The sequence below is a fragment of the Argiope bruennichi genome, chromosome 9 (genome assembly GCF_947563725.1).
Source record: "Argiope bruennichi chromosome 9, qqArgBrue1.1, whole genome shotgun sequence".
In the NCBI taxonomy this organism is placed as follows: domain Eukaryota; kingdom Metazoa; phylum Arthropoda; class Arachnida; order Araneae; family Araneidae; genus Argiope; species Argiope bruennichi.
The window spans coordinates 62,668,321-62,812,499 of record NC_079159.1 but is presented as its reverse complement, the minus strand read 5'-3'; the positions used below and the strand labels follow the sequence as shown (position 1 = coordinate 62,812,499).

At 27.7% G+C, this 144,179-nt stretch overlaps 1 protein-coding gene across 1 annotated transcript; it reads left to right on the top strand.

The window, feature by feature from the left end:
* Window positions 1–60,791: 60,791 nt before the first annotated feature.
* LOC129984519 (uncharacterized) lies at window positions 60,792–127,643 on the top strand. Its single transcript, XM_056094412.1, has 2 exons — window positions 60,792–60,901; window positions 125,169–127,643. The coding sequence occupies exon 2, from the start codon at window positions 125,176–125,178 to the stop codon at window positions 125,659–125,661; it is 486 nt and encodes a 161-aa protein (XP_055950387.1). The 5' UTR covers window positions 60,792–60,901; window positions 125,169–125,175; the 3' UTR covers window positions 125,662–127,643.
* Window positions 127,644–144,179: the final 16,536 nt, after the last annotated feature.

Sequence of the window (144,179 nt, the reverse complement as noted above, 5' to 3'; positions counted from 1 at the left end):
TATCGAATTTAGTGGTATTGCAGAAAGTTGATTGTCAGAAGCAAGATGGATTTTCCCCCCATGATCACAAGTTGAGCAAACTTTGTTTTTCTCAACCGAGCAAATAATTTTTTTTTCCACTTCTAATCTTCTAATATTTATAATGAAGGACTTTTTATTATGAAAAAAATTATTTTTCTCATAGATATTAATGTACATTGCTTAGTATGAAATGATTAATATTGGATTTCAAAATAATAAAAATATCCCTTACTACACATTTCATTTACATTTCATTTATCATCATTTATGTTATCTGTAGCTTAGAAATACTACCAGAAAAAAAATTAAAGAATAATGACATTAATAAAAATGAGTTTAATACACTGAAGGAATTTTGAGATAATTAAGATGTTTTTGTCATCAAATCAGATTTTTTTCTTTAAATATGAGTTAATCATTGGATTTTCTTGGCGCGCTCATGTAATCAGGAACAGAAATATGTATAAAATGTTTACATTTTCTGTCCTTATTCACCTTATGAACTTCAATTTTTCTAAAATAATTCAAAACATATTTAAGCTACGTAGCATTAAAAGTAAAATTAAAAAAATCTAATTTTTTTGACAAATAATAATCTAATCATTTCAATGAATCAGTTTATGGAATGCCTAATTTCGAGCTTTTTTACAATAATAGCGCCATAATACTTCTCGCACAGTAATTCGATGCTTAATTTATGTCAAACATTTGAATTATTTACATGACTATTGAAAAACTTTAAATATTATCAATTTTGAAATTTTAATTTATTTAAGTATGAAAAAAAACAGGTTTTAGAATTCAGTCTACGTTTCTAACTGACCCACAATGTAGGTTTGAGGAAACAAATAAATAAAGACAAAAGATCTATATAAAAACATTATGCAATATTTAGGCCGAAATCCCAGATATTTGTGAAATGTCGAGTCTTTCGATCGGAAAAGGGGGATTTCTATTAAATGTTCAGTTTTCTACATTCATATATTTGTAAAATGTATTTAAAAATAAGTAATAAATATTGACAAATGATTTGGAATTATAATACCTTTTATTCTAAAAGGTATGTAATTCTTATAATAAAATTAATTAATTGATTAATTAGGAATTTCATATCAACTACATGTGAATTGAAAAAAAATAAAGACATGCTATGACTGTTTGTAGGCCATAAAAATAGACTTATTAGTTCGCAAACCATGATATTCACATTTCTTGTTTAACAGTCAGTGTATTCTGTTTCACCACAGCAGCAGAACTTATTTAAATTCCCTTAGAATCTGTGCAATAGTGAAGTCAGTTTCTGCGGATGACATATGAGAAAGATTATTGAGCTACAATTGCAAATGTGGTGGATTAAATGCAGTCTAATTACAACGTTCGGATTTTGCTCGAGCTTAGTCGGCTAGAATATTAAAATAACAAGCTCTAAATGAGAATCATCTATCAACACGTGTCACGAATGGTGTGAATTTGTATATATGATATGAAATTAATATTAATGCTGTCTGACACTATTCCTGATAGTCTTTCTTGAGTTAAAGGAAGTATGTAATTGAATTTTGCCATTTTTCTTGAGCAATCTATAATATTACGGGCGATCCTCTGTTGGATAATACATGAAACCATGCAGAAGTAACAACACTCAGACAGAAGAAAGTGCACAGAACAGCAATTGTAAACATAATCCCCATTAACAGAAAATATCTATTAAATAATCACATTATCAACAGCGCCAAGAGCGCAGACAGCACTTCTGTATATCAACACTCCAAAATTTAAATTCACTCGACTACTCTCTCTCTCTCAATTCGAGTACTTATCCTGAAGTCTGTGTGCCTCTGTTTTTATAGCTCCTATGAGAGGGTATCGAATGCTCTAAAATAGACATCGAATGTCGAGTCACGGACTTCGATAAACTTCAATTCTGCCACCAAATCGCCAAATTCTTTGCCAAGTTTGGACATAGTCTGGGCTATTTTCTAAGCATTTAGAGCTATCTTCAAAATTTTCTTTTTTACCATGAAACTAACTGCGCTAGAAAGAAATATTGCAAATTTATAATAATATGATATTTTATGATTATGTTTTTTTGTAAAACATATAGCATATTTTTTATTGAACTTAAATTCGATTATTGTATCCTAGTAGTTTAAAGAAATGATGCCGATATAAAAGCAGCGTCAATGTTAAAACAATCGATGCTGCTGCGACTGAGCGATAGAAAGAATGTCGGAGAGTGTGAATGTCGTTGACATGACATTGATGGATGGCATCCCTCATGATGTTTTTCTGCATCATACTTTGTTCGGATTAATTTGTCAATAGTATTTTAGTGTTTTGATCTATGAGCTTGCGAGCCTTGTCAATGTGCGTTGTCGTATACGTCCAGGATAAGACAACAGCGAAAAAATTAGTGGTACGTGATAAAAGTAGTTCGAAAACCCCTAAAGACTTCCAGGTGTTGTTCTGAAATCAAAAAAGTACGGCTGTTTCAAATAGATTATTGAGTAAATTTATTAATGAAGTAAGAGGTTGCAGATACTCGAAGCATCCTCAAGAATGTTGATGTAAAATTAAACCAAGGAAATCATTATAATGTACAGTATAAATAATTAAGTAAATTTAATTCGTACAATACACTTGTTTTTAGTTTCTGGCACGGCTAATAGTCGAGAACAAAAGAATAAAACGAGGTAAATGCTTCTAATAGTTGTTTCTTTATTCTTTATCCAGTAGGAGATCATTATCACTATAAAGCGAGTCTAATTTAGCTAAATGCTGTTAATTCCTCTATAATGACTGCCAAATAAATTGGTCTTACTCAGGTCAAAGACATGCCATTATAACTGATTTCAGTGTTATATTTTCAAAATTAACAATGGAATTTATATAAATGGTAAAAAGATTTTGAATTTAACTGAAAATATACTTAGGAATAATTACACAAATGCATAAAGCTAAATTATATATACAGTTTCATACAAGTATAACTATATTATAACGTTCAATATATGGTATTTTTTACTGCCAATACATTCTATTGTTGTTTCTTTTTAATATCATAAACTAATGCCCAAGTCATGATCATATTTTTATGATAGTAGAATGACTCTTTTATGATTGTTTCTGATTGTTTCAGTTATTTTATAGCGATGTTTGCATATATATTGACGATTTCAATAAGTATAGACTTTGTATAGATTTATTTGCATTTTGTTATCTGCAGAGCGTGTTTTTCCATTATGAAGATTTTTGAATAACTCACCGTGAATTTTATTGGACAACTAGCCGCCTTCGGCGACCAGCCGGTTCGCCAATCTTAATGTTCGTTAAAATTTTAATAATTAAATATTTTATGCAATTTCTACTTTAATAGCTTCTTCATCAAAATATTTTAAAACTTCAAATTTTGATTATCAATAAAATTCATTCATAATATTATAAAGGCCTTCAGTCATAACGTAATATGTATCTCTCTCATTTTCTGTTAGCACCCGTAGAATTTATGCTTTAAATTAAAGTGTAAAGGATTAATCTGCAATTAATATAATAATATTTTTTACTGAAACAAAGCATTTTTTTATAATCTGATTACTGAAAATAGAGTCACTCAGCGTTTAAACTTTATGGGCACTAAAGAATATCTTTTTAAATTTATGTAATATCTCAAGAGTTGGTCAACAAAATTTTCTTAGATTCATTATGAGCAGATCGATTAATTAACAATGTTTAAATTTAAATGCATCAAACACTAAGAAAATAAAACGAATCGTTTAAAATAAACGGTTGAAAACAGGTTTAAAAAAAACTACTTCAAAAACGATGTATTTAAAACTATAAGCATATACAAAAAATATATAACTAACATAAATACAATTTACTTACAAAAACATGCAACTAACCCAAAAATAATTTAAATCATCCATTGATAACGTTGTCATGGCAACAATCAGAACAGAATGCGCATGCGTGAATTTTCTTCGCCGGTTACGTAACGCAAATACGTGATTTTTTCTACGCCAGTTGGGGTAACGCTATGCGGATTAGAAATTTTTAATTTCCTTTATTCTGTTTTATTTTAATTCAAAAGTACTTCAGAATGAATCTGAAAGATTGATACATTAACAATATTTAATTTTAAATGCATCAAACATTAAGAAAATAAACAGAACCGATTGAAATAATCCGCCGAAAAATTTTAACCCTAGCCTCATTACTGTTGGGAGAAAAAAAACTGAAGCCTTTCTCGTTTGGCGCTGGGGATAATGGAAGATTTTTTTGGCGGAAAAGTTGGCGGTGGGGAAAATGGCAGATTTTTTTGGCGGGAAAGTTAGTTTTTAATTAATAATTAAAATTCTAATTAAAAATTCGAAAAAAGAAACCCCAGGTGCACTTTCCCAACCTCCAAGGTATACATGTACCAAATTTGGTAGCTGTATGTCAAACGGTCTGGCCTGTAGAGCGCCAACACACACACACATTGAGCTTTATTATAAGTATAGATTCATAATTTTTCGTGAATTTTATTGAACAATTCACGAATTTTCGTGAATTTTATTGAACAATTCACGAAACACTGGAAACACATATGTTAAGATTTAATATTTCAAATATATGTGTGATAAATGATATACGGTGGAAAATTATATTTAAATTATTAATTTCCAACGAATGCCTGGATTTTTTTCAAGTATAATAAATTAATTTTCTAAATCCTAGTGAAATTTAATTTTTTAGCAATCTCGCTCTTTACATTTTTGAGAAATATTGTTCAAAACCAGACATGATTTCAAAAATAATTATTCAGATTCAATAGGGGGAGTCTGAAGAATATAGATATAAAATTACGGCCAATTTCAATAGTGATTATGATACGCTCTTCTTCTATATTTGTATTGAAAAAGGATGAAATAAATTGAATAAATAAATTGAACTGAAACCCCAGTCGACAAATGTTATGCTTTTACTCGCCGTATGTTAGATTTCAAAGAGTTTTAGAAAGACCATAGTTGAATAAATACTTCATTTATACTAAAAAGGACATAAATTTAATCAAATTAAAATTTTACCTATTCTAATTTTTTTATAAAAATATCAAAACAAGAATATTGTACTTGAAAAGTCCATTATCACTTGATATGCACCATACTTGATATGTATGTACATTTTACCTCCATTTCCAAACTCGAGACCGTTGGTTCAGAATCTGTTTACTGCTGAGAAGAATGTGATAATGCTGTCTCGGAGTGTAATCTGCGAAGACGTCTCGGTGAGAAAAGGATTGATAATTTATCACTTCTTTCACAGGAAATCAATATCTTTCGTTGAATCTGGTGAGCAGAAATGCCGGAAGTGTAATATGCTAATGTACGTTAAACCTCGGAAAATCGAAGTTTCAGAGCTTATAAAGAAGCGGAAGTACTTATTCTTGTTCTTGTTCGTTTCATTTTGTTTCTCTTGATAAAAATTGTCACATAATTGATTATGTGAGGAATGTAAAACTATCGAGGAAGACTCTCGAAATGTAAGACTCTCGAGTTCTTTTTTATTCTTTTTCCAATTAGTCTATACATACCTAAAATTTCTTTACTTATCTTTTAGATATAAAAAATTGATTGCATTTTTATAACATCATAAGATTTAAAATATCTTAATATAAAACAAATATAGCTTAAAATTGATATGAGTGATTTGGCAATTTTTTGTTACATCATTTAAAAATAATTCAGACTCATATTATGTCAAACAAACTTTAACTACCAAACTTTGGGATTTAAAATTTGTTATAAGTTTTCTTAGATTCTCTTCTCTGTAAAATCTTTATAGTTGTAAATATGAAAATAATATAATAAAAACAATTCATGTAATCTAAACTGATTATAAGTTATTTTTTATTTTATATTTATCTGGTGAAAATATTAGGATTTCATAGAAATATAATCTTATTAAAAATATCTAATCTTATTATAATGAAATATATTGTTTGGAAATTTAATGAATGCAGAACGTGTGTTCGTGTGCACTTGGAGATTAAAAGGGAAAACAAAAGAATAAAGTGAATTAGCCCTTAACAGGGGATGTGCGGTCTGTGAGACCGCTAGCGATGGATTTTCTGTCACCCCTATTCTATTTTTAGCTCAATTGAATCGATTGACCCTATAGCTTCCTGTTTTATGACCTTGAATACACCTGCACTTTTTCAACCGATTTCAGCAGATGTTTTTTTAAAATAATTTAGTTCTTTCTTCGAGCGCGGTCTCTGAGACCGCATCTCCCTGTTAGTGTCCCAATGATAAACAAGACTTAGCAGATGGCGCTAAAACTTGGGCCCCTAAATATCATCCATTTTTCTGATTCTTTTATGAAGCAGTGCTCCAGACACTTTTAAATGAAGAATAAAGTGATTTTAGTGATACAGATAATTGTACAGAAGAGTTTTTCGATGAGAGTTCACATTCAACTAATTTTGATATGTATGTTCAAACATAAATAATTTTTCTAGTGATAATGTATTTTGAAAAATTCATAAAATATATTAATATACCAAGAAATATATATACAGAATTTATAGGTTAATTTTTATACTAGTTCTTAACCTGTATATTTAAAATGCTCTAGAAAACCGTGCTATGAAAGTTACACAAGCCGATAAAAAAAGTGCCAATTTTACCCATTGTCATTTTTTTTTTATTTTTCATATAATTGTTGAATTTTACATTATATTGTCTTTTATATACCTTCATATACTGTAAAAATAAATATGATTTAAAAAGTAAAAAGTAATATGCTTTTTCAAGAATATTATTTATTGTAACATGTAATTTGAGAAGAAAATGTATGTTCCAATGCATTTACTTTTTTCAATGATAATATATTTTAGAAAATTTCTAAAACATATCTATATATTAAGAAAAATATCTGGAAAATATATTGGCAGTTTTTCAAACTAATGCATTCATTAGAAATTTTAATTTGAGTGTAAATGAAATGAGGTCTCGTAGATCGCACCCCCCCAGTTAAGTCCTAAAATTTCACCTCCCCAGTTAAGGGTTAGAGTATTTTTAATAAGCGAAAAAAAGGTCTATTTTGTAGAAAAATGCATGTATTTTTTTTATTTTAAGTATACAAAATTGGCTCAGTATGTTTGCATTTAATCTCATACAAAATCATATAAAATAAAGCTACTGAACTTTCATATAAAGCAAAAAATCTATTTATTAAACATAAGGTCTCGGAATTGGAGTGAAAGCTACCGTGATCTCTGTCCTGAAGCAATAAAGGCTACGATACAACAGGGGAAATACAAGATACAAGTTGCAATTTTGGAGAAGATGAGAAATTCATTTTCGTAACTGAATCTCTTCCCAGTAAGAGACGAAATTCTAATATTGCATGAAATTGTATAGAATAATCTTTTCCATTTGTACCCAGTTTTATAATATCTAGAAGAAATGAAACCATACCATTTATACTTTTGAATATCCGTGATAAATATATACAAAAATAGTTTGTAAAAGTTGCTCATATTTGAATTAAAAGGTATAGAATTTATTTATAGTTATATTTCTGTTATCAAAATGGTTGTTAATGTATTTCGCATTTTATTCAAAGTTAATATTATATGGAAGAAATATTTACAAAAGTGAAGCTTAATATAAAAAAAACTTTTATTTGAATATCTTAATATTATCATACAGTTTGATGTGAATTCGGTGTTAAGCGACCAAACTATCAAAATTGTGATGAATTGAATATTGAATTATTTTTAGTTACTGGTGAAAATTAAATTTACATAATTTTTATGATTCGTTTTTTTAATTTAAAGATATTAAAGCATGCGGCGAATTTAAATTCTTGTTTTGTGGAAATTTTTTGAAATCTGTTTGATTCTCTTCATAGGTATACATTTAAATGCCTAAAATGCATGGCTATAATTATATAACCTAATAATGCCTTAATTATAGGTTATATAATTAAACCATAGTTATATAACCTAAAAATACCTAAATGTTGTTGTTTTTTATTCGTAGAAGCAAAATTATAGTATAAATAATTAACTGAAGGTGATCATTTAAAGAATTATAAAACTGCAAACAATTGATCTATAGCTCCTTATTTTCAAGCAGTATCTTGCTTTAAATACAGATTTGAGTTTCTATTATTATTATTATTTATTTATTATTATTTTTTTGCTTTATTTTTGTCTGAAAACAGTTTTTGAAATTTGGTAGAGCTCAGAGTAGAAATGCCAAATGTCACTAAATGGTTGTTCTCCAGTTACTTCTATTAATACTTTGAAAATCTTAGATTATTAAGCAACGGTGGAATATTGCAAAATATGTGAAGTGAATGTCACAGACGAACTTTCGTCATCAAATTACAAAAAAGCTGTTAGGAAACACGGACATTTTTCGGATCATTTAGAATTTTTGAAAGCTTACTAGCAGAGAGATAATTACAATTCAGACCATATCATGGAAATTATGATTCTAAAGTTCCTATAACCGTGAAAGATATCTGCAAGAAACTTACAGTCCTAAGATGAAAATGCATTATTGGAAATACACAAAAAAAGAGTAGGCATTTATATATGAAAATACTTAAAGGAAAAGTTGAGATAATAAACTTATGGACAAATTACAAAATGTACGATTTTTATCCATAAAAATGTTGTGGGAACACTAAAAAACATAGAACTTACTACAAGAGTAACTTTCTTTTCTTCATTGCTGTTGCAATCTAATTCCATGTACTAAGGCAAGACAATTAGTGTAAACAGTGTTACCTGAAAAAAAAAAAGAGTTTAACAAATTAATAAGGCTTTCCGATTCATCTATAAAATAAAATAAACCAATTTACTTTGCTATAAGAGTTCGCTCAGGAATGTTTACATGATCTTACAGAAACTACCAACAAAAAAACTAAAGCAATTTGTATGAAACGAAATTAAAAGTAAATATTTTCTGATTCAAAATTATGAAAAGAAAGATACATTGCAATTAGGTCTCGCTAATGCTGTTTCATCTAAAACACAAATGAGCTTATCCAAATTAGAAATAAATATTAAATTTAAAAGCACAAAACGAAATAAAAAGAAGGAATAAAGAATTGGGCCTAAAGACTTCCTCGTGAGTCACCGTTATCCAGGGATTAAAACCAGATATTTTTTTTTCTTGTGAGATGTCTGATTTTCGTCCAAGTATATACCCCTCGACACCTGAAAATCCCAAGAAATTGAGGTATAAGAACACAAGAAGTAATAATGCAATTGCAATAAATTACCCAATAATAATAAACAAAATATTATTTCAAAATTCAAATCTAATCAAGACCACAGCAAAATTTAATTAAACCAAATAACTATATGCCCATAATAAAACTATAAAACATCAATAAGATATATGAGCAAAGGTCATACCAGCTGTATGTAAAAGTATTCCAAAATATATTATGAAGAAAAATAAACTTATTAATCCAGACACTTATATTAAACTGAATTCAACTCTCTCGCTTTTAAAACTGAATACTCCTACAACGCTCAGCAAAAATGCCTCATCAGCATATGAAATAAATTGTATGATCTCAGCGCCATCTATCGAGTTAAAAACAATAAGAAAATAAACTAAAAATCATGTCTTTAGTTGTGACAATATTAAAAAATATTGGTTAAAAAAATAGATACATTTTCGCTTATTAAACCTTCTATATTGCAATAGTTTTTGGAAAATCATTAACAGTTCAGTTTAAATGAGATTGCTTGTTGCTTCAAGAAACTTTGTTATAATTTTTCTTAATCCTGCAAAATTGTAAGAATTCAAATTTTTGAAAACGGATTATAAATTAGAATGGTAATTACTAAGTTTGAAGTTAAATTCATCCCTTTTAATCATTAATATGCGCCAAAGTTTTCTCATTTGAAATTTCTATTTTTAAATCCAAATAGGTATGTAATCATTACTAGGGATTGCAATACCAGACCAAAAGTTCAATACCGGTATTCGGTATTTTCTAAATATTAATACAGGGATACAGGTTTTAATACCGGTATTAGAAATTTTAGAAAAAGAAACAAAACACAGGTGTTTCTTTGTTTTATTGACCAGTTTTGTTACAGAGTGTAAATATCACAAAAAATAATTTGTAACTTAGAAATTATAACGGTATATAATCACAAAAAAGTAAAGAAACATCTTATTTATTTAAATCACACGCAAAAAAAAGTGTAAATATCACTATTCAGTCTGTGGCACTAATACAAATTTTTGAAATGTGATCTTAAAAAACATAATGCATCCATTGTACTGTCATTAAGCCTGAAAAATAATTTTGTGTAAAAATGACCAGCTGTCGAAAACGCTCTGTCGGCATCTACGCTAGTTGGTGGTACTGTTAGTACCACCAACTAGCGTAGATGATGATGACACTAATGTTGATAGTGAAAAGGAATTGTTTCTTGAACAAAAATTAGAATTAGCGATAAATAAAAAAAATTCAACGAACCAAAATACAATACAAAAATCAGCTATATCCAAAACCATCCGACGAGAAATTGATTTATTTGAAGATGAGGGATTTAGAGGTAAATACTTGGAAAAAGTATATCGCGTATTGCTAACAGTATCACCAACTAGCGTAGATGCCGAAAGAGCGTTTTCGACAGCTGGTAATTTTTACACAAAATTACTTTTCAGCTTTAATGACAGTACAATTAATGCATCATTTATTTTAAGATCACATTTCAAAAATTTGTAATAGTACCACAGACTGAATAGTGATATGTAAATTTTTTTTGTGATTTAAATAAATAAGTTGTTCCTTTACTTTTTTCTAATTCTTTATATACTGTTATAATTTATAAGTTTCATATTATTTTTTGTGATATTTACACTCTCTTATAAAACTGGCAAATAAAACAAAGAAACACCTGTGTTTTCTTTCTTTTTCTAAAATTTCTAATACCGGTATTAAAACCGGTATCCCGGTATTAAGATCTAAAAAATACCGAATACCGGTATTGAAATTTTGGTTCGGTATTGCAATCCCTAAATATAATCATAAAATAAAATGTTGTCAGAGCCAGTATTTCAAAACATGCATAAAGAATGTATAGCAAAATGAAATACATTTCTGTCTTATTTTCGTCACTAGATTTCAGTTAGAATTGTTATTAAACAACTTTTTCTAAATCATCAATCAAAATAAATTACACTTAAATAATTATAATGGTAATTTATATATATATATATACTCTTGTATTGACATCACCAAGGCAAATTAAAGTCGCTGTAGAGTTTTTCAAAAGACAATTCTTCAATCCCTTAAATATAAATAACATTTCAATCTTACTGTTATTAAGTATTTTTCATACTATTTGCATTTGATATAATATATATTTGGTATTTTAAAATTATTGATAAATTAATTTTATTTGATCATTCTGAACAAGCACATAGCACTCCTTAATTGAGAAAATAAAATGGCGTTCCTGAATGCTGAGAATATAAATGAAATTATATCTCAGATTATCGCGACGAAAAGCTTTTATTTATATTTTTCTTCTGTGAAACCAAATATTTAAAGTTATTACAAGCATGACATATACATAAAAAAGTAAACATTCCGAACCCTCGCTGTGCACATGTCAAAATAACTTTTATTTCAAATGTCAAACAAGTATTATGGTGTTTATTAAGCAACTATGCAGGAAACTGTCAGGATTTTACAACAACGCTCCCTCAAACTGCCATGTAACATTAATAAAGTTAATTATTAGTTCTCAATGTGTTAAATAATGAGAACTGAAGGTTATTGACCCCTAGTTTTAAATCAAAACGAGTTCGATGACCTGACAACTCAACTGAGGAACTATTTCAACTGTCCCTTTAAGTTGACTAAATTTGCATTTAAACATATCGATTAAACGTTTATCTTAGTTAATTCATTCCATTGCAAATGTTCTAAATTCTGTTTTCTTGCTAAGTAATAGAAAATGCTAAAATTCTATAAATGACATAGAGTTTTGCATAATTCTGATGTTTTTGATAATTTTTTTCAATTTTATGAATTTGTTTGTCATTATTATAACAATTTTCGTGAAATGAAATTTTAATTATTATTTAACAATATATATTGTCGATTTTATTGGCGCTTAATTGCTCCAACAACGTATAGAATGTTTAAAAATTGTTTCTGGATTTTTTTCCAAATGCTAATAAACTGCACCATTAGTTAGGGTAAGATTTTAATGAATTAACAACAGAAATTATAGCTAATCCAATAAGCAAGGGTATTTTAAAAAACAATAAAATTTCAGAATATTTATGCAAAAACGAATTGTAATACTCATAACATCAAACGTCACCAAAGAGAAAACTTAATGTATTGAAATCGCTTTAAAACTAAAAGAAGTCAAGAGTTTAATTATCAGGGATATTATTGTCGCTGTTTTATCATAAGTCAGCAATCTAACTCTCCCACCCGAAACGAAGACACACGGATTTAAACCATAAAACTGAATGACCGAACCACCGCAACAGCAACATTGGCGGGAACTGTGGTTGAGTCCTAAGGGCCATCACCGGCCACGGTACAACCCTCCCCGAAGGAAGAACGTCCCGTCATCGATGGGAGGAGTCAGATCCCCCACCCATTTTTGTACCCTCCAGGGTGGTGAGATCTAACCACCATGCCGGAAGCATCTCATTCTCATTCCGAGGGCCCCCCCCCGGGGGTCTGCTGTTTTATCATAAACCACATGCCGTATGCCAAACACTAAACTTGGAAAACTAATTGGAAGAAGTAATTTGAAAACTAGTGGCATATTTCATTTTTTTCGCAATATGCAACATTTGAGAACAGTTGTAGAAAACTATGCTTCAGTTTTGAATCAATAACATTCTTTAATGAATTTGATACATAAAATTTATAGGAACCTGAGGATGAGTTAAACTTACATATAAATTTGTTTCATCTTTATAATGTGCATTGAAATTTCATCTGATTATTTATTGAGTAATAAAAAGGTTATGTTGTTTATTCTGCATAATGGCATGAAACTGTAAAAGAAAATAATATCAAATAATGAAGCGCCATCGTCAAGCAAATCATGTTCTATTCCTTATTTTAGCCAACATCACAAAAATTGTATATTCGATGAATATTATGAAATAATCTAAGGCATAAAGGGAAGTCAGCCAATAGACTCTCCGACCCGCCACGAAGGCACACGTATTTAAACCATAAAACTGAATGACCGGAACGCCGCAACAGCACTCGTCTGAACTGTGGTTGAGTCCTAATGGCCATCACCGGCTACGGTACAACCCTCCCCGAAGGAAGTACGTCCCGTCATCGATGGGAGGAGTCAGATCCCCCACCCATTTGTGTACCCTCCAGGGTGGCGAGATCCAACCTCCATGCCGGAAGCATCTCATCCTCATTTCGAGGTGTCCCCTCGAGGCTAAGGCATAAAGGGAGAATCATATTCTAATAATTATTTTAGACAATCTCCCAGCAATTGTACATTCGATAAATATTATCAAATAATCTAAGGTATAAAGAAGCAAATCATGTTTTAATCAATTTTTTAGCAGTCTCCCAGCAGCTGTTCACCGACCGGTAAATATTATCAGAATATCTAAGGTATAAATGATAAATCATGTTCTAATAATTATTTTAGTTAATATAGCAGTTGTTATTTTGCAAATATTATCAAATAATCTAAGGCATAAATGGCAAATCATGTTCCAATCATCCAGCAATTGTACATCAATTACAGCAACTGTACATCATCTAATTGTACATCAATCACAGCAATTGTAGAATCTAAGGCATAAATGATATGTTATAATCATTATTTTAGCCAATCTTCCAACAATTGTACATTCGATAAATACTATTAAATAATCTAAGGCATAAACAGAAAATCATGTTCTAATCATGATTTTAGCAGTCTTTGAGCAGCAGTACATTCGGTAAATATTATCAAATAATAGAAAGCATAAATAGTAAATGTTCTAATCATTATTTTAGACAATCTCCGAGCAGCTGTACATTCGGTAAATATTAACAGATAATCTAAGGCATAAATGGTAAATCATGTTCTAATAATTATTTTAGTCAATCTCACAGCAGTTGTCATTTGGAAAATATAATCAAATAATCTAAAGCATAAATGACAAATCATTTTCTAATCATTATTTTAGTAAACTTCCCAGAAGTTGTACATTCAGTAAATGTTATTAAATAATCTAAGGCATAAATGGTAAATCACGTTCTAATTATTATTTCACTCAATTTCCCAGCAGTTATACATTCGATAAATACTATCAAATAATCTACAGCATAAATGGTAAATCATGATCTAATTATTATTTTAGTCTATCTCCCAGCAATTGAACTTTTCAAAAGTTTAAACTTTCTTCAAACATTTCTAATTTTTATAGTTTCCTTTTTAATTTAATCATACAAACTTTAAAACAAATTTCTTCTGAAATATAATTCATATATTCCAAGAGAAATGAAGATTCTTCTACAATTACAATGGATTTCAAAATGATAAAAAAGTAAAAAAAAAAAAAAAAAATTTAAAAGGAGCAATAGATTTTATTTTTTGATTTTGTTACATTTCAGCAAAATCTAAGCTGTAAGTGAAACTATTAAAAAGTAATTTCGTCCGTGTAAATTCAACTTTTTTTCACTAAAAGAGATTTTAAAAGCCTTCCTTGCTTTTATGTTCTACTTTACTCTCTTGTACACCAAGATAAGATTTTGTTTTATGCAATTATTTACACGTTCTTTCCGTTCTCATTTCATGAAAACACTGAAAAAAATAGGACTTCGAAAAGAAAGAGACGAGTTTCTTAATGTCCCTGAACTTACTTCGTTGAGAGTTTTTTTTTTCTATTCTTTAGATAAGAATCGAACTACAGCATCATGAAAAAGAAGTTGTTGGTCTTTTAGGACGCATGGCTCTCTTACGACAGCCTTTTCTTTTAGCTTCAAGATAAGAATTTTTTTAAAAGAAAAATCAATATAAACATACAAGAGACAACCCTAAAAACTGATCAAAAGAATTATACAATATATCTAAATAAAGCAGATAATTTAAAAATTGATAAACAGATAGCATTAAATAAAATAATTTATAAAAAAGTTATAATCGTAGAAATAAATGCACATAAAAAAATCAAATGATATATTTCTTTCAACATTCCTTTTCAAAAAAATGTAGGAATTTTTAATAATTTAAGTTTTATAACAGAGTGTTAAGAAGATAAATATAAAAAGCTACAAAAATCCGGAATTTATTATTTTTTTCAAAAATTTTTTTGAAAGTATTTGTAGGAATTTTAAATAAAACTCATTGCATGAATTTCTATAAATGGCAATTTTAATTTAATTCGTGCCAGTCTCACATTATAATTTAGCACAACTTAATTTATATAAAACATATAAATTACGATTGTGTCATTGCTTATAAATTGTTTCTACATTTGTTTTATTAATATTCTATATTAACAAATAAGATTAATATTCTGCAAGAAGAAATAAAAAAAGCTTTTATCAAACATTTCTGAGTAAAGTCAGTTACAGATGTGAACATTTCATTCCGTTCAGAAGCTGAGGAACTACATGGTTTTAACAAACGTTTGAAAAAAAAATCACAAAATATATTTTATATCAAAAACTTGATTAGATCCATGAAATCAATATAGACATCAACATTTTATGACAAATGGGTTACAAGTTAATTCTACTTTACTTTTTTGGATGTTTTGGATGTTGGAAGTTAATTCTACTACTTTTCTAAGAAAACGAGTACGATTTCAATAGCATTATTTTGTTGAAATGAATTATCTGAATAACATATTTTTATTCTAAATTATGACTATGGATTTATTAATGGTTAAAGGCAGGAGAAATTGTTTATATATTAAATTATAATGGAAAGAAGTAAGTGGCAGCATGTAGACTGATTAAAAGATACTAATGTGACGACAGTTAAAATTCAATCCATAAGTTATTGACTATTTTCATCATAAAAACCATATAAAGTTCATACCTGATGATCTTTATATGATTTTTTGAATTCCATGAATAGTAGACATAGTTTGACGTTATCATAGTTTTTTTTTTATCTCACACATTTTCTAGTCAATTTTAACAACATGTGGAAGTGTTTATTACGAGACTTCTAATGCATCTTTTTTTAACAAAGATTATATCAGTGTATTCTTCTGACAGCCACTATTTGACTAATTTTGTTGCTACAGAAATGTACCATTTTGTTTAGAAAGCAATTCAGTATCCTATACAGGCATATCCCAGTTTCTAGAAACTTATTTTTGTCTTTATCGCCTTAGGGAAAAATGCAAAGGGTAATTACAACAATTATCACATTACAAAAAAGAAGACTTTCCTAAGGTAAAAGTACTTAATTCGTCAACTTCAAATTTATGTAATACATTTTTAATGCACCACTTTCATTTTCAAAGTAATTTTCAATAGTAAGCAATATTTTAATGTATAAAGAAATTTAGATAAAATTATATATATATATATATATATTCTTCTTCGTATTCTTTAACTTCGTTTTATTTCCATCCCGGGAGGCACGATTTTTTGTGCAAGCAGAAGCGACGAGCATATCACAGAACGATACAATACGAAATGAGGAAAAACTAAAAGGGAGGGAAAATACTTTTCCCAGTGCTTATATACTGTCAGATTATGATAGGGATTTTCTACACGTGTCAATCACAGGCAAGGGAATCATAAGGATCTATTAAAAATAAAGTGCTCTTCTGGACAGTTTTTATCTCTTCACTCGAAGCTTGGGAACATGTTGGCTTTTAGCCGATTCAGCAATTTTAGAACTCGTGTTGAATTAATTAAATAGAAAAAGTGGAATGGGATCAGGAAATAAGAGAGAATTTTTAGAATGAAGTTGATATGAGCTAAATTAAACTGAAAGCTAGGAAATTAATTAAGCTTAAATTAGATTTTAAAATATCATTCACACACACACACACACACACACACACACACACACACACACACACACACACACACACACACACACACACACACACACACACACACACATATATATATATATATATAAACTTGCATAAATGCAAATTATCTTAAGTCAGAAAAAATAATGCACGTTCTGATACGTTTCTATATAACTAAATACATTACATTAATTACTAAATCCATTACATTTATTAAAGTTTAAATTAACAGTTTGAAGTTTCTAATATTTCTGTTTTAATTTTACCAGTCTTACTTTTAAGTTTATTCTGAAAAGAAATATTCTTAGCTCTGTATTATCTGCACTACTGTTGGAAAAAAATGTTAAATTTTGAAAAAAAATAATTGAATAAATAAATCTTATGGACTTTTTTTGAGTAATTTTTATCCCACACAATTTGTTAAAGCAGCTGTTAAAAAGAAATTTCTCCGGCTGTGAGTTCAGTTTTATTTTTTATTTTTTAAAGAAAGATTAATGAAAAAAAAACTTAAATTTTTTATGTATATTTTACTTGTCTTCCCGCCTCCTTTGAAAATATTTTTTTCTTTTATACAATTATTTTCATGCTCTTTCTTTCTAAATTCTTAAATGCGAAGAAAAATTGTATATTTTTCTAAAAAAGTGAGTCAATCATGTCACTTAAATCTAGCTCAAAGTTTTTTTTTTTTCAACTTACCAAAAAAAAAAAAACTAATAACTTCGTCATAAAAAAATTAAAAGCTGTAATCTTCCAAGAACATTAGGAAGTGTTGCCAAATCTTTTCTTCGAATGACAAAAAATGTTTTGCAAACTGATTAAGAGACAAAGGCAAACGTTGTAACAAAATGTCAAGGATTTAAGAGTTTTTTTTTATATACTTTGTTACTACTGAAATAAAATCCACAATAAATGATGTTTCGAAATATTAAAATAATTTTTACAAAGTATAATCTGAGGGGAAATCTTTGAGCAGTGAAGTAAAAAATGAAATAAAAATCACTGAAAAATACTTTCAGTGCTATTTGAAAATATTGATCTAAATTTAATGATGGCAAACTTTTAAACATCTACACATGATATTTTTGTTATATATTTTCCTTTCTGCTTTCGCCCTTGGAATTATCATAATACCTGAGGTTAAAATAATAACTAGTGTTTTACTAGCCTCGGTAACTCGCTGGGGCTATTAAGACATTAATTATGACTAGCTATTAGATAACAATATGAAATTATTTAATTTCTGTTATTATTTAATTTCTCAACTTTGCATGAGAAATCTCTGGAACGCTGAATAATTAAATAAAATAATATTCAATCAAAAAATAAAGCGACTCATAAGCGATTGAAGTCTTATCCCTTTTGGTTTAGTTTAGTTTAGTTACATTAACGTCCCGTTTGAAGCAATACTAGGGCTATTTTGGGACGGACCTCGTAATTTCGAACCACGGTCAGATGACGACTTATCCCTTTTAGATTAATATAATTGGTTTTGGTTTTTATATTAAAGTATTTATTCATTAAGAAGTTTAATTAGAAATGGAAGAATTATGCACGAATATAATCTTTAGATTATGCAACTCATAAGGATTTTAATAAGTATTGTCATAAAGTTTTTAATAAATATTTTTTTGCTTTTTATTGCATCTATACAATATGCGAACTGTGCAGTTTCTATTTTATCTCTTTTGTAGCCATTGTTGCGTAAATGCCTGAATTAAATGTTGTCTCTGCCGTAAATTAGCACTAAAATAATGAATAAATTCCATATACTAAGAACTAACTACGTATGTTTATCCCTATTTTCATACATAATATATATTTCTTATATTTCTTAAATAATATCGTATAATATTATTCACTATAAAGCTTATAAAAAATCACTATATAGATTTTTTAAAAATTAAAATCTCAAACTTTAAAAATTAAATTCTCAATATGAAGTTAACAATAATTAAAAAAAAAGTTGTTAGTCTTTCATCAACTCTATTAAACAACAGCAAAGCTGGTGTCCTAGCGTAGGGGTAGCGCATCGACCCCGTGATCTGGGCTTTCCGCGTTCGAGTCCCGGTTTGGGCATGGCTATTTTTCGTCTGTGTTCTCTCTGTGAGATGTGTGAATGTGCCCCCCCCCTCCCTCCCGTGTAAAAAAGGGGCTGTGCAAGCGAATGTGATGTATGTACCTAAGTCTTACTCTTGAGCCTAGTTGGCGCTGCTGAAAAACAAGAGACCTTCACTCGGCTTAAATCGCTGGCAGATAACTGTCAGCGGGATTGTAAAATGACGTAAGTCGCAACAAATATTATGAATTATTATTGAAACATCTTTTCATTATTCATAATATCTTTTAACAATTCCTAAAACATACGATATTTTGATGCTGCTGCATTTAGGAAGTAAAACATTTTTTTTTTCTTTAATTCTGCTAGTTTTAGCATGTTCGAAAGAATACTGTCGTTTCAGTCAAATTCTGATCAAATTCGGAACAAATATTAAAATCAGAGCTAAGCCAAATTCTAATGAATTGCATAAGCTTTTATTCTCAAAGCACGTTTAGTTTTAGCATGCTCGAAAGATGGAAAAGAACTTAATAAGAGGTACAATTTACTATCACTAATTGTCTCTATCTTGACCTTGGTTCAGCTCATTGTTAAATGTTTAAAGAACACTAGTTTGATTAATTTTTCTAACTTATTTGATTTGATTAATTTTTTAAAATTTATTTTATTTTATTTGATTAATTTATTTTTTATTAATGATAATTTACGATTGCTGAATTTTAGATCAATTTAATCTCATAGAACCTCTCCAGATTGTTTGAGTAGATTCAATTGAATAGATTTTCTCGAGCAGCCTAAATGTAAGAATGTAAAAGAAAAATGAATTAAGTTGAATTTCTATTTGAATTAGAAACTCTATTTTCTTCTGTGAAAATTGAAATATTAGTCTTCATTCCTTTTAAAAAAGATTTAAACCGTGTATATTTTCTTCTCGCATCTCACAATGTTCATCTGTTATTTTTTATATTAAGTTTCGTTTCCAGAATTTACCACCAAGTTTGGGCGTAGAATGATTGTAAATGACACAAAAGTGAAAGTATAAAAATATTATAACAGCTTATATGCAATATTTCTAAAAACAAAATATATTTTTATTGACAAACTGCGGAAAATAAGTAATCTGAGATAGAGTGTAAAAAATTTCTTCCCAATTACCTTGGGCTTAAAAAAAAAAAAAAAAAAAAAAAAAAAAAAAAACTGTTTTTTTTTTCTTTCTGATTGTTTAAATTTAATATTAAATTAATTTAAACTTAATATTAAAATATATGTTTCTGTTTTTATGACTACTCTTTGTCAAATTAATATAATGATAAAATAAATTATAGAAAGAATAATTGTAATTTATATTCTTAGTTTTTATCTTTAATTTTATGAGGCAAGACTTATGAAATCTAAATCCTAAGTACAGTTATTCTTTTTGAAAGGATATTACCTATCATAATTAAATTAGTAATCCACTAATGTAGATAGAAGTAAGAACATTTGGCAGTAATGTTTGAGTGAAAAATAGTGCCAATAAATATATAAGTTCCTTTAAATATTCTTGTAGCAAATAAAACATAAGCACATGTAGTAAATTTTCATTTATTTGAACTTCGTTAGATTCATTTTATTTAAAAAAGTGAATTCATAAATATTTACAAGCGCAAGAAATGGCTATTATTATAATTCATGGATAACAAATGAAAAAACTGTTTCGTAATATAAATCAGAAGCAATAATGAAAAAAACTTAGATAAAACACATAGAATAATGACTCCACTTTTCAAAATGTAGTCGTTGTTTTTCTTTTCCAAAAATATTCTTGAATTTATATTCCCTAGATAAGAGTAGAAATATTTCATTATTAAAATAGTAATCTAACTCAGTGAACTATTTTTTTTCTTCTTTTGCCAAAGCAGTTTTATCATTATATAATTGTTTGAATTTGTTATAAAATTTGTAAAAAATCTTCATAAATAAAAATAATGTACCAAATCTTTGCTCAAATTTTTCTACATTTTTTTTAATAATCAAAATTATAGCAAATGTTTTCAATATAGATTCAATTATGAAAATGCGATAAAAATCGTTTGTTTTGTGAATATATTTTTTATAGGAAATTCAGTTACCTAGTCTGTGTTTAATGATTGGACTAAGAAAAATAAATTGCGGATAATCTTTTCGAAAATTTTTTGTACATTAATTAACTGAATCTGAAAAGAAGAATTTCAAAGGTTGTTCATTGATCAAAATGGGCAATACATTACAGAATAAAGTTATTTAGTTCCATGAAAAATTGTCTTTGATTTTCTAAAAAATATCCGCAATTACTTAGGTGCCAACCCAATATATTTTCTAAGTTTTGAAATGGTGTAAAAACCAATTTCTTTTTCGAATTTTTTATCAGGATCTATTACATGAAAATTCCTAAATCTTCCTTAGTTTTTAATTCTTTAAATTGTAATAAAAATTAAAAAATAATTTTAAAGAGCAAAATGTCAACCTCCAAAGTTAAATTGGAATATAGCAGGCAACTACAAAAATTTAAATTAGAAAAGTTGAAAGGTAATAATGAATTGGAGTTAGCGAGAATACAAATACAGAATCAAAACCAAGGTTGTTTTATCAACAGATTACAGAAGCTAAAATGTTAATAAAAAAATTTACTCTTCCTAAGTTACAATTCCGAAAGTTTGACAATGATTTGAAAAGAAAGTCATCTGTTTGCAATCAATATGAGGATATACACAATAATGATATTGCTCTAGAAAATATCTTCCAATACTTGGTGCAAGCCATTGCCATAGATTTAAGAACAAAAGAAGTTGTAAAAAGTTCCCACCAAAAGGTGAAAATTATGCGAAGGATGTTGAGAAGAGAAGATTTTTTGGTGGAAAGATTATGTCAGAGAATTGCTGAAATTAATAAATTCTGGGCATTGCACACAAAAACTATCGCAACATTCCTTTGTGAAAAACTGGAATCTTAGTTGAGAGCTCTCATATTTGCTATATTAAGCGGTTATGTTTTGTTACCGATTTTACTCAGAGAAAAAATGTATCTTAGAAACTCAAAGGGTCGAAGCTCCATTTGTATCCATGTTACTTTCGCCCATCAAAGTAATTGTATTAAAAAGCTAAGGATGCATATTTTGTGACGGCAAACATACCAGTTCTGATTCTTTCAATGCTAAGAAACTATTACTTGAGGTAAAACAGAACATAATATGAGACAATAAATATTTTTCTCATGTCTTGCAGTTATCAATCTATTATAAAATATCGAATGGTTTTGGAACATTAGAATCGAAATTAATTATTTTCTTCTGTAATATGCCTTTTTATATTCTTTACTGTTCAGATTTATACAATTTAGTATTGATATGATATTTTTATTTTGAGTTTGCATTGATTGTTATGTGTGTTGATTATGACACACAATCAACAGATGGGAGGATGATGAGTTCGCTTAACAACCGTCATTCCCGTTAAAAATCCCGGGTCGTTGCATTTATAAATTTGTTTTAAAAGATCTGAAAGTGATATTTTCTATTAAAAGCTCGAATTCAAATAAAAAATGCATGAATTGTGTGTTATGTTATTCATAGTTACATTTTTTATGCAAATATAAAATCCTTGCATCATTTACTCTGAATATCTAATAATGATGTAGTAATAATAATATGCATTTTGAATCTTGTACCTTTGCTGAATGGGGTCTAAAATGTGACTCATAGTTACAATTTTTATGCAAAAATAAGATATTTGCATCATTGACACTGAATTTCTAATATTGGTAACTTTTCTAAAACCGTCAACGGCGCGAATATTCAGGTGAATGTTCTGAGATACAGAACATATTAAAGAGAACCGGCACTTGTGAATTAACTGCATTCCATTAATAAATAATAGCTAATAAAAAAGCATTTTTTGGCGTCTTTTTGATCGATTTATTTGTTGTTGGTATGCAACAAATCCTTATTTATATAAATCCAAAAATCAAAATATTATTTCAGATATCATTCTCTCTACTGATTAAAACTAAAATTGTAGTCAGAAAATCATATGACAAATTCCATCCATTAATGTCATCGTATTTTTTAATTTATTGTATATACATTCTTGCAAAAGAACAGACTGATAAACAATCAATACCTTCTTAAATTTAATTGAAAGTTTGATAAAAATCTAAAGCTTAGATGCTAAAACTGTGAAATAAATTTTATTTATTTCAACTGTTAATTTTATGAATTAATGTGTTTACGTATGTACGAAAATACAGAGTTGTAGACTGACAACTTTTTTCAAAGCCGGATTTGGTTTCAAATTCGACGAGGACTTGAATTTTATATGTAGTTTCTGTGCACTAACTTTTATTTAGTGATTTTTTACGTTCTATGATTATCGTATTCTCTTGCATTTAAATAGGCAGACAAACATGCTTCTTCTTAATATATTTCTTTCAACATTTGACCGATATCTATGAATTTGGTGTAAAATGCATATACCAAATTTCATACTGTTAAGTTTAAAGCATTTTTTCGTTATCATATTCACAGAATGAAAAATAGATATAACTCCAAAATTTATTTTTTCGGACTCAGAGATATCCGAAACTTAGAGATTCATCAAAAAGTTGAATTTAAATTTTTTGTCCATTAAAGTACTTTCTTATAATGTATTTTGTGTTTGAGAAAATGATTTGTTTGTTTGTTTGTTTCTTATGACACTTGCCACTGACAAGCCCACTGTTACGAAGACAGCGATTTAAGCCTGAGGGGGAACGTCTCTTATTTTTTATAGCAGCGCCAACTAGGGCCAAGAGTACGACTTTGCCACTCACGCATCACTCATTCGCTTGCACAACCCCTTTTTACAGGAGGGCACATTCACACATCTCACAGATAGAACAACAGAAGAACAACCATGCCCAAACCGGGACTCGAACCCGGGACGCCCAGATCACGGGGAAGACGCGCTACCCCTATGCCAGGACGCCGGCTGAGAAAATGAAAATCATTCTTCTGTTTTGTTTCGCTTTTTATCTATAATTTTCACAGACTGACAATCATCCACATTTACATTTGTAAATAAATAAATAAATAAAACTTTACTATTCAAATAGTGAAATCATGCAACAAATTTAATCAATCTCTTTGCATATAAAGTTGTCGTGTTTACATATACAAGGATTCTCAGATGGATAGACTATTCGAGACAGACAGGATATAAAGGACAGATTTCGCTCAACTTTTGAAATGGAAATTCGATAATAATGCATATATTGCATATCAAACTTCCTTCTCCAAGCTTTATGCATTCTGAGTTATTTTATTTCCAGACCGATCAATATGAATCTAAAAATATTTTCTAACTGGGAACTTTCTATAATGTGAATACACCGAAGTCGAGTTTTTCTTGTTGTTCATGATGTGTTCACTTCATTCGGTCTCTATATCAGATTGTAAATATAATTATCTGGGAACTGGGTATGCATAATTGCTATTGATTGGTCAACGATATTTTTAAAACCAAGGAACTAAATTATTATTAAAATTAAATCAGTATTAAAACCAGATTTATAATTCAAGTGTCCAACATACGAAAAATGGAATGGCTTTCATAAAATTTATTAAATTTATATAAGAAACATAAGTGGAATTTTTATCGAATTTTTAAAATTTAAAAAAATGTTGTGGAAAAATTATTAATTATATATAATTGTCATAGAATTAAAATTATCGACATTTATTATCACTAATTAATCATGGCACTTTTAAAATTTTTGTTATTAATAATTAATCATTTCATCAGTTTTATGTGTTGTAAAATATCTATTTATATATGCGAAATAACTTATTCTGGTTGTTAAAATGAAATGTTATTTGCCGCGTACCTTGACACAAGTGATGATTCTTTTCTTAAAGACACAAGTGTATCATATTTTATGGAATAAATTATGGATAACTATTTACATATGCAGTTTAATTCCAAATTAAATTTAAAATAATTTCTTGGAGTTCTTACCGGAACTCCAACCAACACACACTCTTACTGGTATCAGCTGCACACTCCCGCACCGTTTCTCTCTTTTCACTTCATTTCCTTTTAACCAAGCGGCCAACACAAGTGAGGGGAGGTTAGGAGCGTGACAATATTAATTATCGAACATTAGGACTCAATACATTTCGGAAATCATAAATATAAATAAAATCAGAAAAGTATTGAAGAGTGGACAAATTATAATTAATTTTTTTATATATACAATACATTTGACAGATAATATAAAGTATACAAAATAAATTAATCAGTTATCGAAAAGGAAAACACTGATGTTTCCTAAGGATTTTTTTAATGATGCTGTTAAAGATAACAAAGAACAAAATACTGTGAACTCATACTCTACATCAGTTTTAATAATGATATCAGATAGAAACCAGATAGATGAACCTAGATATCTATACTTTTTTGGCCATTCTTGAAATACAGAATATACAATTTGTTCATCTAGAAGTATTTTACAGTTCTTTATGCTTCATAATATGAAAAATTAGATACTTACATCATTTATCGTATCCAAATATTTAAGGATTAAATAGAAGTGCTGCTTATTTCTTAACTCTGGAACGAGTTAATATATTATTTACTTTAAAATGTCCTACAAATAATTTGATAAATTTTTGAATTAGAAAGTTTTTGCTTTATATTTCTCTTTAAACAAATTTTTTTATTGTAACCTTTTCTTTTTTCGTTTTATAACTGTTTTTTTTAATTTATTTTATGCAACATTTCTGAAATATGACATTTTTCATCAAACATTTATTTCGAATAATGTTGCACGCTTTAATGAAACCCTTTCACAAATTGATTTTCATATTACACTTACTAAAAATATATTTAAGTTTTCTGATTTTCTTTTCTCTTATTGAAATTTTATAAATAAATAATGTGTTTTATATTTCCTCTTTTTCAGATATTATATATTTCCTAATAGTTTGATTTTTTTCTCATCTCTGAAAACAAAGAAAAAAAAGTGCAAAATATGAAAAAAAAAAAAAGGATTAAATCATGCAACTTAAAATGATTGCAAATAGCTTGTTAGTGAACAAAAATTAATCGTTCTAAATGATCGTAAAAAAATAATTTGCGATAACATGAGTTGCTTCTAAGCCATTAAGAGGTGATGCACATTTTTTTTCATTGAAAAAATATTTCAAAAACAAGAATAAAAAAAATAAAGTGTTTTTTTTTAAATAAAAATGCCAGGATTCTTAGAATTTCTTGCTAAAAGATATAAAATTAGCTTCAAGTGATGTTTCTGAAAAACAGTTTTTTTAAAATTTATAAATAAATTCAGAGGGAAAAAACTAAACCAAAAAATAGGACAAAAAGAGCCCATGAGAAGTATAGCAAACAAAAGTAATGTATGTTTCGAAATCAAGAAAATAAACCTTAGTAAAATCAGGGAAGGGATTTTGGAAGGGATTACAATACTTCCTTTTAAATATTTCGCATACGTGAAAGTAAAAAGAGAAAATTATGGAAAAAAATTCAGGTCGAGTTTAGCAAACAATTATACATCTCAAAGCAATTATAATGAACTAAAAGCATCATAATTTTATTTTATAGATGTTTCTTATTGTTAGAAATATCTTTTTTCATATGCCGGCGTACTGGCATTGGGGTAGCGCGTCTTTCCCGTGACCTGGGCGTCCCGGTTCGGCCATGGTTGTTCTTTTTCTTCTGTGTTCTATCTGTGAGGTGTGTGAATATGTCCCCTTGTAAAAAGGGGCCGCGCAAGCGAATGTGACGCATGAAATAGCTAAGTCGTACTTTTGGCCCTTGTTGGCGCTCACTCGGCTTAAATCGCTGTCAGCGGGCTTGTAAAGTACCATAAGTCACAACAATAACATTTTTTTTTCTTCATATTGTATATAATATGTTATATTAAGAGCAGGGGTAAGTGAAATCTTTACGATATTCTTGCTTTCTTAAGGTCTTAAGATCTGTTTCTTTATTTCTTTTCAGATCATTTGTAAAAATACTGACTTCAAGATATGGGTATCCAAAAAAAAATTGTACTTTAACTAATTTAATCTTTTTTTTCTTAGTGAAGTTGCATTAAAAAGAGCATGAAACAATTATGTCGTCATTTTATTTTTGCATGAATTGAAGCGTTAGAATGCATCAAATGTAAAATATTGATCTTAGAGATGATGGGATTTTTTATTTTACACATTCTTTGAAAGTTCTGAATATGTTTTCCAGTTCTGTCCCAAATCAGTTTCATAAGTAGGGAGCAATCAAAGACACGTGCACTAATTTTTTTTTTCTTTTGCTTATTTAGCGTATTTTTTTATTTCCAGTGGAGAAGGTAATACAACTCTGGATTTGCTTTTGTTTAACCATCACTATAAAATGTAGAATGTTTTCTAAGATAAGATATTAATTTTGCATACATTCGAAGTTTTATAATAGTCTTGATTTCTTCTTTGTCATCATGGATTCAGTTTTTTATTCCTTTTTATATCAGTTGCAAATGTTTACAAAAGTATATTAAATGCAAAGACCCTAGAACATTTATAGCAAATTCAATATCCACTCTTTGGTGTGGCGTAGAATTTCAGAATATGAGAAATAAATTTAGAATTATTTTGGATCTTCCATATTATGGCAAAAAAGGAGTTATATACTTTAAACAGTTTCGAAACGGTACCGTTATGTAATTTTTATTTTATTGTTAGTAAAAAAGACCATTATTTTTAGTTTTTAATTCATGGATTCTTAATTTTAGTTAATTGTTTTAAAAACCATTTTTTAAACTCATTTTTATTATTGTTCTCAAAATTAAAAAGTTTTATTTACTTGAACTCTTTTCTACCTTTTAATCTTCCATTTATTATAATAAAAATTATGGTGTTTTATTATAAAATTTTTCTGAAATTCCTTTTTTGATAGCATCAATCATAGGGAATACGTTAGGAGGTAGGTAGTCTATAATTTCATTAATAGACTACCTATCTAACTTAATTCAGAAAACATTTAATTAATATATTATAATAGCGAACATAAACGTAAATAAAATGTGAAAACTTTAGATCTTTAGAAAAGGAATGAATATGTGATTAAAAAATTCAATGCTTACAAATATAGAAAAAAAGGACTTTTAATAAATATATGTAAAACCTAAAAAGAAAAAATATATAAGAAAATGACAAATGTATTTGAAAAATATTTATATTTATTCAGTTCCTTTTTAATCTATGAAACCAAAGAACATTTGCGGTCTGAATCTTTTATTTAGCCCATTCTTTTAAAATTTAGTAATTGTTATGAAACAGGCATTATTTAAATCAAAATTAATGAAATACTCAGCAAAACAAATTTATTCTGGTTAACTATAGTTTCTTTTATAAGAATGGATTCATATATTGACAACATTACATATGCTGTTATTTCTAGTACAAGATAAAGATAAAATACACCATGTATATACAAAATAGAGCTGATAAAACTTATATTCTGCATTTTTTCAAGCCTATTTTTTCTTTAAATTATCGCAAATCTAGGTGCTAGATAATAAATAATCTAAATGTAAGCAATATTTAAATTATTAAAAAAATTGGCCAAATATAAACACTACCAGATACATTATTTCGGAAAAGAAATATAGATCACCATAATTGAATTGTAAAGCAAACAGAATTGAGATAAAACGCTTTTTGTCATTTGTGAATTTGTAAAAAGTATTTCAATCTATTTTCATCCCACATAAAAATTAGCTAGTCTTCTAATATGACATAAGCAAAATGCATGGAATCTAAAATTTGGTTATTCTAAGCAATCTGAGTTTATTTTTATTGTAGAATATGAAACCATATATGATACACAACGGGAAAACACGGCTATTTAATATAAATGTAATGCATTTCGAAGTGCAAAGAAATATATTTAGGGAAAAAAAATGTGGTAATAACCATTATTTTAAAGCTTTTATTTTTGAAGTTTGTTATTTTCAAAATCATAATGTGAAAGTTCATAAATGCATATTTAAATAAGAAAAGAGTCAATTTTGTAGGAAGCAATTTTTTAAAACAAAGAATAATTGAAAATAATGCTGCAACTCTTAAGAGTTTTGAATTATTATATCGCAAATACATTCATTTTTTGTAATTTATTCAGTTTAGCCATTAAATTTGCATCAAAAATATCCGTTATGGATGTTGGCTTTATAATTAATCAAAAAGTAATTTTTAGTAAATATTTGTTTCGAAATATAGCACTCTCTCATTTAATATCAAAATAAAATGTAAATATAGGATTACTATATATGAATACGATAAAGATATAAAAAAATCTAAGTTAAAAATAAAATAAGATATTAATGATAATTTAATTTAGATTCAATTTTTCATGAATTCAGATATTTCACTTATTACATTTTTTTTAATATATATATTGTAAGAATTTGTTTGCTCGATAAAATTTCCATTATTTATAATGCACTAAAGTAAAAAAAATTATTATATCTTGCAATATTTTTCTCAAATATTTTATCTAAAAAAGATCCTGAAATGTATTTAATTAAAAATAATATCTGAAAAAAATGAATTGATTAATAATATGAGAAAATACCTAAAATGTGTAACTGTTCGAATTCTCCTATTTTATATTAAATTAATTATAAATCGCAATATTTATAAAAAAAATAAGAAAACATGTAAAAAATTGCGTCTTTCTGTTAGTCATTTTATATTATAAATACGGAACCCTGTCCCTAAAATTATTACATGTATGTGCTTTGTCTTTGGAAGCCTTCTATTTTCAATTATCTGTCATACGACTCAACGTAAAATGAAATTTCACTTGAAGCTCAATTATTTTAAATGTATTATAGTGAAAGCTTATCAGCCAAATGTTAAGATGTTTAACAAAAACAACGATGGTCCTGTAATTATTTTTAGATTGCTTTCTGAATGCATAATTTTCGTAAAAATGCCCATATAGACTCTTCATGATGGACAAATTAAAAAAAAAATACTTGTACATCTGCAAATATGTTCATAGAAAAGTAAAGTTATTTATTTTTGTTTTCGCTTAAAAAAAACTGTGTCTTATGATATAAAGGTTCTTTGTTCGAGAAGATTATGAAATGAGAAAAAAAATAACTCAATAAGAAAATTAGTTTAATAAAAAATAATAAGAATAAACAATAAGAAAATAAAATTTAACCTTTAAGATGGAAAAAAATATTTAAAGGTACAGGTAGTAATCAAAATAATAGAAACACCTTAAATTTATAAAAAGAATCCTTTATTAGGCTGGTGTCCTTTATTAGGACAGTACTTGGCATGTAATACAGCACTGATTCGCCTAGGAATCGATTAATGTTATTGTGTTGGAACTTATGACATTTTACAAGCTCGCTCACAATTATCTGTCAGCGATATAAGTCGACCGGGCGTCTCTTGTTTTCTCGGTAGCGCCAACTAGGACCAAGGGTACGACATAGCTACTTCATACGTCATATTCACTTGCACGACCCCTTTTTACATGGGAGAACATTCACACACCTCCAAACACAGAAGAAGAACAATGACACCCGAACCGGGGCTTGAACCCGGGACACCCAGATCACGTGGAAGACTCGCTAATCCTATACCAGGACATCGGTGGAATCGATTCATACAAGTGTTGAATAGTGTTCAGAAGAATATTGTACCATTCTTACAGGAAATATTATGAAAGTTCTGGAAGAGATGTCTGTGGAGAATACGTATTCTCTAGTGAATGTTCTAAAATGGACCATAACGGTTCAATTATATTGAGCTCGGATGACTGTGTGACCAAGGCAGATGTTTAACTTCATCCTCGTGTTCATCAAAACAAGATTCAACAAGTCTCGCTGCTTCGGTAGGTGCATTATCACCCTGGAAAATTCCACTACTTGCAGAAACAAAGTTTGCATCATAGGATGGACCTGTTGAGCTAAAATTCCTCCTTACTTCTTCCCAATGATCCTTCCATTTAGAGTTACGATTAGTCCAGCAAAAACCACGACATGGCTGTACATATCAGGACAGATCCACCTCTATGATTGATAGATTGAAGGGGACAATCACGATCATACGCTTGTGTAGGTGTCTTCCAAACGTGCACCCGTCCTGTTGTAGGGAAAAGTATGAAACAGGATTCGTCAGACCAAATTACTTTCTTCCACTTATCAATCGACCAGGTTTTATGAGTGTGATATCACTGTAGACGGCGTTTACCATTAACATCTGTGACAAATGGCTTGGGAATTGCTACTCTGCCATAAATGTTCTGTTTATGAAGGTACATTCTAAATGTAATCACACACACCTGAGAATCCAGATGGGTATTGAGCTCTGCGGTCAAATTTACTGCAGTTGTTCGCTTTTTAGACAATATATTTCGCTTCAATACCCGTCGTTCTCTTTCATTGACCTTCTTTTTCCACACACTTTTTAGCTTTGCCGTGCTTGTCTTCCCGTGCTGTGTGTATGCTTCAGACACCGTAGCTGCAGAAACGCCTAAAAGTTGGGATGTTTCGGTCACACTTGCTGCAGCGAGATTGGCTGAAAAAGAAACCTTTGAAAAGTCCTGAAAAGAAAACAGTCCTTATTACCTGAAAAAGAATCTTTGAGGGTAAAAGAGTCAATCGGTGAAATTTAGAAGTATATTGGTATTGGAAATAAAATTTCTAATAATCAAATATTTCAAAAAAACTTTTTTAAATGCATTTTTTTTTTCCTTTTTTAGAAAAACTGCGAAATGAATAAAATTATTTGCTTTAAATAATTTTCTCCAGAAAAAATTATGCGTATTTTTTACATTAATTATAAAAATAGAGTCACGCAGGAAAGAATGATGTAAGCCAGACTGGAAAATTGAATTAAAAGATTCATTTTATAAGCAATGATGCTATTAAAGGGATCAGTAAATCAATTGCAAAGTCTTCTATGCAAGCATTGATATTATGTTAAAAAACTATATTATCTTATATGTAATACTTTAAAACAAAAGAATGAAAACATTATGCAATATTCCTTATATTTAACTAATAAAAAGAAGCATTGAAAAACAAAGCGTTTCTAAAGACTTATATATTGTTACAAATTTTTTTCTGGCTACAAATACCGCCAATAAATCGTAATGACTCAGCACATTTAATTGCTAGTTTAGCAGCTTTCTTGCTGTCTAATCCTCCAGTTTCTCTACGTGTTGGCGACTCCGACTCCTCTTACACACCACTTCTGACGATACACACGACTTCTGACGATACACACAACTTCTTCCCATCTTGATGGTTGGGTTGACGGGCGCCTAGCCCCGGCAGGGGCTTATCCCCGGTAAGGAGAGACTTCACAGTGCTTTGCTGTCTATACTTTGCCGTGGCCGCCTTCGACGAAATTTGCAGATGACGAGTGTCAGGACTCATTGTCTTCTTCCCAGCTTCAGAGTGTTCGTCTTTTATAGTTCCGGAAGGCGGGGCCAGAATCTTCAAACCAATCAGGGCGTACCTCGGTGTAACTCGGTTATTACTGGATGGATCGTGAAACTTCTAGAACTTTCCGGTATTATCATTTAGTCGCCAAACTCGCCAAATTCATCGCCAAGTCACCAAATGGTCGCCAAGCTCAGCACGCATAGTACAGATCTTACAAAGGTTTTAACGGTTTTTCCAGGATGACACTATTCGTGCCGGATAACAAAACTACAGATTTGTAACAATATATATATATAGAGAAAAAATATTATAAATCCTCATAATTCTTTTAAATCAAATCGTTTCTTCTTCTTTTATATTATCCTTAAAGACATATAAAATTATCAGCAGAACTGATAAAATAAGATATGTCTAATTCCAATATGGCTAAAAATAATTGGAGCCTATTGAATTATTCTGGTTACATAGCGGGACTAAGAAACTAATGAATTTTCCAGCCATTTTTTCTCCACTTCAAGCAATACTCAAACGCATATTAATTCGGCAATGAAATTTCAATCCATAAAATATCAAGTCGAGAAAATCATTGATGTGCAACCAATAAGAAACTATATGTCGACGAACCTTTAAAATGGAAAATATGATTCCCATTACTTGGATGGAGAATCGAGCAGTTTCTTTTTAAATCAAATATAATTTATGACTTTAAAATGATTAATGAATTTTCTTTCGTACAACCTCCGGGAAGGTTTAATAATAAATTTAAAGTTAAAGCTTATAAATCCTTTATTATTCTTTTATTTCATTATACCAAAGTGATCTCTCATGGAGTGAGGATTCTAATAAAAATTCTATTTTATGCATTTCTCATTTAACAATGCATTTTTAGGTACTAAAATTGACACTCATGCATACATTGATATAATCTGATTTTCATACATGCAATATTTACAGGTGGTTATCAAAATAATAGAAACACCTTAGATTTATAAAAAGTCCTTTATTAGTAAGATGTAGGACCACCTTTGGTATGTAATACAGCTTTAATTCGCCTAGGAATCGATTCATATAAATGTTGAATAGTGTTTAAACAAATATTGTACCATTCTTCCTGAAGATATTGTGAAAGTTCTGGGAGAGTTGCCCATGGAGGATATCGATTCCGTATTGTACGTCCTAAAATAGACCATAACGGTTCAATTATTTCCCATGGGGCATGCTTGGCCCATTACAGGTGCTCGCTCTTTTGGATTTCCTTGAGAGGTGGGAATTATAAGAACACTCGAAGAATCCCGCACGTATATTTGCTTAATAACTATTAGCTAATTCAGGCTGTCTTTTGTACAACATTCCCTTAATAACGAACTATATTTGAGGGTAATGGGAAACGTTTCGTATTTTGAAAGAGAAACTCGTTCATTCTAGTATTCTGAGGTAATTGAACTAAAATAATATTAGTAATCAGAGGATTGAACAGACCATTGCAATGGCATTCTATTAAAACTGATATGGATAACATAGTTCTATGCAATACACTACTTAAAATTTCTACTCAAAATTTATACTATTCTCGATAACTTTCTTTTATTCAATACGATACCTGTCTCAAGAAGATCTTTTAAGCTCCCTTAAACGGATATTATACTAACAATTCAAATATAAATTCAAAGATTTCATTTCCAAATTTCAAAGTTCAAATAGTTCAAAATTATTCAAACAATTTTGATTTTTTTAGCCGTGAATGAATCTATTCTCAAATTTTCAAAACTTCATCACCATCCAAGTTTCTGGTAAAATCCACATTTGTATGCTTCAGTGATTCTATTTTGAGGGGCGTTGATTCTGCGAAAAGCGTGGGTGAAGAGAATGGGATGTTTCGTTCCTATGTGAAGCCATTTGTTTCGAAGTGGAAAATGTTAACTTTGAGTGAATAACTTGGAAATATCGACATATGACTGATTCTTTGTTCAAGACATCTGGGAGTACTCATGCATGAAATGAATTCAGAGCAGTCTTGTATCTTCTTTGTTTCATATGGCGACAACAATTGCGAATGAGAGAATTGTCGGTTGTGTCGGCCCGTGTTACGTTAAGAATAATCTCATTCTGTTGTAATATGTTGTAATACAATTAACTTTTGGATGCATTGTTACGAGAAATATTGCAAAGCTTAATAGTGCAACTTTTGTGGATTTGAATTCCTATTTCTATTACTGATTTAATACTATCACCGTTTTTTAGTATTAAAATATTAAAAATATTAAATTCTTTGAACAGAAACAATAAAATTTCAAAGCTTAAACGAATTTGCTAAGGCCCTGAATTTTTAAGAGTTATTAAGAAATATAGATTAACAAGCCACAACACTTATTTATATTATCACTTATTTAGTTTTATAAAAGCATGCAAAAGCTGAATTTTTCGTAATTATTAACGACGATTTCTGACATTTGATGAACGTGTGGTCTAATGACCCTATCTGATATAAAAAAAACAACACAAAAGCAGAATTTTATGCTATTGATTATCAAAAATTAATTAGGTAAATTGAAAAGTCATTGTTTATGTTTGCAATGAAATATGCTGTTGTCTTTTGTATTGTTTTCATATCTCTAGAGTATTGCAAATTTAAATCAAGTAATTATGGATAATCCTCGCTTTTCAAATAATAACGCAAATTAGATTTTAAAATGTAATTAATAACATTTTTCCTAAAAAGACTGCAAATATAAACATTTGGGTAAAAGTGAATTATAGTGTGCCCCCTGCTGCGCCAACAATGCCAAGTCGCCAATAAAGATGGCGGACAAAATAAACAAATACTTCCGCGGGCAGTTACGGTTTCCATTCCCCGCCATATAATTAGGACTTTTTACTGATAAGTATTGTTTTTTTTCCCATACTGCCTGGTGCCCGAAGACATCTGTAGAAGGCACTGGGCAGAATTATATAACTTTTTAAAAAAACATCCTACGGCTTCGCTAGCAGCGGGAGCGGGAACCTAGTAGCTTTGCTAGCACATTGAACATAAGGACTGTGTGGATAACAGAAACAGTACATAACCAAAAGAAAAGAAAGAAGCAATCGGAACATTCTTCATACAAAATTTCAAACAAACATCCTTTTCCCAATTCATCAACTTGTAAAAAAATATATTCCACTCACCCTTTATCCATTCTGCCGGTTCGATATCAAACCATTCTCAATACAAAATTTCATAAAAGCATCCTTTTCTAACTTAATCAACTGGTAAAAAAAATAAATATATACATATTTAACTCACCCTTCATCCATTCTACAGGTTCGAAATACTCCCGACATATCAAATTATGAAGGGAACCAAACGTTAAAACAACAGAATAATTACGAGAACTGCGAAGAATTCCATTGCAGCTATTTTTTAAAGTGAGAATGCAGACGATATTTAAAGCGCAAACTGACAATTAAAAATTTCAAAAGAATAAATATTTCCTGCTCGTCTTCACATTAAAAAAAAGAAAGAAGAAAATAATTTTTAATTATAATCTTAAATTTCTTTATTTAATAAACTTTTAATTATAATAAAGAACAAAATTAAAATCTTTAATCGATATTTTTTTAAATATTTTTAATTTAAAATTTTTTCATAATATAGTTGTAGTTTATGTACAACTCAACCATTGCAAAAAGTAATAAACAAAACAGCATTAGGTTTGCTAGAAGAGCGTTCCGATGGGTTGCCATATTGGCGACAAACTCGGGAGCATACTATTCTTCACTTTATCGAATATTTGTTTAACAATACATTAATCGTGTTGTATCTGAGAGATACATGATTATTTCTTTCTTTAAAAACTAGATGATGATCTGTCTGAGAGATTTTTTTTTTTTTTTTTGCTATTTTTCTGGTTTGTTTTGGAAAAAAAATGTCATGTTTTTGTTTGCGTATACTTATTGTTTGCATGTTTATACATCTATATTACTAAGCTATATTATTTACTAAGTTAACAATGTAAATTTGTGCATCTGACAGGATATAGCGCGATCACATTTGTTTGAAAAAAACAAACAAAAAAAGAAACACGCGACTCACGGAATGTTAATAAGATGTCAAGTATAGTTCGAAAATCAAAAATATGAAAGTTCTATTTTTCTTTTCATTTTTTTTTTTTTTTGCATCCACTGTATGCAGTTACAACTTTGTTGAATATTTTATAAATAATAAAAAAACTGCTATAAAGTTAATAGTCAATTTAGGTTCTTGATTGGCTATTAGATAATTAAAATGTTAGATTGAATACCTCGCTGCTTATATTTAAGACTTATATTGCGGTTTTAAACACGGGTGGATAAAGATGATGATTATTCTTATCACCTGCTCCTAACTTCAAACGCCACAAGAATTTCGATAAGGCTTGCAGCATAAAGATCATAAGATAAAGAATTTTGATCTAAACATGCATTCACATCACTATACTAAAAGACTTAGGATGAATAGGTATGGAAATCTTGGAAGTAAATCATCATGCATTTTATCCAATGCAATATATGATCCAAGTAATGCGATTTAGATCTATACACAGGTTGAGCACTTTGAACATTGCTGATTATTTTTTGAGAGCTTTCAAACCAAGAATTTTATCTTGTGGGGAAACATATTTATTTAAATGAATAAAACTATAGGGATGGTTCGACAATCATTTGAATCAGAAGCATATAGCTCATTTCTATTGAATACGTTTAATTATATCTGTTAGTTGATTCCGCTTCTTCCTACTAAATGCAATATGATTCATGTGCGATGCTGCCACATCATGTTAATTTATTCTTGCAGCTTAAAAAAGAAAGGAGATTGCCACTTGTGTTAGTATGACCAATTTGCTCTCAAGATCTTAATCCATTGTTTTTCTTCCACGGTCACCATATTTTCAACATATCTATAAACTGAGAAAATGAAATTGATGCCATAATTCTAATTCCATTGACTATTTTAACTCAACACCCTTCCATGTGCATGTTTTCAATTGTTATTACCAATTTTACAACAATTTCCTCCGGTGTTATCATGAACAACTAATGTTTCTTCATTACGGAAAATAGAGTGTTCACCTACTCTGTTTTCCATAATGAGGCAAATGCGATTCAATCATAATGGGAGCTCAGCAAACTTTTCTTCGGTAGATTATCCAAGTAGCATATGCATGATGGTCGATTGTTTTGTATGGATCTATGACCAGTGTTCTTTTTCTTAGTTCCATGATAATTATAAGTCTGCATACAATTAGATTGAATAAAAGGAATTGATGCAACAGATCTAGCAAACTAAGAAGATTAATTTCATTTATAAACCTGCGCCACTCGTTCATTCGCTTCCTTGTTATGCTTTTTCTTTCTCTCTGATATCCACACTCTGGAATTGTTTCTATATTTAATTGTCTGAATGTGTAAATATTTCAAACTACATCATTTAACAAAGTTTTTAATCTTCTTTGATCTCTTAGAAATGTTATCAATGGAATTCCAGATAACCGTGTTGACAAAATTATGTAGTAGGATATAAAGAGCGCATATAATCACTTTTATAAAAGATTATGTAATGAAAAGTGACAAATTATCACAATATGAATATTACATGCAAGAACTGTTATTTATATTACTTGAGACGAAGAGAATCAGAGTCAGAATTATCTACAAACAAAAAAGACAACCACAGTTTTTAAATACTGAACGTAGACCATTTAACAAAGATTGAAATCTAGTAAATATCAAATAATATTCTTTTAGTCCATCACTTATACAATTAAGTATGTTTCCTATTTCAACATAATATCTAGCATTGCTTCGCAAGGATTGTGATAATGTATTTTCATCATTACATCTTCTCCCTGTACGACGTTACTTGAGGATGTAGTGATGAAGAACTAAACATGTATTGATAATCAGCTGAACATGATTAAGAAGAACTGCAAAAGTATTACAATATATGTTTTATGTATATATTGTACTGAAAAATATTAATTCCTAGAACTGCAAATGTAAAGTTCGCCTTTATTCATTTCTTGAATATTTTTAGGATTAAAAATCAATAAATTAGTGATATTCTTAGAAATATTATAGGTAATTAAGTTTCTATGCACATTTTTCAGAAGCTTACACTATTCTTTTGTTTACCAAAGGAACTGAAAGTTTTATTATTTTTCAAAAGTTACTTCCTTAACGTTAAGTATTAGGGGTGGAAAAATGATTGACAGAAACATAATAAAGTTTCTAAAACTCTGAAAGTTGGAGCTATCTAAGGAAGTAAGATATATTTATAAAAGCTGGTATCTCAAACTAAAGAAATTTATTAAATAAATAAAAGAAAAAATATGGCAATGTTTTCAGACAGCATTATTTTTAAACATTTATAGAATATTATGGAAAAAAAATAAACTGGATAAGACAAGAAAAAAAAGTTACTAAGGCTTAATTACGGATCACGTAGTGTACTTTTAATTATTTTAATTTTTACAGGAAAAAAAACCATCCCCAATTTTTTATGATTCCGTAAATAGATGCATTAAAACCTGTCAGTGATGGAATTAATTTCTTATTTTTTACGAGATATATTTTGTTGTCAAACATTTTGTTCTGTCTAATAATACCGCTGAGGTACTTTTTTATGTATCTGTTTGTTAAAAGTTTTTAAGAATAGAGGATAAATTTTTATAAATTATTGTTTATATTAGTGTTTATAGTGTTATATAGTGTTAGTTTATTATATTGTTTATATAAGTGGCTTTTAAATATATTTTTAATACTTGAAAGTTTTGAAATTATACGTCTTGTAAGAACTACATCATGTTTCCGAAACTATTCTCAAACTTACAATAATTAACTAGAGTGCTCTTTCCTGGCTTTTCTCGCGTATTTAGATAATTTGCCATTTTTATTTGGCTCTTTTTTTGTCATTCTATATATGAACTGAACGAAGAGTGGATTTGAATTGTACAACATATTCTGGAAGATCATAACACCATAAAGCGCAAATGCACCCCTCCTCGTCTTCAGGGTGAACTGACTCAATATGGACTGTTTTGTTTTTAATAATATAATAAATAATAATGATAATAAATTTATTTCGTGTTTCACGATATAATCCATTTTTGGCACGCCTTCATTTCTACCGATTGGATCCAAATTTGAACATAGTTCTACAATTTTATTCACAAGACCACCTACCAAATCTCATTTATAGAAATCGTTATATATTCGAATGAATATACAAGCAAATAGTCAGGCTATGCTAGATTTGGTCCAAATTAAATAGATTTACAATCTAATGATAAATATGAACACTTAATTTCATTCAGCTCTTTGCATGTTAAGTTATTGTGTTCGAATGAGTTGAGAAAAAAAAAAGATAGACAAACAATCACGTTCTTTGAACAAATTCGTCTAAATTTGTATATAAATCGAGAGGAATTGTGTGAAGATAATACACCAAATTTCATCACTCCAGCTCAAAAGGTTTTTGAATTACCAAGTTCGCAGACAAGAAAACATCAATGCAAAAATGTGTTTTTCGGTCTCAGAATAGTCTAAAATGTGGAGAATCATCAAAGTTTCGAATTAAAATCTTCTAATATTTACAATATTCATATATTTTGTATATACATATATATATATACAAATTGTAAAATCGTATTGTCAGAGTCAAAATATTTTATTTAAATCCGTAAATAATGGAATATGAAAAAAAAATATTTATCATAACGTCAACAATTGAATAAAGAAAACAACATTAAGAAATATTAAAAGAATAACATTAAGAAGTATTATGTTAAATATTCTTTCATTATTTTACACAATAACATGAAACTTTTATTAGCTAATGATATTTAATACAGTACACTCCCGATTATCCGCGGAATTGGGTGGCACGGCCGCCGCGGATAACAAAAATCGCGGATAATCCGAAAAAAGCTAAAAACGGGTATAGCAAAAGAGAAAACAGCCATTCCAACTTTGAAAAATCGTTTTATGTACAATAAAACGTAAAATAAACAGCAGGAAATGTTTCACTAGCGCTTAATATTTTAGTATATCACTCAAAACTAACCTAAAATGCATTTTGTTAATGACAACAGAAAAGTGCTTTGTGCTTACGAGAGGCGTCAAGAATACACAGAAAAATTAATAAATATGTACTGTTTTAATACTATAATGCATTATGTAATTACAAAAGCATAACTGTAAAACTACACCTTTTTGAAGAAATCAGTCATTTGTGTTTGCTTCTTGCTTTGGAAGCATTTTCTCTTTGCTTGGAAACAAAAAAAACTTAGTGCGGCAGGCGCGGATAACCCGCCCGCGGATAATCGGGAATCTACTGTATTCAGAATTTTCAACAATTAAGTTAAAAATTAAAATTACTAAGAAAATTGTCAAGATGTATAGTAAATATTTCTTTTGAATTTAAAACATGCCAATAATCCAATAATTTCAAGAAACAATGAATTCAGCATGCTTCCTAAAAGACAAATTTGACTACCAAAATTTCTAAGCAATTAAAAAAACACTAAAAATTCGATAGCTGTTAAAATAATTTCTTAAAAAAAAAAAAAAAAAAAAGACCGTCGTCACCTTCAATTTGAAATCCGACAACTAAAGCATAAAAAAAGCCAGCTCAGCTTTTTACGAAAAATAACTTTTGTACACTTTGTTTAAGACGTTGAATATTGACTCGCATATATAATTTAGCGTGCGATTTATGTCACAGTAATAAAGACGCGAAGGGAATGAGTTTTCAAATAAGGGTAGGAAGGTAGGAGCAGTCTTCGAGATAAAGTTATAAACACGACAATAACGGGAGTGAAAGAAGGGAAAATATGTTCCTGGATTCTAACAGGAAATGAAAGCCTTGCAAGGCATGCATTATTAAGTGCGAAAAGATGAGCACGGATCCATCCTTAGGGAAAATGGGAGAGTTTTCAGATGGGAGGGCTTCTTATGAGAATTTTTGAATAATGCAACTCAGACTTGATGGGCATATATTTCGCACAACAATACAGTTGATGTGAAGGAAGATAAACAAATTTCTTGGAGAAAAATTAAGAAAACATTTTAAAAATTGATTTTCACTCTCACATTTTTTAGGTATCTGTATTGTTTGCTAACTTTTGAACACAGATATCTAGCACAATATCTAGCAAATGGATGAGAAAGTATTTTAGATAATGTAAACAAATATCAGAACTTTAAATAAATGATTTCAATTCTATAAAGAGTTTCCCTCAAGGGGGTGTGAAATAATAATGAAATGTAATAATAAAAGAGCAGAAAATTACCTATGGAAAAAGAATACGAGAAAATAAAGGAAATAATTCTTTTAAAGTAAAATAATTTGAAATGCATTCTGTTAAATATCAGTCGAAATATTAATGAATAATAATGTAATGCAATATAAATGAAATAAAAAGTATAAAATAATATATAAATATATGAAGAATGAAGATAAACACTTTCATAATAACACAAAAAATAATCTGAATGGATGTTCCTATTCAAATATTTCATATTACATTAGCACTTCTAATATATATAAAAAAATATTAGAAGCGTTGTAAAATTTATTTGGTAAGAAGTGTTCAAAGTATTTAATTACCAACAACAAGTTACACAATTAGGGCCAGAAATAGTAGTTATGGTCAAAGAATAATGGGGTCAATTCACGCTTACAACACGATTATTAAACTACCTGCGCGCAACATCTCAGTGCAATTTTTGATGATCTATCCATAACTATAAAATTCACTTACTATACTCCGGCAGCGAAGTCGATGTTAAGAACCAGATTGATATGACGTTTCGTGTATTGACGTTTCTAAAGAGAACAAATTGATTTATATGATTGTATTTTTATATTAATCCTAAACTTTAAATATAAAAATATTGATTTATGCTTTATTTTTTCTTTTCTAGTGCCTGCAAGATCGCTTTCATAGAAGAAAAATTATTTGTTTCCTTATCTAATCTGAATCATATCAACATTTTATAAATTGATAATAAAGAATTTTTAAATTGATTTTTAAAATTTAGTATGTTTTGATTTCTTACTTCATTATTTTCAAATATCAACTAGTTCTCTGAAAAAAATCTTTCTTTAAAATCGCCTGATAGTTTTATGAAATTTGGAGAGAATTAAATCATAATAGAAATAAATTGTGCTTTTTACCCAACTAATATGACACCTAATGAGCTGTAAAAATTGAAAACATCATACACCATATAAAAAATAAGCTATCATCGAATCAAAAAATTAATAAAGAAAAAAAATAAGATTTTTATTATAATACTTGAATAATAAGAAATACAGTTTATAAAATCTCAACTTTTAATGTATTATACATGAAAAATAAACTGATTTCTGTACATTTTCAGAGAAAGAAAATACCAAAAGCAAATCCATTAAAAATTATTTTTTTAACTGTGGAACTATAAGATTGATTAAAATATTTCCATAAATATGCAAAAACAAACGATAACTATTTTATTCTTCAGCCAATAGTTATTATTTTCATATCAAAATTATAAGATTCAACAAAGCTATAAAATAATTTTTTGACTATCGGTAAAATATGAAAAACATTTTATAGACCTAATATTATTAAGTGTACTTTTAATTTCTATTAATTTCTTTATATTTACGAAGGGTATTAGAAGTCTTATTAGGTATTTAAAAATGAATGTTTTATCTGTTTAGACTGTTGTGAATTTTAGAATGCATCGTATCTGATTGAAATTGAATGCAAGCATAATCTTATTACCGTTTGCTTTGAATTACTATCCATTTAATTATAGCATTTACTTAACTGCATAAATCACTTTTGAAAGGATGGCATATCTCACTTTGTATCTCAGCTCTCTACTAGGGATTTGAATATTGAGAAAGTTTATATTGAGTTTATGCATCAAAAGTAGAAAGTGATGAATATAAAATTAGCATTCAGACAGACCTGAATTTAAAATGAGTATAAATTGCATTGTAAAATATTTGTTCAGACAATTTCTAAAATTCATAATAATTTCAAATCGAAATAATCTAATGCAACTAGATTTATGATGTATGTCCCTCGTGTATTATGCATTACATATAATATCTTGCTTATTACAAAAAAGAACTTAATGGATTCTTTTCAGTAAAATTATTGTGGATATTTTGAGAATTGTTAAATATTAAATTGAACTGTCTGTAAAATGCCCTTTCAGTTGCGAATTTGGTAGTTCGAAGAATTAACATTTTCCTCTATTAAACATGATGTGTCATAATAAAAAAAGTAAAAAATGAATGAACTATTAAAATTTTGTTAATCTCTTTTAATTAAGTAAAGTTTCTAATGTAGTTAAGCAAACAGTTTTCAAGTATTTTGTAGCAAACATTCAAAAAAGGTTTCTTACAGTTTAAATTATATTTATTTGAAAAATTTCATACTGTTTTAATCGTTATTCATCAGCTATATTTTTATATGATGAAACAAGAATTAGAAAGAAGATATTATGAGACCAGATTAGATGAGATATGTAACCATGCTTCTATCAGAAAAATTATTAAGGAACTTCTTCCTCAGACAAAATGGTACTTCATTTAAAACGCCAGAGGTAGCGTTGAGAAAATCCTCAATCCGCATTTCAGCTAAACTTTACAATCGTTTTATGCAAAATATTCAGTGTATTAAAACTAGCCATCCCGAGTGGCATCTAGAAACGTAGCAGCCTCTCATCATATCAATAATTCCAATTATATTATGCCAAATTAACTACTGACATTTCAAAAAATTCTACCATGTGATATATATTACTTTTCAAAAATGAAGATTTTTATTAATTTGATGAATTTTGATATTTAAAGTCAAGATGCGAAAATTTGGAGACTGACGTTCAGAAATAAATATAATAAAAAAACTTGAAGATATGAGTAGAATACGAAAATGAAGATGAAGATTTGAACTCTTTTTAATAATAATAATAAAAAAATTCTATGGTTATGGAGACAAAGAAAATAATATGGTATCTTCCACGGTTCATTTTTCCACCAATATGTATATTTCGATCAATTATATTAAAGGTACATTATTCACATATCTAAGGGACTGATTTCGTTGGTGAAATGAATGCGACAAGTTTAAACATCGTCATTTTTATTAAATGAAATTTTTTGATAGTTAATGAAGTTTTCGATTTTTGACAGTTAGATAAAAGTTATTTTATCAGATCATATCATTAAACTAGACTGTGACATTTAAGGTAAATGACATGGAAAAATAACTTGAATAGAGGAACAGAATATGATTCAACGTCCTACTTGAAGTGTGAGCTATCCTTTTTACCATTAAATTTAATTTCTTTTCTTTACTCATTTGAAAGTGAGATTCTACACCTTAGTTGTTTCCCTCTCATGTTCTCTAATATTTAATTAGAAAACATGATTATTAATTTATATATATATATATATATATATATATATATATATATATATATATATATATATATATATATATTGCAAATTATGTTCAATATTCCATGAAATAGAATACAGTAAAAGATCAGTATTTTGAGAAAAGTGATAACTGTAAAGGAAATAAATGATAAGCGGTAGTTTCGTATTATTTTAAATATAATTTCGTCAAATCACTTCGTTATTGTGATTCGAAGACAATATCGGTGACATACTAGGTAATAACGAACCTCATTGTAACCGTGATTAATTTGGATAAATTAATTACATAATTTGTATCAATCTGTCTTTGGCTAATCCAAAAAAATTGGATAAAACGGTATTAAATGAGTTACCTGAAACATGAACATGCATCAAATGTTACTTCTATATAGCTTATCTAATTTCTCCTATTATCATTTTAAATCGAAGAAAATGGCGAAATCTTCAAAATTCGTTTCCAATCATCCAACTTATTTTACTTACAGTTTCTCTTTCCCCTACAATATTTTAAGAATTTAACTTTTGAAAATGATAATTATTATTTCTGCAAAGGAAAGAAGAAACATTTTTCTAAATCATGTTGTATTTTGTAAGTTGAGAATAAAATGCTCCACCTTAATTGCTGTCATTAAGCATTTCATTTTTATTTCGAAATTTTAATTGGATATGTAATTGTAAAAAAAAAAAAAAAATGTGAATACTGACATGATTGAATTAGAATAAAAACTTTTAACCCAAATTGGAGAACAACTTTATGCTTTTTCTTATTTTCTTACAAAATATAAAGTTGATATGCCAACTTAAAAAGCAAAAGTGGATTAAAATTTCTAAATAGCCAAATTATTTTCGTTTATGCTAAAATTTCTGATTAATTAAAACAATACATAGAATTCTTGTAAATGCATTGTTCCTCACTATGCTCAATATCGAAATGAAGAACTCATTTCTCCACTTCAAATCTATATATTTATTTCTTTATCATAAATTGTTAACAGGGGATTATTTTTCATACTATTTTCTATTATCATTGCCAAATTATCAAATTAAGATTAAACATCTTTATTAAAGATATTTGATTACATAAATGACACAAAATATAAATTCTTTTAGATCAAAATATTTTTTTGATATATATATATATATATATATATATATATATATTGCAAATTATGTTCAATATTCCATGAAATAGAATACAGTAAAAGATCAGTATTTTGAGAAAAGTGATAACTGTAAAGGAAATAAATGATAAGCGGTAGTTTCGTATTATTTTAAATATAATTTCGTCAAATCACTTCGTTATTGTGATTCGAAGACAATATCGGTGACATACTAGGTAATAACGAACCTCATTGTAACCGTGATTAATTTGGATAAATTAATTACATAATTTGTATCAATCTGTCTTTGGCTAATCCAAAAAAATTGGATAAAACGGTATTAAATGAGTTACCTGAAACATGAACATGCATCAAATGTTACTTCTATATAGCTTATCTAATTTCTCCTATTATCATTTTAAATCGAAGAAAATGGCGAAATCTTCAAAATTCGTTTCCAATCATCCAACTTATTTTACTTACAGTTTCTCTTTCCCCTACAATATTTTAAGAATTTAACTTTTGAAAATGATAATTATTATTTCTGCAAAGGAAAGAAGAAACATTTTTCTAAATCATGTTGTATTTTGTAAGTTGAGAATAAAATGCTCCACCTTAATTGCTGTCATTAAGCATTTCATTTTTATTTCGAAATTTTAATTGGATATGTAATTGTAAAAAAAAAAAAAAATGTGAATACTGACATGATTGAATTAGAATAAAAACTTTTAACCCAAATTGGAGAACAACTTTATGCTTTTTCTTATTTTCTTACAAAATATAAAGTTGATATGCCAACTTAAAAAGCAAAAGTGGATTAAAATTTCTAAATAGCCAAATTATTTTCGTTTATGCTAAAATTTCTGATTAATTAAAACAATACATAGAATTCTTGTAAATGCATTGTTCCTCACTATGCTCAATATCGAAATGAAGAACTCATTTCTCCACTTCAAATCTATATATTTATTTCTTTATCATAAATTGTTAACAGGGGATTATTTTTCATACTATTTTCTATTATCATTGCCAAATTATCAAATTAAGATTAAACATCTTTATTAAAGATATTTGATTACATAAATGACACAAAATATAAATTCTTTTAGATCAAAATATTTTTTTGATATATATATATATATATATATATATATATATATATATATATATATATATATATATATATATATATATATATATATATATATATATTGCAAATTATGTTCAATATTCCATGAAATAGAATACAGTAAAAGATCAGTATTTTGAGAAAAGTGATAACTGTAAAGGAAATAAATGATAAGCGGTAGTTTCGTATTATTTTAAATATAATTTCGTCAAATCACTTCGTTATTGTGATTCGAAGACAATATCGGTGACATACTAGGTAATAACGAACCTCATTGTAACCGTGATTAATTTGGATAAATTAATTACATAATTTGTATCAATCTGTCTTTGGCTAATCCAAAAAATTGGATAAAACGGTATTAAATGAGTTACCTGAAACATGAACATGCATCAAATGTTACTTCTATATAGCTTATCTAATTTCTCCTATTATCATTTTAAATCGAAGAAAATGGCGAAATCTTCAAAATTCGTTTCCAATCATCCAACTTATTTTACTTACAGTTTCTCTTTCCTCTACAATATTTTAAGAATTTAACTTTTGAAAATGATAATTATTATTTCTGCAAAGGAAAGAAGAAACATTTTTCTAAATCATGTTGTATTTTGTAAGTTGAGAATAAAATGCTCCACCTTAATTGCTGTCATTAAGCATTTCATTTTTATTTCGAAATTTTAATTGGATATGTAATTGTAAAAAAAAAAAAAAAATGTGAATACTGACATGATTGAATTAGAATAAAAACTTTTAACCCAAATTGGAGAACAACTTTATGCTTTTTCTTATTTTCTTACAAAATATAAAGTTGATATGCCAACTTAAAAAGCAAAAGTGGATTAAAATTTCTAAATAGCCAAATTATTTTCGTTTATGCTAAAATTTCTGATTAATTAAAACAATACATAGAATTCTTGTAAATGCATTGTTCCTCACTATGCTCAATATCGAAATGAAGAACTCATTTCTCCACTTCAAATCTATATATTTATTTCTTTATCATAAATTGTTAACAGGGGATTATTTTTCATACTATTTTCTATTATCATTGCCAAATTATCAAATTAAGATTAAACATCTTTATTAAAGATATTTGATTACATAAATGACACAAAATATAAATTCTTTTAGATCAAAATATTTTTTTGATATATATATATATATATATATATATATATATATATATATATATATATATATATATATATATATATATATATATATATATATATATATATATATATATATATATATATATATATATATATATATATATATATAAGTGTGTGTGTTTGTATGTGGATTCCACAAATAAAATCCTTAATTTATTCTGAGAATTTGGCTTTGTTCTGTAAACCATGAAAAATAAGAAAATCTTGTTTTTTAGTAACTCAAACCTGCTTTATTTCATAGAAAATATATTTCTTAAATACAGTACACTCCCAATTATCCGCGGAATTAGGTGGCGCGGCCGCCGCGGATAACAAAAATCGCGGATAATCAGAAAAAAGCTAAAAACGGGTATATCAAAAAAGAAAACAGTCATTCCAACTTTGAAAAATCGTTTTATGTACAATAAAACGTAAAATAAAAAGCAGGAAATGTTTAACTAATGCTTAATATTTTACTCAAAACTGATCTAAAATGCATTTTGTTAATGAAAACAGAAAAGTGCTTTGTATTTACGAGAGGCGTCAAGGATACACAGAAAAATTAATACATATGTACTGTTTTAATACTGTAATGTATAATGTAATTACAAAAGCATAACTGTAAAACTGCACCTTTTTGAAAAAAATCAGTCAAAAAAAAAAAAAAAAAACTTTGTACGGCCGGCGCGGATAATCGGGAGTCTACTGTATAATGAGAATATTTCTATTATAAGAAAGAATAGCACTTCACAGAAAGTGAAAACTAAAATTTCCCATTTGGAGACGTTACTTTACACAAAATTACAAATGAAAAAAAATATTAAAGAAGAAAAAACTTTATGTTCTGAGAATTTCCAGGAAATCATTAAAAAATCACGAGAAAAGAAAAATTAAATTAAACATTACATGGACATTACTAATTGTAAGAAAATGAATAGGACATAACTCTTTGCTATATTTATTTATATTTTTATTTCAGCAAATGTATTAAGTTACAGTTTTTCGAGAAGAGAGTGAGTGTTTCTTCTATTAATGAAAATTATTTTCAGACTCTTAAAAAGAAAAACAAATACTTATCAAAAAAATGGAAGCCTTTTGTTTTCCGTAAACAACTGTTATTTTAATTTAACTTTTCTAATGTTTCAAAACAAGGTGCAATTAAAAGTCGTATGAAAACAAGACTTTCTAATTCTGTTTGTTTTTACTTTGCTCTATATCTGTATAAAATTTCTATGACCTTTCAAAATGGTGTTAAATTTCGACCAAAAATATGGTCACTGAGGCTTTTTGATAAAATATTTGTTCCGGGTTTGAAGCTTGATTCTACCCCAGACTCATAATATGTGAAGGTACGTTGCATGCAATAAATATGACGTCATGTATTAATCGTAGTCTCGTTAATTAATCCGAAACTTCGAGAATATTGCCAGCATTAGGCTCACTTTTTTTTGTTAACGCAGCTCAAAACGTTAATAAATTAAATCTAACATATTTTCTTCCATTCATTGAAATCCTTCTTTCAGTTAACAGTTTTACACATTGCGATTTGAAAATTGAGATAATTTTGTTGCTATATTGGACCTGCTCTCTATTTTGAAAAAAAAATTATTGCGAAATATTCAAATCTAGAATTCACTCCCTAACACAAATCTATTTATAGAAACTTTTGTCGTGTGAGCATTCAGCTTTTTATAATCTCTCAATGTACTGTAGGATTTCCAAGAAAGATCTCTAGATCTTGGTTTCTAAATAGAGATGCAGCTTAAATTTCTGCAATTTTCAGGACGTTTATTTGTTATCAAAGTTTCCAATTTTGTTGCCAAGGTTGGGGATTACCTGACGTTCATTTAATATCTACTATCTTTAAATCTCTCTTCTCAGCAATGAATTTGATATTTCTGGGAAACAATATTACAGATTCATAAAGATATTTTCTATTTTCTCCTTTATCAATTTCTATTTACTTTAAATAATTTTGTTGTAATTAGTTTAGGACTTGAACAGTTTGCATTTAGTTTATTGTTAATTTAAAACTATTAAAACAACAAAATATAAAAAATGAACCAGCATTATACATAATAAATAACAATAATATTAAATAATTAATTACTCATTTGAGCCCTTATTTAGTTCTATATATAATTGAACCACAATGTGTGCACAAATTAAAAAAAAATTAAATGTGTCGATTTAAAAAAATTAATAAAAAAAAAACTTTTTTCAATTTGACATATTTTTATTTTTCAAAATCCTTATTTTTTTACAATTTCTAAGTTGTGCAAAAATAGTCTCTGCACAATTTCAGGTTTCAAGATCTTTAAAAATAGTTCATAGTTATTGGGAAAAGCAAGAACACAATATGGACATATAAAATTATAATTAATGACAAAATATGCTCAATTTTTAAAAAAAAACCTTTTGTGAGTACATACATTCTAATTATATTTAATTACAAAATATATTAAAAAATTTTTAAAAAAATCTTTTTGTGAGCACACACATTCTAAATTCGGTAGCTGTAGGTTAAATTACGTACTAAATTCGATAGCTGTAGGTCCACTAATAAACCCTGATTCAAACAATTTTGTTCCAAATATGTAGAGAATGTATGCCGTATGTCAACTATTACAAAAAGCGCGGAAGCCTTGAAACATTAACATTTTAAAAATAATTCATAATTCATTTTTTTTCATTTACTCAGAAGAGCAAGATTATATATATGCATACTTATTTATTTCTCTTAATTTTAAATGTGGTACTTTTAAACGTTTCACATTTTTATTTCTAAATGCGATTTACATTTTCCATTGTTATAAGTCAAGTTTACTTAATAAATGTTATTATATCTGGCTTTTTTGATAGCACTGGTACTATCAATATTAAAATGCCTCAAACACTCGTTCAACGGAGCCATGGTGGGCACCCGAGATACTTGGATATAAATGCAAAGCTTCTTATTATTTCGTCGATTATGATTAATTGAATACCTCTGGCGCATACTTTGTTTATTAGAGACCCTCAACCAAATGGGTTCGGGGGACGGAGCTCTCTAAAGAATTCTTAGATAAATTTACTTAAAGGCCAAAACAAAAGTGGAATACTGTTTTGCGTATGAACAAGACCTGTAATTCAGGTTATTTAGGAAGATACAGGATTTGTTTTTTATTTACTTTTATTTTTGAAAGTGTAATTCAGACGTTCCAGTTCTCTGAGATTCTTGAATTTGTTTGATACTAATAATGAAAAGGTTGAATTTCATTGAAAGGCATACGAGTGCGGTCGGAGATTTTTTAAACTATAGTGTTGAATTATTTTTTTCTCTTTTTAAATTAAGTTAATTTAAAAAGCTTAATGTACTATAGAAAAATAATTTTTAATACTTCAAAAAACCTTTTTTGCGCAAGATGTTTTTCAAATACTCTGAATCAAAGGGGTGAGGGGAGCAGAAGCGTTCTATAATTAAATATATATGATTATTGTTTGTATGATATTGAATCAAAAATTTAGAAATAATTCTTGAGTTTCAAATTACAAAAGTTTCAGTATATCCATAAATTGAGCACAATTTTTGAATTTGCATTCATATCTAGGATTTCTTATCGTTTTTTTAGTGTTTCATCATTGTATTTATATTTACGTTCCTTCTTTAGATATTATATGCAAAGTTTTAGACTACTACTTTTAATAATATTTTAGTAATTTTGTTTAAAAAATTAAATTATTTTGGAAAAAATACTAAAAGTGGGTTTAAAGTTTATGTTAAAAATTAATTAAAGGTTGTTTTTTTTTAATGAATTTACGCTACCCATTGTGAAAAGTGAATTTAAAGGAGCTTTTTCGTAATATTCAATGAAATGAAAAATAGGATTTTCCTTTTTTCCTTATAGCTTGCCTTATAGATTATAGCCTAACAAATTAGTAGGTTATTTCTTCTCTTCCTTAAATCTAGTTTAGATTTCAAGATTTTCAAATTCAGAATTTGTTTTCTTTGTTCTAATAAGCATGTAATGTGTTCTTCTACGCAGCTGAAACTAGCAACTTTCGTTATTTCCTCATTTTTTTAAACATAAAATTTATGCCAGCTAATTTATATTATTTAGTTATTATTAACAAAATGTATTTATTGGAAATACGATTTAAATGATTTCTATGTGCTTATTTTTAAATTACATCATCACTTTAAAAAATCCAAATATTTAGTAATAAATAATTATTTAAAGTTTCTACAAGATATCGAACAGAAAAAAATTATATTGAAAAGATTCTAAAAAAGCAAACTTTCATTTAAACTCTCAATTTTTTAATTTTTTATTTTCTTTCAAAACTGAGAGTTTAATGTATGCAGATACTATAATCAAATAAAACTTGGTTTCTTTGATAAAGAAATTTCTTACAAATCTCCTTCAAGCAGCTGATATGGATATTTTCATTTTCAATTTAATAAATTAATTTAATTAGCATATAAATCTTATGCTGCTAGAATTTTATCCAAGCACTTAAAAATATTTGAGTTAAATGGAATAAAGGTTGCAGCATATTGTATTTATAAAGCAGATTTTATGCGTAAGTTTTTACATAATAAATTTATCAGATTGTAATCGATTTTTCTTAAATGGCATTTTGCTGAAAAGACGCTTTTGTTTTATACGTAATAACTAAAGCAAATTTAGCTGTCATTACACAGCTAAATTTAACAATAAACGAATTCTCAGTTAATGCAATATAATTAATTAATCTAGAATTATTTTAATTCTATTCTTATATAATTAAAGTAATTCCAGAATGATTATTCTTTAAAAATCGACGAGGGAAAATTTTTTCCCATAGCATACTTTGTAAAATCATGCAAATGTTAAGAATGTGTTTAAAGGCATAATATTTGAAGTAACATAAGTATAATGCATGTATAAAATTATTATTGTTTATTACATAATTAATATTATTCTTTATTACATGTGTAAAAATATATAAAATTATTATTGTTTATTACAAAATTAATATTATTCTTTATTGCATGTGTAAAAATATATAAAATTATTATTGTTTATTACATGTTTATTGTTCATTACATAATAAATATTATTGTTTATTACATGTTTATTGTTCATTACAAAATTAATATTATTATTTATTGCATGTGCAAAAATATATAAAATTATTATTGTTTATTACATGTTTATTGTTCATTACATAATAAATATTATTGTTTATTACATGTTTATTGTTCATTACATAATAAACATTATTGTTTATTACATGTTTATTGTTCATTACATAATAAATATTAATGTTTATTACATGTTTATTGTTCGTTATATAATTAATATTATTGTTTATTACACATGTAAAAATATATAAAAATTTTATTGTTTATTATATGTTATTGTTAATTGTTAATTACATAATTAATATTGTTTATCATATATGTAAAAATAAATACAATTATTTTTATAATTTTATTAATTACATATTTAAAATTATATATAATTGTTATTGTTTATTACATAATAATTTTAGAATGCATGTATAAAATTAATATTTCTTATTATTTTATATATACATATATAAAACGATAAGCATACTCTGACATTCATTGGCAATAATAAATAAATAAATAACAAAAATTAATCCAGCATCGAATTCAATGGTCAGGGACTTGTTTTGTGTGGAATTGCTGACATTTAACAAGCACTTACTTCCTAGCGTGAACCGAAGCAGCTTTTTCATCGGTGATGTAACAAGATCTTCCCATATCTTTTTTTCCCAATAGAGATATCCGCTGTCGTTTAGCTCATTTTTCTGTCTCAAGGACCAATCAGATAGACATAAAAATGAAACCTGCCAAATAAGCATGACCCATTATGTGTCTTGCACCGTTGCCTCACATTTCTATTTTTCTGTTTTTTATTGATATTTATATGTAGGAATTTTGCCACAAAAATGGTACGATGACAACTGTTCCTCTATGCTATGGCAGATATGAAAATATGTTTTTTGAGCATGAATTTTATATTGAAAAATATTTTATTTATTTATTGTTCCTTGTTAATATTACATACTCATCTAGAGGAAGTCGATTACATCATAAAAATTCGGGCTGTAATAATAATAACACGAATTGCATCTGGTTTCAAGGTAGCACTGTTTCTTATTGATGTCCTACGAATGTTTAGCAAAAATTATGCCTTCAGTAAATGGTGAATAATGTCACTCTCTTCTAGTATATATTGTTCTGGTGATTTGGACTTGTGTTTAATAATATATGTTTAAATGTTTAATAACATATATAGAATTCGGTTACAAAAGCTGATTTAGCAAATGCAGTGTTTATAATGAATAATTATTTATTGATTATTTCTAGACTTCATATTGTTACTTTCAGGAAATAAATCGTGTTATAAAAGTGCAAGCAGTAATAGTAAAACAAATTGTATCTAGTTTCAAGGCAGCACCGCTTCTGAATGAGGTCCACCGGATAATTAGTAAATATCATGCTTTACATAAATGATAATTAATCTTTCTCTATTTCCTGTTATATATTGTTGTGGAGATTCTGACTTAGGTAAACACAAATCATCTTCCTAATCATAATAAAAATACAATTATCTAACAATAATTTTTAATTTATTTAATTTATGTTTAATTTGATTTTCTAAACAATTTCAAAAAAAAATTTTCTTTTCAAAGTTGCTGAACAATGGTAATTGCAACGCATATCATGGAGTTTTCAAAAATAACTAAAACGGCATATTTAAGTTTGTCAGCATTTAATAATTATTTATAATAAAGTGTTTGTTTAATCCAAATCTTTCAAACTAAAATTTTAGTTTCTTCTTTCACTACTTTAACTTATTTGCATGTTCGAAGTTAACCTTGATTCAAAACGCTATACCAAATATTTCCTATTAATTGCATGCTTAAATAAGGTTGCTAGTTAAGGGGTTGGAGTCATAAAAAATCCCCTCTTCGATTTGAAATGCTCTTCCAAAGACTTTATTTTATTAGTGTGCAGTTTTGCACTCAGAATTAAAAAAACAATGCATTGGAAAAATCTAAATTTTTAGTTAAAACATCAATTCCATAAGTGAATGTTTTTTCGAGTGTTTTTCAGCCACATTTTCATTTCTTGTTCTTTGAATTTCCTATTACTATAAAATGAAAATATTTTCTATAATCGAAATGTTTTTTTAAGAAATTTGAAGTAAAACTAGAAACTAGTTTTTAATGCTGAATTTATTTTCTTTAATTAATAAAAAATCCATAAGTTTTAGAACAATTCTAAATTAAGTGCAAATTTTGCTGTTTATTTCGAAATATCATTATAAAACGGTTGTAGTCAAAATGCCATTTATTTATCGAAGTTAATCGATTTTTATTGAAATTATTATTTCTAAAAATAGTGAATTGCATTAATTATTATCCTATTTTTTTAAAAAAATGAATGAGAAGCATGTTATAGGTAATATAATATTGTTATATTATTTATAAATTGAGTGTCCTTGTACAATCATATATATTAGTGCAGCTTAGGCAAGCTTGCTATATGTTAGGTTATAAAGATTTATCAGAATCTGAATCTGAAGAAGTTGTGTCCAGTTTCGAATTTTCCCCCCTATTGTTCATTTATTAGTTATATATAATTTATTAAAACTACTAAATATTAAATTATCTAAATAACTCTTTAATACCATTAAGAGTTTTAAATTCCTTTCCAGATATTTTTGAAGACATGAAATTGGGATTCTAATTTTTCAGACTGATTGATTTTTTTTTTTTATCTCGAGTTCTTTGAATAACCAAATGCCAATATGAAAATTCCCATAAATATTTCAATATTTTAATTTTTTTAACTAAAACTGTATTATTTATAACAATGCATATTATAATTTATGCCTTTTAATTGCAAGTATTGTTTTTTTTTTACTTTCAGAACATTTTATAATAATTATTTTTAATTATGAAAATAAGTAATTATCTATTTAGTAATTATACATTATTCTTAAAAGTATATAAATATCAAAATAAATCTTTACTGAAACACTTAACTTCTAACTTTGTTTTCTTTTAAATCATTCGTTTTAAAATCCAGTTTTCTATTTTTTCTTTAATGAATCGAATTTTCATTGCCGATTTGATACCTAAGTTTAAATTGTAGTATCATATCCATATTAAAATAATAATATCACTGAATATTGAAATTTTAATGCAATATTAATTATGATATCACAATATTAATTATGATATCATAATATTAATTATGATATCCCAATATTAACTGATGTATCGTTTGTTGTGAAACATCTGATCTGCCGAACCATGTGAGATCTCAAATTAAATATCGTCTGATTCTAACTTCCAATGAAACTCTCCAGATTCCACATCATTTAATCCTAAAAATAACGAATACATCTTCCTTCCAAAAGTTTCAACACCACGTCATGTCATTTACATAAGATAAAAGTTTCAAAAATTATTTTTCTTTGCATGCTTAGATATCTCCAAGCAACGATAAAACACTACCTTTACTAGGAATATTTTATTCGCGATATTATTTCTGATATTTTTTTTCCTCAGAAAGAATTTCCACATATGCGACAGCATAACCGAGGAGGAAATGGAATTCTTCTGCTTCTTTGACTCTCTGCTGCATCAAGCTTTAAAAAGTTCCAGAGTGAAAAAGATTCGAAGTATGAAATTCTTATTCTATCTCGGAGAATAATTTGAATAGTGTAACTTTCTGCTCGTTTCTTCCTAGAAAAGAGAGCCTAAAATTCCGAAATGAATAGTTTCAATGACTAGAACAATTTTCTTTTAAAGCGGCCATTTTATGCTTCCATGTGCAGTGAGTTTAATATCTCGGATTATTCGTTGTAAATTGTATGCAAAACTGCAAGATCAAAATACAAAAGATGCACTTAATGTTTCCGTTTCATGTTCTGACAAATAGAGAACCAGAATTATTGTTTTAATTGAATGATTATTCTATTAAAAACCCATAACGGTTATCGTACAAATGAAGCTCAATTAATAATACGCCATTTTAAAACGTTAATATATTTAGAATAGTATTTTATCAGTATATTGATAGATTTGCGTGTAAAATTTTAAAACTTTATCAAACTATGACGTTCGGAATAGAAGTTCGATTTCTCTATTTTTTTAATCATAAATGTTATTTCAAAATGTATTTTTCACTTGTCGTTAATGTCACAATAATATGCTGTTCAAAAATCATTTATATTGGTATTTAAAATCTATTAAATTACATATATGAATTAGAAAATCTATTACTATTTTCATCTTTCATTTTAATCAGTTATGTAGTATTGAAGTATTACTCAGAAAACCTCACTATTATAATACATTTAATGTTCTGAATCTAAAAACTTGTCGGTTGAACAATTGATAACTTTTAATACCAAATATTCTCCAGTTCAAAATTTATTTGTACTTATTTGTAAACTTTCGAATAAAATTTTATATTTAAAATTTATATTTATGGAGCATATTATGGAAATTATATTCTTATGTTAATAAGCTCTTTTGTTAGAGGAAGATATTTGCAAGAGAACCACAATCGTAATATCAGAATATATAATAGGATTTATACAAAAGGAAAAGAGTCGACTAATTTCTTATAAAATTTAATGAGAATATCTAAAGGAAAAGTTAAAATCCACTATCAACGTATAAATAAGTTACAAAATTATTCTTTAAATGTTTTTAATTACAATATTCTGGAAGTAAAGTAAATATACAGTTCACTGTTAAAGCAATTCTTTTTTTCTTTGTTGCTGCTGCAATCAAACTCAAACTCCATATAAAAGGAAAAGGCATCTAATGTAAATAGTGTAACAAATGCGAAACATTTTTCAAAAAAAAAATCATCGGGTCTTTCCGATTTACTTATGAAAGGAAATAAGATATGCCTAATTAGCATTTTGCAATAAAAATTTGATCAGAAATAGTTACCTGGTCTTCCAGAACAATAATGAAATTTTAATATTCTTTAATAGATTATTTTACCCGAAGAAATTTTCGTTTAATTTTAAACAATCAAGAAGTATGTATTGCAAGGTTACTATTTAATTTATGATGTAAAGATGTATAAATTCTTTTTAAGTACATAAAAATATCAATTCATCCACTGATGTTTAAACACTATATGGAAATTCACACAGTGCGTATTTAAATATTGAGACACCAACTATAGCTTGTTATAATATAATACAAAAATAATGCATAAAACTAAAAGGAAAGAAAATCAATTTACAATAAAAAAAGAGAGAGTATGGCCAACATATGTGGGAATTTTAATTAATTTCTAAATACGTAACAATATTTTTATGTTGCATTAAAATTTTAAAATGCGTTTTCCGGAAAACTGCATTTTTTGCTATTTCCCTTTTTAATAAACATTATTTTAGAAAATGCTTTTCGGATAATAAAAAGAAATTTTCCCAGCACGTTTTACATGTTTCTAGCTGTTTTATGAACTATAATCTTTCGGTTCATATTTAAATACCGTTTTGTTTAAATAAAAAAATCGAAAACAATAAATGTGAGTTTTCATTCAAAGTAGGAAATATTTAAAAAATTTGAATTTACTGGAAATTTTTTAGTTTATAACCAGCTTATTGTATATGGCATAAAAATACTTGAAATCTCTTCATTAAACCTAGCTAGAAGATATTTGGCATAGCTATAAATATTCTCTCAAATTTAGCACAAATTTGCTTATAATTTGAAAGTTAACAAAATTTCCACTGAAATTTCAATGAAAATTATAGATTTATTCTCTTTATAGTTATAAATAAGTATATTTTATTTAATGCTTATAAATTTCAAAAAATACTCCGAAGAGGGGCATGTGCCTTAAATATAGATCTAGCCGTATCAAATTTTGAGTTAAATACATCATGTGATTGACTGGTTTCAGTTTGTAGTTGTGTAACATGTGTACTTTCGGTTTGTAGCTGCTCATAACTCATAAATACAATGGCTTAAATAAATGACACTTTGTACGTGATTTTGTAGTTGAAATTGTATGGAATTGTTTAAGATATTTTCATTTCAGTCGGCCGGAGAAAAGACATTCAAAATGTATATTCAACTTTTGTGTTTGAAAATGTATTTACTGCATGTCAATGATTGATATCCCAAGAATGCACGTTAAATTCAAGTAAAAAATAATTAACAATTGAACTACTAAATTCTAATTACTAACTATGAATTTCAGCACTAGGCAAAGTCATGGAAATGTATTCATGGTTATATTCAAGATCTACAGTTTTATGCTAGGGAAAAGAAATAGAATTATGAGAATATGCGAGAAATATTTGGAGAGACAACTTCCGCTGGTTATGTGCATATTATCGATGTTTAAATAAATAGTATTTCTTAAATAATAACATTGAAATAGAGGCATGAAATCTAAAGTTTTATCATAGCGCAATGATTCGGATTAGAAATTCGAATAGCAATTTTTATTATCCAATTGTTTATTTAGAATATTTCAGAAAAAAGTTTCTATGTATCATTTCATAAAAAAGACGATATTTTATTCGAGAAAAGTACAATATAAATATTAAAAAACAAAATTTGTGTTTAAATGTTTAATAGTGAAATAATAATTATATGACTATTTTAGTACTTAAATTTTGAAAAAAAAGTATTTAAAATTACAAAATGAAAATGGAATTATACTAAAAACGAATAAATTTTTGTTATAAGATTTTAATTAGGTAAATTTAAAAAGTTATATCAAATTTAAATGATATTTAGGTAATTCTATTCGGTGATTGAAAATCCATTACTTTGATTTCCTTTAATAATTCTACTAAGAATTTCTTTGAACAAAAGAAATGCCATTCAATTTTAAAGATCTGATAAAACTTTGTCCAAAAGATAGACATATTATTATTTATTTTTTTTAATTTCATGATATAATTAAATGAGATTATCAACTTTCATCACATAAAGTAAGATTATCAACTAATCCCATGAGATAAATAAAGTCCTTCATATTTTTTGGCTAAGCAGACAAAATTCTACATGAATAATTGCATTGAAAATTGGAGTCAAGACTGGCATAAAAATTATTAGATCTTGGAACCAAAACATTGATATTTGCTGTTTTAAAGAAAAGAATTATAGTAAAATAAATATGGTGTAATTTTCATAAACTGAACAGCATTTCTTCATAAATAATACTTTAAAATTGAATCTTAGATGATGCACTTTTCCAAAATTACATTCCCTAATCTTCACGAGGTTCGCTTACCCTCAACTTAAATCCACCGTTATAAGCCAATAAAAAGAAGACGAACCCAGTTTCGTCGCCAAGAGTGTCGCCAAGCATCGCTGCCCGAAGAGTTGTACTTCTATGAGCGCACGAGTGGCGAGAAGATATTCGGTATGCAACAGTTGCGGAGATCTCAGCTCCAATTTATCACACCATCCAGTGATGCGAGGGAGGACGCTCTGATGTGAAAGAAGAGAGATTCTCGTGGAATAGGTAATATGTTTCGCTCTTCTCTCTTACTGACGTGGGGCTTCAGTGACGTGAGTGCGGGAGTCTATATTCCTAGTCCTGTTTTATTGCAATATTTTGTGATTTTGAAGCGTGATAATGTTGATTTGGAATTTATTTTCAGACGTTTTTGATTTATTGGAAGTTTAATAAACTAACCTTTTCAAATATTAGTAAAATTTTTTATTAAATTTGTATTTTATGATCATAAAGGATTAGAAAAATAGTGTTAATTTCTAAATTATTTTTAGAATTTTGAAATCGAATTCATTAATTAATATAAATAAGAAAAAGCTCCTCGAAGGAAAGAAAGTAATTAAAAAACGCAAACAGAAAAATTATATTTTATCAATTAATTGTAGTACTGATTTATTACAATGTTATCATCATTCATCAAGAAGAAATGTTGAGTAAAAACATATAAATGCTAAACTCTTTTTGCAATTTATATTCTTAATCTAATTTTTTATTTACAATATGGTAAAAATAGAATTGTTAGAAATCCATTATAATTTATGAGAAATTTAAACATTAAATGTCAACGTTATTAATGCTGCGTAAAATTTGAATTTAATTATTGATATAAAATGAAAACATTATTTATCCTAGATTTATAGAAAAGTAATAACGTCAAATGTTTGATACTTATTCTCAGTTAAACCATACTGATGACTAAAGAACGTGACTTTAATGCCATTTGGTTTTTGATATAGAAATATATATTTAAATTATATTCAAAGTATTTATTTTTTATATTATTAAATAATATATTTGGCTTAAAAATTATATTTTTTTATTAAAGATAAATAATTCAGAATGTAGAAAATAGAGTTTTCTAAAGAAGGAACTATTACTGATAACAAATATGTGTCTGAAAATAAATAAATTAACACAATTATTTATAATTTTAAGTAAATGTGGGAACTTTACATATAAAAATGAATAGATTATATGAAATATGACATTATTGTTGAAATTGCATATCAAATATATTATTTATACTTAATTATTCTTTTGAATCTTTGGAACACTAATTATACTTTTGAATTTTGGGGAAAGCATGCCATGCATTTTAATATGCAATGTATGCTATTTTATTTTTATTTATATTGTGCCTTTTATTTTAAATGATTATTTATGGTCAAATATTCCTTTTTAAAAATTCACAATAAATTATCAATAACATAAAAATTAACAATCTCATATTCAAAAATAAAACAATGAATTGTGGCCAAAATAATGAAATATGTTATTTTTTGTATAATAAATTCATTAATATATTATATAAAACCATTCTTACTAATAAAACACATTCGTACTATAATAATCATTATAATATTGTATTATAATAAGTTAGTGCGAAATCGAAATTGATTCGTATTTGGAAGGAAAATGCTTAAATTTTATATTAATAAAGATATTTCTAACATTTCCATTTAATGTTTTTTCCACCCATATTTTCATATTCCCATTTCCTTAAAATATATCAACTTTCTTTAAATGCGTGAAATAAAATAAAAAAGAATAAAAAGGATTAAAAACTATGAAGCGTTATATTTAACCTCTTAGCATAAAAGCTTTATTTGTTTTGTCTTATCGCTATTTGGAGCATTTTTTATCTAGTAAATTGATCCATTTCTGTCAAGGTGACAAAGATCAATTTTCTTGAAATAATAATAAACGTATTAGCATATTAATTTATCTATATAAATATGTCAAATAAATGACATAACATTGTTGCAATTAAATTATATATTTTTAATAACATTTTAATTCATCTGCGAAATTATAAATGCATTGCAGTAGAACGTCAAGTTTTGATTGATGAAAAAAAAAATCTTGGGTATGTACGTTACTGAAATATGATACTCTAAAAAAATACCGTACGTTATTCAATGAAGAAACACGTTTTCAGATTAAAATTAATTTACTCATTAATATTTTTTTTGCATAGAAAAGAAAGTAATTGAAACATTTTAAGATAATAATTCAATCTTTTTCAAATATTCTTTAACTACTGTGCAAATTTAGATTGGTTTTTAGTTTTTTTAATTCTTTCAAATGCGGATTTTTTTTAAAAGTTAAACTAACCATTAACTGTTCTCGAAAAACAAATGATTATAATTATTTACTTCGCTTATTTATCTTTATTCTGTTAATACCTTGAAAATTTCTTTTAATTCTTTCCCAAGCATTGAAGCATTGAGAATAATGAAACTCTTTAATTTGGAAGGATTTTCATTCGCGTTGAAACTTCTTTTTTCCTGTTTTAATACAATTCCGTCGTTAAATTCTTAATCTGTGTTTATGCATTTCTTTACGGCAAATATGCTTTTCTTACACACTATAATTGCTGCGTTTTCGTTTATTTTAAGTGAACGTTTAAATTAATTAGTGCATGTTCGTTTACCAAAATAACTTCGTTTATTATCCTCCATTTTTGCATTAAGAGGAAGAGAAATGAAGTCAAAAGAAGAAAAAAAATACATTCACATCAAGTTTGTGTTACCACTATTATTTTAGAAGCTTCTATCAAATTTTTGTCTTGACGTTTTTGAAACTATTTCATAAAATGCCACTGAACTATTTTATTTCTCAAAAGTGGAATGGCATGTTCCTTTTTTCACCATAAAATAATGAAAGATGTCTAAAGTTTCCCCAGAAATATAAAGCTTTATCAAAATAAAAATAATGTAATGAAATTCTTTTCAAAGTGTTTTTTTCTCTTCAACAGAGGAATCCGAATGCACTTTATTTTTAAAGATGAAGAACTCATGAATTTTCTTAGAGTTATGTGCAAGTGCAGCCATTCGTGTAAACGGAAAATTTTGTGAATTTTACAAAAATAGTATAATTAAGGAATTACTTTTCATGGAACATTCCTTAAAAATATAAATAGCCAGTAATTGCTTCGAAGTTCAAGAAACATAATTTAAAATGTTTGAAAAAATATTTACTTTTTTTAAGCGATGTAATTATTAAATTTTATTGAAAGATCAACAACGATATTTTTGAAAAGTTTGTTACGAGCGCAAACAATATTGAAGCTTAGATTTAATAACTAGTCAAGAGATATTTATATGATGTTTAGCTGACGGGTGTTTCAAGTATTCAGGATTCGATTCTGATAAATATTCCAATAGAGGACAAATCAGAAATATTATGTCCTAAATTAGGAATATTATGTTCAGATCAACTCCGTCTGAAATAACAGTGGAATCAATCAATCGGCTATAAATCATTGCATAGCTGGCGTCCTGGCATAGGGGTAGCGCGTCTTTACCCGTGAGCTGGGGGTCCAGGGTTCGAGTCCCTGTTTGGGCATGGTTGTTCGTCCGTTGTTCTATGTGTGAATGTGCCCTCCTGTAAAAAGGGGTTGTGCAAACGAATGAGTGATGCGTGAGTAGCAAAATCGTACTCTTGGTCATAATTGGAGCTACTATAAAAACAAAAGACCCTCCCCATCCGGCTTAAAATCGCTGTCTTCGTAACAGCGGGCTTGTCCATGGTGAGTTCCAAGGGAAACAGCAACAAATCATTTATTTTCCCATTTTATAGAGGAAAAAATGATGCATTAGCAAAATGAAAAATTTCCATTTTAATATGTCTGTTAATTTTTTTTCATATAGTTTTTATTTTACGAGCTATAATCCCATTGCACTCCACTTAATGCAATTATACTTTCATACATTTACAAGACACTTATGACTTAATCACAAAAGCCTTGCTTTTCTGTCATACATATACAGTTTAATTTTTAATTAATTAAAATTTAAAGGAAGTCGTTCTAAGATGCACATGCCCATTCTTTAGGATATGTATATGCCAAATATGGATCTTTCAGCTCACGAAGCTTCTTTTTACTGAAAATGTGCATTATTAAAAAGAAAAAAACCCTTCATGTTTACTTTCGACAAGAGGAATACTTTAAAATAAACTTCGTAATTTTGAACCATCAGCACTAATGAGGACATCATCTGAACCGGCGTCTCACTCTCCAAAAAACGGAATTAAATATCTGTTATATAGAGGGCTTCTTCTTATTAGTATCTACTGTACTGTTCAAACATATCTTTATGTGATAAAAAAATAGTAAATTCTTCAAAAAGACCTGATGAAGAACTTTTTCACTTTTTCATGCATAAAAAATTTATTTCTTAAAGAGTCTTTATTTCATACTTCAATAAGTATTAAAAAAACCAATGATTTTGCTCTGATGATCTTAATCAGTTTTAAGGTGACGAATATTCTTGCCTTAATTTTTTTTCGAAACCAATAGCTTCTTTTTTGACGAATTTGTTTTCACATACCTGTTTTTTTTTAATATTTTATATTACTTGATGCATGCTTGCAAGTATATAATACTGTTTTCTGCTGTGTTTTCGAAGGTTTCGATTGTTTTTTTTATATTTGTGGGCGCCAAGGACATCTCACTACTTGAATATTTTAAAATTTAATTATTGATTAGTCTATCAATTTAATTTAATTTTAATTCCATGTGATCGGGCATACAAATGGTGATGAGTTTTTAAAGCGGTTTTTAATATTGTCTTTTATAAATAAAAATAAATTAAATATGAATAAATAAGGATAAATGAATTATAGGACAAATAATTAAATGGGATAATTATACTTTTTAGTATATTAATAAAAATATTATTTAAAAAAATCGAGCTGGTTTATTGAAATTGCATTTTATAATTACTCTTCTCGCAAGATTTTAACGAAGCAACTACTGTAATTTCATTTAAGCATACGAATAAGCATGTGATTAATGTTTTCAAAGAGATTTGTTTCAAATCCCAGTCTATACAATCCCTTCGAATTTGAAGAAGTCCTAATCCTGCCTAATCTAATTATATATAATTCGGAGAAATTTGGAAAGAGCATTCTGCTGTAAAGGTATGACACATTTATTAAATATAACTGTATTTTAAATACATCGTAATTAACAAAAGTATCTTACTTATTGATGGATATATAATTAGTCATATATTCCGCTAATTTACAATCTTATGATTTTAAGCTTTGACAAACAAAACTAATTCAAATTCTACTATATCGAATAACGATTTGTATAATTAATTTTTAAAAATTTTAATTCGAATTTTAATCTATTAAATTTTGCTTTTTTTTTGCGAAAACTTCCGAACATTTTATTACACAAAAATTAATTTCACACTATTTCAAAATTTAAACAAAATTGTCTTTTTAAGACACCGAAATCGTTAAATGTTTGTCCAAATTCGCCTTGAATTTTGGCAGTTTTTAAAAATTATTTTGCTGCCAAATTTCAATAATAGATTACCTTAATTCTTTAAATTTCAAACGGTTTTGAAATCAAATAATAATCTTATGAACTTTCTTCAGTGTTGAAAACTCAAGAAGAATAATTCTGTTAAATATATGTATAGTTTACAAGAAAAATAAAAAAAAAGATCTAACAATACTGAGAAATTTCAAATTTAGAGGAACCACACATTTATATTTTTAATAATGCTATGATGGAATCGGACTGTTTTCAATTTAAGAAGTTCATTTATGCAGGAATGAGAATATGTGTAAGGCAATTAAAATAACATGACTTTAATGCCTGGTAATTTGGCAGAATCATGAACATATAAAAAACATAGAACTAAATAGAACTAATGTCCTTGGCAAACTAGCTAGACTCCGAAGATGCCAAATAATTAATAAAAATACGAAGAAAACTATATGCAGAAAGGAACCACAGAGCTAGATTATGATAATTTGCATTTCACCCCGTATAGGCGAAATTTCCAGGAGAAAAATGACACATGATCTTTACTTTTAATTTAATTAATTTTCATTTAATTAATGTAATCGCTTAACAAAATTTAAAAAGTTTAAATAATTACTAAACGAAACATAATATCTATAATTTATAAAGGTTTTAGTGAAAAAAAATCATAGATAGTTTAATTTATGAAATTGTTTTGTACGCTATGTTAGACAGCGCAGACTATCATGTATCAAAACTGGTTTCCTAAAATCAAAAATTAATTAATATAATTAGCTAATGTAATGAAGAAGGTATGCATGCTAGGCGGGTTAAGAGCAGTGCTGAAGTTTCTTAGAGTCGTTAACTTCCATAAGAAAGAAAAAAAATGAGGAAAATGGTATAAACGTTGTGGTAGAATACCAATTCTTTTATTTTGTCAATATAGATGTGTGATATATAGATGTAGATGGTAGGTGGAAAACTTGGCTCAGAAAGTGGCTAGTTCAATTTATTTTTCAAAAATTAAATTCATGCAACAAAATATAGTATTAGGTTGCCAATAATATTACTTACTTATTTCAGATAGAATAATTTTGCAAATAAATAAGTAAAATCTGCAAATGAATGCTTGTCTAAGTATATCTCAAATACAATCGCAAAAGTTGTTAAGATAAGGCTAATTGTTGGATTAGCCTAAAGTACTTTATCCGAGATAAAATGCTGCGAGATGCAATTTAGTATGCTCTTAGTTAAATAATCCTAAAAGGTTTAAATTCAGATTTTTCAGTTTAGAAGGTATTAAACTGATCCCGATGTTTTCTAATTGGCGAAAGAGTGGAATTGGATATCATACATCTTGTTAAAATATAAGATTTTCAGATGCGAATTGAAATTAATCCGTGTTTTTCTTACGTAATAAAATTTTACGTAAGTCTTTAGCATCTTCTTTTTCATTTAGAGTTAAAATAAATTACACTCTTGTATCTAGACTATTTGTAAAATTCATCTTAAGATTTTAGATAAGTCCACTTTAGACTAAATATCAAATAGTTTTAGTTAGTAGTAATAAATAAAAGCTGTCGAATGAGTTTTTATTAAGTTTTTGGAATCATATGAATTTCAAACAAATTAATAAATTTATTATATTATATTACTTAATTTAGACTTTTTTAAAGAATTTTTGAAATCAAAGAATTATTAGAATTTTGCCGCATCTCTGTCAAAATCTCTGTTTTCAAAACCAACCAGTTTTGGGATTTTGATAAACTGCATTCTAAAGATAAAACTTTAATCTGAGAAAAAAATTCCATAAGTGCATCTGATTTACAAGTTCATAGCATTCTGATAACAAGTGTCTGATTGATTGATAACATTTTTTTTTCTTGAACTTCCGCTCGTTAAACAAACCCAAAGTAAATTCGTAGTCACAAAGCTGCCTTCATATGTCGAGAGTTATTTGGCTTATTTAAGCGCTGATTTGAATCAACGTGCAGGCTATTTCGAAAAGATCTCGTAATTCAAATAATATGCGTCAAATGAAGCTATCAAAACGGAATATCTTTGGTCACACCATTGTGACTTGTGTCGGAAATAAAGTGAATAAATGAATAACAAGAATTATAGTGATTATATTTAAATGATACAGAGTTTTCATTGTCCCAATGAGTACAAATAAAATTATATTTTTTCCGAAAATTTCCGCTTTTTCTGTCTACTTCCAAGAAAACTTGTCTAAAAACACTACACATTTAAATTCATTTTGTGCTTTTATATACTTTAGTTGCTTTAATGTTTCTTACAGTACAAAGTCTAATTTTACAATTAAATACAGATATATCGTTTCATGATAAAATAATTTTCATAGTTTTTAAGGATTCTCCGAACACTGAGAAATATATTTTTTGAATTATTATATGCCTTTGAAGAAATTTCAAGTTTTAATCCAAATTGAAATAATCATGAAATAATTGATAGTAAGATTATTCAAAATTTGAAATAATTATAAATTAAATGTGTAAAGTATGAATAGTTAGAAAACAAGGCCAATATATTTCTTGAAGGTGAAATTGTTCTATTTCGAAACGCTTTTCCTTGTGTTCCGATTTTAATTTTAAATCAATATTTTATAATGACGTACTTCTAGATATATAGATAGCAGTACTTTTGAATGAATTTGAAAAGTCTCGGAAAGTTGTTACACATATAAAATAGAATTTTTCGAATATATGAATTTTTAGCTATGGCTTCTTTTGTGGCTTGGGGTTAAAGATGATAACTGCTAAGAAATGTTTATAAAATATGTAGAAATATTCATTAAATGTTTATCCTTAGAGATGGCAATATGTAAAAATTTTAACAAACTGTCCTTGAGACTTTTCAAACCACTTCGATAAACAACAATTTATATACCAACCATTTACTTTAATCGTGGGTTACTAGTTATTTCTCAACCATAAATGATAGACGTATTTGTGATGGAAAAAAAATTGAAATAATGTAATGAATTTCATTATATATTATTTAAATCAATTAAATGTGCAGTTGATAAAATAATAAAGTTTATATTTTTATACATTCATTTGATCCGATTATTTCCATTCAGTGAAAAATTTCTTCAGATAAATGCTTTCACTCATCTTACATAGAGAAAAATCTGCCAAATAATAAAAGAAATACAAGTTATTGTTGATTGGTCTTAAGTTCTAAAACTGTTTCAAAATTTTGTTGCAGTTTCGGCATCCACCTTTTCAATTTGCACATCCAGTTGCGTAAATGGATTACGCTATACCAGTTACTTGATTGCGATCCTTTAAGTGTTAGTATCCCAAGGAACCTTGTATCGTTTTATGGAAGCACTTCTTACCAAGATGGTCGATTCGTTATATTTTTTTCTAGATTCAGTCTGATATTTAAATGTCCCAAATGTAATTTTTGGATTTCACTAAAAAAGTAGGGATCCGCCGCTTCCATTGTTGAAGAAATATATTTGTACATTACTGGTCTTCTCGCGGCATTTAAATAATACGGCATCCTTTAAGGAAAACGTTTCATTTCCGTAAGAGGTTCATATATAGCATTTCTCTTTATCTGTACACAAAGGAAATTTTTCTTCTTTTGTTTACACCATGTCCGTATTTAGGTCAGCAGTTAACCTAAATTTTTTGGGGAAAAAAAAAACTTGACAAGAATACAAGGATTAGTGATTTCAACTACCTATGCTCTTCGTTGGAATATATCGGATCTGTATTCGAATGACGAACCCATATTTCTTTGTATTTTCGTTTTTTTTACGAACAGCAGTCTTCAGGAAAATGTTAAGAGATATGTAAACAGCATTTTCCTCCCACTTCTCAGTCAAGTCTGCTTTCCAAAGATTTGCTTTGAACCTAAATCTAGCATTGTCCTACACATGATATCATAAATAGATCTTTTCAAATAAAGAACATTTTCCAATAGCTAAGCACAGAAACTTAGAATCAGTTTTCTTAGTCTTTATTCAAAAAAAAGACCATCTATGTCGTATAAGACGGCCGTAAATTGGTACATCTGCTATCATTTCGGACTTCCACCTTACACGTGCCCCTCTTTATAATTCGTTGGTTTGTCCTCTGGTCCTCTGAGCTCCTTTCAGTAGTACTGATCTATCTTTGAATATCGCCCTTCATTCATTCATTCACGCCATTTAATTTTTCAATCTCATCTTTGGCACCTTTGAAAATCTTCAGTTACTTCTTGGGCATTTTTTTTTTCAATTTACCACATATTAATATGAAATAATAAATTAAATAATAATTAAAAATCAGTTGATGTTTTTCACTTGACTATTTTGTTCTGTTAGTACACATCATTCTCGGTACGTTCTCGGTTATAAATATCATATCATGTTCTTTAAATTAGAATTTGAAGTTGCTTCTTGAAAACTAAAGTCTTTAAGTCTATATTTATCTTTTTTCAAATGTGTTGCAAGTCATTTATCAATTTACTAGCAGTACCCGTTCAGCGTTGCCCGTGGCATAACATCTAAGAGGAAAAATTAGCTTTATATTTAAGTCTAGCCTCCATCCGATATGACATGGGAATGTCATGCGGGATCAAAAAGATATTTAGAAATGATCAAAGATAACTGCAAAACAATTTTTTATAGCACATATTCAGAAACATTTAGGGCTAAGCTTTGATATACAGTCATTTGGCGTCTTGAGAGGTAGGCAATTTTTCGGTGGCGCTTTGCTTGGGGTTACATGGCCACCATTTTTTTTATGTTACTGTATGCTACTGTATTTCGATCTTTCCTGTTCATTTCCCTTAATTTTTTTTTTCTTGCTGCACATACTTCTTCTGCTTACTTTCATTATTTTCGATTAAATTATTTTGCATGCATTTCATTTTACTGCATTTATTGAATTTTTTTCCTATATTCAAGTTAATTTGTTGCAGCGTTCCTCGAAACCTTTAGATTGGAAACGTTATTGCTGCCATTCAGCCATTTCGCTAAAATTTGGCGGTAAACTTTTTGGGTGAAAATGACTGTATATCAATGGTGTTCCATATTTAGACTGTTTAAATGGTTTCAATTTTCCCTTATAAACAACGCATGCCTTTTTGATTCATCTTTCCATTTAAAGCTGGGCTAAGCTTTGATATACAGTCATTTTGCATCTTGTGAGATTGGCAATTTTTCGGTGTCATTTTTACTACTGTTACTTTATTGCTGCCGTTTTCGCCACATTCTACTGTTTCGCTGAAATTCGGCGATAAATTATTTTTTGGCAAAAATGACTGTATATCAAAGTTGTTCCTAAAGAGGAACAATATGGACAGACTATTAACATTGTTCCTATTGAAATCATTTCTGTAATCCACACATGGATCGAAATTCAGAACGGTGTCCTCCTTTTCGGACCAAATATCAGGAACGTTTGTTCTTTCACTTCTTCTCCTGTGTCTCAAATTTAAATGTCTTTCTCTGTCAGCAGACAGGCAAGATTCATTCTGTCTCTGTAATTCAATTGAAATGCGATTTAAAAATAGACGGTTACTTCGCTCAGCTGAAGACCTCCTTTGAAGAAAATGTGGACATTCTTTCTCTGATTCGCTTACCTAACGTTTTTTCCTCTACATTTTCATTATCACCCAACAAACAAAGCTTTTTGGCATTTAATGTGCTCCGGCCAAGTTGAATTTCCTTTTTTTGGGGATAATGAGATTTGAATCGCTTTTTAAAATCAGACGTAAACAAAAAAATGTATCGCATATCAATACTATAGCTCTTGCTATTTGCACATGCGAAGTTTGAGATTTCCGCTCACTCACAGATATTGCAGCTTTACGCATGCGCGAATCTTAGTAGGAAAAGAATTAAAACCACAATTATAAAACATTTTTTTATTTTGATATAACTTCAATATAGTAAAACCTTCCTCAATAACTGCTCTACAAAATGGTATAAATATCTCTAAAATTAGTTAAGTATTTTTCGAGTTTTTAGAGTTTAAACATACAGACGCTTTCAGGAGACTTCATTTTATACTTTTTATAGATTTGGCAATATTTTGTTTCTTAGTCTCAAAAAAACAAAAATAATTATTTTTAAAAAGTTTTTTTCACTATTTATTCAAGAAAAATAGATCCAAAGCAATTTAAAATAATTTTTAAGTATTTATGCATTAAAGGATTAAATCTATATGAAAGAAAGATATTCGAAGAAAAATTTAAATTTTATTTTATTTTGTGTAAACGTTTCTACTAAAAATTAGGGAAAACAATTAAAAAACTTCTAAAACACTATTTCCTTATCATATTTTACTATATTCACCATATTTTATTCTTTTTTGCAGTCTGCAAGCAATATATATGCGACCTTCTTTCAACTTTCTAAATATATATTCCTTTTCCAAATATTTCATAAAAACTTCTTTTCAATGCTTAACAATATTCGAAAACATTTGTTACCGTTTAAAATAGGAAATATTCCAACTGCTCAATGGCAGATGGCCAGAGTCGAAGAAAGGTAAAGTCTTTTGAATAATGCTATTCATATTCATGAAGACAGAGTCTGGCCTGATCCAAACAATCAAATTTTCCAGAAAAAAAGATCTTTTTATCAAATTAAAGATCGCGCTGATGCATTGAAATCCGTAATGTGTACTTTTCTATTGTTAAAATACCCATTTTTCCTTATTCAAGATTTCTTCTGATCAAGACTCTATTGTTTGGAAAAGGAACGCTTCCGAAAAAAGCCAGTTACTGAAAAGAAGTTCAAATTAAGTAAAGATGTTGAGGTTCACTTTATGTCGAATGAAAAATAAAATGTTTTTTAAATAGCTAGTTCAAACAAAAACTTCATAGAATATTTAAGACACCTACACAAATAGTGAGAATCCCTTCATTAGTTTTACAAAGAAAAATTGTTCAAGTGATCGTAAATGGAACTTTTATCGAATTTTCTGGTGATTAACTTTCTTTTACACCTTATTTCATTCCATGACAGTGGTTGATTCGGATTTTGAAAAGATTATTAAAACAGCAATATATATATATGTGTGTGAAATGCAATGCCGGTAAGAATATTCTTCCTTCGATTTAATAACTTAGGACAGGGTACATCTGTTAATTTTTCTAGTTTAATCAAGAATATTATTACAAATCTACAGCATTGGTTTTCTGCAATGTGAGTTTTATTGCGGAAGAAATAAATTTATAGATATTCTTACTGGATGCTATGTCAATAACTCCTAGTCTTGATGGCAAGTTTGAAGAACATGTGGCGATGATTTTGGTGTCAATATTATCGAGCATGTGACAATGACCTTTGATACAAGATTGGCGAATATATGACGATGATTTTGGGGACAAAAATAATGGTTCTAGAAAGTGCAAAAGTGTTGGTGGTACGTCTATTTGGAGCAATCATTCAGAAAATTCGAAACTCTATCACGGAGACTATATAAGCGGAGGCTTTCGCACTTGTCAGGAGAATTTTCTTTCGAATGCCGAGCCGTGATTTGTTCTATAGTTGAAATCTGAGCATTATCTCTCTATTCTGTTTACTATAATTTTGACTACAAGTGCTGTTCTGTATTTGCACCTCAGCTGCATTTCAGCTACCCGTGGTGTTCGTTCCTCGTAAAAGAAAGCATTATTACCATTTACTGAAGTTGTTGAGTTTTTACCATCATGTATATCCACTGAACGAGTTTCCTAATAATATTAAGTATGAAATTTAGATATCTTTCCCTTTGATTGAATGAGTAAAATTTCATACAGATTTCTAATTTTGTCATCTATATTTTTTTTTTCTAAATTTCAGTTATCAGTTTTATGTTATGTTTTGAGCTATCATAACAAGCACACACAGGCACAAATTTAAAACAAAATCGTTAAGGCTTTACCAAAAAAGACACATATTTATCATTTATATAAAGATGCTATGTATTAATCAGTTGTCTGACTTGCTGCATTTTTAATTATTATTCAAAAGAAAGAGAAAAATAGAGAGTAAATAGAAAGAGGCAAATAAGAACATGTGATGTTGTGAAAATAACGATACATCTGTAACAAAAATATAGTAAACACAATCGCACGTTTTTTTTTTTTTTTTTTTTTTTTGCACTTATAAAAATTGAAAATCACGTCAGTAAATATTTCCTAAAACAATGAAAATGATTTGAATCTCATTAGTGAAAGGGAAATGTATGATTGAAAGTTACACACACTAAAAAAGTTGAAAATAAAACACACACACACGCACGCACAGATATATATATATATATATATATATATATATATATATATATATATATATATATATATATATTAAATTGTTCAGTTTTAAATGATGAATTTTGTGCCATAATAATTTTGAAAATGTATTCTGTAAAAAATGTAGAATTCATTTTCACTTTTTATTAATGAAAACCAGTTGTTCTTAGTTGCATGTTCCCATCCTATAAACTGCATTAGTGCCAAATGTGATAGATCTATATCCAAAATCAGGGCATGCAGAATTCATAAGTGGGTCATTCAGTCAAAGAGGTAGGAAATGTTGGAGAGGTAAAAATTTAAATTTCTTATCATCCTTTAAATTTTGAAGATAGAATTCAGGTTAGACAAATAACTGAATCATCACAACAAACAGATTTTGTTATAGAAGTATGTTGTGATCAAGATTTTTTTCTTACATCAGAGAAACATTTCCTAAAGTTGACTTTTACGATGCAAGATATTTCTAAGAATTATATAAGAATTTTCATTCATATAAGTGAGACAAAGGAGAAAAAAAATATATCCTTTGTTATTAAATCGAAAAATATTACATAGTGAAAAAAATGTCATAAATATTAACACATACCCTTTTTATCTCATAAAAAATAACAAAACCCATATTCGAGGCAATATAAAATGTTATTTAGCTTGATATTGAGCTGCAAGAGGGTGGCGGATATAAAGAAACAGTTCTGAACATACCCATCAACGCTAATCCTGTACCTGTAAATTGCTTGTGTTTATGACTCATTCGATAGAAGCATACAACTCCGTTTCAGGGACATTATTACTCGAAAGAACTTGTTTTCATTTCTTCATAAAGCCTAATAATACATGTAAGGATATGCTTTCAAATACCAGATATGTTATATATGAAGTCTTACTAGCAGACTGAATTATGAGACAAAATAAAGCATTATTTAAAGCACCAACAAGATTAAAATAATCAAATCTATTTTAAAAGAATATTAAAATAAAACCGAACAACAAATTCCTTTTTTACAAAGTACGAAATAAAGGCTTTTTTTATCTGTTTTATATTGCTTAATTCGTGTGCCCTATTGTTTAGAAAAAAGTGGGAATTTTTTTTTGTTATAAAATGATGTAAGTATAAATCATCCAAACCATAAAACATTTTTTTTATAAATGAATTAAAATTAGTAGATTTTTAAACTTCAATTAACCAGAATTTCAATAGCTATTATATCTATTACATTCTTAACACTACTTCTTATATTCTTTATTGTACTCATAAGGACTACTTCTTATGTTCTTTATTGTACTCATAAGGACTACTTCTTATATTCTTTATTGTACTCATAAGGACTACTTCTTATATTCTTTATTGTACTCATAAGGACTACTTCTTATATTCTTTATTGTACTCATAAGGACTACTTCTTATATTCTTTATTGTACTCATAAGGACTACTTCTTATATTCTTTATTGTACTCATAAGGACTACTTCTTATACTTCATTATTACTATTATATTCATAAGGGAGATGTCCAGGAAGTTAAGATACAGCTAACTATTATATTCTTAAGGAAAAGTGAAAATTGGAAAAAAAAACCCATCAGCAAGAGTAAAATTATTCTCATTATTTTAATAGTTCAAGAACTTAAGATTTTAAATTTCGATAGATTTCAAATCAGATATTTTATAACGTAAATATAAAATATCAGATTGGAAAGATAAGAAAGATAAGAAAAAAGATAAGAAAAAAAAAAGAAAAAGAAGAAAATATAGTGTCATTTTGTATGAATGAAAATGGAAAGGAAATTTATATATATGACTTTTAATTTTAATACTATACAGGGTGTTGGCAATACAGTAGATTAACGGTAGGAAAAGAGAATCTGAGATCTGAAGATCTACAAGTTGTGTTACGAACAATGGTTCTTTGACAATCACTTTACGAAAAATTACATAAGATATGAAAAATGCATAAGACATAAAATATAAATCTCAAAGTTTTGTAAAGAAAAAAAAAGCTTAGTTGAAACCCATTGAATTTACAATCTATGAATTTATAAAAAGAAAACAGTTTAAAAAGATGGATATAAGGTATATATCAAGAAAGGTATACATCATTCCATTCATTTTAAAGTTATGCCATTCTCTGGACGTTTTTTTGGATATGGCAGTGCAAAGTCATGCGGCCATCATAATCATTTGATCTGACTACTTTGGATTTACTCCTATGTAAGACCAAAAAGAGGTGGTAAGAAGCATAATTACATCAAAAAGTGACTTATTCTTTCGTTTACATGATGTCATAGTCAGTGGGATGTTAGAATTTACAGAATAAAGCTTTTATACGATGTCTGCATGCATGATTCAAAATACCAGGTTTATAATTTAAATACAATATTAACTATCATGTCACTGTTTATAACAAAGCTCAATTTTTCTTGCATCCGAAGTGACACCCTACCTTGATTTTAAGCCTGAAAAATAAATTTAATCAAGAATTAAATGAAATGCATTTTTAATGGAAATGAATGGAATCTTTAAGATTTATTGACAAGATAGAGATAATTTCTATCTTGAGCTTACTTTAGCTTTGAGCAATCTTGATAAAATATTGTTAATACTGTTGTTCTATCAATGGCAGAGGGAAATAGAGTAAAACTCCAGGACTTGTTAGCATAAGCAAACGAAGATTGAGAATTATCAAAATGCATGTTGATAACAATTTTTTCTTTTCTTTTTTATCTTAATAAATTAAAGCAAAGTTTGATTTGATTTGGATTTTTATTAAAAAGCACACTTTCATGCATGTGTTTAAGAAATTTTGTGATAGTAAATGATTTCAAAATTAATAGAATAATTATCTTGAATTAAATGTTTTCGGTATAATAAATCTATTTTTATTTTTCATCGCCATGTATTTTATTGAATTTAAACATTTAAATCATATGAAAATTTAATACTACACAACAAGGAATAGTTTAAAAAATTACGTTGAATAAGGCTTCAAATAGCGTTTTAAATATCAAACATAATTTTAATTAGATATAGTGTTAAAACAATGCTGGCTACAAGAGACTGTATTTATTTCAAACAATGATTCTATGTCATGAAGAGATGTCTCGTCATAAGATATTATTTACATGAACATGCACCTTAACGTGGAATTTCAGAACTGTTTGGTAAAAGAATCTACATGTTGCATATTTTAAAGATTTTCATTGAAATATTTTTTTTTTAAATTTATACACCATTTTTCTATTGTTCTCAGTGACAAAGTCAAGAATCATTATTATTCGGAAGTAAAGAATTTGCATTTTTAGACGGAGGCAAAATGTAAATTCTTTGAAACTTTGTTTATCTTGTACATTGTTCCAAAATTTGTAAGCGTGGCTGCATGAAATTAAGAGCTGGAAGAATTTTAGAAGAATTTTATTCTAAAGTTTACGCTGTAATTTAATTTAGATGTCACACCTATGTTTGCACACCCTTTCTTCATGAACATTAATTGAATTTTTCCTACTTTATTGAATACTTAAAATATAATTAATATTGTAACATAAACTTATTTTAAATTATTTATAACATTCAATTATTTTTACATGCATAATATATTTACTTTAATTAATAATACATGTAATAATAAAATAATTTCAATAATATAGTCATATATATTGAATACTTATATTTTGATGAATATTAAAGAAAAAAAATCGATTTCAGTTAGAACTATTTTTTTTAATTTTAAATTTCTCGGGCGTTTTGCTACTTATATGAAAAACATGTTTTTTAAAACCTTAAAGAACTCCTGACTCTATATATCCATTTCATTATTTTATATTAATGTTTTGATTCGTTATGGAAAAAAATACAAAAGTTACTCGAATTCAAGCAGTTTTATAATTAAATTTTAGTTTCTTTATTTACTATAACCACTATTTTTCTTTATTCGCAACTAATGACCTTTTATAATGCGAGTAAAAAGAAGAATATAAAAAATGACAATAGAAACCTTTTAAAATTTCTTTTCTTTTTCATTCTTTGCATTCTTTTTAGATGCCTCTACTTTTTTTTTTCAAATTTTTAACTGCCGATTCTGTGATGATTTTCCCTTTTGAAATAAGGATACCAAATTTAAAAGAAAATTTGTTTTCGATTAGACAAAGAAAAGAATGTTACATTAAGAAATGTATGTCACACTTCCCACTGAATATCGACAGAGATCCTTTATCCCATTTCATTTTCAGAAGGTCTACGCCCATTTCAGGATTGTTTATAAAGTAAAACCTTATGAAAAGTAGATAATAGATCCAAGTAGTTTTTCGACAGAAAACAAACTTCACAAATTCGCTTTAATTTTTTTAATTACTTATATCGGTTATTTATTTATATAACAAAGGGTCACACTAATTGATTGCAATTCATTTTTGGTCACTTAACAGAATTAATCTTATCTATCCATTGGCTGCTTTGATTACATTAATATCGTAATCTGAAACAACACGAAGTCTGTTTTGGAATATATCATGTTGTTTTATTCTTTGGTGAAATGATGAAATTTATAACCTGAATCATTCAGTAAAACTTTATTTTTATTATATTTATGTTTCTTTTCTAAATTTATATCTATAAATTCTGATATTTGTATAATTTAAAACAAGGGCATCAAGATTAAAAAATGATATATTTCTATGTAGACAAGGGTCAGTATATTAGCATCAGAAATTTACTCCACACTGCTAGGCCCTGGCTAGCCTGGTTGGTAGCCCGGCCCTGATTCGCATCCCTTGGATTTTAAGTTCGAACCCCGCAGGCCGAAGACTCTCCGTAGCATCAGAAATTTACTCCAGAGGCCTAGAACCTGTATAGCCTGGTTGGTAGGGCGTTGGATTCGCATCTCTTGGATAATGAGTTTGAGCCCTGAAAGCTGAAGATTCCCCGTATATGTGGTGGATGGTGCACTTATAAATCTGTCGTGGCAACAAAGTCTCTTCATGTCGAGACAATACTACTGGGGCTATTGGCTCAGAGGTGATCGTTCTCTCATTCAGGTCTAAATTACGAGCTGTATATGAGTAAATGAATTGCATGAATGAAGTCTGCCTTGTCAAAAGGGTTGTAACACATGAATATCTAAGTCGTGCTCATGGCCGTGCTAAATGACGCTATTGAAACAAGAGACGCTCTCTCGGAGCTTAAATCTCTGACTTTGTCAGCGTACTTATCTAAGACAAATGCCATAAGAAACAACAACGCCATACTCCTCACTCTAAATCGACAAACCTCATTCATACAGTCTCATTTTCTGGAAGACATTTGACTATTATGGAAATAATTATTTCAACAGTTAGGAATGGAACGTATTGGTCATTTACAGGTGCCAGTATGTTTCATTGCCATCTGGTGATTAAGACGATCATTATAAGATTATACTTTTATTTCCAGAATTATGTCATTTTCTGTGTAATCATTCAAGACTCTCTTATACAGCAAATGAGGGACACTTGAGACTGATAAGAAATAGGTCTATCTGCGATTACTCACCTTAATTGGTCATTTCTTCATCTAAAATTAATCCAATTTTTGCTAAAGGGTAATCAGTTTTGAAAGTTTTTTTTTTTTTTTTTAATTCTTATTTCAAAAGACGAAAATTTCGGAGAAGAAATGAGGTAATTATAGCATTTTCTTAAAATGGTCACATTTTAAAATGCTCAAATATCTTTTAAAATGAGCTTAATGTAACGTAAGTGATTATGTTGAAAAATTTTCAAATCATCCATACGACAATGATAAATAATTACGATGATGAAGAATGCTTACAATTTTACTTTTAGACCTCACTGTATAAAGATTATAATTTTTGATGTTTTATATAAAAATAAAAACTTAACGATAGTCAGTTTTAATAGATATACAGAAAGTTAACTTTTTTCTTTTCGGATAATACCAAGAACCATAACAAAAATGTTTATGATAAGTTTCAATACAATATTTAATTATTCACTTGAATTGTAGAAAAGCATATAAACATAAAGAGTTTAATTCCAATATTGAATATTCAGTGATTCTTTGGCTTAACAAACATCTTTTTCCGAAGTGACTGAAAGTATTTTTTCTTACGAGGTTAGTTATACAGAAAATACAGTTTTTCTTTTCGGTTACTTTTTTTAAAATGATCAAAATTATATTTATAAAAAAAACGATTCTTTAACACTTAATCATAAGTTTAAATTTAATATTCGAAAAAAATTCCTTGAACTAATATTTCCTCAATTTTTTCTGTGATTTGTTTTCATTTAAAAAAATATAAATTTAAGTTAAAATTAGTTCTTTTTCAACACCTTAAAAATATTTACTTTTATATATAGGTCAATATTTTCGAGAGAAAGTAAATTATGTTAAGAAATACTCTTTCACCATTTTAGGTTGATTCAAATTAAATCAAATTCTCGAACACTATCAAACTCCAAGTGTGTATATTGTAATCAAATAAAGAAAAAGGAAAACGCCCACACACCTTTTACCCAAGAGAACGTTTTAGGATTTGTTGCATCCTTGACGCTATAATCAATCCTTTTATCTTTCCAAGTAAATCCTGAAATTGGCAATTCCCTGCTCTTTTTGAAGAGTCCGTGAATCTAAACGGATTTGCCGCAAAAAGAAAAAAAGAAAGGGAAATAAAATTCTTAGTGAATAGTCTAGAAATTTCGTGGACTTTCTTTCGCAAAGGTTTGCAAATTCGACTTTAATCATGTTATTTTCAAAAACACTTTTGTAAGGAATTTTATTTGAATAAGAGGAAGATTATAAGAAATTTGAATTTACTTGATTTTATCAATGGAAAACATCTTTTAATAAGCATGCAATAAATGCTAAGTGAAAATTATTTATTAAAAATTGCGAATTCTTGATAGAGCATTAATAAGTGTTTGAAATAAAATTCTGCTCTTTGACCATATTTTCTTAATTGAATGAACTTTACTGAATTTTATTTAAGGTCGATGGATGAATCCTTATATTAAAAAGGCTTCTTTAATTTTAGATATTCTTAAATACATTTTTGTGCTTATTATTAACATTAATATTGTATGTTATTACACATAAAATTTGGTTATTTCGAAAATTATCATACATTATAGAGGGAGATTTCAGATCAGTTGTTATCAATATATCTAATCAATATTTCAAAATGTTTATCATAAACAATAATTAAAGTAATTATGGCATATTATCATAATCCATCCTTTATTTCTCAAATGAATTGTTAGTCTAACCAAAGTGGATTTAAAATTTTAATTTTTTTTCTTAGTTAATTATTAATGTAGCTTATAAATTAACTATCTCTGATGGCATTTGACTATTGTTGAAATAACCCCAGCAATCTATAGTGGTATGTACGTTTTATTGCTTTAGTTAATGCATAATAAAGATCGATTCATCATATTAAACAGAAGGTGGAATTGACTGATGCAAATCATGAAGAAAAAAGTGTTAAAACCAATGTAATTATATCATATCTCCGCTGAAATTTTCTTTTTTATGACAGCATCTTCATATAATTTTGAAATTGTAAAAAAATATATAAATAGATTCTCAAATGAGTTTCTTTTTTTTAAATCAAAACTTAAGATCGTTTGGCAATTATAGATCCACATAAATGCAAATTGCAGTTTGTGTTTTAAATGTATTAACAAATAACTATTTTAAGTCTTTCAAATTATTACTGAATAATATTAATGTTCTTTCCTACCATTTTATTCCTAAACCACCATCACTTTTGAGAATTTTTTCTCAATCTATTTTAAATTCTTTTAAGTTCTAGATTCTTGGAAAGAATACTTTTTATCCAATTTTCTTTTGATTTCGGTGTTCTCCGTCTGAGACGGGATAGGCAATCTACATATTTTAAAGTCAGGTGCAAAAAGAATACTTTATAAGGTACGATGAAATGAAAAAGTTAAATCTCTAAGCTACATCTTGGCTAAGGTGAAAGAAAAGCTGAGGCTCATTAGTTCAGAATATTGGCTTCGATGGAATAAGCCTATCATGAGTCAGAGAATTTAAACCCTGTTGACGGTAATAAGATAAAAAGTAATTTTTCTGCCTAGAGAAACAATAATTTTTTTTTATCTAGATTATGGCGACCGTTAACATTAAAGTGCTCGAAACTGATTATATTTTATTTCAGACAAACTGACTGATATTTCAGTAATAAGACAGTGATGTACTTTCTAGGAAGGAGGTAATCAGTATAGAAAGTTTTAGCATGACAATGTTTATTGGATTGCATAATACTTGCAAATTACGGAATGTATTTTCAAAACGCTACGATTTATATAACCCTAAGGTCTACCTAGATATAAGAGATACCTTAGATTTGCAGATATTTAATCTGACAGGTATTTTCTTCTTGGTTAATAAATATTCACTTAAAAAGAATTTTGTTTAATTTTAATTAGATTAATTGAAACTTAAACAAAATGCTAATACTTTCCCTTAATAATGTCAGAAAATATTGCTGCACAAATATCATCAGAAATAATTAATCATTTCAAGTAAGAAAATTCCTCAGATGAACCAATTTAATTTTTGTGCAACATTTTTTTTTTTTTGTTTCAATGACTTTTTAGAAACGTATATTTATTGAAACATTACTTTCCATGTTTCCTGATACTGCATTTATAATCGATCGCAACATGGTAAAATTAAATGCACGCTTAATGTACACATGATCACTGCTATAAAATAAAAAGCTAATTTAAAAATTTAAATTAAGGAACTTGCATCAGGCCAAACACATAATCATGCTACATTTCATTTTTTTATTTACGTATCTTTCTTTTTATTGTTTTCAGGTGATATGTTAATTACTGCTCATAATATTATAAAAATTTTATAAGAAAAATATTTTCAACATTCTTGTTCATTTACATCAAGCTTATATTTAATTTCTTTCTGTAGCTAATATACAGGGTGTTCATTAATTATTGTCGGGGATTCCATACCTCATAACTTTCGAATAAAAAATATTACGCAAAAACCGATTACGTATTCGTAAATTACAACTCAAAGAATTTTATTACTGATATTAAAGTGTAAAGCTTGCACAATTTACACTTTGTAGGCATTCAGCTGAAGGCGATTATGTATTCGTAAATTACAACTCAAAGAATTATGTATTCGTATATTACAACTCAAAGAATTATGTATTCGTAAAGTACAACTCAAAGAATCGCCTTCAACTGAATGCCTACAAAGTGCAAATTGTGCAAGTTTTACACTTTAATATCATTAATAAAATTCTTTGAGTTGTAATTTACGAATACGTAATCGGTTTTTGCGTAATATTTTTTATTCAAAAGTTATGAGGTACGTACCCGACAATAATTAATAAACACCCTGCATTTCTATCACATGCACAAATAGGTGCTATTTCAAATAATTTGAATATAGGTGCTATTCCATTAGTGAATTATAGTCAAAGTTTTGTCTCCTACTAGAATAGTATCAATTTATAAAATGCTTTTTCCTTCCATGATAGATTTTTTATCCTTTTCATTATGCTTTATATGTGTTCTTTTTGATATAATAAATCCTTGCCATTCTAAAATGTTCGATCTTGATATCAATATAATAGATGCTTTGAGATTTAATTACGATTTAATATAAGAGAAGGAATATTATAAAAAAATAGTAACAGGATTCTATTATATTTAAAAAGCTGAATTATGAAATGTATTAAAGACTGAATTAGAAAATAATAAAATTGAAAATTTTGAGAAGTAATGCTTTTTATAATTCTTTAAAATAATAAAGACAATATTTTTTTTATCAATAATGTCGACTTAAGAGTAAAAAAATATATAAATCAATGAATCACTTTAAGAAATGAAAGAAAAATTAATTTTTAACTTTTAAATTTCTAATAGTTAGTTTTTTATGTGCTGTCAGGATTCATAAGGAAATCTTGATTTTTTAACATTTAATACAGATATCTTTGCAAGATGTGAATAAGATTTTCTTCAAATATATCTTTCATTTTAAGTAAAATTATTTCGAAATTTTCACTTTTTTTCTCCGTTACTTTTGAAAATATAATAGAACAAATTTGATAATTACATCACCTTAAAATTGCCCTTTTGGAATTAAAAAAAACCATTATTTTGCTGATTCCCCCAACAAATCCCATTTTTTTCCCAATTAAATCCAATCCATTTTCATCGTTTTATTAAACATGTAATTTCGCGAATTCCCCTTGTTTAAAAATTAAAACAAAAGATCTTGCATTTATTTGAACAGCCAATATGTTGTATTAAAAATCTTGTGCAAAAAATACTATGCAATTGGATTATGCAAAAATATTATGCAATAGATTCTGACATTCAGTACGCTTATAATATATAATACGTACGTAATATTTAGTACGCTTTGTTGTCATGGGATTCAACTTCATTTACAAACTCCACCATTTTTTGAGAAAACAATGTATATGAAAGTATGCTATAAAAATTTAATTTAACATACAACTAATATTCCAATTGAACCACTTGGTCACCAAATATATTTAGTATTTATTAAATATTAAAATGAAATATGAATATAATTGATTCCAAATTAGTAATATCACTTTTATATTCAAATTACTTAAAATTTCGCACATAAACTATATAGTGGCAACAATACTTCATCTTGAAGCTATAGAAAAATTCTAATTCAATTCACATTTTCTCAGCATTTTAAAGAAAAAGAATCATTCAGGTGCATATTTGCAGAAAAATAAACTGATTTGTATTTAGCTTTTTGTGGCACATTTTCATGCTAAGGTTTATTCTAATTTTGGAAGTTTGCATTGACAGTGATTGTTCGATTTATATCTCTTTTGTCTTGGAAATGGCTTATAACAGAAAATTCTTGTTCACTTTTTTGTGATGTTTTGACAAGCATACAAATTACAGTAACAAATCTCATTTCATTTATCAGACATTTATTATGGAATTTTAAAATTAACTAAATTTATATGCACTTACGCGTGATATTTATATTTTTTATTATTAATTATTCTATTTTTATACGTGCCGTCAAAATTTTTGTTTTAAAATTTATTTTCTTAATCTAATTACATTTTCTTTGTCTTAATGCATTCTGTTGTACTTTATATCGCATATTTTAAGATGGCGAATTTTTACTGTTTTCCTCTTTTTAAATGTTTATTAATATTATCTAAACCCAAAATAAAATAATAATTCGTTCTTTACAGAAATATAGAAAGTATCAATAAGTTTTTAAGGATTTATAATTGAAGTTCCTTTTACTAGTTCGAGGTAATGAATGAAATATAAACTGTTTTTAAAATTTTTCATAGTGCATAAAAATTAAAAATTATTTTAATTAATTTCTGCTTTTTCCCTCTCTAATTTATATTTCATCATTTTAATATCACATATCTTTGAAATCAATTTATTTTTTCTGAAATTCGCCCACTGATGAGCAAAAATTTAAATAAATTATTCGATTAAACTATGATTAAGTTTTAAAATATTAAAATAAGTTATCTTAATCGATAAAATGCAAGAAAACCAAATTTCAAAACACTCTTTTATAAAGAAGTGAGGGAAAAATAGATTATAAAATTACATCTTAAGAAATCTAATTAATTAGAATTTTTTTATGCTACTGTTTGAAAAATTGTGATAATTTATTAGCGAAAAAAATAATAATTCATAGATAGTGTCAAATACAACTTGAGATTAATTTTTATCTCTATTGTATAAATGTTAAATTATATATTAATTCTAAAATATTTTTAAGACAGACATATATAAAGATATTTTTAATTTTAAACGAATGATTCAGCAAATTAGCACAACCGACTCTTTCGAATCCTTTCATGAGTCATACAATTGCTTTTTGAAAACTGTTAATAGTGTTGATATATCAATTAGCAAACTAGATGCTTTTAATTATTCACTTCAAAGAAATGACTAACTATTAAACAAACTAATTATATCAGTCGTACTATTTCTCTTGTAATTAGTTGAATATCGTTTTACCGAAACAGAATAATTAATTTTCTAGCATATACTTGAATACAGATCTTACTTCGTTTGATAAACGATATATTTTGTAACACTTCAAAGGCACTAAAAGCTACTAATAATAAATTAAATGGAATATATATTTGATATAATGTACCATATTAATTTTACTGCTAAATGTTTTATCATTAGCTTCCTTTGCATGATAGGTAGTAACGAAGGAAATTCCATAATCCGGATTTAAATTTCAAAAATAAAATTATTTTAAATAAATTGAATTTAGAATATTGAAAGCGCTTATTTAGATGCCAACGAAACAATAGAGCACACATTTTTCATGCATGTCAATACAAAATTAATATAAAAGTACTAAATAAATTTAAAAGTATTAAATAAAAATGAATTATTTCGTTAATGACGTCTTTAGCAATTATTTTGCACATACAGTACATTTTTCTTTCAGTAAAACTTTTTCGGAGTAAGTAATTTTTTTTTTCATTCATTGCTATTATTTATAATCATAGGATAGAGATCTTCTAATACTTAAATACAACTTCGGACCTTAAGCTCCAGGTTTGGAAATTCGATTCCACTGAAGGAACGTCATCTTAGCAGCTCCGATGTCTTTTATATCCATCAGGGTCAAATATTTCCTCATTAGTGGGGCGTAGAAGCTTGGTAAATAGAGATCCTGGTTCAGTATCGTCCTCGCCATCTGTTCACGGTTGAAAATAATGATGCCTGTCCAATAAGCCTTAATGTTACATCAAAATGGAACTTGCCTTAAACATAACTAAACGAAACATAAAAGAAATTTCTCAATTGAATCGATTGTTTTAAAAATGTCATTTTATCTACAGATAGGCAAATATTGTAATTGTTATTTTTTTAAAATCTTTTTTTGGTGCACTTGTTACTTAAATGTCAGACTCAACTTGTTCATATACCTTTCTCTAAGCAAATCGACTTTCGACTTTTGCCATCAGCTTTCTGCAACTCATTAGCATCACTATTAAAGAACTTCGTATTGTAATTGTATTTTAAAACTAAAAAAAAAGAATCTTATGTTTCATAAGTGGCTTAATAAATTTCTGACTTTGATTCAGATGTCTATTTGGTTTGTTGTTTGTTTTGTGGTGTTTTACGCAGCAATAGCTACGTTTAGCCATGCTGCGCCAAGCAAATGGTGATATGTGAAACTATAAAAACACACATATACAGATTTAAAAGAAAACGGTATCAACATAAAAAGGCAATAAAAAAATTACAATGTTAATAAATTTAAATAAACCACTGATGCATAAAAAGCATTAAAATGAAAGATATAAAATGTCGAACATGTCGAGCATGAACAGAAGGTAAAAGGTACTAAATACAAGTATAAAAGCCAATGGTTTTTAAAAATGTAAAAAGGTTAGGGTGGAATTTCTCATCAATCACGTCTTGTAAAGTTAATAACGATGACTTACAAATATGTAAACGAGCAGAATTTAAAAAAAAGGCATATGCTTATTTGGAAAAGAAGAGTTAAATTATCTCTTCATTTGTATTATATTGAAAACTGGGAAATATTTTAAGCTAGAGAAGAGGTTAAGGAATAGTGTTATTTCAAATTTGTACAACTCGACATGCTACTTTTTTAAGTAATGATTTCAAAACTGTCTTATTTGCGATTCTGTTGATAAAAACTAATCATTAGAGTGAATGAATGTATTGTCAGATTAGCTAAATTAACCTCCTATTTTGAATCAAAAATATTTTGATAAGTATATTCTCAAATTCGAACCATCATCAGATAAATAGAATCCTATATGTGTTAAAATAAGCATCTCCGAATATCAGTGGAATTTCAAAATAATAGACCATTCAGCTATATGCTTCAGATTCACCTTGCACAAAGATTACATATATAACTTATGTTGTAAAGAATAAAGCTAAAAAATGTTCCAATCATACTCCGAATCCGGAATTTTTATATTAAACTACAACAAGTTCCCCCAATATCATTTTAAATGAATTGAAGAATAGATTTTGGTAAATAATAAAAATGTTAAAGTATTTAACATTTATATTTATTACATTTATAAAGTATTTAACATTTATATTTATTACATTTATAAAGTATTTAACATTTATAAAACAATATAAATATTATATTATTTAACATTTATATTTATTACCTTCATAAACTATTTAACATTCAAAAAGAATATAAATGTTAAAATAATTAAAGGTTTGTATTGCTTTTATTGATCAAAATGTCAAATAATCATTATTTTATAATGTGACAATGTTAAAAAATAGCTGTTAATTTAAAAAAATGTCTAAAGCAGTCATTTATGTTAACATTCATATTACTTTATGATTTATTTTTAAGATCGCTCCATTTTTTCGTTTTTGACCCTAAAATAAGGATTAATTCTCAATCAAAAGAGTTAATTGTGAAATTTCAGAAAACACTTCATGTATCCAATATTTTTAAATGATATACTTTATTTTTTTTTCTTTAAAATAAATAGAAAATGAATACAATAATGGAAATAAATATAAGATTTATATTTTAATATATGTAGTATTAAATAATTGCTTTAGAACACTAACAAAAAAAAGATTTAAAACATTTTTTATATAAAATTAACTGACTCTGAGCATTTAAAACAGATGAATTTATTCTGTCAACATCAAAAAAAGATTAAATAATAAACTGGGAAATTAAATTATGACAAATTAATTTTTAAAGCACCATTTCAATGCCCCATAAACAAATATCATCGTCTCCTTTGAGGGAGTTAATACAAAGAACATAATAAATTATTTTATGTCCCATTTCTTTCGATACATTTTATTACTGCTGTTCTTCAGATAAGCGCATCCACAAATCGTTAGAAACAAAACATTACGCAATAAACTGCCAAGAAAATACATTTTCCAGTTTCTAATCGGAAACCATTACATTCGCGTGCTTTTTGAGCAGGTGCCAAATGTGCGTCTTTTGTATTCTATAAGTTGTGTACGTACTGTTTTCTTAAAATGATAAATGCTCCTAAAAATATTTATCGTCCAATTGGAAGCTTTCCAAACAAATGATCAATTGTTTTAATTTTTCTATGGAATCCAGTTTGATTAAAATTAATTATTTTCCTATATCGATAAAGAAATCGATTCGTGAAAATTGTAGCGTAGATCTCCATTCGCAAGTATCGAGCATTTTTGCATCGACTTGTTTTTCTTAGAGAAATAAATATATCGTTTATAAGATTTATGGATCTTAAAATTGGGGGTTTCGAATGCAATCGAATATATTTGCTGAATTTGAATGATATATTGACCTAAATCTAGATTTTGCTGTGTTTTTTTCTTCTTCCGAATTTTAAATTTTAGATAACGTAGAATTTAAAATCCCCTTTTCTGAGCCGATTTAGTTGGAGAAAAATTATTTCGTTTTCGTTCGTCTGTATCTAAAACAATACGTTGCTTTTGTTTATCATTTCATGTGGAAATACTGTTGACCGATTTTAGAGTTTAATATCAACTGCAAATTTTGGAAAAAAAAATATTTATTTTACACAGAAACTCGAGACTTATTTAAGAATAAATCAACTTTTACTATTTGTATCAAAATTCTTATTTAAAAATATAGCCAAGTGAATGAGAAACAAGTTTAATTCAATTTAAGCAAGCTTAAAAATGTATTTTTATATTGTTACTAATCTATAATAGCATTTCCCTGCATACTTAATTTCTCAGGCATAAGAAAATTCACATATTCTTTTGATGGATGAAGAATGGATGTTCTAAGTCAATAACCCCTGACTTTAGTAACAAAAATGAATATTTTCAAAAATGAAAGAATTATGTTGCAAACTACATTAAGAAACGAGATTCTACTACTCTTCTAGAAAGATTCATACCCTGGTGGAAGATGACAAAAAGCGAAAAACTTGCACAAGGAGCTCTCTTGTTGATCTTGAACCAAAAAGATGTGCTTATGTTGTGCGTTTCTACAAGTGCTGTAACAGCGCACATTTCTAAATGTACAATAAAACACTTCTAATATTTAACGTATATAATTAATCATACTGATAACAACTTCTAAGTAAGAAAATAACTTCATGCGCAGTTTTCCGAGGACGTCAATATGTCATTTATAAATTATATGTAAAACCATTGCTTCAAACAACTTTCTTTTTTTAACCCATTTCTCAATACTGTCCAACATTGTGTGATTTTATATCATATAATCTTTATCATTATTATGTAATATTGAGAATATTGTTTAATATCAAACAACATTGTGCAATACATGGACACCTACGGAATCTAATTCGGGTAGGTTTTCTACTGCTTCTAATAGAAACTGACTAAATAAGAATTCCCTTATTTATTAAAAAAATCGGAGGATGCTAAGTTGTATTCAGTAGATCATAAATCTACAAATAAAATTTGGTGTTTGATTCAAATATCTTTTAACTTTCATTTCTTTCAGTTTGTTTGCTAGTCAAGTAATTTGCGTTGTGTAAGTCAAAAATAATCATGATATATTTTTGGAGTGTAATAACATGATATATTTTCACTAAGAAGTGTAGTTGAGTTTTTAAAATTTTGTAGACTTAAAAAATTATAAATTTTAATCTATATTTTTAAATGATCTTCAAACTCAGAAATTCCAAATTCTCTTAGCTGTATTTATTTAATCAGTTAGAATACAACATGCACTTCAAGATTTTCCTTTTATTTTCAGTTTGTTGTATCTATTACGATGCTGTTGATAATTCTGACAATGTTTTTAATTCATTCGCTGCCTTCCAACATTTTTTTTTTATTTCTTTTCATCTTTTTTTTATCACTTTGCAATCAATCGGGATAGCTTAATCGTAATTCATGATTACAGAGTTGAGAGTCTGTAAGCTCAAAATCCGATTCTATAGAAGAGTTGCTATGGAAGCGGGTCAGGTGCATTTTAAATACATTGGGGCCAATTATTTTCTAGAAAGTTTAAAGCGGTGGCTTGTAGACGAGGAGCATGCCTCCTAATATATCGTCCTAGTCATTTGATCGCTGTTGAAAATTACGAGGCCCGTTCTTAAATTAACCTTAATTTTGCTTCAAAACGGAACGTTAAATAACTACATAAAATCCATCCTCATATATTCATTTTAGAAATTACAAATGGCAATAGCTATACAAAGCAAATTTATTTAAATTTTAAAAATGCTTGGAATTTTTTCATATATGATGTGCCTTAGTATCAAACATATTTTGAAACGGCATTATTCTACGAAGTACTTTTTGAGATTTACACTATCGTTAACTCTGTTTAGCCAGATACCTATTGACGTACATAAAGTCTACCAAAGATATTTTAAAGGCCACATCCTTATAATAAGAGCATTTACAACAAATGTTAATCTTCAATCTCAGCAGACAAGATATTTCACTTTAATCTCTTTCAAATTGTTTTCTAAATTCTGAAAAATAGCTTAGACATAAAAGATAAGAATAATTTTCTTTCCAGAAATTTTATAAATAATATTTTATGATTATAATCGTAATATACAGATGCACCTCATGCAATTTTTAATTTTACTGCTACCTCTGGTTTTCTCTTTTCAAGACACTGTGGTTACTTTCATGCAAGCTGCACAAATATCGATGTTTAACTATGTCAGTACTAAAAAACCCCAAACGCCCATTCAACGAAACTATAGCATGCATCCGAGGCGCCGGGATATCATTGGGAAATTTTCTTCCGCCTTCCTTTAAGTGAAATTGATTGAATACACTTGGCGCGTGCTTTGTTCGTTAAAAACGGTCGCCTAGAAGTTTTTAGGAGTCAAGGAGGTTTTCTTGGAAGCAATCGTGAAGACATAAAACCTAAAAAATATTGAATCAGGAATTATATTTTTCAAAGAATGTCTAAGCACATATCTGCATAGTATGTTTGTTAATGGGAGTCTTCTTTTGTATATCAACTTCTTAGCACGGGCTACCGATGCATTTTTCTGAAGGGAGTAGATATTTTCCCTTATATGTGAAAACAAAAGGAGGTATTGAAGTTGAATTTTATATTAATAAGAGTTTAAATAAGTTAATAAGGAATTTTTTGACAAAAAGAGTCGTAATATTGAAAGAAAGGCAGTGCTATCTGATATTTTTATAGTACATCTATGGCGAACCGTTCTCAAGTTACTAAATAAAATTATCCATATCAATTGGACTAAGGCATTAAAATATACATTAATTCAATTAATTAATATTTGAGAAGTTATTAAATAGCTTATGCAAGATAAATTAATGACGTAACATACTGAAGCACACTGTTCTTCCTTTAAACATTATTAAAAGTATGCAAGCAGATTTATAGTATGTAAAATTTCTCATTTTAGTTGCAAAATAATTACATTAAGTGAATTAATGATTAGTATTCTTCAAAATATTTGGAATCCATCCTATAAAATCCATGTTAAAATATCCCAATGTTCAATGCAAACCGGTTTTATTTTTACCTATCTTCTTAGAATAAATTGCAATGGATCGTTTAAGTAAACTTAGAAGAGCTGAATAAATGCTAAACATAAAAAAATAATAAATTCTTCTTGAAATATTTCCGACAACACTTTTTGGGAGCAAATAACAGAAAAGTTTTATTTAACTTTCTGTAATTAAATCACGTAGTCTGGTTATTAATTCATGCTTAAGGGATCTTTACTTTTTAAGTAAAAAAGAAAATCATCACCTTTAATCAATTTTGGGCCTTAATTCCATTATTAAATTAATTTATTTTTTCCAGAAACTGTTTGGGTTTTCACTGCCCAAATTCAAATTTGATTATAGATGCGCTTTCGATTCCAGAACTGAGACAAAAATACTTATAAGAAACTCTAGGGTGCTTTACTTTGCTTAAGTTAGTTATTATTCGTTATGAAGCCACTGGAGAGCTATTTTGGGATGGAATCTCTTAACTTTGAACCTGGCTAGATGGCAAAGACGACAACTTGATTCTCATCTTCTCCCAATCCTTTCAATCCGACAAGAGAAAGTTCGAAAGTTATATTCCAATCTCAGATTTGTGGTAATTTGGTGGCATGGTTTTATCAATTTCCTGTTAACTAACTTTAATGATTTTTTTAAGCATAAAGCATAAGTTATGCATATTAAGCCAGTAAAGCATATTAAGTAAGTATATTAAGTAAGCATATTAAGTAAGTATATTAAGAGTTTATTCAGACATTTATTTTCTGATCGTGCTATCGAAGCGAAGAATTTATTTACTTGCGACTTTATTTGAGTGTTTGCTTTCAAAATATGTTGTCATTTTAAGTGATTATTTTGGTATTTTGGTTGTATTAATTCTTAATGTTTCTCTCTATAAAAAAAAATTCAATTTAAAATATGATAGCTTTCTTGTCTTCAAGTTAAGAGGTGGCATACCTTCTTGTTGAGTTAAAATACTAGTAGTTATATATCTTCCAGTGTATAAGAAAATTTAATTGTAAATGTAATCGTTTCAAATTTAACCTAAATAATTAAACGCATATCAAACCAAATACAAATCTTTTTATAACATGTTCTCATGCCTAAGTAATATATTTAGCAGATCATGATTTTATTTAGAATTATGTTTGTGTCAATCCACATAATTTTATGAATTATTTGAGCAGTCAGAACATTAGATTATTAAGTAAAAAATTTCATTTTTTAAAATCATTGCCTTAAAAATAGTCAATTAATCTTTAAATTATTGTATCTAAAAGAAGGAAGGTTGAAAATACACCGGCTAAATTTATGTTGACTCCAATATTATATAAGTCAAAGCACCAGGTTGTAGAATTTGTGGCTAATTTTAGTGGATTAATGAAATGCCAAATGTGGTCAATTATTTAGCAATTCGTCTGTATTTAGTCAATATTTTTTTCCAACTGAAGAACATTTTCTACTCTGGAGAAAGCTCCAAGGCATCGTAGAGTTAAATTAACAGAAGCACTCGAAGAAAATCTGAAATTTAGAGAAAAAATCAAATTAATAAATAATTTATAAAATTCAATTTTATATTTTATATTTATTTCAATTTTATATTATTATATTTGAAAATTTATAAAATGTATTTGAAAATTAATAAATATGTTGAAATTTTGTCGAAGTGATTTTACACAAATGGCATAAGGAATGCAATTATAACATGTAATTTTTTCCACTCTTAGTGGTCTTCAGTGGATTAGCAAGTGAAAATGGTTCTCGTAGGCTATTATTTTTGTAATCCTTTTCATTCTATTTAAAAATTGATAAAACGTCTAAAAGTTAATAAAAAATTGTTATTATACATGACATCCCTTAAGCCTAGCACGAGGTATTTACTTAGCAAATGAAAGTGTTTCTCGTATATTATTTCTTTTGTGCTTTTCACTCTATTTGAGTTTCAAAATTGATAAAAAGAATACTAATATACATGGCATCCCATGAGTCTCGCATGAGGTATCTATATTCATCTTGACCTTGTTCTATTTCTTCTCCACTTATATTTATTTATGAAGTTTCTAGTATATTAAATCTATAATCAAAGCTTTTTTACGTTTAACTAAAGAGTACAAACATTTTAAAAATATGCGTCATTTAATAACAATTTGGGATACAATAACCTCAGAAATTAAAATGTTTAGAAAGGAAACATTGATAATTGCCTTCATTAAATAACACATACCAACAATTCCGAATACCCTAACTTACCCAGTCATTACTAAAAATAATATCACTTTTTGGACAATGTTCGTGTTGGAATAAATACAATCAGCATTAATGTATTTTATTGTTTCAGCAAAGTGTTTTCCTCAGTTAATAAAAGATCTGTTTCCCATGTACAGAAGTATTACATGATTAAATTAATCGGGGACGGAACAACGAATATTCCTCAGAGAAACTGAACAATTCACATGCCTCCAGAACGGGACGTCTTTCTATTTTATTGTTTTCTCATCCTCTCTGCACTGTGATGATTTCCTGCTGTATGCTCAGAGCCGGAAGAAATTAAATATCCAAAGAAAGTAGTTTCCGCAGCTCTGAGTTTCCGAAAGAAATATCGCGAGCGTTCACCTTTTGTTCTTGGATGTCTTGAAGTCTTTGTTTGTTTATTTTGTTTACTTTCACTAGGCGACCAAAAGAGATAAGTTATCGAAGTAGTGACATATGGTATTTGAAAACAGGAATAAAGTTGTTTAAGAATGTCATTTGTTGGTTTTCCTTTCGAAATTCGAAATTCTCAATAATATTATTGATGGGATTTTCACTTGCGTAACAGATGTCGAGGAAAGAACCGGATTTCCTGGAATATTTTCGCTTACAGCTAATAGAAAAAAATAAGTGTTCCTTTGTTTTTCTACAATTACGATAGTTTGATCTAAAGCTACTGAGTCTAATATAAATATAAAAAGAAAAGAATGTGCTTAAAAATTTTAATTAATTAAAAATTAAGAACAATTTTAAAATTTTTCATCAAATAATATTTTCACACAAAACTATTTTAGAGCCATCTTATCCTGAAAACATTTTTGTTTGACGAAAATTATTTAATTTCTGTGGCATTCGTTTGCTGAATTTCAAACTTTTAACTAAAAATTAATGTCAACAATAATTTAAGAAATAACGATCATGATTTCAAGTTTAAGAACGTTTTATTGAGGGAAATTTGAATATCAAATTGCGCATAAGACGTTTAAATTAAATTATAAATAATTTTTATTCTCAGCAATACAGTGGACCATGACAGGCAGTTAGATTTTATTTAACCTCAAACGCAGTTCAAATCCCTCATGTATTTCTTAATCCTAATTTGTTTTTTAAATTAACCATCCATTTCAGTCTGTTTGTTGTCCATTCAGTCTTCAATGTCTGATTAATACACTTTGTTTCAGTATGAGAAAAAAATATTATATTAAAATTATCGTTATAAAAATGTAATGAAAGTTACATATATATTTTGCAAATCTTCAAAAGAATTACTTTATTGAAATGCCTTATACATTTATCTACTGTTTCATATGAATATTACAATGTATTATATAAAATTTTATATAAAACCATACTAAAATTGTCAAGTAATAAGCTGAAATTTGTACAAATAATGCTTAATGAAACAATTTTAAAAATTTTTTTATATATTAAGAAATAAATTAACCGTAGAAATAAATATAATTTTCGTCTGCATAAATGAAAGCGTTTGCAACACCAGTGGTATATATTGATACAATCAAAATTAAGATATCAGATGATAAGTCTAATGTGGCATCTGAAATGTTGAACAATACTTGGCGAGAATTGGAATACTGCTTTAACATTCTTCAAGCCATCGAATGCTCTCACATTCGAATTTACTTAAGTAAATGATTTTATTAAGAACTTCATAGACGTCTTTAAAATATAATAAAATAATTAAGTGCCAAATTATAATAATGTATTGCAATATCTTTTTTTGTTTAATCTGAAAAGACTTTGCTACCATAGTTCATATTTTTTCATTATAAATTCTGTTATCTACCGAATCTAGTGGAAATAAAAAAATACATTTAAGGAAATAGCTATAAGTTATTTGCTAGCAAAAAGGCTAAGAATCAGTTTTTAAGGTCTAAATTCCTGAAGAAGTCATTATATATTAAGAATTCATCGAAGAAAGAACCCCAACTTATTACCTAATAAAGATATGAAGACCTGATCTAACTTGAAGTTATGAGCCGTCAAACTGATCAATGCAATGAATGACTGATAGTTGTCAAGGATCAGTACCGAAAAAATTCTTTACATTCATCAATCATGCGTTTGTCTGATCATTGATGACTTAGAAGTTTGGTAGGCTGAAGCAGTTTGATGTATAGGGTGACAGTGACATATTTTTATTTGACAATTGAGAATCAAATAGTTTTTATCATGTATAAATTTTTACAAAGAAGATTTAATTATTTATCCTTAAAACTCGTTATTACAAATACAATATCGATTTTCATGGTTTCATTCTCGAATGGTCACTCTTAAATCAGGGGATCCTATATATTGAACATTTCATTAGAAATAGGTTTTTATGAGTTGTAGTTTACTTTTGCAGTTATGTATTAATAAGTGCAAAAGTGCACGTAATAAATATATAATATATAATAAACTGAAATCTATATTTCTATGATATTAGATAAGCAAAAGAAGAATCCTATTAAGACTATCTCAAATAGAAATAAAAAATATATATCATTACAATAAAAGAACTCAGTTCCCACCGATTAATTAGTATAAATTAAAATTAAATCCAAACAGAAATCATTTCGAATTTGTGTTAAAGTTTAGATTAAAAATTAATATTTAAAGCCATTTTAATGCATGAAATAAAGTAATATATTTTAAAAATATACTAAATTATTACTATTGTTGTTGTAGTCATGTGACAAGTGCAATAAAAAATAAGGGGGGAAGGGAGAGAGGGAACAATTAGATTGGACCGAAAGCATGCTGCACAGCCCTGGCCACATCTTTAGCTTTATCGGAATGAACATCCCTATTGCAGTCAATGTCTAATTTGAAAAGGGCTGAAATAATAGAACGGCAGCTAAAAATATGCTCCGGAGCCAGCTGCACGTCTGGACAGTGTCTGCATTCTCCAAAGAGTCTGGAGCCATCGGGCACGATCCTCATGCCCCTCAGGTGTCCTGCTCTGAGTCTTGCAATTGTGGTTGTGATGTCTCTTTTAAAATTTAAATTTGTCTCGGAGAATTTCTTGCGATTGGTACAGAGCCTCTGTCTAGACTAAATTAACAATATATTAAAATAATAACACTGTGCTGAAACATACACGTGGCATATGTTGCATTATCTCCAAACAAATTTGCATCTAAATAACTGGGGCTAATCTGTTCATGGTAAAGAGCTTACTATATAATGTCCTTTTCATTTAATTTGTAAAAGTTTTTAGGCTCCTGTAATAATCTACAGCCATGTGGACGTTCCATCTTTCTTGATATCCTTACTACATTACTTTGAAACCCAAATAGAGTTAAAATAGAATAGAATCTAAATTAGTTTCAAATAGAGTCTAAATTAATTTCAGTGTAAGGAAATTCAGCCAATTAACTAAACAGAAAGCACTTTTTGCACCTATCAGCAATGAATTTTCCAAACTTTAAAGAGCATTTTGCAAAACTTCCTAATCTTAAATAAAAATGTTCTTGATAACTAAAATAGAACATGACCAACCAGAAGACTCAATATAAATTCCAGGAAATGAAATATGTGAATCTTTAATGAGTTGAAGAATTTGAGGATTGTCAAAGAATCCTGGTTGAAGTTTATCATCACTCAATGGTGGATTGAAGTATTTTGCTGCTTAATGTTCTAATAACTAAATGAATGTAAGGAAACATACGAGTATCTAGTCAATGAAACATAACGAAATGTATTATTATATTTAAATGTTATAATTCATAAAATATATAAATTTTCGAATATTATTCATTTGGCAACTAAGAAAATCAAATTATTTGATTTTTGCAGGTTAGCGGGCCTAGGTAGTTGCTTGATCTACCTGTTCAGAATTTCATTACAAAATCCAAGAAACATTTTACCAAAATGGAAGCAAGGACATAATTTTACAAACGGAAGAAATCACGACTTTTATTAAGTACCTAATAAATAGCTTTGTATGGACAAATTTTATATGAAGCGGTGGAAGAAATATCATTTATATAAACCAATGGTTTTAGGATAGCATTCGCTGTACCTTAAGTAAGCGTTACTTGAGGTCATTTCACTTTTTTGTTATGATCTTTATTGACTCAATTACCCCAAAACAAAAGTAATAGGTGCTTCATTGTCATAATAGGAAGCTGATTATTTTATTCTTGAAAGCTCAGTTTCTGCAAAACTACTTAAAAATTTTCATAATCCTCATTAATTGTTTAAGTTATTAAAATGGATAAAATATCCAAATAAAAAAAGACATTATTAATTATTAATGCCAGCAAATATTATTAAAATGGCAAGAATATGTATTATTTCAAAGACTCTATTCAATTCTCCAAATTGACATCTGTATTTAAATCCGTAATCTCAAGATACCTTAAAAACCCTTCGAATTCCCCTTATATTTGGGAATAAAGTATTTTTTGTTTAACATGTGCAAAGGTTGTATTAGTTTGGAAAAAAAAACTGGCATCATATTAGTTCATGCAAAAAAAAATAAAAAAATAAATAAATAAAAAAGGCGCGCAATATAATCATTGCACTAAATTTTGTCCCTGAAAATTTTTAAAACCTTTTATTGACATAGGACTATTTGGCATTAAATATTCCACCCACTGAATTAATTAAATGCTAGTTTTGAGTAGTAAGACTTTTTACTCATCTCGTTTAATGCTTATCTTTAAGAAATTTAAGCCTTGACTAGATTTAAATTTGTTTTTAAAGAAAATACAGATGGTTTTACCATTACTTAACTTGTTCAAATGGTTTAAAAAAAGGAATGAAATCTTAATTAGAGATTTTCTGCTAATTTATTTTCTTCGTCAAGGGACTACAAGTAACAATGCGACTCAGAAGTTGGAAAAAGATTTCAAGAAAGTGGTGGGCTGCGTTTGTTTTTTCTCACAATTTTGACAATTAATACTAAAATAATAAAAAAAAAATGCAGTAAATACAAAGTAAATAAAACAATGTTTAGATTTAAGAAGCCTAACTTTGTTTTTTCTGTTTATTTTCTCACCTGTAATATATGTACATTTCCTTGCCTTGCTTGAATTTGCTAAAAATAAGTCAGTTCTTTGTTTAATATAAATGCGAAAGAAAAATGTTACGAATATTTTTACATGATAGATTCAAGTGAAACCCACATACTAATCCCATTCATTTTAACTTTACCCAAATAAATAAAATAAGATTATTAAAATCGGAAAATTAGAAAAAATTGGGTTGAAACAACATTTATATAATTTATGAAAACTGATTTTTCTCGTTGAAATGCTTAGAATAATTTATTTATCAATTAAAAATGTATTTAGTTTCAACAAATTTTAAAATGTATGTTAGCAAAGTAAACAATATTCTATAATACTGATATTTCTCCGAAAACTAACTAATTTTTCTTTGACCGTAAGCTTGGATGAATTAATAACATGGATTATTCTCTTATAAAGAATTGAATTTATTACTTCTATAATCATCATATTTTTATTTCTAAATAAGTTTTCCATAACTTTTTATTTTAACTAGAATTAATATTTATAAAGCAAGCAAAGCTATATCAGTTAACCCTTCGTACTTGGAAATGTAATTCGATGCATAATTATTCATCTAATATAAATATTTGTTTATTGCTCACAAAAATAAATGTATGTAATTGTTTTAAGTTGAATTCTCCCGTTTAATTAATTTGCATCTTTTTATTACTCTGCAGATATTTTTTAACAATGAAAATTAAATAAATAAATAAAACGTCAAAATGATGCACCGTCTTGAATGGTGAGTGAGAGGTAAAGGTTTAGAAATAATTGGATTTTCCTTGACAATGCATTGCATTTTTAAATGCTATTTTACTTTCTTTATTTCAAAATTAATGTATAAATTGGATTTATATTATATATATGTGTGTATATGTAAGTGTGTGAGAGAGAGAGATAGATAATTTTTTTTTCTATAAACATAATAACTTCATGTTTGAATTAAGTTTGAATGTCATGGTTTCTATTAGATTAGTTCAAACGCAATGTTAGTAAGTAATAAACTCTTAATTATATATTGCTGGCGACGTCTTACATTTATCATCGTTTTTTCTGGTCATTTATGACCAAAAGATATAAAATAACAACATAAAAAATGTCATTGCTCATTTCTTCGATGATTTCATTTCTATTCAGCGCCCCTAAATATTATTCAGAATTATAAATATATGAATATATAGAACCAAATACCTTAGAGCATACATCTAATTTGTTTAAAGGTGGATTTTCTTTTCTGCTGCAAAACAATTTTAATAGTTTCAGGATATTTACAGGATGATGATGTCAAAAGTGAAGTTTTTTTCTGAAAAATTGGTTATAGTTTATGAAATAATTTTAAGATTTAGAATAATACTTTTATATAAGAATATATTTTATGTTAAAATAGAAGATTTTGAACTAAGAAAAAGAAATTCTTTTATGCTTTAGAAAAGATAGCGAATTTCCAAAATGCTATAAATTCCCCAACTTTGTAACCACCCAAAGAATATGAATACAAAGAATGGATGCTTTTAACTGACAATTTCGCCGGAAGTTTGAAATGTGTATTATCTTACAACCACAATCACTATATTTCTCTTTCAGTAGCTCATTCTGTAAAATATAAGATTTTTTTAAAAAAAATATTGTTTTACAGAAACTTTGCTAACAGAAATATCAAATAATTTGTAACAAAATGGATATACTTCTGTTTCATGTGCTTGTTGGAATATAAGGTATTATTGGTTCGCAGGAAAAAGTGAAATGTTCTTCTGCATAAACGATGAATGTAAGAGTAGCGAATATTATTATAGGATCATTTAAAAATATATATTTTTTTCACTATTTCTTGCAATTAACATAAGGAAAGGATCATTCATTTTCTCCCATATAATATTATCATAAATATCACGAACTTCAGTTGTGCTTGCTTATCAGTCTCAATTTATTACAAAGCTATAAATATGGAAGCAAAACTGGATTCTTAAACCACAAAAACCTTGTCCTGCATTAAAAATTTTAATTTCTGCAATTCTATAATACAGTAAATCATATAAAATAAATTTAAAACAACAGAAAAATGTGCAATAAAGCAACAACTTCATAAGAATTTATTTCCTTTTTAGAATTAGTTTTACTTAGTAATTTTTATATCAATGAATTAAGATTTGTTAAACTCTAACTATCTAAAATTTATTTTATGGTATGAATATTGTGACTATAATAGTACTATAAAATTCTTCTAATTTGAAAAAAAGAGAAATGAGACGTGTAAAGGTAGAATAGTTGAAGTTAGATAACACGGTATAGAAAGGAATTCTCTTTTTAGTGGAAGATAATGAAGTTAAAAATTTCTTAAAAGTCTATTTAGAAAAAGGTGATTTAAAGATTTTTCAATGCATGTTAATTCTAGCAAATCTTTGAGATAGTTATAACAAGAAACGAAAAATCTGAAACGAAATTTTGTGAATTATTTAATATCTTGGCAAGGAAAAAAGATTTGCTTGTTTATAATTTTGATACATACATCTTCATATATGAAATGTAATTTTTTGATAAAAATAGTATGGATTTAAGTGCAGAAAAGAAAATAAGGTGCTTCCAATATATTATAGTGTTACCCTTTTAGCTGATAGGAATTCGATATAACTTTATCCTATCTTTTATACTAAATTAATATGCATTATTTTTTCATGTACTATATGGAATAATTTCTAAGATATTAACAATTTTGAAATTTCTACCAAGTATTTTTTTTTCAAAAAAATGTTATTTTAAATTTGAGCAAGTATTTTTCCATTAAACTGATATTTTCAACCAGTTCAAATTAAGTAAATTGTCTATGTTTTCGAAATTTAATTAACAAAATATGGGCGCTATTTTAGCAAAACTTGAAAACGCAGGCTCAGAGCCATTTAAAGAAAGTGATTAAATTCCTGATTAAAATAAAGATTATAGATTCGTATTCAATCTTTCCGATTTCACAAACAATTTAATTGTAATCTCTTGCAATATATATTTTCATTATTTCGATATCAACTCCATAGTTTCGATTTATTCCTAATTTGCAAAATAATAATAATAATAATAAATAAATAAATAAATAAAAATAAAAATTATTTACAAGAAAATCAAATATTTTATTTATACTTTAGTAAGTCTCATTTTTTAATTAATAAAACTGTAAGAAAAAAAATATATAGTGGGGGAGAATTCTTTTAACTGTAATAATACAGAATGTTAAATATGTTTAATGATTTTAAAATTAATGTATTTCCTTTTAAAGATGATTTTTATACAATAATATCTTAAGAATATTATACCCTTCGATTATATTATAAATAACTATTATAATATAATTAAAACAAAATATTAATATTCGAATTTAAATATTAATAAGAGTTCCAGAAAAGAAAACTTTCGTTTCAGCTTCCAACTATTGATTTCTTAATTAAATTGATTTATTAATTTAATATTAAACTGATCTCAGGCAAATTTCTTTAATATATCTGGCGTTAAATTCTGTGTTAATCTTTCAAGCTAACACAGCGGTCATACATATTCCTCCTTTTGCTTATTTTACGCATGTCATGCACGGAATTTTTCGGAATATTCAATATAATTTTGCATCTCAGCAGAATTTTGAGCATTCCTTATTATAAGCAAAATGCCTTTCTGCATAAAAGGCATGCTCTCAATTTAATATAGAGCACATATGCCTGATCATAGACTGCCTTTCTCGGAGAAAGGCATTTTCTCAATCCGCCAGAGCCATCCGTGAGTTATGACAAATTCTAAAGTCGATGCCTACCATATTCAATATTCATATTTGGTTCGCGTTTCACTAACTCTGAATGTCTATCGAGGAATGATTGGAATTGCGGGATTTTGAATTGGCATATTATATTTCAGCTACGAACGACTGAATAACTTCTTTCAGAGAGGTTTGTGAATCTTGATTAGATTGAAGGAAGTACCTGAGCACTCACTTCCGCTTTCTTGAGATGCATACCAAAACAACTGAGTTGAACACTGAGAAGTCTAAATATTCACGATTATTCTATAGATAAATGTAATTTTATATTTAATTGATTAATAATTTCCTTGATTCTATGAAAGAAAATTTTTCAATAATTTTCAGTTATAACGCTTTAATTAAATTCTTAAATTCAGAATTATTTGCTTACTTTTTCTTCATTCAAAATTCTCATTTTTGCTTCCTATACCAGTGAAGTTCGAGAATGATATATAAGAAAAAGAATATTATTTTTATTACCAGAATAATTTATTAAAATTTTCTATCAAGTGTATTTTTATATTGAATGAGTGATTTTAATATTATTATAAACAAAACTGATATCAAATAGTAGAAACGAGTTAAAACGAAAACAAAAGACGGAATTTAGTATTTTGTGTTGTTAGTGACATATTAGTAGCAAACAAAGAATCTGGATTATATCAGATTTTATATTTCAAAATCAAAAGTTTTTTTTTATAAATATTCCTTTTCTCTCTGCGAAAAACTATAATAAATAATTGATACCTTTCAATAGTTTTAATCCCTAATTCTCTTCAAAAGAAAATTGCAATTAAAGAATCTAAACAGACTGGACCGAAGAACCCGAGTTTTAAACTGTATTTTACAAATAGTCTCGTACTTTTTGGTACACCTGAAATTAATCGTTTCAATTAAGAATTGAACAGAATTTATTTTGCTATTATTTTCTTGAATGTAGAACTTTTTAAATGTACCCGAGTTCTTCATTTTTGCATCTTTAATTTCTGTGTTTATATTTAAATGTGAATGTTTTTTACTGTCTTTTTCTCTTTTAATCTAAATAGCATTTCTTTCTCAGTTATGTTTAATATGTATTTTTTAAAATTTTTTCTTTTAATTATAAATTTTCTCTATTTTAATGTTTAAAGCAAAAGGTATTTTCTTTTTTAAAATCATTGCTGTGTTTTTAGTAAAAATACAGTTTTAATTTTTTTTGTAACATTATTATTTGTTTTTGCATTAATGCTGTTTTTATTTCAATTTCTTTTTTTGAAATATAATAACTGTTTATATTTTAATAAAAGTGATATTTTCAATCTCATAAAAAGGTTCAGTAGTCATAAGAGATGTGGACACAGGAATATGAGACGACGATCTACCTTTAATGTGTTAAATGAACTTTCATTATCTTTTTTTAGTGTGATAATGAGTTTAAAATATTAAGAAAATGAGTTTAAAATATTAAGAAATTTAATTCCACAGAATTTGAAATCTGAAGTTATTACGACTTATTTTTAATGAATTTAAATTGAATCTATTATTTCAAGTATCAATTTCTTCGCTACACCGCTTTTCTCACATTGACAAATTACTTTATTTAATGTAGCCATGTAAAACTAATCAAACGTTATTCAATCTTCTTATTAATTATAAGACCAAATTGGTGGAATTTTAAAATAGAATTATCCCATTCTTCAGAGATATGGTGTCAGCATATATATATAAGAATACAAAATATTACTTTTGTCAGGAAAACGTTAATGCCCGATTATATTCAATACCAAACAACACATCTAATGGAGAAACTTGAGCGAATTATTATTCAAATAAAAAAAAAATCTGTCTTAATAACGTGTTTTATGTATTGTAGGAAATAAATGCATGAAAACAGGCGCAATATAAATAATATTTGAAGAAAAAGTTTGAACCGAAATCTTCTAACCGTAAAAATCCTAATACATAGCCAAGCAAATCATTTGAATTTTAACAGGATTTTAGTAAAAGCAGAATTCCTACCTGTTTCTATCCAATTCGAAATACGACAATTTCAGAAATGAATTCTATTTATATTCTGAATGCTTGCGGGTAGCAATGACTTTCAAAATAGAAAAGAACAGTTAAGTGCATGTCATTCTTTTTAAATTCTATCGAATACCTACATTTTTTTCTAAAATGAAATCATTACGAAATGTGTACAAGAACAAAATTTATGAAATAAAAATGTATATCAGGAAGTTTTTATGGTATAAATATTTGGAGTTGGAGATTCTTCTGTTATGAAATGTTTTTGAGTTTTCAGGCTGAAATCGATAAGTCATTTCTGTTAGAATTTGATAAATGTGATTACTTTTCAACTTCTTTATGTATAGAGGGTATGCCTTCTTATTTCTCGTATACGAAATATAAAAAGCGTGCATTATATGTTCACACATGAGTTACGTTTATTTTTTTAAATTGCAAAGATTTATGCATCATTTCATATCGAGTGATTTATCAAAGTAAAGAGTAATTTCTTTTTATCTCAAAGTGAAGTAAAATTTACATGTAGAAGTCTCCAAAGATGAACTAATGCGCACGAAGATATGGAATTCTTGATTTTCTTTGGTTAATTCAAGTGTAAGGTATATATATATATAAGATAAGATTTATTAAAATATATATAATGTATTATGATGAAAAATATAGATTGATTTATTATATTTGTGAGTGAAATAAATAATTCCTTACATTACAACATCCATCAACTTTGAAATAGAATACAAAGGATTCAATGACCTATTGAAGTACATGAAGATTTTGCATTTTTTTTTAAAGCAAACTCTCTTTTTGAATTTGGGGCAGATTTCACCAAAGAATTACTTTATTTTTTATCATAAGAATTGGCTGGTAATAAATTATTTTAATAATCTGAAATCCTTCCAACAAGAATACGTACTTTTTTAATATCATGCACTATCCTCAAGCTATTTTGTATTAATCTGTCTTCACGTTTAAATGGATAATTTTATATTATATTTTAAGAAAACATGATGGATAATTTTTTTAAGATTGCAGAAAAAGTGCCAACCAAATGCGACTGACGTATAGAAAACGCAAATTTCGCAAAAAAAAAAAAAAAAAAAAAAAAAAAAAATGTTAACTACTTTTTTATAATTTATTAAAATTTTCATCAATTTAATCCTTATTATCAGTTAGATGTTCAGGATATATAAACAACAAACTAACTGCAAATAGAAGCAATTTCATTTTATTCTACTTCCTTTCTGAGAAGTGAAATTTTCATACTTTTCTTTTCTTTTCGTCACAGAATATCCCTGAACATTGCACCTCTAGAATTCCCTGTCAGTTGAATGAGTATAAGTGGAAAGATATATTAAGAAGAAAAAAATGTGTTTAAATGTACATACAATACACAAAATAACAACACTAGAAGACAAAATAACACACAAACAATACTGAAAAAAGGCAGCATTTGGTGGGGAATATGAGTTCAAGAAACTCGATGAAGTAGATATTTTTTAGAATAGTACTTGACTAAGGAACGAGTCAAAAATTATTTCGGGGATATCAAATCTTCGTCATCTTGCAAAAACCACACAAGATTTTTAGTTTTGATTTTGGACATTTTTAACTACCGAATCATAATAAACTAATACATCAAAAATTTTGTATGAACAGTGGTGTCAGGAAGTTAGCGAAAATGCATAATTTTTTTTTCATTGTTATTAAATGCAAAAAATAAACCTTTTGTATCAGAGGAAAATACTTTTACTGATGTCGATGGATTTTTTTTTTAACTTTGCCTCATGAAGCACCTCAGTATGTGATCCAAATATGACCTTGGGCACTCTCTGTACGATACTTTCGAGGAATGTAGACTCATTGGGGGGAAACAAGGACACTGCACTACCATTGTGTCAGTATACAATAGAGTATAAAAAAAAGTCGAGAGAAGAACACGTTCACTGATGAGGATGATTGCCTCCTTCTCTTGCCTCAAGAGCCAGCTCAGTATTGAGACTCAAATATGACCTTGGGCACACATTACTTTCGGGGCATGCAGACTTTTATTGGGAGGAAAAAGTTTGCGGGGTCTTCGGAGACTGCTCTATATTGTGTGAGTATATAATACAGTATACAAAAAAGTAGAGAGGAGAACACGTTCGCTAATGATGATGATGACTCTTCCTCTCCTCTTGCCATGATCTATCTCAGCATGCAGCTAGAACATGTGCACTCTATTTCATACCTTCGAGGAATGCAGACTTACATTGGGAGAAACAAAGAGACTGCTCTGTAGTGTGTCAGTATACAAGAAATTTGAAAGGAGAATACTTTTGCTATTGATGATGATTACCTCCACCTCCTGCCATAAATGCCACCTCAATATGTGACTCAAAGATGAAATTGAACACTCTCTATATGAAATATTCGAGGAATGCAGACTTTCAGTGGGATAAATAAAGATACTGCACTATATTGTGCCAATGTACAAGAAAGTTGAGAGGAGAACACTTTTCGTTACTGATGATGATTCCCCCTTCCTATGGAGCCATCTAAACATATAACATATCTTGATTTTGAACACCCCATCTATTATACTTTCCTTGAATTCAGATTCTAATAAGTTGAATCAAAGAGAATGCATTATTCTATCCCAGATCCAAGAATGTAACAAAAAAAAACTGAACATTGCTTTTGGTTGTTTAGTTAGGCGACATGTGAATTCATCTAGTACTTAATCTGAGAAAATGTTGCTTAATTTTAAATGAAGACCCCTCACCAATAAAAATATGAAATAAGAAATTCATTGTACGTTTCAAAATTAATAAATAAAGAACTAATAATGTTGCTTTAATCCGGGGCGAAGCATGCTATTTTCTCAATTAACTTACTTCTTCCTTCACTGAAACTCTCAATGTTACTTCTAATACGATTTCTGATGATTTCCCGGAAAAAAAGACATTACAAGCCTTTTTTTGCTTTTCCAGGAATTCTCCAAATGATGATATTTTTTTCTGCAGAATAAATGCAGCAAACTCTAGGAGTTCTTCTGAGAAATGCTGAGTTTTGAACAGTCCATTCCAAGGATATCACTCGAATAAAGAACAGGAAATTTCAGGACATCTGGTAACAGACGAATTCATAAAGTTTATTCTGAATTTCAAATGCAGATAAGAAATTCTCTGTGCGTTTCAGAACCCTTTATTGGCAAGATGTTACTCTGATCATAGACAAAAATCGAACTATTTTGTCAATAAACTCACACCCCATTCACTGATTTTCTATTTTATAACCAAAAGACTTTCTGAAAATCTCCGAGGATGACATTCCTAGCATTTACTTCCTTTTCTAAGAATCCTCCAAATGATGCTTCTCCAGCAGAAATGGAGTATGTTGGGTTCAGTTTTGAACAAGATCCAAATCCAAGAATATCACTGGGGTAAAGAGCGACGGCTTTCATTTCATGATAAGAAATTATTTACCCGTTTTTTTACTCTGAAAATCACCGAGAAAGGCATTCATAGAACTCACTTCCTTTTCTAAGAATCCTCCAAATGATGTTCTTTCTTATGGTCCAGAAGAAGTGCAATATGCTCTGTTCTGTTTCGAAGAATATCCAATTCCAAGAATATCACTAGGAAAAAGAGCAACGACTATTCCATGATAGGAAATTTTTTACTTCATTTGGATTTTACCGATGGAATTCTTTTTCGCAAAAAGTGTACTTTAACGAAGGAATTAAAGAACAAAAGTAGTTTTATCAATACAGAAAGTTTAATTTCTGATTTATTTATTCAGACATTCTATTATTTTGCGTATACCAATACGATCTGATGAAATTTAGGGTAAATATATTTTAGAAAACTGAAATGTTGAGACGCTTTCAGAGTTTTAATTAATTAAGAATTAAACGAGATTTTGTATTTAAAAAATATCGCGAAAAAATTATTGCACGAAATTGATTGTTTGCGCCGTTCATAATTTAAAAAAAACACCTTTATTTAGGATGCCACTCTAACTACAGTGCTTATTTATTTAAGGATTTGTTTTGCCAAATTTGACACATAAATATTTTTTTCAACTCAAGTTACCATATTCTTGTCTTCACTCCCACTAAGAAACACCTTAGTTATGAGTATGAGAACCGCCGGTATGTTAGTTGGTTATGGGTAGGAACAGAAATGGTATGGGGTTTGATTACCTCCTACTAATGACAGGACGCGCTTTCCAAGAGAAGGGCTGCATTGTTGCCTATGATTGCCCTTAGGACTCAATCTTTGTTCCTGCCAATACTGCCGCGGTGGTAGGGTCATTCCGATTTATTCGTGAGCCTCAGGATAGGGCGAAGAGGTCAATATGTGATTATTCTTGTCTTTAGTGATTACGAATATAACCTTCCACCACTCATATGGACTTAAAATACTGCAATCCATTTAATCATTGACAAGTTGGATATAATCAAAATGAATTAATAGATTGAATCCAAGTAGGAACTGAAATCTATTGTACCTGATAAACAAATGCAACAACCAACAGATTAAAAAATATTATTTTACTGATTTAACATCTTTACTATTTATATGAAAAAATTATTGATAAATTCCAACTATATATATGAATTTATTTTAATAATTAATATTTCATAGTGATGTGATCATACTTACTATAATCACTAGATTCTTAAATAACCTTTAATTTTCGGACCTTAATTTAAGGACAGAAAAAATGAATGAATCTCAATCTATAATATTTTTTTTTTCTTTCACTAACACGTTTTGTTCACCGAAAAAAAATTAAATCAATCTTCAATTTTGGATAAATCTTTTACAACATAATTACTGTGTGCTATTGATTAACTCAAATTTCTAACAAAGGTCATTCCGTGGATTCAAAATCAGTTTCATGGGAGATTTTTGGTACAAGATAAAAACTTCAAGATCTAAATAATATGCAGTTAATTTGGAGTGAAAGTTTAGAAAAAAAAATAGATGCCTCACAGTTTCGAATTCATCGTCAGACAACGGTTCAAAATTATGAAGTTCTAAAATGACTTTCTCTTAACTTTAAATCTGAGCATTAATATTATTAAGCAACTGCAAACATTCTTTAAAAAAACTAATCAAGTCAAGTAAGATATCTTACTTAGAGAAAATTCAAGATGGTTAAACAAATTACTTTGGTTTGAAAATGTTCATTAATCAACGGAAATTGTCTCCACAAAACGTTCTCGCATACTCTCTAATAAACGTTTCATGCCAGAGAACGCCTTTCCTAACACTGGCGTACAATAATTAACTTTTGGCGTGAATTTAGCATTTTTACTGAATCTATCGTATCATCCTTGGCGAGTTGTTAAGCGATAAATCCCTAGCAGACTTTAATAATATCCCAAAATCCAACTTCTGTTTTAGAAACATTGTTCTAAACCGATTGAAACAAAATTCGACACAAAACTATACTTGCAGTCTAAAATAACATACCAATTTGATATATTTAAATCACTGCATTTTTGAATTATCGCTTTTACTTGTTCCTGAATGTACAGATCTACATAAATCAACCAGTAGTTAAATCTGGCTCAAAATTGGACAGGTGCCTATACTATAGATTTTAAATCTCTGTACCGAATTTTATCTATCTAGCTCTCTTCATTTTGCAATTATCATATTAACTTTTATTCGAACAGACGGACAGACGAACTCTCTCTGAATAGATTTGACTCAAAATTTGTCAAAAATGCAAATTTAAGGAAAGGACCACATTTCAAATTTCAACCTCCTACCTCAAATAGTTTTTGAGTTAACTTTAGCACAGACAGATAGACGGACGGATATTTTTTCAAAAATGTGCTTTTTGAACTCAGAGAGGTTTGGAACGTGGTGATTCGTCAAAATCTCGAGTTCGAATTTTTTGACGGTTACTATCCTTTCTCTAAACTATGCAGACGGGGAATAAAAATATTGACTTGATATTTTTATTTTTATTCTTTTTCTTTATCATTATTAATTCATTTATTTTCCGATTTTCAATTTCGAATTTCCAAGTGGTAATTGTTTGAGAAGCTTGTTTTAGAAATTAATCATGGCATATTTAATAGAAAGGACATTTTCTCTAATTTAATGACTGCCATTTTTATTTTCGTACAAGAAAATAAGCCCAGTAAAGCTCGTCTAGTCACTTTTAGTGACACGTCTCGTATTTTCTTGATCTGAAGCAGGAATAAAAAGTTTGCTAATTAACATCTAAAGCAATTATTGATTATTTTCGAAAGCAAAATCATTTATTTAACTTGTTCTTATAGTGAGTGTTCCTCTAAGAATCGAGATACGCTAATTGGACATGCAACTTTTCGACACACGTTGCTTGTGAAATCGTTTGCCTAAAAGTAATTTTAAGAGGTAATTAGCTCCCGTCTTATGCCTGTTTTTTATGCACTTTGCTCTTCAATTTTTCTCTTGCACTTTTCGTTTGCCATTAATTTTCTTTTCTTTCTTTCTTTTCTTTTTTACTAAAGAATTACCAATTTTGCAGATTAATTTCAAGAACAATCTACGGACATCTAGTTGGTATTTGACTTATTTAAATTAAATTTAGGTTTTAGAGCAAACGATTTATTAAATACGATATCACTTCAGATTGAAGTTGATAGATTAGCATACATTTTATTATATACATATAACGATGTCAGAAATTATGAATAACAATTTTGCAGACATTGCAAGATCAGTATATAGTTGTCTGATAAGTATTTGACTTACTTAAATTAGGGTGATGCTTTAGAACAGAAAATTTTTAAATACTATTTCACTTCGAATTGTTGAAGTTGATAGATTGGCAAGATTTTTCTTGACTTCAGAGCCAAAGGGTGTCAGGGTAGAGACCCGATTTCACCAAAGAACCATCGCGTAAACGGGTCTGGTTGCATGTTAAATTCTAGGGACAAAACGTCCTCCTGGTGGTCTGGTGTGACAGTTTGGAGAGGGGTGCCAGCTGAAGTGTCGTCCTGATTATCTGACCACGGTCCCAAAATAGTCCAAGTGCTGTTTTTAAGCGGGACGTTAATATAAATAAACTTGGCATGATTTTTTATTGTATGTAATGAACGATATCGAAAATTTTGACTAATTTTGTAACATGATCTCCACATACAACGGAATGATTTTCTGATAAGCTTTTAATTAGAGGCTGGCTCTAAATCTAGTATAAAATTAACTTTTTTCTGCAAATTATATACTTGATATAAACTTTTATTGAATATCTTATCGGAGATTTATTTGACAGCAATGTTAGGCCGTGTATGACTTGCAAAGCCTTTTGCTTGTGAATTAAATATGGCCATGAATCTTCTTTACTAAAATAAATGAAAAATAATCAACCTATAGAAAAACTGCGTACATAAAATTCAGACCATAATAATTTCATAATGAATGCCAATTGAATTATAGTGTTTAAAGATATATTGTTATATGAGAGTTAGAAATTTGCAAAGAATAGAAATAATTAAATTATGTACAGTGTGTTATGAAAATAATGGAAACCTGTGAATAAAGGTCACATTTTTGAATGCGCTTCGTAAGAATTAAAATATAATAATAATCACCATATTTTTTTATAAATAGCGATGTATATATTCTGGTAATATGTGTTAGCTTTATTGAAGTTCTGTAATTCCTGGGGTGTTTTTTAAAGTTTAAAATGTCGGACCTCTCAGATTTTCAAAGAGTCCAAAACGTAGGAACTCGTCTAAGTGGAGAAAGTGCGACCGAAACATCCCCGCATTTATGCGTTTCTTGAGGTATGGTATCTAAACTCATGACAGCATACACACAGCGCGGCAAGGCAAGCTCGGCAAAGTAAAATAGTGTTTGGAAAGAGAAGCTCAGTTAAATAGACCGACAGGTTGCAACATCTAAAAAGCGAACAACTGCAGTAAAAGTGACGGCAGAGCTTAATACCCATCTGGATTCTCCTGTGTCAGTGATTACAGTTAGAAGACAACTTCATAAACAAAACGTTTATGGCAGAGCAGGAATTCCCAAGCCACGTTTCACATATGTTAATGGTAAACGTCTTCTCTAGTGGTGTCACACTCACGAAACCTGGTCGATTGATAAGTGGAAGAAAGTAATATGGTCTGACGAATAGTGAACAGGAACCCGCTTGGAAGACACCAGCAGAAGCGTGTGATCGTGATTGTCTCCTTCCAACTGTCAAGCATGGAGGTGGATCTGTCATGATATGGGCAGCCATGTAGTGGCTTTCTGCTCGACCAATTGTAACCCTGAAAGGAAGGATCACTAGGGAGAAGTATAGAGAAATTTTAGCCGATCAGATCCATCCTATGATGCAAATTTTGTTTCCTGCAAAAGATGGAATTTTCCAGGATGATAATGCTCCTATCCCTGCATCGAGACTTGTTCAATCATATTTTGATGAACACTAGGATGAAGTTAAACATCTGCCTTGGTCCCACAGTCACCCGACCTCAATATAATTGAATCGTTATGATACGGAGCGTTTAATACGGAATCGATATCCTCCACAATTATCTCTCCCAGAACTTTCACAATATATCCAGGAAGAATGGTACAATATTCCTCTAAACACTATTCAACACTTGTATGAATCGATTCCTAGGCGAATCCAAGCGGTATTACATACCAAAGATAGTCCTACACCTTACTAATAAAGGAGTCTTTATAAATCTAAGGTGTTTCTATTATTTTGATAACCACCTGTAAATATTGCATGTATAAAAATCAGATTATAGAAATTTATGCATGAGTGTCAATTTTAGTATCTAAAAATACATTGTTAAAGGAGAAATGCCTAGAATAGAATTTTTATTACAGTCCTTACTCTATGAGAAATCACTTAAGTGTAATTAAACGTATAATTCTAAATAATAAAGGATTTATAAGTTTTAACTTTAAATTTATTTTTAAACCTTTCCGAAGGTTATACTACGAAAGAAAATTCATTAATCATTGTTTTTAGTCATAAATTAGATTTGATTTGCAAAGAAACTGCGCAATTCTCCATCCAAGAAATGGGAATCATATATTCCATTTTAAAGCTTCATCAACCTTTAGTTTCTCACTGGTTGCACATCAACGATTTTCTCAGCTTGATGATTTTATGGATTGAAATTTCATTGCTAAATTAATATGCGTTTGAGGAATGCTTGAAGAGAGTAAAAAAATGGCTCGAGAATTCATTTCTTAGTCCCGCTATGTAAATAAAATAAATGAATATGCTCCAGTTATTTTTAGCCATAACTTATTTGATCAATTCTGGTGATAAATTGATATGTATTTAAGGATAACTAGAAAGAATTAAATGAAATACAATCTGATTTAAAAGAATTGTGATGATTTATAACAATTTATCTCATCATGTATTCATATAATAACAGGCTCTTCAAAGACTTTTTTTTAGTACTTTATATTATTAGTTAAATATAAGGATAATTGTATAATGTGTTTCAGTTTCTTGCTTTAAAGTATTACAGAGAATAGAATAGATTTTTTTTAACATTAAAGTTTAAACATGCGTAGAAGATTTTGCAATTGATTTAGTGATTCCTTTAATAGCATCAATGCTTTTGAAATGGATTTTTTAATTCAACTATCCAGCCAAGCTTACATCATTTTTCCCTGCGTTACTCAATTTTTATAATAAATGTTAAAAATACATACAATTTTCCCCTAGGAAAAATATTTAAATTAAATAATTTTATTCGTTTTTCTGTCTTTATAAGACAGTTAAAAACCGCATTTTTAAAAAGATTTTAAAAATATTTAATAATTAGAAATACCATTTCCAATACCAATATGCTTCTAAATTTCACCAATTGACTCTTTTACCTTCAAAGATTCTTTTTCAGGTTATAATGGCTGTTTTATTTTCAGGACTTTTCAAGGGCTTGCTTTTTCAGTGCTTTATTTTATTAATTAAATATAAAGATTATTGTGTAATATTTTCAATGTATTGTTTTAAAGCATTAAAGAGAAAAGAAAATATCCTTTTTTTACATCAAATTTTAAATATACTTAGATTCATTTTGCAACTGATTTACCGATCCCCTTAGTAGGATCTTTGCTTACAAAAGGTCTTTTTTGTGTGCGCAAAGGATAAAATACTTCAAAAAATTTGCACCCTAAAAATTTCATTTACATTAATAATTAGAATGAAAAATCCGAAAAAGAAAGAAAGAAATCACTCTGAAACCTCTACCAGGCAATATGTTAAAAGTTTAAGTTTCTTTAAAGCTGTGTGTACAGTATTTACGCTTGGCAACGATCCATCATGGAACAGCTGCTACGTCTCTTGCGAGAAGTTAAAACTCATTCGTTTAATCTTTTAATAATTCCCATGCAAATTGAAGTTTCAGTAGCTTTTCACGCAAACGTTGGTAAATGAGAGCCCTGCGCCATATGTTCTTAATAATTTAAATAAAACAACACTTTCAGCAAAGTTATTTCTCAAGCTACATGCACTTTCTCTGGGGTGTAATAGAACTTCGAATATGCATGAAAAGTATTATTTTTAGATTCATTAATATGTTTACCAAATCAATTGAAGTACACAAGTTTTCCGTTTTCAGATTAGTCAGATGGTAGTAAGAAATGATTTATATAATAGGTAATTAACATGGGATATGAATTGTCATATATATATATATATATATATATAATTTCAGAGGACTTTCAAATCGATATCAGCGTCATCAAGAAATGCAGTTATAAAAGGAAAATAAATATTGATAATAAAGTTCTAGAAATTAGTTTTATGTATTAGAGGATGTAAAGAATTATCGTTGGTTTATCAAATTCGTAAGATTAGTTATATCACCTGCCACAGCAAATAACTATTTAAAAGTTTTTTATATGAAATATTAGCAATCGAATATTAATTGAAAAAATATGAGTATTTATATGTGAATAATACTGCATAATGATGGGTTCACGACCTCCATCCTGTAAGCACAAGATATCTTCATTTATAAGTTTCTTCTCTACCAGAATTTTCAGTAATTCAATTGTAATTGAATTTTCAGCAATTCAATTGTAATTGAATTTTCAGCAATTCAATTGTAATTGAATTTTTAGCAATCAGTAAATGAATATTACTGCTATCAGAAATATAATTATGTAACATTCAATTTTGGCTTCCATGTTTGAGGTCCCAATAATGGATGAACAACGGATACAATGAAAGAACAATTTCATCTGTTAAAATCTAGGGGGGCGTATGTAAATATATCCCTCTAGAGTTTGCCTTATTTAGATTTCAAACTATCTCTATCATTATAAAAATGATATGTTTGAAAAAAACGATTTCCCCATGTTTTCTTATCCTAAACCTATCAAAATCGCCATGTTTATATAATATCATTAGACAAATTTAATATCCTTTTATCAATTTAAACATTTAACTTTATTATTCGAGTTTCATTGGCCCTTTCAATTATGTTTTTTTTGCTTATCTTATAATTATATAAATATAAATACTATAATCTGTTTTTAAAAGAAGTGTATGATGCAGTAGCTGAATTTGAAAGCAGATTGTATTGTAATGAAGAAGAGGGCAAAATGAATCAAATCATTCTATAATTAAATGACATTCCAATTTCCAGCAATTGAAATATTTGGCAATTAGAAAGGGAGCCTTAATTTATTTTGTGTTAAAAATTTATTTTATAATATAAAGCTATTACAAATAAGTAGTTTCACATGAAATACTTAATCACTGATTTCGGAAAATACTAGATTAAACGATTTCTTGTGTTTGGGTGATATAATCTTCCAGGCCATTATAAAAACATTTGATAGGATGATTTTTATTAATTTCATGTATATGTGTAATTAAATTATCAGGTTATCGAGCAATTTTTTTCTTGTAAAATTCAAAACAAGTTAAGCTTCACAAAGAAATTTATTTCAACAGAGGTTGAAGTATTTTTATAGGATTATTACAGATGAGAAAATTTGATGCCAAGTTAAAATACTTACAAACAAAATCGTGCCCATTAAATACGTTTTCATCAAATATATTTCATCAGAAAAGCATTTTCTTAATGGTATACGATATCGTTATTGAGATACATTTAAATCCAGTATGAAGAAACCATTCATTTGAAAAAAAAAATATCATTAACTTTAGCAAGAAAATGAATTCTCTATGAAACTTATTTTAATAGGTTTCAGGAACTTCTCCTGGCAAAATATGAAATTACAAATAATTAATTAATTCAGATTATCCCTTTCTAGAAGCTAGAAAAGTAATATATATCTCTAATCTGATTCAAATAAAAATATAACATAACGGAAGTGTTTTTCCAAAAGTACTGAAACATGTTTTAAAATTTTAAGAAACGGCTTATCCTACAAATTCTCTTTAATATTAAATGAACTCAAAGTTGTGAAACTTCACTCTATCATTACTTTGGACATCACATATTAACAATATAAAGTGATTTTTACTCTGCTAGCAGAGTAATCGACTTTGTCTGCCTTTTCATCTCACCAGAGAGCACTTCAGGAATGGGAGATGAGAATTCACAGGTACAGTGTTTTAAATCTCACTTAACCTGATGTGAACGTCACTCATATATAGAACCTTAACTCAGATAGGATAATTATTTGCGAATCCTTTATCTATTTATCCTGATAATATTTTTAAGGTGACATTGTAAATCTCATGCTAAAAACTCTTTAAGTATAACATATTAGGAAACAGACAGAATACTTATTTCAGGTCTTGAAGAGGCGAAATGGCACGAATTGTCAATGTAACATGATTGACATGATTTGTGATGATTTGACATGATTTGTCAATGTAAATTACATGGTCGAAAATTGTAGAGTTTAAAATAATAGGTAACAAGTCGAATGCCCATTAAAAGACAAAATGACCGGATCTTGCGCTACCAGATTTGTCATTGTAAATTACACAGTGGAAAATCATAGTTTAAAGTTATTTGTAATAAATCGAATACTCATTACAAGACAAAAATATTGGATTTTACTTCTTTTGATTGAAAATTGCATGATTGAAAATCGTTTCTGTACCGTTTGACATTTTTATAACATCAAGTAAACAGGCCCTTCTTCTTTATAAATGGATGAGGAATAGACTAAAAATTTAATTCTTATTTAACATACTAATGAAATAGCTGGTTGTTTAACAATCCGGTGTAAATTATATAATCTACGAGTACAATACTCTCACCTTTCCCACTGACTTTTGGTTTTCGAAAAATAATTAAATCAGGTTAATCATATAGAATTACATAATTAAAATTTATAGTAATAAATATGCATCTTATCAATTTTTCACAATAAATTGTTATAATTACAGAATGATTTTGTATTCAATCCTCTATTATTAACCATTAATGTACATATTATAATCGAAATAAAAATCATTATTAGTTCTCCAAAATGAAGAATCATTTCAAATAAGTTATAAGATACAACGTCAATAACATTGAATTAAACTATTATTAAATAAAAATAATTATTGAATTTGCCTCAAATTATTTTTAATTGATATTTTGAACAGTTATTTCTCAAAATATCGTAATATTGTGACATCATCATATCATAAAATTAATATCACAAAAATAAAGTGGGAATAATTTCAAAAAAATGGTCATCAGATTGTAAATTTCATTGCTTGAATATTATTAATATTTTTTCAAATAAACTTATAATATTTAACTTTGCAAAGATTTTTACTGTCTCTTGCTTATGAATTAAAATCCAGAACACTTTATTGATATTAAGAACGTTAGCTCTGTTTAATAAATAATATAACGCAACGTTAAAAACATTTAACTCTGAGTATGAACAAAATTTTTAAAAAATACAATCCTGAATCTTTAAATTAAGAAGGAAAGTAATCCAACGAAAATGATGAAGTCTTCACTTTACAAGATTATTCTGTAGCTAAAATGCTATTAGAGTAATTACCATTTCATGAAGTTATGAAAAATAATATCTCCAGACATAAATTAACCAATTATATTTAATGATGCTTTTAATCATGGGGCAGAAACAATTCACCAAGTTCTTAAAATTAAGTATCGTAATAAATTTACTTTTTATTGTTCGAACGCATTTCCGGAACTATTTATGAAGCTGAACAAAATTGAGCCAATTGTCCCAGAAAAGACTATACATTGAAGAAACAATAAACGAGATTAAAAAATTCGATATAACTTCGAAATTCGATAATCGATATAAATGGAGAGGATAAAAGAGATTTCGATTCAGACTTTCTTTAATAAATTCTTTAAAGCATTGTAACTAAATTTTATGTATCGATAAAATATTAATAATAATTGTTATTTTATATGAAAATTGCAAGAATATCAAAAATTGCAGGAATGTGATCTGCTGACTACCTTGAATAAACTCAATCTTCCCATATAAAAATTAAAGAAGCTATATGAAACAATCATTTATCTATTTGAAACAATAATATTTAAAGCTATTTGAAACAATAATATTTAAAGCTATTTGAAACAATAATATTTAAAGCTATTTGAAACAATAATATTTAAACAATCTTATTTTTAGTTTATTTTTTTACAAACTATCATTTACGAAATAATTTATTTTTAAGCACACTTACTCAATTAGACTATTTTCGTGAATATTTAATGAAATTAGTTCTCTTTTCATGAATATTTAATGAAATTAGTTCTATTTTCATGAATATTTAAAGAAATTAGTTTTATTTTCATGAATATTTAAGGAAATTAGTTCTATTTTCATGAATATTTAATTTAGAATAAGATTTTTCACACCTGTTTGGGCTTACAGTTTTGCAGAATTGTACATTATCTTTGACAATAAATTTTATTATTATCAAATAATTAATTAAGTTAAAGTTTGATTTGACCAGGTGATTTAAAGAACAATCAATTGCAAAACATTTCTAATACCGAATAATGAATTAAAGAATCAGAAATCGGAAGTAATCAAACTTTTTAAAATGCTATGTTTATAACACAGAAAAAATATTTTGCCAAAAAAAAAAATAGTGTTCATAAATTTATTTTTAATACATCAACTTAATCGATAATTTATTAAGATTTAGAGAACTGCATATCGAAATTTATTTGGGCAATATGATACATTATTAGAAATTTGTTCGAAAAAAATAAAATTACTGATAATGAATATGCATAGTTATTGTCATTTCAATTTATACGTGTTCTTAGAATAATTAGTTCTTATCATTCGAATTCAGGCTTAAGGAGGACATTAACAGACGTTTCTTTCTCAATAAAATATGTTTCCTGAAAATTATTTTACATTTTATTTTAATAATGCTAAAGCCTTTATGATTAAATTATAAAATTATTAATTGGTTTATTATAATTTTTATTGTATTCATTGAGCCAAAATAAGTTTTTGAATATAGGTATTTATTTTTAGGGATTTTAGCCATGTTAGAATTTTAATCCGGTTGGAATTCTGACTTTTTTTAAAAAAATTTTTATTCATATACATTCTGGTTACCTGAATTAGTTCCTGAACTCGTCTCTTGGATTTTTTTAATCATTGATGACACTTTACGCTTAATTTTATTAAATTTGCACATGGGTTTCATTGTAATTTTGTATGCGAGTGTGCGTGTAAAAAGGTTATATAGCAATATAATTTTTGCATTTCAAAAAATATGCATATGTTTGAAATTCTTTTCTTCATAACTCTCGACTCACTTTATTAAAATCAGAGATTTTCGCTGCTTTTCTAGCATAAATAAAAAAGAATGAAGCCAAGGAGAATTAGATTTAAACAAACTGTAATCACACCATTTAAAATCTTCAGATTTGTTTCCCCCTTAGACTGAACCTAACGATGCTCCCTTACTTTCTAATGCAAGAATATCAAATATTGTTATGTGATCATTCTTACAACCTTTAAGGTAAACGTACAAACTAGAAGCTTTTTTTAAAAATTTTAACTTTAAAAATCCAGTTTTTTCACAGTAGGTCATTAATATATGTTTAAACTCATTTCAGGGAGAAAAAACGATATTACACTAATTATTAATTAATTAAATAATATTTAATGAGCTAAATAGCCTATTTTTTTTTAAACATGATATCTTAAATTCTAATTTTTACAGACACACAATTCTAGTTGGAAATTATGCCTAATATTAGTCTTCATGTTGTCTGCCTCAATAACGTTATAAAAATACATAGGTTTTTTTTTTAATTTTTTCATCAACGATGAATAGAAAAAGCGAGAATTTTTCTGTAATTTTAAATTTTAAATAGCAATTAAAAATTTATTTCTTTAAAAATAACTTTGATTGAGGCACAAAATATCCGCTACTTCATATAGATTATTTTGATATATAAATAATTGTATTTGGTTAATTTCTTGTTGAGTTATGATTATTTGAATGAAGTAGCATAGTGGAAAAGTATCATTCTTCATAAAATGAGTTTTAAAGAAACTGTAACTATAGTTTTTAATGAAAGCACCTCAAGAAAAATCATTATAACTCGAGAAATATTTCAAATATTGACAACATCTTGGTATCGTTTGAAAGCAAAAGGATCAGAGAACATTATTAAGTAATAAAAAAATATTCGAAATTTTGACCGATTTTCGAAGTTTCAAATGTGTGCATACACCTTAATTTTAATTTTTAAACCATTTCATTATTTTAATACTTAGAATTACTAAAATCCACATTAGTGGATGAAAAAATTTAAAGTGAACAAAAACCAATCAGCGTATCAAAAATTATCAGATAAATTATTACTTCCGTATCCGATAAGGAGGATAAAAAACATGTATGGTCACATGGGGACTTTGCCAAATATCAAGGTCAAATCTCGATTATAAAATGATTTCAAGTATAAAACCAGCTCAAAGATATATCCTTATATTTGTGACAATAATAAAAATAGCACAGGATCAAAAACCTAACATGAGTAATTAAATGCTTAAAGAAAACAGAAACAAAAAATAAAATAACTATCAAATACATAGCACTGAATAATTGGAGTTTCAATCTGATGAATTAAAACAAAACAAAAATAAAATTACAAAATTAATTCAGAAAAATTTTCGAAAAATTCTTCTAGATATATGTTTAAATAAAGTATAGGAATTAAAATAATGACTGTCTCATGTGAAAAACTTGTCTGGTATACCACATTTAGTTTCTATCTGAAGTATAAGGTGATATTTTAAATAATTTAACAAATGAGTTGCAGATGGTAACAACAGATGCTGAGGTCTCTTCAGAGCTGGTCGTCACTCTTATAAATGAGTTTCATTAAAAATCGGATCTTCTACTAACAAAATGTTAACAACATATCTCTGGTTTCAAGAGACATATTCATATAATTATCTTACGTAAACGATTTAATTTACATTAAAACAATATATTTCTAACCGGATGATATCAATAACAAAAGTAAAATTGGAAAACGAATATTAAAGATCGGAAAGATGAATTCGAATCAAAAGCCATATCACTGTTCTCATGAGAAATATAATTCATAAGTTATTTAATTTTTATCGCCATAAAACAAAATGTTGCATTTTAGATCTTCTTGTCGATTCTGCTTCCAATCTAAATTTTCTGACGGTTTTTCTAGATTATAATTTCAATAGATTAATCTGGTTTTCTGCTTTGAAATAAATCGTTTGAAAATTTCTTAATATTATTGAATTATGTTTTATTTACAAGTTCCTCCGTAAGCATTTCGAAAAACATAATCAGGAGAAAGAGGTCAATAGTTTGTGATTACCGTGATTACCGTTTTTAGAAGTAACATTCTAACTAAACTAAACATGACTAAAACTCCTATTCATTCTAGACCATAGCATCTAGAATGAATGAGGTTTTTCTTGTAACTATTCAAGAAGATCTGCATCTTCCTCGACGTTCAACGCCCACTCTTCGCCCTAAGAACAAATTCAGTAAGGACTTGTAAAAAAAGTAGCTTTTCTTTCTTAAAGAAGTTATTTATAGTTTTCAATATAAAAGCACCGGATAAAAGATTAGATTGCGTGCTTACGTCTTTGACATCTGAAAAGCTGAATGGCGAAATGATTGACGCTTCAAAAATTAGAAGCTTCATTTTGTCAAGAACAGAATATTGTGATATTATACAACAATCCATGTTTTCTCTAGGTGCATTCTATTAAAATATTATGACGAATGAATATATATATCTATATATCTATATCTATATCTATATCTATCTATCTATATATATATATATATATATATATATATATATATATATATAGTGTACGTATTAAAAGTCTATAAAGCAAAAAAAAACCCTCTAAAACAAATCTTGGAATGATTTTATATAATTAATATAATTAAACATTAATAGCATTTTAACTTAACATAATAGCATAAATAGCATAGCATAATAGCATAAAACTTAAAGCATTTTAATAGTTTTATATATGACATTTTTAAATCCTGTTGAGATTTATTTAGCGCCTTGTGTTTCAAAGAAAGCTGAATATTCTTGTCTTTACTTGTACATGATTCATCTATACATGCTCAACTTTAGTTTGACAGTTATATTTTTGTAGAGAACTTATAAAAAATTATTATTTTTAGTCACATATATCACAATCTGCTAAAAATTCAATATTATTCAATAGTTATTTTTCAATCTTACCGCTCTTCTTTACAGAATAAGTATCTTTTAAAATCATGCAACTTTGATTCATTGCATAATTTAACGTTGCAAAACGGTGAAAGTGTTAAAAAAATGTTCACAAGTTTTAAAGATGCGGTTTAAAATATAAAAAAATGACTTGTTTTAATACTTAGTTCTTATTTTATAATATTTTTTAATCTCCCTAGAATCTTTTTTTTTTTTACTTTCCTTGAATAACCAAAACACTGGTTTCAATTTTCTCGAAAATTGTCCATTTTTATACAACATTTTGTATATTATACCAAAATAATAATTGAAATTAAGATTTAAACATAGCACGGCAGAATATATGTTCTTATACCAGTTACGGGGATTTATTAATCATAATGAAAAATGGTGAAATGCCATTTCATACATATTTCTTAGTCAGTTTTAATTTTGTCAAATTTAAATGTTACGTTTAAAGGATTTTAGTTTAAATAAAATTTGCTACAATCTTATATTTTTATCAAATTTTCCTTTTCAATTTTTTTTTCTAAATATTTTCTCAATCTTTTTCATTTCAGATTTTAGATGCCAATGCACGTAGCAGCAGCCTTTTCCATTATCTGCACTGCCTGTAGCATCACCATGGCAGTTGCAGACACCACCGTTTATTACATTCACAAACCATCCATCCCGATGACCTTAAAGGACACCAACGCCACCTTCATGGAGAGGAATCTACAGACGGACCAACCGACTTTGCATCCGGGTCACGAAGCTATCCTTGAAATGCACGCAAATAGCGAGGCAAGTGCTCTCTTCTACGTCGTGGTGGTGCTGGTGCTCTACGTTCTGGCCCTGATCGCAGTGCTCACCAAATACCTGCGGACAGAGCGCTACGATAATCGCCTGACACGACTCTACGAAGAATTCATCAGTCGAGACCGATACGCTAACAGAGTGGCTAAAAGGGATCCTCCTGCTCCTCCAGTAAACCAGCAGAAGCCTCCGAAGATCGAAGAGCAGAAGCAAAATCTAGTGGTCAAGATGGCCAATCCGGAATTTGTTGTTTAAAGGAGCATCTTTGATATTGGGATGAGAAATCAAAGAATGTATGATTTAATGTCAATTAAAGGTCATCTGCTTCGAGAATTTTCGGAACACTTCGTTGTTATTATCAAAAGCAAATTTTTTTAAGAAGTAATACAAAATGTTTTATTTCATCCAAGGACTTTTCTTACTGATGAATAATGCTGAATTATTCTGTGAATCCAAGGACCATTCTTCCTGATGAATAATGCTGAAAAATTCTGTCAATCCAAGGACCTTTCTTCCTGATGAATAATGCTGTCATTAAAATGTGTATTGTGACTTTCGTCAGTGTTTGTGGATTTAAATAAGTTAAGTTATCACCGAGTGGGAGTAAATGATGCTCTTTACAGAATTTTTTCAGCAAATTTATGAAGATAATGTTGGCTAAAATGCAACTAATAGATTGCAGGTATCAGACTTTATCGATACTGGGGCAATTGCAAAACTTTCATCGATTGCTCACTTTAGTCGATGCTGTACAATATTCCCGTATAACACTGATCATTAAATCAGATAACTGGAAAGTTAATGTTGTATACATCCTTTGCTTTTCATTATCTTACATTTTCAGCAATACGTTGAAACACCAGACTTTTTAAAACTTATTACTTTCAGATAATTTTTATCACAATAAGCATCTTACAGTGTTTAAGAACATAACTTTTTAACCACACAAAGAAAAATGATGAACATAAAAAAGCAAAAGTTATCATTTTTATTTTAAAATTACTTCCAAAACATCCAGGTGCTAAGATTTGACAAAAACTAAAGTAGAAGAGCATTTTCTTCACAAATATTTGAATTAAACAGACAAAATTGGATAGCCATACTTCTATTCCACTTGTGTTTTTTCACTGAAAAACATATTTTATGTAAATATTTAACCCTCTTCCCCTATTAGGACAGAGTGTAGCTCAAAATTTGAGAAAAATAGAATATTCATTCGTTTCAATACAGGTATTTATCTATCCAGAATTTTAATCTGAAATAAACGCCTTTAAATTAAATGAATGACATCTGTGGCATAAAGAAATCACCTAGAAAGAAATAGAACCTGAAAATCCATTTTTACAATCAGTTTTCCATGGAGGCCCGGTTACTTCATTTTCAAGATCTAAATTTGTCTGCTAAGGAACTTTTTCTATATAATGAAAACGCTAAACGACTATCTGTTTCATCTTGTACTTTTCAGATAAAGTCAAAGATTTCAAGCAAACAATCCATCACTTATACAGTACCAAAGTGCATAGTAATTAGCTTGACGTTTTATTACAGCATATTCATATCAAAGTACTGTTTCTATGTTGCTCATGGGCTCTGTACTGTCTTCATGAAGTTATAAGACCTAGAAAAATGCACAATGGAAAAAATTCCTAAGCAGCTAAGATTTCACAAACTGGCTATTGCGAAATTATACTCTGTCCACCAAGAAGATGATTTCTACTTCAAAGGTGTTTTTAAAACAATTCAGATTTACGAACTCTAGCGTAAATGAATAATCAGCATTATTCACCATCTTCTCACATTTTGATCATCGCTATTCAATGACCTATGTGGAGACGCTATGTCCAAGTCATAGCAGGATTTCATCACCCTCTCCCCGTCGTCATCAGTCACTCAAAAAGTGTATGGCAAAGAGTGTATTGTGAATTTATTTGCTTCTTTATCATAATTGACTGCATAAAGGCACTAACTTTTTTGTCTTCATGGCTCCTCCTAACGCCCTATGTATCTCTATCTAACGCCTGGACTGCACCCATCTACCCCGAACTATACAGACGTCTTCTTTCCCTTCGCTACGCCACTGTCGCTTCTTTATAATCTTTATATATCATGGATGATGTTGTCCCCGATTTGCACTTTCTGAACTCTACTTCAGTATTGTGGATGGATGAACAATATGGATTGAACTTACACGATGAGCTCCTTTTATAATTAAACAGAGTGTAAAAGACAATTTTTAATGTGACATTAAAGTTTTGATGTTTGGTGTTAGTTCTGATACTTTTTTTTAATATTTGACTCAAATATTTCGCATCATCAAAGGAGTAAGGAAGATACTCAGACCGAGGTTCAAATCATTTGTACTACAAACTACATAGTTCGCGTCTGACTAATGGATAATGCTATTTGTGAAGGATATCTTTCAAGCTAAACTCAGATTCATGGAATATTTTCTTAACACAAGTTAAATTATTAAAATTTGAAAATTAGTTACTTAATTTAGAAGAAATGACAGTTTTTTTTTAAGTTCTAGGAAAACATATGATTCTAAGATTACATTAAAAACAAAATTATCAGATTTCCAAGTTATATGTCTTCGTTTTATTTTTGCTTTTACTTTATAAATAAAAATCATCATATACTATAAAAAAAATAATGTTTCATTACGAAGTGCATTAAAAAATTAAAACTTTTATATTTTCGAAATATTTCAGATTTATTTAAATATAGTTGAAAAATTAATGTTCCTCTTTAAAGTGATAGAAACTTATGCAACTTTTAGGAAATTAAGTCATTTAAAATTGAAGCCGTTACTATTAATTTCATTTTATAAAGAAAAGTTTGGTTTATATTCAATTTCATGGAGACATAATTTATACATCTGTAAATATGCACAAAAGATATCAAAATTTTCCTATTAAGAAACTTTTTGTTGACATTTAAAAATAGCTAGAAATAAAGCATTCAATTCAAAATCTTTTATAGAATTTTTGTCAAGAAAAAGAGTTCTTTTATCGTTTTTAGGAATATTTTAGATTTAAAAATATTTATTTATACTTCTCAGTCTATTGTTGTGCCTGTGTGAGTATAGTCACATTTTAAAAAGTTAGAAAGCTAATATTTTTAGTATTTTTCATACTAAATTCTTTTAATATTCTTATTTTCACTTCTTTTGCCGAATATTTTTTCTTTTTTCCTTTTAGTACAGAAAAGCCTCCTTTCATGAAAGCTTCTTTTCATTATTTTAGAATTTTTATCTGATAAAAATCAACTCTCTGTCTATTTCATTATTGATTAACGATAGTTTAAGTTTTGGATACTGTAGCATTGCTTAAACCTCAAACAATTAAACAAAAGGTATCCATGAAATTCATATATTTCGAGCTTCCAATTTTATGCTTTTGATATTTAATGAATGTGCATTTTATGATAGATATGCATATTAACTGAAACACTGAAAATTGCCCAGTACTTTATTTTTCAGAAATGCTTTCTATTTTTAAATTACAACCTGCTTACTGAAGAAAGCTTAAAAAAATGGGGAATTCAAGTCCTACTCTGAGACAAACGGCAATATCAAAATAGTTTGCGAAAGAATTTATTTCAGAATTCTGGGTCTAGATTGTAAATTTCAGAACCAATAAAGTATTTTATAAAGTTTCTATTAGGAATATAGGAGGAATTAATCTTCTATCAAGAAGGAGTAAAAATGCTGGAGATAAATTAAATTAAGTTTAAGAATAAAATAATGACGTATAGAATGAGTAAGATTCATTTGGAGCCATGTTCATCCTTGGCAAAACTTAAATATATGTAACTTATGTGTATTAAATATATAAGCATTGTATCCTTGGCTAAACGGTATATCCTCAGCCATAGATATAATTTAAAGTAATTCAAGGCATAGCAATAAAAATGTTTAAAACTTACCAAAATTTGATGCAACAAGCAAAACTGGATCATAAACCTTTTAAAAAAACCAAGAATGAAAGTAATCATAATTTAAAATGGGAAATGTCAAATAAAGGGAATAAAAATATAGATGGTAAATTTCACTCACCACAGAAATAAAGATGAGGAATAGTTTCACAAATGCATACAAGAGACATTTTTAAAAAATCTGTCGACCAGAATTAAAAATAAGATATTCTATCAGGGTGCGGTAATTGTAAAATCGTTATGATATTTTGGACACAATATGGGCACTCTTACTCTACAGGTGATATACTTGTAAGTGAAGTGAACATATCCTGTGCGAAAGCCAATCAATGTGACATCGAAGTCTTGTATAGGAAGGGCAAATCAAAAGGTATTGGAAAGTTTGACGGAATGTAATTTATTGTGGATCTCTAGATTCCACTTTCCCTGTCAATTAGAAAAAAAGGAATGACCAATAGAATTCTAAACGTCACAGTATGGAAGTACTTTTGAAAAAAGAGAAGAAGCTGATTTTGTAGCATAGCTGGCCATTTCATTACCATTAAGAGCTTTAGAAGATCTGTCAAAATGTAATTCGACATTCAATATATTTTCAAAATTCAATCATGCTTTCATAGTTAAAGACACTTAGACGATGTCTAACCGTTCTAAATATTTCCTTATATTCAGTATTACTCCTGAATATTTTTGAAACAAGAGTTATGATAATTTGGGATAGTTATGATAATTCTTCAGAATAATTAAATAAAGCAGCAAATTTCAGGGTATTTTGTTGAGTCAAATGGATGAATTTGTCTAAAGAGATTGCTACAGATTGCTAAAGGATTTTTTAACATTTAAACTGTCAATAAAACATCAAATATACCTCTGTACTAAATGTTTAACAATTTTCTTTACAACAATTTAGATTCTTAGACAATACACTATTCTTCATTCTTCAATTTCAGTTTTTAAATGCGATAAATAAAATATAATATGTTAATACATGTGTTTTCCACGATTTAACATAGTAATTTTACATTTATGCATAAGAATTATCAAAGAGAAATAATGTAATAGTTAAAAATTGGCATCCAGAATTAGATTTTCTCCAAACTAGGTTACCTAGGCGGACTATTAAATAATAAATATTTAAATATCTTGGCATGATACTATATTTTGTTCTTCAATTTCAATCTTTAAATGCGATACGTAAGATATAATTCAATGTTCATACGCACTGCTTCTAAGATTTAACAAATAATTATTATTTTTCTGCATACAATGTATAAAAGAAATAATATTGTAAGAATTAAACTTCTTCACCAGGAATTTAATTTTCTGCAAATTAAGTTGCCTAAATTGAATACAAAACGATATTAAACAAATATTTAGACTTATGTGTGCAGGTATCGCATTTTGATTACCTGTTCCATTTCTTAAAACCGGTACTTCAATTATAACCAGATGTTAAGACGCTTTCCACAATTTAACAAGAAATTTTACTTTTCTATGTACGAAATATACAAGAGAGATTATTTGCATCGAAATTTTTATGTTCTTTCCTTTTAAGATGTTCCCGAGTAAGAAAATCATTTTTAAAAAATGACCGTCAGTCTATCTGTAAACAAGAATCTCAAAATATAGGTGGCCTAACGGATGAAATCCAGAATTTCATTTTCGCCAAATTAAGCTACTTAAATAGAATACAAAAGGATTTCATATAACAAGTATTCAGATACCTATGTGAGGTGTTGCATTTTGATTTACAATTCCATTTTTTAAAAACGGAATTTCAGTAATAAATGTACGTTAAGACGCCTTCTACAATTTAACAAAGATATTTTTTTTTATGCACGAAATATACAAAAGAGAATTTGAATAGGGAGTTTTATGCTTTCCGCGTTTAAGATCTCCTTGTGTAAGAAAAACCATTTTTCAAAACTGCTCATCTATCTATCTGTAAACAAGAAAGTAAAAATGTAGATACTGACTGAAGGAACTCGGTGTGATGTTTTTCATCAAGATTGTAGATTTCTTTCAAATTTTGTATTCTTGCCTAAGGAAAGACTGTCAGTCTATCTATTTGTTAACTTGTATGTGAACCACAATTCACACGCAAACATACATAAAAAAACGGCGATATGGATGAAAGACATTTGTCATAGGGTTTCCCTCCATATAATTTCAATATGAAATAATTTTGAATATACCCAGCCAAAATGTAGTTATCTGTTAGTCGGTCTAGTTATAAACACGAAGAAACAATAATTCAAAAGAACAAAGGATGGAATGGATGAAAAGTAAGTAAATTATAATTCGAATATTGCAGATACATTCAATATTCGAACACATTTTTCAATTGGCAGACAGTCTGTTAATATGTATATATGAATCTTACATTAAAATTCCAAAATTACATTTATCAATATAAAGAAAACATGTTTTAGAGTCTTATTTAATAATTTTGAGATCTACAAATGTAGAAAATTACAAAACATTGTTCTTTTATGAGAAGCAATTCTTTTTCTAGTAAAATAAGATTGATAAAAATAACGGGAAGAAAAAAGATTGATAAATAAATATACAGAAAATATAGTGAAAAATGATAAAAGGAACAAAAAAAATATTAAATAGAAACGTGATGACAAATTCTCAAGCTTTGATTTTTTATATATATCATAAAACACAGAAATAAAAAATCGCTTATTTTTAGATTTTTGATAATATATGTTGATGGTGTAATCCCATTCCTAATTTATCTGTTATTGACCTTAAATGTTTCAATTTTCAATACCGAAGCACAAACTGTACTACAATTACAAAGGCTTTCCGTTAGATTTTCAAATATTAAACTTTGTTTATATTCATATTTCCTAAATCGCATATTGATAAGATATGCTAATTATAATCGTTATACCAATCCATCAAAACAGAAAAAAATGCTGCAGATATCATATTTCAAAATAACATAATGAAATTACCAGTAATTAAAATAATAGTATAAAATTTTATATATTTGTATCAGTTTTATTCTGAAAAATTATTATCGACTACATTGATTGTATTGATTTTGTATTGAGAGCCGCAACTTTTAATTAAAATGTATTGTATTAAAATTCTTAACTCGTTAAAACATAGTTTTTTAGAACCTTTGCATATTAATTTCATGGTTTTCTGAATTTAATCGATTATTTTTATTATTTAATTCTTATTTTTTTACTATGGTTATGAATTTATTGTTTTTACAAATTCCTATGTAGTTTTCAGCTAGTAATGTACTACTTATTAGCACATTACATGATCCATTAAAATAAAAGTTTTATTAGTTTGATTTTAATCGATTTATTTTCAATGTAAATAAAGAACATATAGCGTCATCTTTACATTTTCATACCATTCTACTAATTAAAAAATCATTAAAAATCTACTTATTATGTTTAAACGACATTTTATGCTTTTTCAATATTTTTTCTACTCTTTTTTTTTTACAAACCATAACCGAAAACTCTCAAATTCTACTTTTCCCATTCACAATTATTTTAATACTTGTATATTTTTTGCACAACTGAAAACAATAAGCACACACTGAAAAGTTTAATTTAAATATGGTATAAAGGTGTTCAATTTTTATAATTTTAAAATACCGTGTAATTTACAATTAAAGAACTAGAATTAAGAAAACTAATTGCTTTCATCTTATTACAGAAAGTAAGTAAATTCTCCATTACCCTTCCACTCATTATTTAACAAAAGAGTATCAAATAACTGATAAGATTTTAATATCCTACCAATTAATTTTTTATCAAAATGTAAAACAAACAATAAGCGTTCTCTATGTAATATATTTATACCAGATTTTAAAATATTGTTTCCATGGGCACATACAATACCAACATATATAACACCATTAAAGTTTAAATAACAGAATTAATTGCTTCTTTTCAATTTTAGAAATTGAATTGCATACACAGCAAAGAAATTTTCTTAGAAATAAGAAGGCGCATTCAAGTAAACAAATTATTCATCCACTAATATTAATCCTTTTAAAATAGTAATTGAAACATGAAAAGAGTACGTTCACCGAGTGTTTACATAATTTGAAATCTAATTTTGTGCTTGATGGTAAATTTGAATTATCTGCATCAGTGGAAGTTATTTCTGGTGCATTCATTACAGAAATACGTCCAAATATTTTTTCATTGTCTATGAAAGGAAAATGATTATCTAATTAATATTCTTATCATTTTTTGGGAACAAAAATATTTTAGGAGGAAGTATGACAAAATCGTCCTACATTATAAAAATATATTAAATTGGCATATATATATATATATATATATATATATATATATATATGCCAAATTTAATACTTTGTTCGGTTTATACTAATTATTTTATGAGGATTTATTATTATTATTATCTATTTTATTATCATGTAAAATTCTCTAAATGAAACTTCAATTTTTGAAAATCAAAATAACTTCAGATAATTTGAATACCAACATGCAGAATATGCTTGTTGGAGGAAGAGAATGGTCATAAGTAGCTGCACAGCATTTGCCTTGAAATCAGACACTGCATATATAATGTCTGTGCAAAGAAAAGAAAATGCCTAAGTTATGGATTTTTTTCTAAACTTACGTTCAGGTTGTTTGCTTATCTTCGTTCTCAGGTTGTCTCTGAAAGGAAGAATTAAGAGAAAGTCAACGACATTTTTCTTTGAAATGGCGAAAGAAATGGATTCAGAAAATTTGCATATTTACAGTTAAGTATACATCTGTTATAAAATCAGAATTAATGGCTTAGGGTTTAATTCTCAAAATATGACTTCATGTAAGCCACCGCATGGATGATGCAACGTGTATGGGAAAAAGTATTATATGATGTATCATGCAGTTACTGTGATTTATTTTCTAAACATATCTTCAGTTTCTTCATTTTGCACAGAAAGAAAGCATTAAAAGAGAATAAACAAATGTTTTTTTTAAAATGTTATAAAATATTTATATATATATAAATATATAGTTATTTATTTATTTCAGTTGTTAAATCACTTATTCTGCAATCCTGGAACTGTAGAACATATTGAAAAATAATTATAACAATTGTAAACAAAAAATATATATATTAAATTATTAGATTCCTCACAAGAAGAGTTACTGGCTATTAAAAATGTCAAAAAAGAGTTTTTAAAACTGTGATAGACAAATACAAAAATGAATGCAAATTCCAAAAGATACAACGTAAGAATAAACTTCAAACTGTTTTTATCTTTCAGTTCAAGTAGTGGAATTTTTTCTGGTAATTTTTTAAAAATATAATGATGAAAATAATTATGGGACTTATGGTTCTGTTTAATCTGTATAGAACTTATTGCAAAAAATTATTTTTGTTGCTAGGCTAATAGAGACAAAATATAGGTACAGGGATCAAAAAGAAACAGGATTAAATCGTAAAGGCATATTTTATAGGCTTGGAGATAATTTGAGAGAAAAGTTAAAAATGCACAAAATTATTTAAAATGTAAAATTTGAAGTATCTTTTGATAGTTAAGCTGTTCTCCCCGTAAAAATATGGATATAACTTTCAGTTTTTGTTTTATGCATCCTCTCATTGAAATTAAATAAAGATATCAACAAAAAATTTTCTTTGAATCTGTAAATAATGTACTCGTTGTTAGTAAATACATTACAAAATATAGCTAGCAAACTCAATGATTATGTTAATATTAATTTCTTTTCATCTGCATGTTTTAATTCAACTAACATCCTAATGGATAGCAAAATAAGCAAATGTTAATTCACATCCTTTGAATATATCCAAATAGTCGATAAAAGAATGTAGATAAAACACAGATGAAATATTAACCACAGTTTGGAGATGAAAAATTGTTTTGTTAAAATCCTAAATTTGAAATTCCCCACAAGTTGTTTAGCTTAAATTGAAGTATGTCTTGAATGGTTGTATGGTCTTGTATGGTTGCTACTAGAGACGGCTAGTTAATAATAATTTTTCGAATGATTATTTAAATATTTCGGATGATATGTTTTCAATTTTAATATTTAAAAAATCTAAATAAGTCTAGTCATGTGCAAAAATTAAATTTTTTTCAGATCACATTGTATCTTTGAGCTTAAATATAATAAATGATGAACAAGATATTTCTTAAAATTATAGTAGATAAATAAATAGATTGTATCACCTCCCTAGATATGATCAGGAAAACATATTTTATTTAAGTCCATTCTGATGGATTTAAAAGAGTTTTAGTCCATCAGAAAAAAAATCACAATTCATCCTCCAGTTTCTGAATTTTTTTCAATATTAAAATACAATTTCATTTATATTATATCTGGGCCTTTGCCTTTTAACAAATATATTTGCAAAATAATATCTGTAATAAAAAATAAATTACAGATATTTAAATACTTTGCCTTACGAAAGATCTTTTCTAACATATTTGATTAAAAATAAAAAGAAATTCGTCGAATTCTGTAATAATTTTGGAATCCATAATTTAAAATTCATTATAATATGTTAATTTTTTTTATTAGAATAAGAACAGGATGTGTTCTTAAAACACGCTTGGCATTATCTCTTCTAGAAAATATAAATTCTGCTGAAAGAATGCAATGAACATTGCGTAAAAACGTAAAATTTTTAGCAACTATGTTATGTAAACTTAACACGAAAAATAAATAGATTATAAGAATAATAGCTACAATTTTCTATTTTCCATTGTCTTTTTAATACTATTATTTGTAACAATTAATATAAATACACTCATATATTTTCTGATATACTTTACATAGGATTTTGATAAATTATTTTATTGATTCATTAATTCATTTTTCATTTCATTATTATTTTTATCATGATTCATTATAATAATTTTAATTTAATTTCATTTATTATTTTATCTCATTATTTTTATTAATTATTAGAATCATAGAAGGCAGTACAATTTGTAATAAATTATTGGACTCTGCTATTTAATTTGTAATTAATTGCCTCACAATTAAGATGTAAACGCTTTCCGCTGCAGAAATATATTCTCTAAAACTGAACGAAATATTTTTTCATATAAGGAGTTATCGTTTACGTTTTTAGATTTTCCCTTATTCGCCAACTGTCAGGGGTGTACTATTTCTCAGGTAACCTGCGAATATGATATGCCTGGTATTTGTAGTCTTTTAATGTAATCATCAGCATTTTGTGAAATTTGTTTCCTAAGAAGTGGCAATCTAATAATAATTTACTAGTTGGTTCAGATCGAATCGTCTGCAGCCGTAAGGTAATATTTGATGACAAATACCATGGAGTAAATTCTTTTTCCTGTGGGATCCATTCAGAATCATAGGATTAAAATTCATATAGCAATTTATGGCCCCTGCGGATAAACAATGTTATGAATTGTTACAGCATGATAAATTGATTTTTAAGGCGTTCCCTATCATAAAAATATCCAATATTGTTATGATATCTTTATATGATTGCCAGACATTCCGGTAGGGAACAATATCGTGGGTATCATTTGCTAGATAGACCTCCTCCTTAATAAGTACCAATATGCACATTCGTTTCTGCACTTCACTTCATACTTAAACACGTCTGAAGCTATTGTAAAAGTTAAAGAAAAAATTGGCTTTGAATATTGTGCCAGGTTTATCGTATTGTTGATCAGGTTGTGTGATAGTATTTTATATGAAATTGACAAAAGTATGATTGTTTTATATTTGTTTTTGGAAAGGGAATGTCTACAGAAATTAGCAAAATCCAGATTTTTTGGGATTAAAAATTAGCAATACTGAAAAACGCAAGTTACGAAATGTACGTTATGTTATAAATAATAATAAATAATGATAAAGTAATAAATAAAATAATAAATAAATAATAATATAATAAATAAATAATTAAAGTTTAATAAAAGTTTATTTTCATCTTTTTTAAAAGAAATTTCATATGAATAATAGTTAAATGCACAAAAATTTAACACATTTTTTTTTTCAAATCCGTTATGGAAAAAGCTATCTTTTGATTAGCGTTATTTGAAATATAGAAAATTTCATTAATGATATTCAAATTCATTTCTGCAGAAAAATTATTATCAGATAATCATCTAAGAGTAGTAGTGGATGTTTTTAATGTTGCATGAATTTAGCTCGACTTCTATTTAAGTATTTAATCAGAAATTCTAACAATTTAGGAAAACTAAGCAAATACTGCAAAAACCAGTTGTTTACATTACATCAAGCATTCTTCACATAGAAATAGTGCTAAATTTTTCTGCATAACTAATATAATAATAAGTTTATTCTTAACTCTTCCTTTTCTGATCATAATGATAAGAAAGATTTTTCCTCCTATCCTCAGAGCTATATTCACCATTAATCAACTTCCGCACTTTATTTAATTACTAAGAGCATGAAAATTAATTCGCCTTTTCCGATAACTATTTAAGTAAATCCCTAGCGTCAGAACCCAAATTCGATTAACGAACCTCTATATATATAAAGTTAGTTGGTAAATGAATGCAAATGTATTTACAGATAGAACATTAATAACAGCATTTAGTTGGTTAATACAGTGTTAGTTCTGAAATTTCAGTTACTGAACATACACTTTTCTGTTTCTAGAAACTTAAGACACATTAAATAAAATCGTTAATTAAGAGATTCAATCTTCTTTTTATTTTATATAGTATCATATTTACATTTTTTATCATATTACATTTTCATATTGATGCAATATGAGAATTATATATGAACGGACTGCAACAAAAGAGAAATACTGAAACTTAAAGTGGTATAACTCCCAGGGTTTTCTGTACCACATTAATATAATCCAATTATACTGACCCTGTTCCTACCGCAGACACATCAAATACGGCAATGAGAAAATTCTCTTAAGCTGGTTAATTCTCGATTCTCAATGGGTAATATTAAAGCTATAATATCGCTATTTCTTTTTTTATGACGAAACGTACCTCCTATGGGGTGGGATGTAGTGTGACCGGTAATGGCCATTAGAACTCAGTTACCGCCTCCCATGTTGTCACGACACAACAACTCAGGCACTCCGTATGTTTCGGTATATCATGGATAATTCTCATGTTATATTTCATGTCAGCATACACTGTACCCTTTAGTGAATTTGAGTTTTCAAAACTGGAAACATGAGAACGAAATTTAAACATCACCATTGTGCCACCCAAACTCTGTCAATATTTTTTTAATGTAATTTATGTAATTTTTTATGTAATTATGTACCTTTGAAATGAAAAGTTTTTAATATCAAAATATATTTTGTAATGTTTTGTTTATCTATTAAGTAATTTTCAAATTGAAGATAAATATTTTATTTTTAATTTCAGAAAAGGCATATTTTATTATTTTTATTACAATGTAGAAAATCTTTTAGCATTATTTTCAGTTCATATTTTAATCTGATAATATATTTCGGCGGACGTTTTGAATGTACACTGAATGATATGGAAAGCTCTAGTGTAAAAGAAGTACTGAAAGGAACTGTTATAAGACAGATAGTTAGATCAATAGACAAACAGACATTCTTTTTGAAAATTTCATGTTATAGAATTCAACAGCTGATGCAATCAAGATGGGAACGAGACAGAGAAATAAAACTTGAATATGCTATAATGATTTCTTTTGAGTTTTAAACTGTTTTCTTTTATAAAAAATGTAGATACTTGAGATTAAATCTTGAGAGAGAATCTGGTAACAAGGAAATCTTAGTACTGACCGACAAGCGATATTTTTTTTCAGAGACAGAGTAGTTTGTTCATATGAAAGAAAAAAATCTCAAATATATCTCGGGCCTACCACTAAGTGGGTAATTGATGCAGAAACTAAGTGCTAAATGTTGGAATGTTGGTTGAAATATAAATTTTAAAAAGCAGTTTTCAAAGTCTGAAGTTTCTGTTATTTTTATTTGTTCCTTTTTTCTTGCATCTGTTATGAATTCGTATTCATATATATATATATATATATATATATATATATATATATATATATAACTATTCTTACTGTTAACTAAAACTTTTCGCATTGATTTTTATCTTATTCTTTATGCTTCAGTGTTGATTTCACAGTATGAAACGAGATTTTAATGAAAATTATGTTTGAATAAATAAAAATTATACTTAAAAATAAAATTCTAAATGAAATAATAGATTCCTTCATATTTTGTGTTTAGAGAATATAATGGAAAATAAATTAAATTATTGAAAATTAAAATGCACGAATGCTTAATTTCACTTTTAAGCCTCAAAATGATTTTTAAAAGATTATTTAAATAATTATAGTTAAATGTGCAGGCATATAAAATTTCACATTTCTAAATTAATAATTTGCAAAAAAAAAAAAAGTTTTTCAATCCAACTTTTCTTGATCCCTTAATAATCCAAATTAATATTTGTTAGATAAAATATTAAATATGAAGACAACTTCTAAGAATTCTTCATGTTAAAAATTATTCGTCTCAATTACGTTATTTAATTAATCAGATATTTTATTTCATTCATAATCTCTACTTAATTAAAAGTTTTCATTCATCATTCATTTATATGCAGTTCATTTCTTACTGAGCCCTCTTTAATCCTATATATGATTTGATATAAAGAACAATTTGAGAATACTTTATGCTTAAGATTATAAAAGTTTCTGCACATTAATTAATTAATCAATTAATTAAAATTCATTATGCTTCATTCATTTGTAAATTTATTTGCGATGTAAAAACATGGATCCTCAATATGATTGTAAGTAATGACATATGGTGATTATTAGAACTATGTTAACTCCAGGGAAGCATGAAAGGGACATATCTAAAATTTTCCTTCAGAGGCAGAATACACCTATCAGAAATCTTTGAATAAAGCCTCATTAGGGCTTCTAAATTCACAATATATCATCAATTAAAAAGCAATCAAAACATCATTGCACGAAGATAATTTTGTGTAATTGTGTTAATATGATATTCTTCAAATATGCTGTGATTATTTGGTGTGGAAACATTTGTCACAGCAAAAAGAAATGAGGGGGTGTCAGAAGAATACCATGTATTCCAGCATTCTGAATGTAGTTTAAAAACTAAAACTACACTTATTTTTATAACATATAACATTTTATATATATAACAAACAATTCTTGACAATATTTTTTATTACAGCAAACTAGCTTATTGTAGTAAAAACTGCTCAATGGGAGTTTAAATATTTAGGATGTGACTTTTAACAATATTCCTTCACACTTATTCAATTAATTTATAAGTTTTAATTTTAAAATTTATTTTGCCTTTTTATCATCTGTTTATACAAACTTTTAAAATACATATGCATTTTTTTTAAAAAATATGATCGAATATCATGAATCTAAAAGCATTACCAATTTTATACAAGAATATTTTAAGAATGGTGAATTATTCCATATGAAAAAATGGAATTTTTTCAAAACCATGAATGTTTTATTCAGTCAAGACAAGACATATTTTCGTGAAAGAATATATCATCTTATTGGACACAAGAGAAAATTAAGCTTGTCAAAAGGGTATCAAATAATGCAAAAACAAAGTCAAAATAACTGAATGCCAATCTGGGATTGTAAAAAACATATTACTCAAGCAAGAAAATCAAAAAATAAGCTTTGTAGCTTTGTCTCATTTCTCTCTCTGTTTTCACTCTTCTCTTTTATGCTTTGTTTCGAACAAAATGAAAGATCTCAAGAAAGTAGTTTCTTTTATTGTATGAATCTATCCCAAAGAAAAATTGGGATAATTCACTCTTTGTTCTTGCATATCTTTGCTTTTTTCTTCCATATTGTTTGTTTTTGTTTGACTATCCAGACAACTAATTATTGAGCTGGTGGCTTAAGTAATACTGAAATAGGAAAAAAAACTGTTTTGTTACATCTTAACAATGTTTTCAAAGTTTACCCTAGTAAAGTAATTCATGAAATTATTCTCGATTTTTGAAATTACAAAGAAAAAAATTTACATTCCCTTACAGAAGAATTTTATCAAAAATATGCTACCATCATTTAGGTTTATTCTTTTCCGAAAATTCTCTTCTGAAAAATTCTTCTCTTCCGAAAATTATCTTTTGAAAACTTAATACGATTTTGATATCATTTTTAGAAATTGCATAATCTGAAATACGTTTCATAAGTTTTTTTTTTTAATCTGTTTGCTATAGTTAAATAATTGATATAGAAAAGCTAATTGATTGAAATTACATAGTCGCATAAATAAATATTCTGAAAGACGAATTTAAATTACTTTTGATAATTATCAACTTTGTTATGTGTTTTTAATATGCTAACATATAACTTCCAATTTCTGCTTACTTACAAAATTTTTGCTGTTCTTTTAAAATTAAATGGTCACAATTACGCTTTATAAATCATATGCTCATATAAATGAACAGTGCTCGAAAACGTTTCGCTGATTTGTCTTCTTCTATCCTTTCAATTATCTTGGTTTGCATGTCACTTTTACCTTCATTTTCTCACAATCCCTTGCAGTTTTTTTTGCCCTTAAAACATATCGATTATTTCCTTGTCATCAAAACAGAATTTGCTGAATTTGACACAGTAAAATGTTCTACAAGCATATGAAAATAAACCTTGTAATTCCAAATCGATAGATTTCCGTAATCGATTTTTCTTATATCTTAACGTAGTAAAGTTTCCAGAGTTGTGTTAGCAGCAGCATTTATTACTGTAATTAATGTCTTAATTGTGGGCGTCCTTGCATAGGGTTAGCGCATCTTCCCTCGTGATCTGGGCGTGTCGGGTTCGAATCCCGGTTCGGGCATGGTTGTTCTTCATTTGTATTCTATCTATGAGGTGTGTGAATGTGCCCCCTCTAAAAAGTGTTGTGCAAATGAGTGCTAGTTTCATCTTCATGTGAGCTAGAAGTCAGACTTCTGCCCTCGGGTGCTCAGGGGTCTTTACCCTCAGAAGCTCCTGCACCCCATATCCGTGGAAACACGGACACGACATCATCAATGTGTTAATTGAGGCTTTTTTATTGAATCTATTTACTAATATCAAGAAATTATTTTTAAAAATTATTGTTATTTTTTTTAAATAACTTACTCTATTTCTTAAATGTCTGTTATGTAATGAAAATAAATCTGTATGATCATTGTCGATGGAGAAAGATCATTTTATCTTGCTGTATCTTGCTTTTATCTTTTTTATATTGAATCACAAGGTCAAGGTTGAATAGGTCATATTCCATGCTGATAAAACATTTTGTATTTTTACTAAGAAAATTCCAGTTTATGACAATTTAGTACATATTTTATCAATAATATTCTATAATTACATTTAGTCAATCTTTTTAAATCTTTTTTCCAGAAAAAGGTTTGTTCTAATGCTTAAATCAATCAATAAAATGCAATACCATTAGCACATTGCCAGTCAAAGAAGTTGTCATATATTACTTGATGGAATTCAAAATATCTTAGTTTTCAATAAAGAAATACCAGACATCGACAAAAACAATACAAATTCCTTATTTAATTTTTAAATATTAGGAGGTTATTTATTACTCATTAAATAAAAATTTGGGTAGATAATATTAGGCATGTGTTGTGCAAAACAAATACGTAAATCATTTCGGAATTGCTTTCAATGATTTTAGATTACTAAAAACACATACTGATTTATATTCAATTAGTCGAAAGTAATAAGTAAACATTGAAACATAAAGCATTTATGAAAACGCATGTTCTGAGTCATTGGAATTTAAAATAAAGTTTTCCCTATGGCTTTTCAACTACTTTCATAGAATTTTTAGACCTGAACTTTCTAATTAATTTCAGAATTTCAATTAATTTGAAGAATCATTTAACTATCAATAAATTATGTAATTAAATTATAAATTATTAACTGATATTCCGCACATTAATAGAATGTATTCTTGATTTGTTAATTTAAATATAATTTTTTATCACCTCTTCGTCTGTGACACCTCTTTTATATTTTTTTGGTTCTCAAAAGTGAAAACAGTTTTTAAAAGAACGGGGATTTTTTTTTCGTAGAAAATGACGTGAATAAGTGTATAAAACCATAAGAAAAAGAATTAGAGAGGGATGCCGTTTGTGCCGTCATTAGGCAGAAGGAACGATTTTAAATAAATTATCAAAAACCACTCTTGATTAAAACACTTATATAAGGGAATAATAATTCAAAATCTCTTACGACCATCCCCAATTTACCACAATAACAGAAACATATGATGTCATAAAATTAAATCTGAAATCTAGTCTAATGAAATAAATATTTTTACCATCTTTAAAACCACTCTACACTGTGTTATGAACAATACAATTTATTTTATTTATTTATTTTCTACCTCTTAATAGTGAGTTTTAAAATTATTTTTATAAGTTAAACATATAGACTCTCAAATGTTTTACTAGATGGCGCCACGGTTTACAGAATCAAAATTTTATTAACTTAATTGATTCTTCATAATTAATTTTGAGAATAATGTATATTTAAATAAGAATATATAAAACTAAGGAAACATGGAATTAAATAAAACTGCCCAAATGTAAAAAATTATTTAAATAAAACAACCCAGCTGTAAAAAAAAATCCTTTAACATTTTTCTTCTCGCATCGAATTAAAGACAAGTTTCTTAGTATTTTGTAAACGAAAGAAAAAAAAATGGAGTTTTCGAATTTCCGTTGTAATTTACTCTAAAATAGCAATAACAAGAAGAATATTGTAATAATTATTTGCAAATAAAATGTATACATGAAATTCTATTTTTGCAGAAGTGCGTTAAAGAGGACAATAAATATATTAATGAACCTGTAATCAACA

Coding starts and splice junctions, on each gene's coding strand:
- LOC129984519 (XM_056094412.1), top strand. CDS start 125,176: ATGCCAATGCACGTAGCAGCAGCCTTTTCCATTATCTGCACTGCCTGT.